Raw genomic sequence first — 109,426 nt, 5'->3', positions numbered from 1 at the left:
TTTACCATGCCTATAATAACTTTAAAACAACTCCAAAACTTTAAAGAATTCGGTTTTGTAGTTCCTGCTTAAATCAATAAAATAAATTCACGCATTCATTAATTTTTTTGAGTCACTGTATATGCAACTCCAAAAAATATGAATGGAATGATAAATCACAAGTACATACTCATCATATTTTGTACATTTTAGAAACTTTTAAGCTGACGTCATCAATTTTTTGGAGGAGATAAGTAAATATATTTTGATTAAAAATATATCATTCTTACCATAACTGTAAAGCATCTGCAAGATTTCAAAGCATTCGGTTTTGCATATTCCAAATTAAATTGTAATGTTTCAAAATTTTGATTTTTTTTTTTTCGGAGTCATAAACTACATGTGTAGGACTATGTTAATTTATACATTTTAAAAACCATTTACAATATGTAAAAGTTCTAGATATTTTGACTTAAATTATTATATTAACTACACTTCATAAGCTTCTCACTGGATATTTACAAAAGTTCATTCAAGGGATTTAATTTAATATTAAACACTAATCCCTTTTTGGAAGAAAGGATTGTAGTGGTTAGATTTGAATTAAAATTTCGCACTGAAAAAAGCCAGCGGGGCGAAATCTCATTTGAATAATTCGAATTTGAAAAAAATTCAACCAAGAAAATCGTTATGCATAGGCAACCACGTGCACATTTATTTCTTTTTCTGGTAGTTGGTAGTTCTGCTAGGGAATTTTAGTTTGAGGGTTGGTAATGAGGGGGTTGGTAGCGAAGAGTCGTGACGCGCCACCTTTTGTTTTGTTTGGTGTGAGTGAAACACGCGGTAAGAAAACTAGATTGAATTTAGTTGGTTTGCTAGTTAGAAAAAAGGAGAGCCTTTGTTTAACGAAAATTAATCGTAACGATTGCGACGCCACGGTTTCCCAAACAAGCGTAACTAATGATTGCTGTTTTCTAAGCGGAAATATGCGAATTTTCGACCGACGCCAACACGTAATGTAAATTAATTTGTTTTGTTGTTTGTAAATTCACAGTTCATGTTAGGATTTTGATTGTTAACTAGTTCTAATACAATTTAACAGTCATGAGATTTTCTGGATGCTTAATATACTTAAGTGTTACATTATAAAACTTCTTAATTCCTCACAAAATTGCTAATAGTTTATTTACGGCAGTTAAATTAACCTAACGTTGTCCTACCCTGGGAAAAGGACCGTGAAACTGAGGGACGAGAGGATTAAAATTTTCGGGACATTTTTCTCGCAACCGAGATGCATATTCCTCGTAAGACTGGATGCATTTTGTGTTTATTTATCATGTGTTTTGTTTGGAATAAACTGGGGACAGTCCACAATATAAACTTTCAAAGCTAATTGTTTTAAGTAAACAACCACTTGGATAGTGGGATAATTTAACATCATATAAATTCTTTGTTTGAATCGTTGTTAAAATATGACATACTTTCACATCAGGTAAATTCTTTGTTTGAATCGTTGATAAAGTGTGGCAAATATACATGTAATTGTGTTAGCTTTGCAATGTTTCACTTCATGCAATTTTTCTCTATCTCACAATTTTAGCCTCAGTAATTTTCTTTGTTCCATAATTTAAATTGAACGTAAATTTTCATGGTCTGCAGTTTCTAACCTCACGTAATTTTTGTCTACTTCGCACCAGATCTTTTGTTTTTACAAATCTTTGCTAGTTTCTTTTCATGTAAATATGTTGTTGATGAATGTTTCCATCATATGAATTATCTGAGGTCCGATCTTAATCTCAAAATTTGCTGTTTAAATTTTAAATTTTTGCGAGAATGTATGGCGAGAATAAATGTTATTTATTGCTCTTTGTTGAAACTTTAACGCTTGTTCAGTTTTCGTTTAATACTAGAATCATTGAAAGTGAACATGTAAAAAGGAGTTGAGATAGATAACGCAATAACACGTGGCGGAAGCGGAGTGCGCGGTTCCTGGTCGAGCTGACGCACTCCAGTGCGGCGTAATTAAATGTTGCTTGTTACCTATTGATGTTATCATTCTTTCGGGTGTTCAAGTAAATGCCATAATCGTCCCTCTGCTATTCTCCGATTTCTTGGTATCTTGTTTACGATTAAAAAAAGGTCAATAAATTTTACAACTCATTTTTATTAAAAATTAATTTCAACGAAACAATTATTGTTTGTAATGGCTGCTACAAACAATCTTAAAATTATTGCTTAGTTAACCTGCTTTTTACAAATCTGTCATAAGAACTACACTTACGTCACAGAGTTTTTATTAAACTATGTTTCTGATTTATTAAAATCACCATCAAACTTTAATATAAAATTAAACAAATTAGAAAATAAAAAATAAATACACAGATAAAAATTAAGTGAAACTACTACTGTTAGATTTAATCCGGTTACTTTATGTTCTTAAATAACATTTAGTGAAAGATTTTTAATAAAATATCGATAATTTCACATATTACTCGTTAAAATTAACTTCATTACAATCAAACGTGCATTAAGAATTATTACACTTTTTTTATTTACAAGTACTAACTTTAATTTATGAGATGATCACATGGCTGTTTGATCGTCTCTTTATTTTAGGCTAAACATTTAATAAGTATTATCCTATTAAAAACATACAAAAGTATACAAAAACGTTTCCTCAACATTTTATAAAATATTTCAATGAGTTGTATTTATGTGGAAAAATAAAATTATAAATGCGGTAGGTACACATATAAGTAACACGTCTTCACATTCGTATCTACTAATGGCTGTTAGTAGATATTTTTCTCTAACAAAATTTTATTCAGAAAGTATACGAAAATTGGCACACTTTGATCTCTGATTATATTTTTGCAACTCAAAACTCATTACACTATGAACAGAAGTTGTTTCGCCTAAACTTAAAATTTCGAAAAACTCAAATATATAGATATTACCTTTTCCCGCGTTACAACAATTAAGCATTTAATTTTTTTGTTCATCATTTTAGAAATGGCGGACATTTTACACCACACGTATCTTACACTTACGTTGATTAAAAAATTTCGGATCAAAGGCAACTACATAAAACAATTCTTTCACGCATTTTCGATCCGAATATTTTGAATCAGAATCATGCTGAAATGCGTAATATATGTATTGTTCCTGCCTGCCGTCACATTCGCATATCAACTCAAGAAAAAAATTAATGTTTTTGAACTTTTGGGGAGAAAATTTCCAAATTTTTACATTTTAAAACTGCGGTAATAAAATTAAAGATAATTAGATGGCTGTCTAATCATCTTTCATTAATTGATTAATAAGTGCGAAAAGTATGTATAAATACTCACATCTACATATGAATGTATAATATTTTCGTGTTAAAGCTTCTAGCAACTATTATTTTTTTTGTAACATATAATTACAATTTGTCACGACAATAATTTATTTACCAAAAGTTAATTAAAAAGCTGTATTTTATGGCATTCCGATTACTCTATTTTTGCCATATTTCACTCACGAATCTTTTCTCTATTTTATAAAATGAAGCTCAAAATCGTCTATATTTGTGAAGCCGTATTTCCTACTATTATTATATTCACAGTTTTAACTATTATTATACCATCAAGAAAAAAATTGATTTATTTTATTAACTATTTAAACATATAAAGACTTGTTAAGTAGGTACATATAAGGAAACTTTCAAGGTACTGTTTTTAATAAACACAAACAGTGCATTCCTGTTATATTATCAAAGATCAAAGTGATGCAAACAATAAAATGACATTCGTTTGATATAAACTTGTAGGCCCTTAGTTTTGAATGTCGTATAACTTGGTTTAAATTTTCTTACACATAATATTCTTGAAATTTACATCCAAGGAGTGGTCCTCAAACCTCAGAAGGAGGTTGAAGTGGGGTTTCTGGAGAAGCTAAACGCACTTGATTGCTTTCTGATCGAACAACTCCGTTGACTTGTGTGTTAATCTGCGTATCTCTCCATGGAGTTGTCAAAATCTGTATACGCTTTAACAAGATTTGGATATTAGTTTTTTTTAGATGTTTGTAACAGTGTCTAATAGTATGTTTGGCGATGTGTTACTTACCTTTAAAAAGGGACCAGGTGTGGTTAATATTTTAAAGGCTGCTACGCTGGGAATCATAACAACAGATGAGCTTGCAATAATCCATCCTAAAACGTTTGCCCACCCTGGATAGGTATAATCTTCGTAACTCAGCGGTTCATACCCCAACAATCCATAAACAATTATAAAAAGTAAAAAAAGAGGTGCTGCAAATTTCCAACAAAACCTCCAATAATAGCCAGGCGCAAATCCAATCATATCTTTTATATCGTCGCAGAATCGTTGAGTGCCTAAAATTTTTATAAAATTAAACCTCCAACGAGTTGGTTTCTTCAAAAATCTTAATAACCATAAATCCAAGAAACAGCAATAGCTTCAAAGAACACAGCAAACAACATTGAATATCCGGCTGCGTATCTATCCAATAGGTGAAAAAAGTAAAACCCTCCTTGCGAACATGAAGCTAAACCTACTAGGAAGTACAAACTGAAGAGACAAGCTACGAAGATTTCTCTGTGACGACCAATTGTAGGAAATTCGTCACTAAGTGCAGTGATTATTGCTTCGGATCCACCAAACTAAAATCATTTGTTGTCAGTGAAATAAAGCGCTTTTGCTTTTATACTTACAGAACTGTCAAGACCAAGTGTTAAAAGCATCATAAAGAATATGAGAGCCCAGAATATGCTGCCAGGCATCGTAGCTATGGCTGCTGGATAAACTACAAATACTAAGCCGGGACCTTCTGTTGCTACTTCTTGAATTGAACAACCAGCTGCATGGGCCATGTAACCCAAAACAGAGAATATAACAAAGCCTGCTATGAAACTAGTTGCCGAATTAATAACACTCGTTAGAAGTGCATCTCTATAAATAAACAATTAGTACCGGCATGTAAAAAATACTGTTTCCATAATTACTTGTAAACGTTGTTGTGATATTTGTTGTAAGACGCATAAGCTAAAAGAACGCCAAATCCAGGACCTAAAGAAAAAAATACTTGGGTTGCAGCGTCTACCCAAACCTGAAATGTATACAATACAGTCTTAATAGTGCATACATGTAGATATTTCATTTACCTCGGCCGAAGATATTGCGTTGAAATTGGGATTCAAGTAGTACTTTATTCCTTCTGCAGACCCCGGCAAAGTGATTCCTCGAACCAAAAGAATAAGTAGAACTGCGTACGGGAAAAGTGCCGTAAACCAGACAACTTTTCCTGACGTAGATATTCCTTTCCACAACGAAAAATAACAAATAACGTAAACCGCTAACAAACATAACGCCATATCCCATTTAATAGCACCCAGGTCATGAAGTCCCTTACTCTGATGAAGTTCAAGAATGGCTCGACTGAAAATTATTAACACGTGAGTAATTCCTGGCGATCGCAAATAGAAACAGAAAAATACTTGAAATATTCCGAAGCGGCCGAAGCAAATCTAGAATCCACCCTTGAATTTGCCTGAACTAACAAATCCGTCTTATTGTTTTCGGTGAAATTTCTTGACGGGAAATCAAACTGAAATATTTAATGTATTGGAATTGAGGAAGTTTTAAGCTTAAAACACTTTTAAAATGTTTAGAAAGAGGTTGTCCGCGTGCTTACCGGTCGGCAGTTGGGTGTGTTCCAAGGATTGTCACAAGTGGTCCACGGTAACAGATTGGTAAACGAAGCGAAGAAAAATCTGAGGGCCCAGGCGATTATAACATTATAATAAAAGTCCACGTAAAATGCTATTAAAACCACAGCGTATCCAATTCCTGCAACAATGATTTATTTTAATTTTTCTGTTTTATGAAGGTAAAATTAAATAGAACAGAAATAAGTATCAAGTAAAATATTATATTACAAGAGGAGTATTTTGAATTGCCTGCGTTATTGTCTACCTGTACTCGTTGCATGTATTTAATAAGGTAAATGTGCTCATATTCTCCGAGTTTCGAATTATTGAAAAATTCTGCACGTTGAAAAAATTAAAACTAAAAACAAGTACCCACCACAGATACATTTTTATAAACATAGCAGCCCTATGGACCTATCTACTGAATAGTAAAAGATTGTGGTGACCGAGAAATTCAATCAAGTAAATCGTTAAACATAGGCAACCATGTGCACGTTTAGTTCTTTCTGGTAGTGGGTAGTTCTGCTAGGGAATTTTAATTAGAGGGTTGATAGAAGATGTTCGCTTTGTAGAGGGAGGTGAGACACATCACTTTGGGTTTGTTTGTTGTGTATGAAACCACGTGGTGAATAAGCGAGGTTAAGTTTAGTTATCTTGGTAGTTAATAAAAAAGGGGCTGTATTTGTTTAACGACAATTAATCGAACCGATTACGATGCCACAGTTTTCCCCAACACGCGTAGCTAATTCTTGCGGTTTTTCCAAGCGAAAATGAGTGAATTTTCAGCCGACGCTAACACGTGGTGCAAAATTGTTTCATTGTTTGTAAATTCACAGTTCATGTTAGGATTTTAATCGTTATCTAATTCTAACACAATTTAACAGTCAGGAATTTGTTTAGATCAAGTACTTACTACGAGATTTCATGACATTTACTTAGTCAGGACTTGTCCTTTGTTTATTAAGTTATGAATAAGGTCTCTGGATGCTTATATTTAAGTGTTACTTTATAACACTTCTTAATTCCTCACGCAAGATTGCTGATAGTTAATTTGCGGCAGTTAAAATCAATCTAACGTTGCCCCACTCTGGGAAAAAACCGTGAAGGTACGGTAGAATTCATAATATCGTGGACTGAGGTACGGGGGGATCAAAAATGTCTCCCCTTAAGCAGTTATTATCATCGTATCATCATTACATCACCGAGACATTTTCTCGCAACGTAGAAAATTACATCACCGAGAAGCTTTTCTTGCAACGCCTGATGCATTTTGTGTTTATTTATGATGTGTTTGTTTGGGTTAAGCTGGGGACAGTTCATGATATAAACACTCAAAGCTACTGGTTTTAAGTAACCAGTCACTTGGATCAAGACATCATTTACCATAATGTAAATTCTTTGTTTGAATCGTTGATAAAGTCTCGCATGATTTAATATAATGTAAATTCTTTGCTTGAATCGTTGATAAAGTGTGGTATAATTTAACATAATGTAAATTCTTTGTTCTGGCAGCGGCCATGTTGAAAGCGTATTTTCAAACCGCCTTGTATCCGAGGGGTCTTGGAGTTCCGAACAGAGTATATCGACGGTACGAGCATCAGCGGTGTCCAAGGGGTCCCGCAGGTCCGACCGCACTAGTACAAAGCCAACAAGTTTTCTTACGAAGATTGTCCGCGAGTTCCATATGGACTATAAACCGTGTCATTAGAGGGACTGCACCGCGAATACGTGAAAGTGTTAATATACCAATAACCCATACCTTTTATTGTGATATTTCGTACTGTAAATAAAGTGCATATTACCAACTGAGCTAGTCGTTCGCTATAACTTCAGTAATTTTCTTTGTTGTATTTTCGCTAACTGCCTATAATTTAAATTGAATGTAAATTTTCATGCCCTGCAGTTTCTAATCTCACGTAACTTTTTATCTTCACAAGTTTTATTTCACACCAGATCTTTTTTGTTTTTATAAATCTTTGTTAGTTTTTGTTTCGTGTAAATATTTTGTTGATTAATGCTTCCATCATATAATTATCTGATGTCCAATCTTAATCTCAGATAAGAATTCTTTACTGTTTAAAACTTCACGAGAGTGTATGGCAAATTTAAATGTTGTGTATTGCTTTTTTTTGAAACTTTAACACTTGTTCGATTGAAATAACACAGAAACACGTGGCAGAAGCGGAGGGCGCGGTTCCTAGTCGAGCTGGCGGGATTTATCGCGGCATCTGCACAAAAGACGTAGATATGAATGGAAGTCAGGGGCGGTCGAGATGACTCTCTCACAGCCGGGACCCAACCACGAGTTTGCGACCGTAACGGCCTACTCGTACGGCATGTTCGTAATGGAGCGGTGCTGTGCGGTAGTGCTTGCTAGAATCACCGTCGTAGGTAGGAGAACAGCCACGACCAGGAACCCCAAACTCCGCTCGTGCTACAACGCCCTCTATGCGTAATTTTGCTGTGTTCTAAAATGAAATTGAGATAGTTCGATCGCCACACTCTTATAGCGCTCTGGTGTCGGCCCTTTGAAATCTGAGCGTTAGCGAAGATTTTAAGACGACTAAGGCGGTTATGGCACCGTTTACATCCGTGGTGTGTTCAAGATTTTATCGGTTTCTGTCCATTTTTTTTAATAATAATAATAATAATAATAATGTATATATTTTCAACAGGTTTACGAAACCCAATTACAGAAAATAGTATATAATTCCTATTACACATAAAAAAATTCAAAACTATAATCCAATAATCCCAAAATTAATTAAAAAGTAAAGAAATTTGGTTGATCACGTTTACATCATATACTTCGGTGTCATAGTTACATTTTGTTGTTTATTCAAAAAAAAAGTGAGAAAAATTAGAAAAATTATGGATTTAGGCGACATAATTTAGGCCCGAAAATGTTCAAAAAAGCAGCCAATCAAGCATTAAACAGTTTAAATGGAACCGACAAAGCTGCTTAGATTATTGCTTTTCACATTGATTACTCTTCAATTCCGTAACAAATGTTGACAATTGACATTTCGGTAAGGTAATATATTACCCTACCGATTTTACATATATGATACAGTTATGGCTTTTCTACCAGCCAACTTTTATAAATATAAAAAGGCATTTAATAGACAGAAACCGGTAATAGTTATTCTACAAGAAGATAAAAAGAAAATTTACCCACGAATGAAAAGTTTGCCTAATGAGCGAGCGTAGGGGTAAATTTTTATTTGCCTTCGAGTGGCATACAAAATTTTATTTTATTTTGGGTCTCTATCCTTTTTTTCCTTCTCTTATACAGTATTTAAATCTGCAAAAATTGGTATGGTTTTTTCTATTGTTAAAAAATAAAAATTAATGGTGTAATCGATAAATGAAACACTTGTGTCGAGTTCTATTAAACTGCATCAAAGAGTCAGATCTTCAGGACACTTTGTGATTTCGAAATGTGTGCATTAAAAATGGGGAATAGCTCACAATAAGATTTATTGCACGTTCCTAAGTGGGAGCAATGTCTAGAAAAAATTATTTGAAAATAAATATATAAATTATTATACAACGCCACTGGGAGTGTTTCTTGACCTACCATAACTACTATTCAATTAATGATCCAGAACGACTAGCATTAAGAAATAAAAAAGCGGTGCACTGATAAGCAACGTGCAAGAACACGACAAGGGCCATTCATTAGTTGTTAACGTCTTTGACAATGATGAATTTTTCCAATTCAGAGCATGTCAACATGGTAATGCTTGATGGTGTGGCTGATGGAAACGCCAGGTTGGCTCGCGAATTGTGAATCGAGCGCTTTCCAAATCAAGCTTGAAACTCACAATCGTGGACGTGATAGGACCGAAAGAATACTGCAAGCTGAAGAACAAACGCGTCAAAGCAAACCCCGACGTCAGCACTCGCCGAATTGCAGTTGAAGTTGGAGTTTCACAGTTTGTAGTGCATCGTATATTAAAAGAACAAGGCTTACTTACATCCATACCACGTTCAAAAAGTGCAAGCTTTGGATTTTCCATTTATGTTAACCAAAGAGAGTAAACGCAGCACATTAACTCGAGTTTTTAAACAATGTGCTGGAAGAGTAGCTAGATGTGGAAGTGCCTCTAGGTGAACGAGTTCGCATATGGTATTTGCATCATGGAGTACCACCACATTTTGCTAGGCCAGTAACTGAATGGTTAAATAACCATTTTCCTAACCAGTGGGTCGGTAGAAACGGCTCACTAGCTTGGCCTCCGCGTTCACCCGATCTTAAACCGTGTGAATATTGTATGTGTCCAGAAACTATCGAAGAGCTTCAACAACGAGCGGAAGTGGCAGCCGCTACAGTCCATGGAACTCTCGGAGTTTTTTTTACGTATCCGTGCAAACATGTTGCGACGTGCTGAAGCCTGTATTGCTAGATAAGGATAACATCTTCAACATTTATTGTAAAAAGGTAGTAGCATTCTAAGTTACTCTTATTTTTTTTTATGAAGCATTACCAAAAATCGGTCCTTTTCAGGACCATTATTTGTTTCTACAATAAATCTTTCGCATTGACCTTTAACGATGCATGAATGAACGAATAATAACCAGCAAAAAGTCGGTTTTACTTTTAACTATTTACATCGTTTTTATTCGAACGTTTTTCCAAAAGGTGGATTAGTGGCATCGTATGGAAAGGTTTTGTCCCATTCAACTTTTAATTCCTTTTTTCTATATTTCCACATTGCTTCGGTACGTGATGCCGTGGTTACAATTATTGCATAGATTTCGAAATCATCCTGTATACAAACATGATGCCACGACATAATTATTGTCAACTATTGAAAAAAATGCTAAAGTGTACTGTTAAGTGCAAATTTAAAGATTTTGTATGTCCTTGACCTTTTTACTTCCCGAGCGTAAGCAAAGGAAGTATTGTAATCGAGTCCGTCGGCCGACTCTCTACTTTTACGTTTTCTCGATCTTTCATGACTCCTAGAATACGAAAAAATAGGTCTCCCATTTCCGTCTGTCTGTCCGTCCGTCTGTCCGTCTGCCGTCCCGGATTTTTATTAGACAGATAATCTCCGAAAGTACTGGACCGATTGTTGTGAAATTTTGTACTTATGGCCTACACATGTAGTTTACGACTCCGAATTCAGTTTTTACCCGAAACGTCCAGATTTTCGGAAAAACAATCAAAATCATAAAACAACATTTTGCAATTTAATTTTGAATCTGCTAACCCGAATGTTTTAAAATGTTGCAGATGTTTTAAGGCTCTAAAGAGCATCATCAATCTTTGGTCAAAATGTATTTGGTTATCCCCTCCAAAAACTTGATGACGTCAGCTCAAAAGTTTGCCGAATAAATCCTATCTAAAATGTACAAAATATGATGCGTCTGTACTTGTGACATATCACTCCATTCATATTTTTTGGATTTGCATATACAGGGTGACTCAAAAAAATTAATGAATGCGCAAAATTTATTTTATTGATTTACTCAGGAACTACAAAACCGAATGCTTTGAAATCTTGAAGATGTTTTAAAATTATCATAAGCATGGTAAATTTTTTATCAAAATGTATTTGCTCATCCCAACTAAAAAATTGATGACGTCACCCCAAAATTTTGCTGAATAAATCCTATCTAAAATGTACAAAATATGGTGAGTCTCTTCTTGTGATTTATCATTCCATTCAAATTTTTTCGATTTGCATATACAGGGTGACCGAAAAAAATTAATGAATGCGTCAATTTATTTTATTGATTTAATCAGGAATTATAGAACCGAATGCTTTGAAATCTTGGAGATGTTTTAGAGTTATCATAAGCATGGTAAATTTTTTATCAAAATGTATTTGCTCATCCCCCCTAAAAAATTGATGACGTCACCCCAAAATTTTGCTGAATAAATCCTATCTAAAATGTACAAAATATGATGAGTCTGTACTTGTGATTTATCATTCCATTCAAATTTTTTCGATTTGCATATACAGAGTGACTCAAAAAATTAATGAATGCGTGAATTTATTTTATTGAGTTAATCAGGAACAACAAAACCGAATGCTTTGAAACATAGGAGATGTATTAAGGTTATCATAAGCACGTTAACTTTTTTATCAAAATGTATTTACTAATCCCCCCTCAAAAAATTTGATGACGTCAGCTCGAAAGTTTGCCGAATAAATCCTATCTAAAGCGTAAAAATATGATGAGTCTGTACTTGTGATTTATCACTTCATTCATATTGTTTAGATTTTCTTAAGAGGTGGCTCAAAAAAATTAATGAAGTCAATTTATTTTATTGATTAAATTAAAGGCAACACTTATTATTAGTATTACATTGGACCAACCCAATTTGGTAGACACAAAATTTTTTAAAGTAAAAACTCGGTTGAAATATAAGGGTAGCACGCTTATTTACATCGACTTTAACATTACAGACGTGTGCGCTGTCTAGGTTCCGCGAATGTGGAATAGACATGTTTATAATCAACCAATTGTGAATTTCACCGTCAAGAATTAAAATAAAACCCAATGTTTTATATAATAAGCGGAAGTCGAAGCAATAAAACCGATGGTCGTTTTGTTTACAGTTTCTCTGTTTGACTCTCACGTATGCTGTTACGCTTGTCATCTTAAATTAAGAATGTTTATACATAAACGATTTTCAGTTGCCTTTCATATTACTAGACATCGGATTTTTGTCGGGCTACGTCACGATTATAGGTGGGGACGCGCTGGATCGCCGGGACTCAGTAGCGGGTAATAGATAATCACTGAATTTAATTGGTACTAATTCCATAAATATAATTAACGATTTATTAATCAAACGGCTAAGTAAATGAGAACGGGAATTAACAGCAGAGTGCAACGAAACAGCGTTATTCTAATCTCAAATAAACGAAGTGCAGTCCGCAACCGCAATGAATTGGCATCCCGTACGAGCCGTACCGAGTTTGGCCTTGCCTAGCCCGACAGAAATCCGCTCTCTAGATATTACACACCGGCGCCGTATACGTGAGTAAATTGTTTCGTTATTTTATTGATTATAAGAAATCAATATTCAAAACGACCCAATTCATTTTCCCGAAAATTTGGGAATACAATAATTTTATTCTTAGTATTACACTACATCTATCCCAACTGATATACGTGTCCTTGCAAAAATGTTGATGACGTCATCACAATCTTTTTTTAAATTCCCACTACAAAAATGTAATGAGAAAAAAAACACAATAGGCATGCAGTCGTCAAGTTTCCGACAGCGAGGGAAGTACTGTCTAAACTCTTTAGACCAATTTTTTACTAACGTATTTAGAAACAGTAATAAAACCGCATTTTAATTTTCATCTGCGCTACGAGGAAATTCGTCATGTTTTACCACTTTCGATATTAAATATAAATTCAGTTAAGCAGCTGAGACGTAATCATCACATTCTCACACATAATTAAAAGTTGAGTTTCAAATACATCTTTTTTCCTTCACTAATTATGTATTTCCAAAAATTACTAATTAATCTCATTAACAAAAACTCCGCCATCACTTAGCAAATATCCCATATTTCCGTCAGTTGTGACTTGTTACTTTTCATAAATAAAGAAATAAATTTCGTGCTGAAAGGGCCATATTTCATAAGCCAGCAATAAGTGTTTCATGGCTTCGGACCCGCCATAAGTGGCTATAATCTCGGAAAAGTGAGTGACCATTTTTCAAGCACTTTACACCGTCGTTGAAAATCTCTCTGAATATTAATGGTGGATTTGGTCTAGCTCGCTATGCCCTTTTAATGCAGGAAACAGCACAATGTCTTTTACGGCAAAGACGTCGTCACACACAATACGCTCTCTTCTTCACGTTTCCGGTCTGAGGCTTCCGGAGATTCACGAGAGTGGATAATTGAGTTCGGTAGACTCGTTGACTTTGGATTTTTACATTTTCCTTTTCCTCGCACCACCTATTGTTTGCGATTTTACACAGGATTTTACAACCTGGATTTGCCTACATGTTTTAAAGCGAACAAACACTGTAGTTTAGGTTTACTAAAGGCGTTTACCTTTGAAGAGCGGACATAAGCGACCCCAACAGGTGATGGCTCCCTTCCGATTGAACTGTCCCAGGGCCAGTTCCATATAAAATAAAGGAATACCGCCTATGATGAGCATGATGCAGTAAGGTACCAGAAAAGCTCCTGAAAATTAACGAAACAATTAATATTCGATTAATACCACTCTTTAAAAGTTTTATTAGACTTGCTGTAGATAACGCAAATTATCGTAGGGAATGATTTTATTTTTAATAAAAATACATAAAGTTCATTATAACTTCAGGCACAAGAATTTAATTAATATTACTTCATGTGTAAGTGATTGTTATAAACCCACAAACTTTTTTTAAAAAGAATACGACTCCTCATCGATCTTTATTCGTTGTACAAACGGGAGAATAAAGCCAGTAAAGTGACAAGAAATTTTGAAGTAATTAAAAAATATCTATTTCTTCGTACAATATTTGCCTAATTTACGCTCAGGGAGTAAAAAATTGCTCTAGCAGCACTAGCAGGAAGAAATAAATTTAATTTCGGGCATGTTCGTTGGTCACATATGCAGACGAAAATCAAGTAATTCCATTTTTAGTAGATTTACTAAAAAAATATTTCGAGGGCCTATTTGCTTTTCAAATATACCCTTTTACTGCCAGAGTTGCATCAACCTACCAGTAGGTAGGTATATCATTTTACAACAGCTGCGAGGCACTAATGGCTCATAAAATTGAATTACATGATTATTGACATAGAAAGCGGCCAAGATTGGCACTTTAGTCTGACGGTCTCTTTATTACTCTGCTTCTAACTAATTATTATCAGGCCAACTAACTATATTTCATGGTTCTATCTCGCTGGATACGTCGACGTGTTTAGTGTTTTTGTTTGAATTTACTTTTATTAAGTTTCGGTTTTTAAATTTATAAATAAAAATCGGTAGGTGCTTAAACATAGGGTAACTAAGTTCGACAAAATATTCTACATGCGCTATAAAATAATAATAGATTGTGGAAACACAGTTTATGGCTAATTAAACTTCAGCACAAGATAGACGCCGATTTAATTTTACTCTGAAATTTCTCTGTGACATGGATTGGGTGTCTAAAATTTCGTTTGACTTAAAAAGATCCACGAGTGTAAAGCAAATACACGTGGGGTCGTATGCATTCGATCGTCCAATTGACCAAAATTACAAAAACATCTTTTGAAGAAAAAATATGTAGCGATACCACCTAATTTCTTTTTGTATTTTCAACAATTCCAAATTTATCGTAAAATTTATTATATTAAATTTAAAATTTTTTAAATTTTCTAATTCTCCATGCAAACAACTTCGTTTACATTTGGTAAGAATTACTTTTTTATTTGAAATTGTCTTTTTTAAAAAATATTTTCTAGTAATTTCTTAGAGAACTATTTCTACTCAATTTCTTCAAATTTAAAACTTTTGCTTTCACTTGTATTTAGCCTCTTCCCATTCGTCGCATTCTGAATTTTATACAGAAATTTTTCTTATTTTTTTTTAGACATCTTTCTCGTTTTTATTTTTTTGAAAATGTTGAACGTTGTTGGCAAGAGCATTTTTCACATAAAATTTTGTATGTTCATTTATTTAAATCTGACGTTACATACCAGAAAGATTTTCATTGAAATCGCTGATGGGAACATCAAGTTCTGGGAGGAGATAAACAGAAGCGATTAGCGATTTACCGCCTTTACGATAAGTTTAAAGAGCCTGTAAGATAACAGACGAATCGATTTGTATTTCTAAAATAAATTTTCAAATTTTCTTGTACAGCTTTGAATTTGTTTCCAAAAATCTAAATGAAAGTAAAAAATTGAAATAAATGTCAAACAACATATTATTTAATAAAATTTAGATAAGATTTATCTAGCAAAATTCTGAAATAACATTACCAAATTGTTGCTTTCTTTGTTACCTCGGAAACCATGCTGTTTCCAACGTATAAACTCAAATTTATCAAGAAACGAAATTGATTTTATTAACATGCATTTTTAGAATATTTTAGATAATGCTGACGTAAATGGGATATGTCTATAGATTACTGTCTTAGTCCTTACATATTTTTTATATACAGGTATTACTATTGCTATTTTAAGGTCACTTGATTTTCGCAAAAAAAATTCAGGTTGCATCATCACAATTCCAATATAAGAGCACTAACGTGTGGTGAACTATTTACGTGGTCGTGCCGCTAAAATATTATTAACTAATGCGTAGGTTGCTGATTTGATTATATTGACTCATGAATCACATTCCTTTTTATTGATCAAATTATGAAAAATTCACCCATTTTTTCGAAATTTTAAGAATACCATAATGTTGGGCCCCCTTCTTTAATAAAAATAAAATAAGAATTATCATAACAACTCCCCAAAATAATATTTAGAACCTTTTGTTCCATTCCATTGTAGCGTTTCCAAATTTCATCCTTACGACAGCACTTGAAAATTTATGTGACATATGTACTTTCCAGTAATACAAAAATCTTTTTTATATTTTTTTAATCAAAATATATTTGCTTATCCCCCAAAAAATTGATGACGTCAGCTCAAAATTTTGCCTACTAAATCCTACCTAAAATGTGCAAAAGATGATGAGTCAATATTTGTGATTTATCATTCCATTCATAATAATAATAATATTATTAATAATATAATTAAAACAAAAAATACATGTGTATTATTGTTTAGGCGCGTCACACATTTTATATTAAATACATATAATGTGTATATAACATAAATAATAAACAAACAACATGTTTAAACAAATATAAAACAATTGCATACCTACTACATATTAAATATTTCGACTAACATATTTTTACTTCTTGAGAGTAAGCGAAGGAAGTATTGTAATCGACTCCATCGGCCGACTTTCTATTTTTACGTTTTCTCGACCTTTCATGATCCCTACAGTACGAAGAAATAGGTCTCCCGTTTCCGTCTGTCTGTTTGTCCGTCTGTCCGTCTATCTGCCAGATAATTTCCGAAAGAACTGGGGCGATTGTTGTCAAATTTTGTATCTATATTAGGAATATCATATAGGTGGTAAAACGCTAAGTAAAATTTGTCCAATCATCGCCACCAATAATATGATGACGTCACTTCAAAATTGTACATAGAAAATGGGTTTTAAATTGCATAAAATAACATAGTCCTACACATGTAGTTTATGAGTCTGTGTTGAGTTTTTAGCCGAAAAAATCAAAATTATTAAACAACATTTTGCAATTTAATTTTCAATCTGCCAGACTGAATGCTTTGAAATCTTGCAGATGTTTTAAATTTATGAAAAGTATAATAATTTTTTAAACAAAATATATTCCCCTATCCCCTCAAAAAAATTGATGACGTCATCTAACAATTTTGCCGGGTAAATACTATCTAAAGTATGCAAAATATGACCAGTCTATACTTGTGATTTATCACTGCATTCATATTTTTTAGATTTGCTTAAACAGGGTGACTCAAAAAAATTAATGAATGCGTGAATTTTTTATTTATTGATTTAATCAGGAACTGCAACACCGAATCCTTTGAAATCTTGGAGATGTTTTAAAGTTATCATAAGTATGGTAAATTTTTGAACAAAATGTTTTTTGCTCATCCTACCCGAAAAATTGATGACGTCACTTCGAAATATTGCTGAATATTTAATCTTAAATGTGGAAAATATGATGAGTCTATACTTGTGATTTATTTTTAATATATAATTCATATTTTTTAAATTTGCATATGCAGGGTGCCTCAGAAAAATTAATTACTGAGTTGTTACAAAATAAATATCCAATCAGATTTAGGAATTTAACACTTTTCAAATTTAACAAGTTTTTACAAGTTTAATATGGGCAAAATCAGTCTTATTTTAGCAAGTACTAGCCCCGCCCACCCGCGCCCTATTTTCTCAGTTTATACTATTCGCCAAAATAAGTTTTACCTTTGCAAGTACTAGCCCCGCCCACCCACCCTCTATTTTCTCAGGGGGTGTGGCATTTGCCAAACTCAGTTTTATCTTAGCAAGTACTAGCCCCGCCCACCCGCCCTCTATTTTTTCACAAGGTACCTATGGCGTTTGCCAAAACCAGTCTTATCTGAGAAAGTGCTAGCCCCCCCCACCCACCCCTATTTGATCAGAAGATAAGTCATTTTCCAAAATAAAACTTATCCTAGCAAGTAGTACCCTCTGAGAAGATAAAGGGCGAGGGGGCAGGGCTAGTACTAGCTAACATAAGTCTTATTTTGGCAAATGACACATTTTCTGAGAAAATAGGGAGCGGTTGGGCGGGGCTAATACTTGGCAAGATAAGACTGATTTTGGCAAATGACATATCCTCTAAGAAAAGAGAGGGTGGGTGGGTGGGGCTAGTAGTTGCTAGGATAAGGCTTATTTCGACAAATGACATATACTCTAGGAAAATAGGGGTAAGTGGGCGGGCTTAGTACTTGTTAAGATGAAACTGATTTTGCTCCTATTAAAAACTTGTGAAATTTAAAGGTGCTAAATTGGGAATTTCCATAGTAACGAGTTAAATTCCTAAATCTACCCGAAATGTGCAAATTATGATGAGTTTTTACTTGTGATTTGTCATTCCATATACAGGTGGGTCAAAGCATTCGCTGATTGATTAATTCATACTCAGTTTTTTTCCAAAAACACTCATAAATTTGAAGAAATTCGGCAAAAATGACAGAGAATTTGACTAACGATTTACCATGTTTCAAATAATCTTAAAATATTTGCACGATTTCACAGCATTCGGTTTTTGGCAACTTCAAAGTTACATTGTAAAATATTGTTATGGCATGTTAATTTTTTTTCCAAAAATCTGGATTGTAAGGGTAAAAACTCAACACGGATTTATAAATCACACATGCAGGAATATGTTATTTTCTAAAATTGAAAGAACATTTGTTCGGCAGAATTCTAAGAGGACCTCATAATTTTTTGGGAAGGCCTTAAACGAACAAATTTTGATTAACGATTTATCATATTTTATATAACCTTAAAACGTTTGCAATACATACTTCAGTACATTCGCTTTTGTCATTTTCAAGTGAAATTATAAAATACAATTTTGAATTTTTTTCCAAAAATCTCGATATCTAGGGTAAGAACTCAACACGGATTCTAAATTACAAATACGTGGAGTATGTAATTCTATAAAATTTAAGAAACATTTGTTCTACCAAATTATAAAATGACGTCATCGTGCTTTAGGAGGCCATAAACTGAAAAAAAATGAATAATGATTTACCATGATAATTTAAAAAAAACTTGTACGTTTTCGGTTTTACGATTTCAAAGTAAATTGTAAAATGTTACACAATTTTTATTTCTTCCCCAAAAATCTGGATGTTTAGGGGGAAAACTCGACACGGATTCATGAGTCACACTGTAGGAGTATGTAATCCTATAAAATTAACACCAAAGGAACACATTAGTAGTAAGTAACATGGTACATTTCACCCCACGTTTTTTTTTTTAATTTATTCTCAAAATCAGCGGTTTCTATATGGATCCGCTAGAATCATCGTCAAAATCTTTAGAAATCCATAACTTTTTAAAAAATTGCCTTAAAAATAGTGTGAAATGTTAAAAAAATGCATTAAAAAAACTTCACGACAAAAATTGACTTTTATTACTTCATAAAAAAAACAACAAAAAACTTCCACGTCAAAATTGGCCTGTTTGCTTAAAAACATGATAAAGTACCTTAAAATAGATGAACAAATTAGGTACAAAAAAGCTTACATATATGAAAAAAAAAACGTGGGGTGAAACATACCATTTTATTTTCTACTGATTTCAGTTTAGAATTTCTATCTAAAACGTCCGATAATCTAATCCTTATTAAACCCGAGACGTTCAGATGAGAATTGGATTTGAAATAATAAACAATTCTTTTGGAATCACCAAAAAATATAATATTTGGTAAATATAAATTAAATCGGCAAAACTGTAAATTCATGTCATTATTGATTTAGAGGGGCATAAACGAAAAAAATTTTGATTAACGATTTACCATGCTTACTATAATCTAAAACGTTTCCAAATTTCAGAACAGTTTCAAAGTTAAATTGCAAGATGTTGTAATTTCGATTTTTTCTCCAATAATCTGGATGTCTAGGATAAAAATTCAACAAAGGTTCATAAACCACATGTGCAGGAGTATCTTATTTTATAAAATTTAAATAACATTTACCACTGTAAATTTTGGAGATGACGTCAAAAAATTGTAGGTAGGGATGATTAGCCAAATTTTGATCATTTACACGGTATTCGTAATACAGATATAAAATTTATCAACTGGTTCAGTAGTTTCGGAGATTATCTGTCTAACAGAAATTCGGACAGATGGCAGACAGACAGACAGACAGACAGACAAACTAATGAAGCTAGAAACATGAAATTTGACAGTAGTTCGTTTTATAATGTAAGCAACTACTAAGAAAGAATTTTTGGAAATTTCACTCCTCAGGGGGTAGGAGAAAAAAGTACGTATTACAACTCAACAGAACAACACAACATAAGAGAAATATTTACCAAATTTATGAACTGAAAGCATGATTGTATTTCGTATGACTGTTCTGTGAATTTAATTCTTTTCATGGTTAAAAACCAAATAAAAATACCACAAAAATAAGAGCGTGTTTGAAAGTTAATTATAAAATAATAATTATTGGGAAAATATTTATGACTGTTCAGATTCACGTCTAATTCTAAATGCGTTTTGTATCAGAAGCAGTTCTCCACATGCGCCACCGCTTTTTTTTTATTTCCAAAGTTAAAATATTTTCCAACGTATCAAAGATGCGACATTTGCGTAATGCGCTAGCAACTATTGCAACCATCACTATTTGACGTAGCTTTTTCCCTATATCTCAAGGCTAGTGTTCTGCTGATTGACAACACTATCGGAATTTCCGACAATAATGACCAGTTTCTACCAGTTTGTTCCTCGTAATTCTTTAATAAATTGACGTGGTCAAATTAAAACGACGACACACTAGTGTTGTTTTTTTTTTGTAACAATCTCACTTTTTGGACACTGTACCAATCTGAATTTGATAACTGTAAGTAATCTGATAATATTACAATAAATTTGTTAGAAATAGGAACTTTTTGATATTTAGGAAACCAAATAACTAATATAGTACAACAAAATTTTATAAATATCTAATTTGCTTTTTTTGTTAAAATAATTTACTGCTCCACTGATGTTTATGTACTAGGCAACAAGGCATTCTGTCTGGTGTTGTTGAGAATCTTCTTTAATACCGTACAATTTTGTTATAAACGACATAAATTTTGTCCTTTTGTATTCAGAAAATAATAAGGTTTTCAAAATATAGAAAAAAAAAAAAACATTGACCGAAAAGCTATAGTCAAATTTATGATGTCTCTGTCAGTGCTCCATTTTATAGTTTATCAAATATAGAGCTAATTTAATTCAGATGAAACTTCCTATATATTTTTGCTATTGGTGCAGTCGTATTTGAATGACGAATTTCTTTACGAAATAACTGAGTATACTTTATCTGACGATAACTGTTATCATCATTATTAATAACAATTTTTATGCATTTATTACACAGATTAAATTTTCTGAAAGCGCAAAAACGAGTAAACGATCTGTAACACCATTATTTACTTTATCATAGCTAGTTCGAGTTTACGTAAAAATTTATGTTATCTTCAAAGAAGCCGTTCGCGTCATCCAAGTAAACAAAACAAGACCGGTAAGTATCTAGGAGATATCGTATCAAATGAAACTGGTCTTACATTAAGTATCTCGCACAAGTTCTTAAATTTTATTATAAAATTTCATAAATCTTTATCTTCTTTAAAGCGATTACGGAGCATTTATTTAGGTACCTTCTCCGTCTTTGATCTGACAATCGCTTTAGACTTGAATCAAATTATCATGATATTCTGTTGCGACAAGGGAATAAGCATTCTTGGTTAAAAGTGGAAGTTCTATTTAAATTCCTGACAAAGTGTAGTGGAGACGTTACTTTATATTATTAAGTGAGAGACAAAAAGAAATAATTCGATATTATTTACACTCCTATATATATATATATGCAATTCAGACATGTAACTATAATGTTGTTGTTGTTGTTTTTAAATAGTGGCAATGAATAATTTAGTTATTTCATGCAAATAATAATATATTATTAAATGAGACATTAACAATAAATCAGCTTGAACTTGTACAATTTAGTTCGTATGTTTTATTAATAGACTCCAATATTATTTTTTCATTTATGATTTGTGAGTTTTAACACAATTGCACAATTGTCACAACAGAAAAAATATCCAATTTTTTTATTGTGCCCGGAAAATGAAAGTCGTAGAAAAATTTATTATTACTTCATGCTAATTCTATGATACAGCGTTATCACTTATCATTTACTTACCGCCGCCATTTTTGTAGCATAAGTAAGGAAATCTCCACACGTTCGCCAAGTCGACAGCAAACCCAATGACCGAAAGCAAAAAGTCTACCTTTTTGCCCCAAGTCTCCCGATTATCTGTGACAGAAGCCTGAGCAGTCCGCGAACTTTGCAAAATCTCCTTAGACAACATCCTTGACTGAAGGTGTGTCGTCAACACTGCAAAAAAAATAAATAATTAATAACATTGCATCCTATAAGACAACATATGGGTGTTGAAATATTTGTTAATTAGTTTGAAGTGGGATTTATAAACTCTGTTTCCGCTGACGTTGCTTTTAGAGCTGAAAATTGTCATTTATAAACTCCGAGGCCGTATTTAAAGGGGTTGTAGAAAAAAAGTTGATTACTGCAAAAATTTACCACTTTAGACATGTTTTAAATTTCTTATTGTTGAAATAAGTCTACACATATTAAAAAAAAAGCAAAATGTAGCCCCGCCCACCCGCCCTATTTCAATTGTGAGAATTTTTTTATTCGTAATGAGCCAAGAAGGCGGAGCTTAACTGCAAAATCCTTATTTCTCTACGAGAAATTAAAAACATGTTTTTGAGTATCGTGTTGTTCAAAGAATACTATGCATATTAGGAAAAAAATAAAGCCAAAGATTAGGCCCCACCCATACCCGCCTCGATCTCAATTTTCAATTGTGATAATTTTTTCATTCGTTGCCAGATCGAGGGGCGGGGCGTAATTGCAAGATCCATATTTGTTTATGAGAATTTACCATTTTAAACTTTAAGATTCTTGTTCTGAAAAGACGACTACGTATGTTAAGAAAAAAGGCAAAATATAAGCACCGCCCACCCGCCCTATATCAATAGTGATTTTTTTATTTAATCGTCGAGAGCCAAGGAAGTGGAATTTAATTGCAAAATCCTTATTATTTCTCTACAAAAAATTACCATATAAGACATGTTTTTGAGTACCGTGTTATTTAAAAAATACCATTTGATGACTACACCAAAAAAACAAAAAATAAAATTTCGAAAATCTCAAATTTAAAAATCGAAAAACTGAAAAATCAACAAACCAAGAAAACGAAACTCGAAAATTTAAAAAATTGGAAAATTGAAAAAACAGATAATTGAAAAATCAAAAGAACGAGAAGTCGAGGACTCGAAAAGTCGAGAAGTCGAAAAATCGAAAAACAGAAACGGGCCAAAATCGAAAAATCGAAAAGTTAAAAATGGAAAAAATTGATATCGATAAATCGAGATTTCGAAAAAATGAAAAATCGAAATTTTAAAAATTCGGGAAATTGAAAAATTAAATTATAGAAAAACTGGAAATTCGAGAAATTGAAAAATCTAGAATTTTAAAAATTGAAAAATCAAAATATCAAAAAGGTGAAATATTGAGAAATCGAAATATAAAACTCTGAAAATTGAAAAATCTAAATTTTAAAAAACGAAAAACTAAAAATCCAAAAATTGAGAAATTAAAAAATTAGACAACCGAGAAATGGAAAAGACAATGTCGAAAAATCGAAATCCAAAACTGCGAAGTCGAGAAATGGGAAAATCAAAAAATAGATTAATTAAAAAATCGAAAAACTGAAAAATTAACAAATCGAGAAATCAATTATTTAATATTATACAGAATTTAAAAAAATGAAACATTGAAAAATCGGGTAACCGAAAAATCGAAACATCGAAAAATTCAAAAACTGAGACATCGAAAAATCGAGGAGTGGAAAGCCGAGAAGAAAAGTTAAAAATTGAAAAATTGATAAATCGAGAAATTGCATCTGAATTCGATAAATCGAGAAATTGCATCTGAATTCGATAAATCGAGAGATCAAAAAATTGAAACTCGAAATATTTTAAAAAAGAAAAATTGGAAAAATCGAATACCTAAAAATTCGGAAAATTGAAAAATTGAATTATAGAAGAACTGAAAACTCGAGAAATCCAAAAACCTAGAATTTTAAAAATTGAAAAATTAAAACATCGAAAAGTTGAAAAATTGAGAAATCAAAGTATAAAACAGTCGAAAAATTGTAAAATCTAAATCAACGAAAAATCGAGACGTCGAAAAAATGAAATATTGAAAACTCCCAAAACTGAAAGAAATATCCAAAAAATTGAAAAATTAAAAAATTGGAAAAATGAGAAATCGAAAAACTAGAAAAGCAAAGTCGAAAAATCGCAAGCTTAAAAAATCGAAAAATTGAAGAACTGAAAAAATCGAAACTTTGGGAAGTCAAAAAATGGGAAAATAAAACGAAAAATTAGTTCAGAAATCCGAAAACTGAAAATTTAGAAACGTCAAAATTTGAAAAATTGAAAAATCGGAAAATTGAGAAATCGAAGAATAAAAAAATCGAGAAATCGAAAATTTAAAGAATGGAAAAATTGATGATGCCCAAAGTTGAATGACTGAAAAATTGAGACATCCATAGTTGAAAAATCGAGAAATCGATAAACCGAAAAAGCCTTGCTAAGATTGATTGTGGCAAACGACATACCCTCTAAGAAAATAGAGGGCGGGTCAGTACTTGTTAAGATAACATTGAGTTTGGTAAATGACATATCCTTTAAGAAAAAAAAAAGGGTGGGGTCACTGAAGACCATATTTCGCATAGTAATTCTTGTAGAAAAAAACAGATTTTGCAGTTAAGGTCCGCCCCTCTGGCTCACGACGAAAAAGAAAAATCGTCACAACTGACACAAGGTGGGTGGGCGGGGCTTAAGTTTTTCATTTGTTTTTCTTTTTAATATACATAGTTTTCTCTGCAGGCCAAGAAACTAAAAATATGTTTAGCATTTTACCCTTTTAAACCTGTTTTCAGTTTCTTGTCGTGAAGAGAAAACTACATACATATGAGCCGAAGGGCGGAGTTTAACTGCAAAATACTTAATTCTCTACAAGAAATTACCATCTGAAACACGTTTTTATGTATGGTGTTGAAATAAAACTGTACATATTAAGAAAAAAAAAGCAAAGATAAATTTTTCACCAAAACGTGTTTTAAGTTTTATCATATTGTTAAAAATAGACCATTTTGGAAAAAGGAAACTGTGTAACCCACTCTCCCTAACTATGTCAACAACAACAAAACATCTTTCACATGGTAATTTCTTGTAGAGAAACAAAGAGTTTGCAGTTAAGTTTCGCTCGTTTGGCTAACGACAAATAAGAAAAATCATCACAATTGAGGTGGGGTGGGTGGGCGGGGCTTATTTTTTTTTGTACATTAATACGTGCTCATCTTTTCACAACAAGAACTTAAAACATGTTTGGAATGATAATTTTTTTAGGAAAATATTAATTTTGCAACTGCGCTCCGCCCCTCGGTCAGACAACGAATGGAAAATTCATCACTATTGAGATCCAGACGAATGGGTGGGGCTCTTCTTTTACTTTATGTAGTTTTCTTTGAGCAACACGATCAGTGAAGACCATATTTCACATGGTAATTCTTCTAGAAAAATACAGATTTTGCAGTTAAGCTCCGCCCCTTCGGCTCCGGAGGTACAAAGAAAAATCGTCACAATTGAAATAGGGTGGGTGGGCGGTGCTTAGGTTTTGGGTTTTTTTTTAAATATACATAGTCTTCGCTTCACGCCAAGAAACTAAAAATATGTTTAGCCTTTTACCCTTTTAAACCTGTTTTCAGTTTCTTCTCGTGAAAAAAAAACTACATACATATTAAGAAAAAAAAAAGTGAAATATAAACCCCGCCCACCCGCCCTCGTCTCAATTGTGATAACTCTTTTATTCGTCGTGAGCTGAAGGGCGGAGTTTAACTGCAAACTACTTATTTCTTTACAAGAAATTATCATCTGAAACATGGTTTTAAGTATGGTGTTGACATAAACCTGTATATATTAAGAAAAAAAAAAAAAGCAAAGATAAATTTTTCACCGAAACGTGTTTTAAGTTTTATCATTTTGTTAAAAATAGACCATTTTGAAAAAAGGAACTGTGTAACCCTCTCTCCCTTACTGTGTCAACCACAACAAAGCATGTTTCAGATGGTAATTTCTTGTAGAGAAACAATGAGTTTTCAATTAAGCTTCGCCCGTTTGGCCAACGATAAATAAAAAAAATCATCACAATCGAGATGGGGTGGGTGGGCGGGGCTTTTATTTTCTTTTGTATATTAATGCGTACTCATCTTTTCACAACGTCAACGGTGAACAGCAACGTCAGCGGCAAGTTTATAAATCGACCTTGAGAACTATATTATGTGTACAAGTAGCAACACCGACGGTTAATAGTCACACCAGAACTTCGATGCTACCTCGAAGACAATTTTTTGAGATTATTTTCACTTTTTAATATTTCAAAATTAGACTTCGATAAGGAGATTCATACTTGATACAACAGTAATTATATCGATAAAATTGTATCAAAGAGTATCATTAAAAAAAGGTTAAAATATCGAAACAAATTGAAACAAGTAACTTATAACATTAGACATTTATGTTAATGAATCGTCAAAATTGATCAATATTTTCCAAAATTTTCATCTTTCTTACTAAACTGTTAAAGTACTAATTTAAAGTTTTTTAATTTGTTTAAAAAATCACCTCCGAAGTCCGTGTAACCGCGAAACTAACATTCAGAACTTGTTAGGTTTAAATTATCTTTTTCCTAAAAGGGCATTAGATGCCATCGCTGGAAATATTGATTTATTGGAATATAGGAGCGTTTAGACTGAAATTTGTCCGTTAAATTATTCATTTTAAAAGATGTTTAGAAAGTCTCTCTTGTAAGTAAACAATTTTAAACTTTTTTTACAGCATAATAAAGTTCTTCATCTTTGTTTATTAGTGTACCTTCTACAAAGACTTTCAAAAATGTTTCAATTTTGCACAAACTCGTCAAATGCGTTAAAGCTGAACGAAAGGAAAAATAAAATATTTAGATTACGCAAAAACTTTTTCTTATAAAATGACGTTCATCGAATTCGAAGTCGGATTTCAAAGTATTGATCGTTTCAACTTAAATTTTGTAGAATGTTACATCAAAAAAATTTAATTACGACAAATTAGCTCTTACTTTTGCTGCAGTAAAATTTTAAAACGGTCTAAATGCTCTTAAGCCGGTAACTGGGTGAGATTAGTAAAATTAACGTGTTCGTGTCCCTGTGAATGGTTGGAAAGATTTCATAAATCAGCAAAGACATATCCAAAAATTATTCCTTTTTGGTATAGATTTTAAACATAATAGTTTTTTAAATTAGAATATATAATAGTTCATTAGTGCCGTAAAATGACCATAAATAAACATCTGATTATTATTAATTGACATAGAAAACTTCTCTACTCCTAAATGGATGAAAAATATACTTAGAACTATATTCCTATAAATTATTTCAAAAAGCTAATTTTATATTTACTTACAACAGGGAAATACGTCTAGTTGTAAGTCAAATTATTCACATCATACAACTTTTTGAAGAAAGATGAAAATTTTGATTTTAGAAAACGTAAGATCATGATTTTTCTAATTAAAATAAATGTCAAAAAATAAAATCTAGGGAAAAAAGCCGAACAAAAACAACAAATAAACAAGTAAATACGAAAATTAAGTTGCAAATGACGTTATTTAAAATTAAACAGATGATGATTCTGGAAAAATGCGATTTTAGAGATTTATCGTTTTAATATTTTGTAAAGCAACACAGAAAACTAAAAACAAAACTGTTTATTTCAAACGGATGCGGGGACACAACGTCATCGGCATTTTCTTCCTCATTAACCACTAATAACGGGTTTAGTAAAAGGTAATAATAACGTCAGTGTTACCAATTATTATTAACGTACTTTAAAATCTAGATAACGAGGTTAAATAGAGTGGAGTAACACGACATTCAGTATATTTGTTGGAGTATACCTCCATAAATAATAAAATCAAGTACAAATAAAATAGATTTATAAATGAACTTAAACACACGCAATTTTTACAAACTGTGCCCCTTGTCACCCGACCGTCGTTACACTCAAATTAATAGAGAATATTAATTTAACCGCCTTTAAATTGAAAACGTGTGAATAAAGTTGATGACAGCTGATCGATCTATTAATGGATTATAGGGTGTTATATTTTGGAGAATGCTTCTAGAACACAAAGGCCGTGTTTCTGCATACGACATATGTCATAATTATTGGAGTAAGGATGAAATTCAGATTTCGAGTACACTTTAAAAGTTAATTCGTGAAATCAATTAACATCATCCCACGACAAATTTATTAATAAATGATGGGTAACGGAACATAATAAACTTTACTTTTATGTTCTTTATAAAATGTTTTTAAAACGTAAGCGTCTTGTTATTTACGACTACTTGAAATTGTCTATTACTTGCAATTGCCGTAATTCTTTCTTTCCCGCTTTAGTAGGTAGATTGTCGCCACTAAAAATAGATAAATTCTTCGAAACAAACTGTGCGAAAGTTTCATTTTTTAATTGCAGCGTAAATAGTTCTGTTGTTATTGTGTAAAACTGAACTAATTTACTTCAGCGAATTAAATGCAACCGATAATAAAACCGAAGTCAAATATAGTAAAAACGTTATCGCCGAACAATTAAATGCACACTTAAAAATTCAATTAGCAATCAACTATCAAAAGACTCATATTTTATAATACTTTTCAAACAAATTTTCTAAAAATCTACTAACAACTTTCGTTCATTTTTTTTTTATAAAAATTTGAACATAATTATTTAAAAATTCTAATAAAATTTTGTCGAGACTTACCAGTGCTGAAGTGATGTCAGCATCTCCAGCTAACGCCACAAGGTGTAGAGGAGGGCAAAACTGGAATCGCTTTGACCCATCTGAGCGCTTTGATGACAACAACCGAAGTCCAGATTCTGGAAGCGCGTTCCCAAAGCACAGCTTTTTCTGTGACTTCATTAACGCCGCATGCGTAGCTGCTTTGGCAGGCCATCAAGTTCTTCGTTTCACCTCCTTCACGTACTTTCACTAAAAATTACTTAAAAGATGTCTAAAAATTCAAAGGGAGTTACTTGTCAGATAAACGTTTCTTTCAAAGTTTTAATTATTCGATATCGGTATTTAATTTTACTGAAAATATTTGTCTTAGAAAAAACTGATTTAAGGACTTTTCCAAAGTCTAAATAAATGTAGTTTCTTAAACATCTTTCTTGGTCATAATCAAATTTATACAAATATCACTAAAATTAATCTAAAATTCAAACAATGACTAGAAGGCAAAGTGCGAGCAGGGACATGTTGTAAGGTAATCTATCTCTCAAAAAAGTTGCAACATGGCTCATGACGTGATTATTAAATTTTAAATATCTGATCAATACAGAATTTTCAGCATGACTGTAACGCAGATAATCATATTCCTAATACTCCTAATTACTTGGTTCAACGGTGTAATCTCTAGCGATACAATTTTCGATGTCACCGTACATTTTGCTCATTTCTTCTACCTTTCTCTGCAGGAAAGAATCTAATAGAGATGTCTACAAGGAATTGAAATAAAATGCTCTAAAAGTAAAAGCCGAACAAGAACAAATCCTCTTACTGAGTTCGCTTCGTTTAATTTATGACGTAAAAATTGCCGAACCTGTTCTCTCTGATTAATGTGTATACCATATATTGGTGACCAAACCAGACAAAACGTTAAACGTTTTCATTTCTCACAGAATTAAGTAACGAACAAGCATATACGTCTTAAAAATGTCGAAGCTTTCTTTTCAGTAATATTTTATACCAGTTGTTACCCGTCATGCGTTGCAATGCTACTTAACAAAATTATTATTATTTGGAGTATTATCTAATTATTTGTTTCAATTTGCATATGTTTCAATTCAATGCTACCGAGCATGCGCACTTATACGCAGAAAATACACGAATAAATAGTAAAATTTGTAAAATTGTAAAGTGATTGTACTAAGTATTTCAGAAACCTTGGCGGGCGGTGAACAACTCATCAAAGTTTCATCGCAATCAAATGATGAGAAAGATTTCTGAATTAATTTCTATATTATTTCAATGTTCTGTATAAATACAAGCCTTAATACCCGTTAGTATCCTGTTCTCATAGATTTTTTTACTTCTCGAAAGTAAGCGAAGGAAATATTGTAATCGAGTCGAGTACGAAGAAATAAGTCCCCCGTTTCCGTGTATCTGTCTGTCTGTCTGTCTGTCTGTCTGTCTGTCTGTCCGTCTGCCGTCCCGATTTTTATTAGACAGATAATTTCCGAAAGTACTTGGCCAATAGTTGTCAAATTTTGTATTTATATTAGGAATATCATACAGATGGTAAAACGTTAACTAAAATTTGTCTAATCATCCCCACCAATAATGTGATAACAAACAAAATAAAAGACATATATAAATCAGAAATGTGTTCAAAAACACTTAAACCATTTTCATTCACCTGCGAATGCGCTTCAAAATTGCTTAAAACTTTCTTGAATCATCTTTCAGATACACTGAAGAAAAATATTTCGCAATAAGGTCGCTATTTGTTTTCGTCCTTTACCAACTTTTTGTTTTGACAATGTATGGTATGGGGGTAATCTAAGGACCCCCTGATCACTTTCCTGTAACGTCTCGTCTGTCAAAAAATGTTTTCCCGAACAATTCTAAAAGGTTGAATTAAATCCGACAGTTGTTTTTTCAAAAATTTTTTAATCAAATTCAATACTGTGCTGATTCAACCAGTTACATTTAACTTTTGCTGCTAAAAAATGTGGGTGGTTTGTCCAACTGTACGGAATGGTAGGAATAAGTTTGAAAAAGTGTCCCATCCAAAGATGGATATCAGATATAACATTTAAAAAAAAACATAAGTCATGGTAGCCAACAAAAAGAAAAAAAACATGGCCTGTTAACGTCTAAAAACGTCGTGAAATAACAGATACCTACATTAAGCTGTAAAAGTGTTACGATCTATAAAATTATAACTGGACATATGGGGTACATACTAAGCATATCAATGCACTTTTTTTTGTTTTTTTACTTTCCGAGCGTAAGCAAAGGAAGTATTGTAATCGAGTCCGTCGGCCGACTCTCTACTTTTACATTTTCTCAACCTTTCATCACCTCTAGAGGATGAACAAATAGGTCTCCCGTTTCCGTCTGTTTGTCTGTCTGTCGGTCTGTCTGCCTGTCCGTTTGTCTGTCCTTCTGTCTGCCGTCCCGGACTTTTATTAGGCAGATAATCTCCGAAAGTACTGGGTCCAGTGTTGTCAAATTTTGTATTTATATTAGGAATATCATGTAGATGGTACAACGCTAACAAAAATTTGTCTAATCAGTAATCACCCCACCACTAATGCGATAACGTCACTTCAACATTGTACGGTGGGGGAAATTTAAAGTCGGGCAGAACTTTTTGACGACTGTAAATATGGCTTTATTAAAGTATAAAGAATCCTAGGAAAGAATTTAACGTCAAATTTGTAATTTAATTGAATACAAAATCACCGTGGAGATGATGAAGGTAAAATGGGTAATAAAAGCCGCGTTTACCCAAAATGGTGAAAATGTCATGAAAATGTCAGCTTGGTGCCGACTTTAAATTTCCGCCACTGTACATAGTAAATGGGTTTTAAATTGTATAAAGTAACATAGTCCTACATATGTAGTTTATGACTTCGAATTGAGCTTTTACCCGAAACGTCCAGATTTTTGGAAAAAAATCAAAATTATGAAACAACATTTAATTTAATTTGGAATCTGCAAAACCGAATGCTTTGAAATCTTCCAGGTGGTTTACAGTTATGATAAATTTTTAATCAAAATACCTATATTTACTTGTCCCCTCCAAAAAATTGATGACATCAGCTTAAAAGTTTACCGAATAAATCCTATCTAAAATGTACAAAACAAAATATAATGAGTCTACTCGTGATTTATCATTCCATTCATATTTTTTGGATTTGCATATACTCAAAAAAAATAATGAGTGGGTGAAATTATTTAATTGATTTAGTCAGGACCTACAAAACCGAATGCTTTGAAATCTTGGAGATGTTTTAAAGTTATCATAGGCATGGTAAATTTTTAGTCAAAATGTATTTGCTCATCCCCTAAAAAATTGATGACGTCACCCTAAAATTTTGCTGAATAAGTCGTATCTAAAATGTACAAAATATGATGAGTCTGTATTTGTGATTTATCATTCCATTTATATCTTTTAGATTTGCTTAACAGTTGGCTCTAAAAAAATTAATGAATGAGTCAATTTATTTTATTGATTAAATCAGGAAAAGCTCACTCCATTTTTCCGAAAATTTGCAAATACAAAACTGTTATCATTATTATTACATCGCACCAATCCAGTTTGATAGATACAAAATTTTGTAAAGTAAAAACTCGTTTGAAACATAGGCGTAGCACGCTTATTTCCATTTACTTTAACATTGCAGAGGTGTATTTGTTTTGTTACGGAACCTAGCGTGAACGTGGTATAGACAAGTTATACTTAATCAACCAATTGTGAATTACATCATCAAAAATTAAACTAAAATCCAATGTTTTATATAATAGGCGGAAGTCGAAGCAATAAAAAGTCTGGACGACCATCGGTATTGTTTGCAGTTTCTCTGTTTGACTCTCACGTGTATACTATCCTCAAACATATTTGGCGTTTATGACTTCACACAATAATTCAATAGGCCGTCACAACCGGATGTCTTAAACCCGCTCACCGATACCTACCTGAAAAGACCTTTTCGACGTGCCAGGGACGGTCGAGACGCGAAGGACCGGACTCAGAGTAATTTTGTTTGTTAAAATTTTCAAATTTCAAAATTTCCTTACAGAACATGATTTATACTTTGAAGAAAATTACACAAAGACACAATTATTAGAAGTGTTACACACTCGAAAATTTGAGAAACAATATAAAATAGATGCTATGGCGCGAGATCGTGGATTTAGGGTGATTAGACTTCCGCCGTACCATTGTATATTTAACCCCATCGAACTAATCTGGTCGCAAATGAAAAATAATATAAGAAGGAATAATACGGCACCAAAATTTAGTAGTGCAACAATTGACATAATTAGGGAAGAAGCTTCCAAAGTAACTGCCGAAATGTGGGCCAATTGTGTACGACATTCCACAAAAGAAGAAGACCAGTACAGGGCACGGTTGATAACACCGTTAATTATTAATTTAGAAGAGTCGAGTGATGATGACAGTGACTATTTCGATCAATAAATAAGCAGTAGTAGTTAATAAGTAAATAGTTGTGCTGTAATAAAAAATGATTGAGTACAAAGTTACTTTGTTTTTACTTAAAATAAAAAACTCGAAAGGCGCAGTTGTCGGTAAATGCAAAACTCAGTCCTGCCCTGTGCTTTTACCAGAAAAGGTCTTTTCAGGTAGGTATCGGTGAGCGGGTTTAAGACATCCGATTGTGACGGCCTATTGAATTATAATGGGAGTCAAATTGGTGTGAAGTCATAAACGCCAAATATGTTTGAGGATAGTATACAATCTCAACAAGTGTTACCGCTTGTTGTCCTAAATTAAGAATGCTTATACATAAATGATTTTCAGTCGCCTCTGCTAATACACGCAGCATACATGAGTAAACTATTTCGTTATTTTATTGGTTATGATTATAAATCAATATTCAAGACGACCCAATTAATTTTCACGAAAATTTGAGAATACAGTACTTTTATTTTTAGTATTACGCTACATCTATCCAAACTCATATACGTATGCTTGCAAAAATGATGATGACGTCATCGCAATTTTTTTAAATGCCCTGCTACAAAAATGTAATGAGAAAAAAACATAATAGGCATGTAGTCGTCACGTTTCCGACATCGAGGGAAGTACTGTCTAAATTCTTTAGACCATTTTTTTTTACATTCATATAGATATCGTTGTGTTATTGTTATTCCGTTCTCAAAGCAAAATTTTTAACAAAGTTTACCAATACTATAGTTAGACGCACACGCAAATTCGAGAAATTTAAAACGTTTGAAAAGTTACCTTTGTTGCTTATCTGCAGTATTTAAATAATTACTTTATCAGTGTCATGCGTTCAGAAATTGCATGTATTTGAAAACTATATATTTTGTTTCTATATATTTTTATAATCAAGCTCCTAAAAGATGTTTTTTTTTTTTTGGAGACTCCAGAAACCCATACACAACGTACTGAAGAGTTAATTCACCATTTTTAAAACGCACGGTATATTGACAAAGATAGTGTAAATCTTCTAGTCCTACCTAACAAACGGCACACAGTTTGTTTCTCTACCCAATAATAATAATTGAATTCACAAATCAATAGCATAAAAGTGATGTTCCCTAAGCATCTAGACTCGGGCCAGTCCTGCTCCTACTCGTATATACGTATGTGAATGAACTAAGTATATATTAATCTCAATAAGATTTCTACTATTGCGTCGTTTCAAAAATGATAGAATGTTCCACAATTAACATAGAAAGAGCTATCTAACTTCGTGAAATTTTAAATTTAAAAGTTGGTGGTGTCTTCTCAGAGTATGGCGTGCAACGTGAGATGTTCCTGAACCTGTGATTCATCACTTCACTCCTGTAGTCCTGTACAAAAAATTTGGCAATCTTTTTCAATAACGGTATAATTAATGATATAAAATTTTAGAAAAGTAATAATTGTAATTTAAGTTTTAAGTATTACAGAACAGACCAAGAAATAATTGATAAATTTAATTCAATGGAAAGCAAATAGGTACATTACGATTAGTGATAAACTGCATGCGTCACAGTTTAGAATGTATCCCCACTAACAAGTGGATAATATTAACATATTTTAAACAAATATTTTTAAAAATACTTCATATTGTGTTTATAATAAGTATGTGTTGTACTTCACAATCAAAAAAAATTTTAATAAATATCTTCAAAGTTTTTTCGGAACTTTGAAACTTTCGGTACGACATCTTTGTGAATTATTTATGACTTAAATATCGTGACAATTCCTTAAAATAAAACTTGATTTTTTGCCCGCGTTCCCTACGATCTCTCTAGCATCACTCATAGTCTCAGGATTAAGATCCTCGTTTATTCCCTTTATAAATAAATAACTGTTAACTAGCAAAACATATTTAAACAAAAATATTCCTGAATATTTTATAACGAAAGAGTAATCCAATACTTTTCAACATCTTATAATAGATATTTACGATATGTGTATCGTAATGTGGAATTTTACGATACGCGATGGAAAAATTGTCCAACGAGCCGAAGGCGAGTTGGATAATCCATCAAGGATCGTAAAGAAACATTACGATACAAATATTGTACAACGTTTTATCTACTTTCAATAATTTTCATAAAAATTAACACAGATATTTTTGTAATTTTTTAAATTGTGTTTATGGAGAAAAAATAAGGCGGCTAAATTAGTAACCGTAGTTACTGATTTGTTTACGTTTTTCACAAGCGTTCAGTGAAAGCAATTTATGTGCAAAAATTTGTGATTCAGAGGATAATTTGCCTTCCGATATTGAAGTGGCTACTCAATCTGTCATCGATACGTTAGTTCCTGGTAAATCTAAAGAACGTTACGAGATAGCGTACAAATATTTTGATGAATGAATGGAAGTTAAGAAAATTGGTGACGTTTCTGAACAAGGTGATGCATTCCTATTTTGCTGAACAAGCAGAGAAATTAAAACCATCCTCCTTATGGTGCCGATATTCCATGTTGCGAACCTTGGTGTTGATTACGAAGAATGTTGATATTTCTGAATATCATCAGGTTGTGGCTTTCTTCTCGGAAATCAGAAGGTTCCCGACCCAGAAAATCGTTTATTTGTTCCAAAGAAGAGATAAATCAATTTCTTAAGAAAATGAATGATAAGGATTTCTTATTTTTGAAGGTAAATTGCAACTCATATTGATAAAAAACAATCTCAAATTTATATAGTTTCAGGTTGTTTTGATAGTCGGAGTGTTTGGTGCTTGTCGACACGAGGAGATCACAAATTTTATGACACGAGACGTTAGAGCCGAAAAAGAATTTATCAAGATCACCTTACTGAATTCAAAAACTAAAATTATGTAGAATTTGCTATACCGAGAGGAAATTTTCAGGGAATAATTAACATGTTGCTTGGTCATAGAGGCTGGAAGTCGGATAGCATGGCAGAAGGATATGTTGAAACATCTGTCGAAAATAAGAAAATAATTGCTACGAAAATAACGGGTTCTTCAGTTACTGTGGGTTCAACAAATTAGGTCACGGTGGAGAAGCCCAGCTTCAACATGGGAACAGCGTCTGGTGTTAACTTTATAAATGCTTCAAACTGTGTAATTTATGTTAATAAATGGTTTTGAAACTTTCTTTTTTAAAAGTCACTCTTTACCGCACTAGTGCGGTAATTGTTCCTTTACCGCACTTAGTGCGGTAAAAACTACCATTACAATATCAAAGACAAACCTGTAATCTGGCACATTACATAATGAAAGTAGATAAATAAATTTTAAACTTTGAGTTCGTAACTCTGAAACTTAAACAAGAAATTACACTTACAAAAACAAATTTGTTATAAAAATAATTGGTGGTAAATGTAGTATGGTACTGATAGTCGATAGTCTAGTGGTAACATGATTATGTAGTAATATAACTGATTTTTTGTACCGCCGACCCGCATCATTGGTTTTCCATATTTAATGATTTTGATATCAGTTGGTATAGCAACAGTTGCCTAAGTTTTGAGCTAGAATACCCAATTTAAAGTAACTGTTAAAATACGTACAGTTTATTTTAGGAATAAGTAAAGTAAATAATGTGCGTAATGTAAAAAATCCTGGAAGGGCAAGAAAAAAAAACTATATAATCAATAAAAATTTTATTTATATCGGGTGTTCCACGTAACACTTCCGGGCGCAATAACTCCGGTTTATATTTTTTAACCGATTGTTATGGAATTTGAAATGTAGATATTTTGATAGATGAGGATTAATATGAACCGGTGAAAATAATCATTATCTTGAAAAAGTAATTAATTAAGTTTTGCATCACCTGGGGCCGGTTTATAGAACAGCGAGTTAGGTAAATATTTAATCCTCGATTAGTTTAACAGAGAATTAAAATGTGGAATATGAGCCCGTGATTGGTTGAAACATGCACGTTTCCTAGCAACGGACCTCAGTTAAAAGTTAATCGCGAATTAACTTTAACTTCGCTTTCTATAAATCGGGTCTTGATTAGGTAAACATGAAAAATAAATACTGTATGCAAAAATTCATCTCCGAAATACGCCTGGTTAGACAAAAAACGATAAATTATTGCGCAAATAATTCCAAAAAGTATTAAAGGATAGGTAGCTATAAAACAAAAAACTGAATTCCTCGCATTTTAGTGGTATATTAGTGTTTAAAATACTTTATCTTGGGTGAAACTTTTCACGTGAGTTCGGTGGAGATGGATTTTTAAATAACAAAAATTGATAAATAATGGTTTTGAAATACTATACTTCATCCACCAAAATTCGTCAATTTTGGTTGATACATGATCATATTTTCTCAATCCGTAGATAAAGTGACAGCAGTGATTTTAAATTTTTTGAAGACGACTTTTGTCAACTCAGTCAAGAAATGGATAGTATACATATATGTAGTTAATATGAAATAAATAACTGAGTTTAAAGTTCAAAATTAGAAAATTAGAATAAAGCATTTTTAGTGCCAAATAACATTTTTTGATGACGTCCGAAACATGAGATTTAAATTTAAAGTCATCATCAATAAAGAGACCTAAGTTCTTTCTAATTCTAATATCTATATATTGCTAGCTGACCCGGCAAACGTTGTTTTGCCATATAAATTATTACTAGTTAATATTTTGGTAGTTAAATAAACAATTAAATTAAAATAAATAAATAAATTACAATTAAAATAAATTATAAATGATACATAAAAATGTATCGTACGACAATGATTATTATATTCAACAGCCATCTTGCAACCCTATTGCGCATCTGTGGATGAAAGTAAAGATACTAATATCGTTATTAAAAAATAGGGGTTGGTGGTACAAGGGTGAAAATTTAGGGTCACAATGTATTTTTTGATGCCAAATCTTAAAAAAATAAAAATAAGAAATGTTGTCCAAAAAATACACAAAACATTTTTTGGATGGGCCACCCCTATCACTTAAGGTATAAAAAATAGTTTACGACCTATTCTCAGACCTACCGAATAACACAAAAAATTTCATAAAAATTGGCAGGATGTTACAATTACAAATGCAATAAATATTCCTAAAATTATAACAAACACATAAAAAACGAAATATCTAATACATTAAATAAGAGCATCTTTTTATTTTCAGAGCGTAAACTAAACTCAGTACGAAACAATAGGTTGCCCGTTTCCGTCTGTCTCTCTGTCTGTCTGTCGTGTGTCCGGATTTTTATTAGACATATAATCTTCGAAATTACTGACTGTTAAATTTTATATGTGTATTACGAATATCGTGTAGATTGTAGAAGATCAATATTTAGCTAATCATCCCTACCAACAATTTGTTGACGTCATCTCCAAAATTTACAGTAGTACAAATTATTTAAATGTTATAAAAAATAAGATACTCCGGCACATGTGGTTTCTGAATCTCTGTTGAAATGTTATCCTAGACATCCAGATTTTTGGAAAAAAGTCAAAATTAAAAATCAGTTTAACTTTGAAACTGCTCTGAACTTTTAGAAACGTTTTAGGTTATCGTAATCATACTAAATTATGAATCAAATATTTTTCGTTTATGCCCCTCAAAAACAATAATGACATGATTTTACAATTTTCTCGATTTAATTCATATTTAGGTACCAAATACTATATTATTACAATTAAAATATCGAAAAGTTGAAAAATTGAGAAATCGAAATATAAAATTGAAAATTCAAAATGTAAAAAATCGAGAAATAGAAAAATCCCAAAACTGAAAGAAATATCCAAAAAATTGAGAAATTAAAAAATTGGAAAATTGAGAAATCGAAAAATTAAAGACGTGAAAACTCGAAACTTTGGGAAGTCGAGAAATGGTAAAATAAAAAAATACTTCAGAAATCGGAAAACTGAAAATTTAGAAACGTCAAAATTTGAAAAATCGAAATATTTAGAAATCGTAAAATGAAAGAGGACAAAAATTGAGAAATCGTAGCATTGACACATCAGAAAATTGAGAAATCGAAAAATTAAAAAAAATCGAGGAATCCGAAAGCCGAAAAATCACAATAGCGTATTTATAAACCACAAGTTCAGGACTGTGCTACTTTTTAACATTTAAATAACATTTATTCAACAAAATTGTAAGATGACATGATCAATTCCTGGGGACATCAACTGATTTTGGCAAATGTCATACCCTCTAAGAAAAGAGAGGGTGGGTGGGCGGGGCTAGTAGCTGCTACGATAAAACTGATTTTGGCAAATGAGATAACTTCTAAGAAAACAGAGGATAAGTGGGCGGGACTAGTAGTCATTTGCCGAAATCAGTTTTATCTTAGCAGCTACTAGCCCTGCCCACCTACCCTCTCTTTTCTTAGAGGATATGTCATTTGCCAAAATCGATCATAGATTAGCCAGTACTAACCCCGCCCACCCGCCCTCTACTTTTTTTAGAAGGATCTCATTTACCAAAATCAGTCTTATCCTAATAGGTACTAATTTTTGGCCATTCCAAGAGCATTGTTTATTATTTCAAATCAAATTCTCATCTAAATGAATCCGGTGTAAAGATAAGATTATTATCGGACGTTTTAGATGAAATTTCTAAACTGAAATTAGTAGAAAGTAAAATGGTACGTTTCACCCCACTTTTTTTTCATCTATTTAACTTTTTTTACCTGTTTTTTCATTTATTTATCATGTTTTTAAGCAAATGGGCCAGTTTTGACGTTGAAGTTTTTTACTACATACTTTTTTATAAAACAAAAATTCAATTTTTGTCATGAAGTTATTTTAATGCATTTTTTTAACATTTTACTACATTTTTAACGTTATTTTTTTTTAAGTTGAGGATTTCTGAAGATTTTGTTAAGTTGACTATTAAAAATGATAAAGTACCTTATTATAAATTAAAAATCAAAATGTAGGGGGTAAAACGTACCATTTTACTTACTAGTAATTTGTTCCTTTTTTTGGTATTATATATTTAATTTTATAGTTTTGCGTACTCCTGCATGTGTGATTCATGAATCCGTGTCGAGTTTTCACCCTAATAGACATCCAGATTTTTGGGTAAAAAATCATAATTATTTTACAAATTAACTTTGAAATTGTAAAACCGAATGCTTTAAAACTTTTTAATCTATAATAATATATAATCTTAAAAGTTTTTTAAGATTATCGTAAGAGTGGTAAATCACTAATCAAATTTTTTTTGTTTACGTCCTAAAAAATGATAACGTCATTTTATAATTTTGTAGAACAAATGTTTCTTAAATTTTATCCTACATACTCCATTTATGTGTAATTTAGAATCCGTGTTGAGTTTTTACCCTAGACATCCATATTTTTGGAAAAAAATTTAAAATTGTATTTTACAATTTAGCGTTAAAATTGCAAAAGCGAATGTACTGAAATAATGCAAACGTCTTAAGGTTATAGGAAACATGATAAACCGATTTGTTCGTTTAAGGCCTTCCCAAAAAATTATATGACGTCACCTTAGAATTCTACCGAACAAAAATGTTCTTTCAATTTTATAAAATAACATTTTCCTTCATATGTGATTTATGAATCCGTGTTGGAAAAAAAAATCAACATTGTTTAACAATATTCTACAATGTAATTTAAGAAACATCCTAAATCGTTAGTCAAAATTTGTCCATCGTCTTACAGTTTTGCCGAATTTCTTCAAATTTATGAAAGTTTTTGGGAAAAAAAACTTAATATGAATTAATCAATCAGCCCTTTTCTTTGCGTTAAGGACACAAAATCAGCCAAATTTCATTTTCTTTTAATCGCTGATGTTTTTGCTAGTAGTCGAATTCCGTCGAAGTACGTTTATAACTTCGACTGTTTATGTTTATAAACAGTGGAAGTTAAGCATATACTGAGTAATTCAAATTGTCTACATTTTTTTCATTAGTTATCTGCTTTAAATATACTTCATATTTAAAGACGTAGGGGTTGCGGGGATGTTAATTACGCCACTTTATAAAGCTTAACAGATATCACAAAACGAAAATCGCAGAATCTAATTTTATAATTTTTTAAATTTATCTGAGAGAAAAATGTCTAGGTATATTAATTAAAGTAATAATTAAAGTAATAAAATATAATTCTACAATAATTTCGCAGTTTACTTTGAAAATGAAACAGCGACTCAAAATTCCAAGATTAAACTAAAGTCCGATTTTGAACTGAAAACAATTAATTACGGGTTTTAAAATACAAATTAAATTGATTGAAGACTATATTATGTCGAATAATTTACTGTTAAGTTTATTAAGATTTTTAAATTTAATGGGTGTGTGTTTTTTGAAGTAAATTACACCAGTAACGACTATACCAACAATAGTGTAAAACTGTAATTCCAATGATGTAACTACTAATAAATTATTTAACGCCCTAGGGCGATACATTGAGTTCACGAAATTAAGTCAGTTTAATAATGAACATTGCACTATAGTACATATAAGAAAAAACAATATGTGAAGTTATCCAAATACACTTGGTAAAGTTTTGTGGTCCCTTCGTTGTTATTAAGAACTGTTGCGTGCTCCAGCGTGACAGTTTTGATTAATAACTCCGAAAGTGGGAAACGATGTAACTTTCAAAATTATGGCTCTTCGTAAATCTATAGTACTACGAAACCTACACCACCTCCGTCAACACAAGTGTTGACTCATGTCATAATAAAATACCAAAATAAAAAAAAAGATATATGCAGAAAATTAAAATAATAAAAATGGTAATAATAATTAGAATAGTAATTATTACGAACTGGTGTAACCCTCTCATTGGACCACATACCCATTTAATCCACCAATACAAACCGTCTTATCCCCACCCTCGCCGCGCCGCTCGACCCGAAAGGATTGCCTTCTGTCAAACTGTGACAGAAATGGCAACATAAACTTGCACCAAAACAATAACAACCCGTTTTATACCAACGTTTTCGCTTTTAAGTTCCAAAAACATTTCTTTGGTGTTCCTTTTTCCGCTGTTTACACTGCGTGTATCTAAATATTCCCGTACGTGCATTTGCGTAGGCTGACAAATTCGTAACAGATGACAACGTATACTTTATTTTTAGGTGACGTATACATGAAATTATGGGCGACGAAAATATGGATCTTTGCGAATGCATTTGGGGCCACGAACTGGCGATGAGGAGGCTCTTGAATGTCGTATGTAGCGGAAAATGACACGTCTTTGTTTTATCGCCATTCTTACAGATCCGAAACTCCCAAAGTAACTGTGTCGAAAACGAGTGCTTTGATGAGGGATTTCAGAGACAAAACCCTGAGACGAGCATACTCATGATGACTTGTTTTTTAGTTGCTGCGTTCTTTCTGTATTTTTTCCGACCGCGAACTCAAAGATTAAGCGAAGATGTTAAGCCTGGCAACAACGGCGTAAGTATAAGGAGAGGTGTGTTTGTTAAGTATTGAGGAAACTTGTAGGACAACAATGGAGCTCCACCGAGTCCTCCCTCTGCTATGTCCTAGATCGAGTAACTTTTACACATTTTAGGCAATTACAACATTTGACATAAAAAGATCTATATAACTGTAGGAAAAATTGAGATTTGATGAATCTGTTATTGCTATGTAAAAGGTAATGTTTTGGTGACCAATAAAAAAATTTGTGAAATTTTTTATTTACATCACGGGATTTACTTAAAAAGTTGAGTTTAAAGCAAATTGGTATTGGTTGTTGAAAGAAAATCGTACGCTCAACGTTATCACTGCAATATGAAACAATTTGTTAAAATTGTGCTTAAAAACACATCACATTCCTTTGATCATCTGCACTACCATGTACAATACGCAATAATGTAGATGATCAAATGTTAATAATTTGCAATGTAACATAGTTTTATATAAGACTTTATTGTAAATGACAAATAAACTTATCTTTACATTTGCGTTTTCTTAACTTATTAGACTGACAATGTACCACGTGTACACTTTGTCAGAAGAATTAAATTACTACATATAAAACTTCATAAGATCAAGTGATAATTATATACAAAACACTTTGTACCATGTTCATACCCATCAGGTACTACAATTTTGCACCTTTTTCAACGTAGTTCTAACTTTTTGCAAAACGTCCGTCAACTGCTCATATTTGCCGGTAGAATTCGGCAAATTCTCAAAATTAATAACAGGACTGACGTCCTTGGAAAAGTTATCCGGGTTAGGCAGTCTGGAATATGGCGAACTACTTTTCAATAAAGGTGTACCAAAACAGCTGGTTTTAATCGCCAGAAAATCTTTGTCTGCGTCACTATCAGAATCCTTTCTTTCGTCCGTGGGCTCTTCATTAAGTTCTTCCAGTAACTGGCGTTTCTGCTGTTCTAAATCAACTAAAGATGGCGAATTTCTTCCTGCACTCGCTTTTATTTCCGTAATTTGTTTGTGTTTTATAGTCAAACGATCTGGCTCGCGCTCGATGTTTATGTCACACGTCTCCAAATTATCTTCATCTCGTAGACATTCTTTTTCAAAGAAACATATCATTGCCTGCTTACTAAAATTGTCGGAGTAAGGTGGGACTCGATATATTCGGTAATCCTGAAAAATTTTACATCAACATATCAATATTAAAGTATAATATATTTTACTACTAAATTTAATGTAACTACTGTACTAAATAAGAACATGATTATAAAAAAAAACACTATGGTTTTATCGCATACATACGTAATAATACAGTTGTTTCCAAAAAAATTTCGGGCAAGATGACCAAATATCAACATCAAACAATAATTCAGTGGGGTTTACCTCGAAATTTCAAAAAATATGTTTAAAATATTTAGATAGTTCTTAGTATGACATTCTAAACTAAATAATATTAGGTTGATTCGGGAAACAAAATTACAAACATCAATTGTTCTTTTCAATAAATACTGTTACGAAATAAACCCATACGCGGGCCCGGTACGACGCCTATGGGTTTTCTAGTATGTGCGGCGATGGTCTAGTTAGTCGTGTCAATTCGAGTAACTAGAAATAAATTGTTGAGTTTTACCCACGCCGATTTTCAATTAGGGATCAACGTAACAATACGTCGATGCTCTACTTTAGGAAAAATGCATGAAATCATAAAATCAAATATATCTCAAAGTTTAATTAGATGTCTTAAGTTGAGAGAACTTTAACAGCAGAGGCCAACTTTATCAAAAGTACAAGGCCATAAGTGATCAATTTGAACATTTCAAAGCTAGAGATGTAATGAATAAATAGTAGACATTAGGGCAAAAGAACAACTGACTATTTTTAATAATAAAAAAAAGTTGAAGTTTTCTTTCTAAAAATAACACTGTCATCGAGTAAAAATAATTTTAAAGACAAAAAAGGCACCTGTACTTTTGGAAAATGTTTACTTCTTGAGCATAACCTACGCATTTGACAAACGGCTAATTTATTACTGGTTTGATTGAAGTCGCAAAATTATGGTCGGTCAATCGTATTTAAAATTTATAAATTGTTTTTTACTTTCCGAGCGTAAGCTAAAAACTGTTGCAATCTGGGTACTTTATTTTTCTCGACGTTTCATGACCCTTTGCGTATGTACTCGTTTCCGTCTGTCTGTCTGCCATCTGTCCGAATTTTTATTAGACAGACAATCTTCGAAACTACTAGACCAATTGCTGTCAAATTTTATGTGTATTCAGAATATTATATAGATGGTAAAACGCTAACCAAAATCTAGATAAACATCCCAAGCAACAATAGGATGACATCATCTCAAAATTTACATTAATAAATGTTATTTCAATTTTTTAAAATAAGATAATTCTTCACATGTGGTTTATGAATCCGTGTTCAGTTTTACCCCTAGACATCCAGATTTTTCGAAAAAAATCAAAATTCTACAACATTTTGCAATTTAACCTTGAAATTGCAAAATCGAATGCTCTGAGATCTTGCAAATGTTTTAAGGTTACCTATCGTAAATTATTTATACCGTTTCAAAAAATGTATGACATCATCTCAAAATTTGCCTCTCTGAGGGCCGGTTTATCAATGCGCAGTTAAGTTAAAGTAACTGGCAGTTAAAGCTTGTCTGTGAGTTAACCTGTTTATCATTACCCGGTAGCTCAAAACTGGTGGTCAAAGTGCCTGATAAATTAACTGACAGTTCAAACTGTCAGTTAAAACGTTATCCACCAGTTAGTGGCAACATAACCTAACAAATCCAAATAAATCTGTTATGAATTTAACAATATTTTGATGAGGACTTATGTTGTGCAACAAATTGACAGAGAAAAGATGAGAAAAACACTTATTATTAGCTGATTATTTTCCAGATCTAATGTGGGTACCAAAAATTAAAAACCTATCTAATAATACCGCGAGATCGAAAAAGAACTTAATCGAAGTAGGCCATGCACGACAAACCGTTTGTCGTAATCACGGTGGTAGGGTAATTTAATTTTTTTATTAAATGTCAAATTGACAGTTTAAAATTAGAATTATGACGCCTACTTTTAAAACACATAAGAATGAATTAAAATCACCGTTTTCCAATTTGGTCTAAAATTTATCCCATTTCTGAAGATTCTAATAACAAAAAAGCTTTAATTTCGTTTGATAACAGTGCAAATTACTTTTGTCAACATGATGATTAATCAAAAATTATTTTAAACTAAGACAAAAGCCTTTTCGTGCATGGCCAACTTTGACTAATTTCTTTTTCGATCTCTCTGTATTTATTTATAGGTGTACCTACTTGTTTCATTTTTAATTTCCAATACTTTCTTTCTAATGTTAAATTTTGCTTTTTCATGATTGATCACGTGAAACGCGATATACTATCGTTGAATACCGAATGCGGATCGAATCTGATGGAACTTTCAAGGTCCGGGTAGTTTTGAACTGACCAATCACAACTCATTTCCAGTGGGGTGAGCGTTACCAACTTAAGAGAGTAACAGCTAAACTTCGAGCTACGAAACTGGAAGAAACATCGTGCATTGATAAACACTTTACCTCCGTTAACTGATAGTTACCCTTATCTGACAGTTACTTAACAGACACTTTTAACTGAGCATTGATAAACCGGCCCTGAAATATGTAAAATTGTGAAATGACTTTATAATAATTCTGGTTTATCAATACACTTATAGATTTTAGAATTAGTTATACAGGGTGACTTAAAAGAAGTACAGTACTGTTATTAGTATTACACTGCATCGATGCAAATTGTTACACGTGTCCTTGCAAAAATGTTGAGGACGTCATCGCAAAATTTTGTAAATGAAAACTCACTTGAAACAAACGCGTACCATGCTTCTTTTTCTTTATTTTAACTAAAAGGCGAACATAAAAAATATAATTCGCAAAGTCAACTCTTACAATTTTTCGAAAAATCTGGAATTATTTACCTTCGACGAATTTTTTAATATAACAATTTTTCATTTTTTCATTTTCTTTATATTTTCAATTTTTCTATTTCGATTTCTATGTTTCATTTATTCAGCTTTTTCAATTTTTCGTTTCTTCAATTTTCCAATTTTTGATATTACAATTTTTCATTTTTCGAGTTTTTAGTTTGTCAATTCTTAATTTATCTATTTTTCAATTTTCCGTGTCCTTAATTTTCTCTAAAGTTCTTGATTTTTATTTTTCTTTTTTCCGATTTTTTAATTTTCATTTTCTCGATTTTATGTCACAATTTTTCATTTTTCTTTCCCTTTATTTTTTCGACGTATTTTTCGATTTTATAATTTTTTGGATTATTCAATTTTTCAAATTTTCAATCTTTAATTTTTCAATTCCTCGATTTTAAAATTTTTCAATTTTGCAATTTTTGGTTTTGTTAATTAACCGATTTTCGATTTGTTTAATTTTCAATATTTCGTTTTTTCGATTTAGTTCTTTTTCGATTTTGAAGTTTCTCAATTTTCAATCGATTTTTCAAGTTTACAAATTCTTGATTTCAAATTCTTAGATTTTTCAAAGTTTTTGTTTTATACTTTTTCGTAATTTCATTTTTGATTTTTCATTTTTACAATTTTGCAATATTTCCACTTTTTTGATACGAAAAGTTGAAAAATCAAAAAACTAAAAAATCGGAAAAAATTGAAAAATCATCAAACTGCAAAAACGAAAAAATGATTTCTACGATCCAAACATTGAAAAATGGAAAAATTCTAAAACTGTAAAACTGAAAAGGCGATTTTTTTTAAATTGTAAATATTACAATTACTACTGCATACTTGCAAGTCAAAAATTGAAGAAACGAAAAATTCAAAAATCGAGAAACTGAAAAATCTAAAATTAAAAAACGAAAAATGAGAAAATCTTAAAGTTGAAACACTGAAAAAATAAAAATGGAAGAATTGTAAAATTTCATATTGAAAAAAAGAATTATAAAATCTAAAACATTGAAAAACCGAAAAATTGAATAAGTAAATGAACAATTGAAGAATCGAAAAATTGAAAAAATTAAAAATGAAAAGTAGAAGACTTACATATCGTAAAATTGAAGAAATACAGACAATAATGAAAAACTGAAAAATTGAAAATCGCAAAACTGAAGAAATTGAATTAAAAAAATTGAAACTGAAAAACAAAATGGAAACATTAAAATTTGAAAAATTGTAAAAATAAAGAAAATAAAAAACCGAAAGGAAAAATTGCAAATCGAAAATATGAAGAAATAAAAAACAAAACAATCGAGAAATTCAATAGTTAAAAATTGAAAACTCGAAAAATTTTAAATCGAAAAATCGCTAATTCTAAAAATTCAAAATACGAAAGTCGGAAAATTGAAAACTAAACAATTAAAACTTAAATTAAAAACTCAAAAAATTGCAAATTGAAAAACTGAAGAAACAAAAAATAATGAACAATTGAAAGTCGCAAAACTAAAGAAACGAAGAATTAAAAAAATTGAAACTGAAACAAAAACAAAATGGGAAAATCTGAAGAAATGAAATACATATTAAACAATCGAGAAATTGATTAGTTAAAAATTGAAAACTCGAGAAATTTTAAATTTAAAAATTAAAAAATACGAAACTTGGAAAATTGAAAACTAAACAATTAAAACTTCAAAACTGCGAAATTGAAAAACTGAAGAAACAAAAAAATAATGAAAAATTTAAAAACTGAAAATCGCAAAACTGAAGAAACGAAAAATGAAAAAAAATGAAACTGAAAAACAAAAACAAAAAGGGAACATTAAAATTCGAAAAATTGTAAAAGTAAAGAAAATAAAAAACTGAAAGGAAAAATTGCTAATCGAAAATGTGAAGAAATGAAAAACGAAACAATCTAGAAATTCAACAGTTAAAAATTGAAAACTCGAGAAATTTTAAATCCAAAACTGACTAATTCTAAAAACTGAAAAATACGAAAGTTGGAAATTTGAAAACTAAACAATTAAAACTTGAAAACTCGAAAAATCGTAAATTGAAAAACTGAAGAAACAAACAATAATGAAAAATTGAAAAACTGAAAATCGCAAAACTGAAGAAACGAAGAATTTAAAAAATTTAAACTGAAAAAAGGAAACAGTAAAAATAAAGAAAATAAAAAACCGAAAGGAGAAATTGCAAATCGAAAATATGAAGAAATTAAAAATGAAACAATCCAGAAATTAATTAAATAGTTAAAAATTGAAAACTCGAGAAATTTTAAATCCAAAAATTGCTAATTCTAAAAATTGAAAAATACGAAAGTCGGAAAATTGACCACTAAACAATTAAAATTTAAAAACTCGAAAAATTGTAAATTGAAAAACTGAAGAAACAAAAAAAATAATGAAGAATTGAAAAACTGAAAATCGCAAAATTGAAGAAAAGAAGAATTAAGAAAATTGAAAAAACAAAATGGGAACAATAAAATTCGAAAAAATGTAAAAATAAAGAAAAGAAAAAACCGAAAGGAAAAATTGCAAATCGAAAATTTGAAGAAATAGAAAACGAAACAATCGAGAAATTCAATAGTTAAAAATTGAAAACTCGAAAAATTTTAAATCGAAAAATCGACAATTCTAAAAATTCAAAAATACGAAAGTTGGAAATTTGAAAACTAAACAATTAAAACTTAAAAACTCGAAAAATTGCGACATTGAAAAACTGAAGAAACAAAAAAATAATGAAAAATTTAAAAACTGAAAATCGCAAAACTGAAGAAACGAAAAATGAAAAAAAATGAAACTGAAAAACAAAAACAAAAAGGGAACATTAAAATTCGAAAAATTGTAAAAGTAAAGAAAATAAAAAACTGAAAGGAAAAATTGCTAATCGAAAATGTGAAGAAATGAAAAACGAAACAATCTAGAAATTCAACAGTTAAAAATTGAAAACTCGAGAAATTTTAAATCCAAAAATTGCTAATTCTAAAAACTGAAAAATACGAAAGTTGGAAAATTGAAAACTAAACAATTAAAACTTAAAAACTCGAAAAATTGTAAATTGAAAAAATGAAGGAACAAAAAAAAATAATGAAAATAAAAAACCGAAAGGAAAAATTGCAAATCGAAAATTTGAATAAATGAAAAACGAAACAATCGAGGAATTCAATAGTTAAAAATTGAAAACTCGAGGAATTTTGAATCCAAAAATTTCTAATTCTAAAAATTGAAAAATACGAAAGTTGGAAATTTGAAAACTAAACAATTAAAACTTAAAAACTCGAAAAATTGCGACATTGAAAAACTGAAGAAACAAAAAAATAATGAAAAATTTAAAAACTGAAAATCGCAAAACTGAAGAAACGAAAAATGAAAAAAAATGAAACTGAAAAACAAAAACAAAAAGGGAACATTAAAATTCGAAAAATTGTAAAAGTAAAGAAAATAAAAAACTGAAAGGAAAAATTGCTAATCGAAAATGTGAAGAAATGAAAAACGAAACAATCTAGAAATTCAACAGTTAAAAATTGAAAACTCGAGAAATTTTAAATCCAAAAATGGCTAATTCTAAAAACTGAAAAATACGAAAGTTGGAAATTTGAAAACTAAACAATTAAAACTTGAAAACTCGAAAAATTGTAAATTGAAAAACTGAAGAAACAAACAATAATGAAAAATTGAAAAACTGAAAATCGCAAAACTGAAGAAACAAAGAATTAAGAAAATTGAAACTGAAAAACAAAAACAAAATGGGAACATTAAAATTTGAAAAAATTTAAAAATCAAAAAGAAAAAAAAACCGAAAGGAAAAATTGCAAATCGAAAATCTGAAGAAATGAAAAATGAAACAATCGAGAAATTAATTAAATATGTAGTTAAAAATTGAAAACTCGAGAAATTTTAATCCAAAAATTGCTAATTCTAAAAACTGAAAAATACAAAAGTCGGAAAATTGAAAAACTGAACACACGAAGAATTAAAAAAATTGAACTGAAAACAAAAACAAAATGGGAACATTAAAATTCGAAAAATTGTAAAAATAAAGAAAATAAAAAACCGAAAGGAAAAATTGCAAATCGAAAATTTGAAGAAATGAAAAACGAAACAATCGAGAAATTCAATAGTTAAAAATTGAAAACTCGAGAAATTTTAAATCCAAAAATTGCTAATTTTAAAAATTGAAAAAAATGAAGGACCAAAAAAATAATGAAAAATTAAAAAACTGAAAATCGCAAAACCGCAGAAACGAAGAATTAAACAAATTGTAAAAATAAATAAAATAAAAAACCGAAAGGAAAAATTGCAAATCGAAAATTTGAAGAAATGAAAAACCAAACAATCGATAAATTCAATAGTTAAAAATTGAAAACTCGAGAAATTTTAAATCCAAAAATTGCTAATTCTAAAAATTGAAAAATACGAAAGTTGGAAAATTGAAAACTAAACAATTAAAACTGAAAAACTCGAAAAATTGTAAATTGAAAAAATGAAGGAACAAAAAAATAATGAAAATAAAAAGCCGAAAGGAAAAATTGCAAATCGAAAATTTGAAGAAATGAAAAACGAAACAATCGAGAAATTCTATAGTTAAAAATTGAAAACTCGAGAAATTTTAAATCCAAAAACTGCTAATTCTAAAAATTGAAAAAATGAAGGAACAAAAAAATAATGAAAAATTAAAAAACTGAAAATCGCAAAACTGAAGAAACGAAGAATTAAACAAATTGTAAAAATAAAGAAAATAAAAAACCGAAAGGAAAAATTGCAAATCGAAAATTTTAAGAAACGAAAAACGAAACAATCGAGAAATTCAATAGTTAAAAATTGAAAAATACGAAAGTTGGAAAATTGAAAACTAAACAATTAAAACTTAAAAACTCGAAAAATTGTAAATTGAAAAAATTAAGGAACAAAAAAATAATGAAAATAAAAAACCGAAAGGAAAAATTGCAAATAGAAAATTTGAATAAATGAAAAACGAAACAATCAAGGAATTCAATAGTTAAAAATTGAAAACTCGAGAAATTTTAAATCCAAAAATTCCTAATTCTAAAATCTGAAAAATACGAAAGTTGGAAAATTGAAAACTAAACAATTATAACTTAAAAACTCGAAAAATTGCGAATTGAAAAATCGCAAAATATGTTTATAATTTTTCAAAGAAGCGGCGAGAGAAGTTGTGTTGAAATAAACTTCGACAAATTTTTTACTTTAGACATCCAGATTTTTGGTAAGAAATTCGAAATTGAACAAGAACATTTCAAAACTTATCTTAGAAAATACAAAAGCCACTGTTTTAAAACCTGATTATCACCTCCACATACTTTATTACGTCATCACACAATTTTGCTAAATATATACTATTTAAAATCCGCAAAATATTATACGTTCATACTTGTGGTATATCAATGCATCCCGATTTTTAAGCTCTGCATACGTAGATTTTAGAAACAAATTCAAAATTATACCACAAAGTACATATGTATTATAATTTATCTTAGAAAATACTACTCCAATTGCTCTGAGCTCTCAACCTGACAAATTATTAATTCAAATTTGTCTATTCATCCCTACCAAACTGTTGATGATGTCACCTCAAAAGTTTGCTAAGTAAATCCTATTTAAAGTGTATAAAACAATATCCGTCTGCACGTGGATTTTATTAATCTACCCATATTTTCATTTTACATATAGGCGTCATCATAGAAAAATATAAAAGTTGCAGATACAACTTCGGTTATTTTTATTTGTTTAGGAGAAACTGGCCTTTTTCCACTGCACCCCAATGGCGAGAGAAGTTCTGCCTACATAACTATGGATCTTTTGTTCTAAAAATTACAATTTACAGAGTTTTTTCTCAACAATTGAAGATAATTTTAATATTTTTCAAAAACTTTTTTTTTAATAATGTCAAATTACATATAAATTCTCAACTCTTTTTTAAATAACTTTTTTGATATGAGAGTTTAATCACAATAGCCTTCAACAATTAATTTTATAATCTCCTATTGATACCAGGATGTTTCTTCCAAAACAAACTATTTAGGTCAACTGATTTAAAGACCAATACAAAGATGTCATAAAAATTTAAACATTTTTCTGCGCATTTACATTGAAACTAAAAATTTTAACATAAGAAGTAAAAAAGGGTGAACTAGTTGTGCTCTATAAATACCACCTATAAAAAAAATTCAGGTGGCTAAGCTGGTAATTCATATCATCATATCCCATCATTTGCGATGTACTCACATCTTTCATTCCTTTCTGCAATGGCACATTGAAACCTGGATAATCTACAATTCTGCTTTCATCTAACCCCGCCTTTTTGACAACACAACTCTTCACATGCTTGCCGTCAATATCGAACATGTCAAGGTTGGAATGCACAAATTTAGCTTCTTCTAACCACCCAGGGGGATACCCCAATCTCCGCATCAAGTACACAAAATGCGGAGTTTCATTTTTCTGCAACCCAAGAGCTTTTCGCAACTCAGCGGAAATTTTCCCTGGTTCAAGATGGCTAAACCTTTGATCATCCAAATGATAGCGCCTGAAATCCAAAAAATAAACACACTACTGTAAACAAAAATTACACAATTACCCCGACTTCGCTTGAAACTTGAATCTTTGTCTCGCCAGCGCAATTTTTGCGTGGTCTTTTGGTAGCGGACAATCTTTCAAAGGATGCCTTTCGCCGCAATTGAAACAACCTCCTTTTGAGCTTTGGTTAACAATTTCCTCAACTTCTGTTTCCGTGTTGATCGTGAATTTTGTTGTGTATCTCAAATCGACTGAATTGGAGTTGTCTGAGGGAGTTGCGTCCACTACGAATAGCTCTTTTTTGGCTTTAGAATGTTTCTTTCGTTTTTTTGTTGATGCTGGTTGAATATCGGACTCTCCGATGGTTTTTTCTGGGTAATCAAGTGCATTCTCGTCTTTGTAAACGCGGATAAAATAGTCGCTTTCATTGTCAATTCGGAACTCTTTGAAGGTGTTTAAAAATTCCAAGAATTTCGCTTTATACATGTCTGCTGTGGTGTCGTCATGGAATTTGACGGTCAAGCAGCAAGCGATGGACCCCAAATCGTCGGTAAGGCTTTCCTTTGATGTTTCATGTTTGGTTGAATCATTGTTTGAAAGTGAGTTTTCTAGGTTATGTACTGCATCGTCAATTTTGATTTGTTTTGAATTTGGTTCTTGTAACTCTTCGTTTACACACTCCACCATTACGTCACTTTTTCTTTTCAATGAGTCGTTTGCAGACATTATTTTATTTTTTAATTTTTTATGTAAAAGTTGCGATAAAAATTAAAATTGTTGACAATAAGAATCGAAAAACAAAGACAGCTTATAGCGATCTACAAACAACGTAGGAATCTGTAATATCCAACCATGGTATCAAATTGATGACGACGATCAATCATGAATGGAAATGAAACTATCATAACTTCACATGATATAATACATAAAATAAATAGAACGCATAAAAAAAAGGAATTATGAAGTTATCATAAAACTAGAAATCTATTTATTATAATAATAAAGAAATTTTATTCAAAAATGTTTAAACTAAAAAGTGTTCTTTAACTCTTAATTAATAATGTTTGGAGATTTCAATGTGTCACCTTAAAAATAAAGGTTGTTCTTATCAATCTTTGAATTTGTTTTCACATCAAAATGATAACTTGACAGTTTAATTCTAGTGCCTTCTGCCTTAGCAGCTTAGAATTTTACAGCTTAGTTTTTTTAATTTCAACATTAAAAATTAATATCGTGGAGGTAGAATGGATAATAACTAACTTGAGGCGAAACAAATAATATATTTGCATTTTCGGACTGGCAGTGATTCAACGACATTTAAATTCAAGAACTCTTAAGTGTTTTCAGTACAGATCGATGTATACTTTTTAAAAATGTTGAACAATGATTGTACCTTTTAACACCATTTTTAAATATTTTACATGTTCTTGGTTTGGAATTGAGAGATAATGATCTTCGAGTACTGATCTTTAGTCGTCTTTGAAGAGACATAAATTTGTAAAAATATCAAAATGTTGTTAAAATTATTATTACGATGACTAACTCAAATTTATACGACTAATTACACAGCGATTATGTAGAAAATAATTCCGGCGTAAGTTGACTGGCTTTTCTCAACATTCGCTGGACTGGACTGGACTCGACTGAATCATAATAACCCCGGAAGTAGCTTCTATTTAAAGCCATACTTCCCTTCTAGAAGTTCCGCAGTCGAGGTCTTTCTGGATTGCCCAGCGTCGTCATCGACGATGAGTCATCATTGCCGTGCATACTAGAACTCATTGGCGTTGCACCGGGGCGGCGTATGGGTTTCTTTCGTAACATTATATTACTTTCTTCATGCACAAAACACTTAAAACTTAAGATGAGTGTTTTATGAAGATAAATCAGAAGTGTCATCCGGGGAAGCGAGAATATATTCTTCCATCACAGTAACGTAAAACCAAAAATTTCAACTCTAATGAATTAAAGTTACACTGAAGTATGTAAATAAAAGTTCGGGTTCATGTTAGGGCTTTTTAAAGTTTAGTTTTAAACGTGCTTATTTAACAAAAAAGTTATATTAGTTCCTTTCAACTATAAATCTAATGTAGTATTGTGGTGACCGAATTTGAATTAAAATTTCGCGATAAAAAAAATTAACAGCGGCGCGAAATCACATTTGAATAATTTGAATTTGCAAAAAAAAAATTGTTAAAAATAGGTAACCATGTGCACGTTACCGCTTTTCAGGTAGTGGATAGTTCTGCTTGGAATTTTAGTTAGAGGCTTGGTAGAGAGGTGAAAGGCTTCACTTTGGATGTGTTATTGTGAGTGCAATCGACGTGGTAAGTTAGCCAGGGTAAGTTTAGTTGGTTTGGTAATTAATAAAAGGGAGGAAGCCTTTGTTTAACGACAACTAATCGTAACGACGACGACGCCACAGTTTCTCCAACACGCGTTGCTAATTCTTGCGGCTTTTCAAGCCGAAATAGGCGAATTTTCAACCGACGCTAACACGTGTGAAAATTTGTCTTATTGTTTATAAATTCACAGGTCATGTTAGGAGTTTAATCGTTCACTAGTTCTAACACAATTTAACAATCAGGAATTTGTTTAGATAAACACTTGCTAGGAGATTTCATGAAATTCACTTAGTCAGGAATTGCCTTTGTTTACCTAATTATGAATAACGTTTCTGGATGCTTATACTAAAGTGTTATATTATAACACTTCTTAATTCCTCACACAAGATTGCTAATACTTCTTTTACGGCAGTTAAAATTCACCTAATGTTATCCCACTCTGGGAAAAGGACCGTGAAAATACGGTAGAATTCATAATATCGTGGACTGAGGTACGGGAGATTATAAATTTTTCCCTTTAGACAGTTATCATCGAGAAGCTTTCCTCGCAACGCCGGAGACATTTTGTGTTGTTTATTTATCATGTGTTTTGTTTGAGATAAACAGGTCACGATATACACTCTCAAAGCTAATTGTTTTAAGTAACCAATCACTTGGAACAAGGCATCATTTAACATAACGTAAATTCTTCGATTGAATCGTCGATAAAGTGTGGCATAATTTAACATAATGTAAACTCTTTGTTTGAATCATTGATAAACTGTGGCATAATTTAGCATCTTTCTAGTTCTTTGTTCTGGCAGCGACCAAGTAGAAAGCGCATTTTCAAATCGAACACATGTTTGAACTGTAAAATCTTATAGAACTTATGCAGCTGAATAACTTCACTTTCAAAAATTAACCAATAACGATGAACATAAAATATAAACCTCATGTTAGCTTTGCAAATTTTCGCCTCATGAAATTTTTCTCTAAACGACTGAGTTTTAACTTCAGTAATTTTCTTTGGTGTATAATTTAAAAACCGAACATACATTTTCATGCTCTGGAGTTCCTGACCTTATGTAACTTTTTATCTGCACCAGTTTTACGTCACACCAGACTGTTATATAAATCTTTGCTAGTTTTTGTTTTGTAAATATTTTGTTGATTGATGCTTCCATCATAAAATTGTCTGATGTCCAATCTTAATCTCAGATAAGAATTCTTTGTTGTTTCAAATCTCACAAGAGTGTATGGCGAATTTAAATGTTATTGGTCTTTGAAATTTTAACACTTGTTCGGATGTACTTTAATATCAGAGTCATAGAAATTGAACATTTAAATGGAATTGAGGTTAAATAACACCGAAGTACGTGTCAGAAGCGGAGAGCGCGGTTCCTAGTCGAGCTGGCGGGATTTATCGCGCCATCTGCACTAAGGATGCAGGCTTTTTATAGAAGTCAGGGGGGTCGAGATGACATGACGCTGTTGACTTCGCGATAGCCGGGACCCAATCGCGAGTTTGCGACCGTAACGGCCTGCTTGTACGGCATGTCCATAAAAGAAAAGTACTGTGCGGCAGTGCTTGCGATAGAGAGAATCACCTTCGTGAGTAGGAGAACAGCCACGACCAGGAGCCCCAAACTCTGCTCGTGCTACAACGCCCCCTATGACAAAACGAAAAAGATGACGCCATGGGAACCAGGTGATGCAAGGTAAAAACGCCCATAAAGTCGAAAAATTTTCGAGTTAATCCGATGCGTTTGGTGTGAACGTACAGCACTCGGGGTTGAAAGAATTTTTAGCGTTAATAGATGTTTGCGTTTTCGAGCGGAACTCTCGGCCTCGTGTCAGCTTTTAGGTCGACGGGGGAGCTCTTCAGATAAATTACCCAAAGTTTTTATGAAAATTAATAGGTATAACGTTTCCTCCGTTTCCGGGTTCGACTCTCAGAGTTCGCGATGCGCATGTTTTAGGTGAGATTTTGGAGGTTTTCGATTCTTAGTTTAATTAATGAAACCAAGTTTTATCTGCCCTATCAATAGTTTCAAAATTCAATATAAGTATTAAAATGTACTAAAATATACGGGGCATTTCATTATTTAATTCCCACATGCACTTTAGTTCTCCACTTCCAAGGAAATGGGCCTACACCCAAATAAATTATTTTAATCAGGGTTAAGATTTGAGCTTCAAGGTTTAAAGTTTAGAAATTTTTAAGACGACGGTTTTAAGTTACTGCATAAAACACTTCCTCTCAAAAGTTACCAAAATTTAAGGCCGAGAATAATAGACAGGTGTTCCAGATCTAACTCTACGGCCTTAAATTTTAAAAACGGATAGAGATGTTGAAACTGTATAAACTCCTGTATTTTGTAGCAGTCCAATATTTTTAATGTTAACATTTAACGCGACTAGTGAATTTTCATTGTATTTATCAGTTTCCATGACAATATTGTGGTGACCAGATTTGAACTAAAAATTTCGCGCTGAAACGGCACGAAATCGCATTTGAATAATTTGAATTAAAAAAAAAATCAAACAAGAAAATCGTTAAACATAGGCAACTATGTGCACGTTTGTTGCTTTTTGGGTAGTTGGTAGCTCTCCTACGGAATTTCTGTTGAAAGGGTTGGTAGAACTTGATTTAGTGGCTGGAGGGGTCAGAAGCGTCACTTTTGGTTTGTTTAAAGAAAGTTAATCGTACTGATTGCAATGCCACAGTTTTCCCCAACAAGCGTAGCTAATTCTTGCGGTTTTTTCCAAGCGGAAATATGTGAATTTTTGACCGACGCCAACACGTGGTGTAAATTTGTTTTATTGCTTGTAAATTCACAGTTCATGTTAAGATTTTAATCGTTAACTGATTCGAACAGTCAGGACTCATCTTTTGTTTATCAAATTATGAATGCGGTTTCTGGATGCTTATACTTAAGTGTTACATTATAACACTCCTTAACTCCTCATACATTGCTAATAGTTCATTTACGGCAGTTAATTTAACCTAACGTTGTTCCACTCTGGGAAAAGACCGTGGAAACTGCGATAGAAATCATATATCGTGGACTGAGGTACGGGGGGATTAAAAATGTCACCCCTTAGGGCGTTATTATCATCATGTCATCATCACATCACCGAGACATTTTTCTCGCAACGCTGGATGCATTTTATGTTTATTTATCATGTGTTTTGTTTGGGATAAGCTGGGGACAGTTCACGATATAAACTCTCAAAGCTAATGGCTATATGTAACCAGTCACTTGAATTAAGGCATCATTTAACATAATGAATGTTAATTCTTTGTTTGAATCGTTGATAAAATGTGGCATAATTTAATATTAGGTAAATTCTTTGTTTGAATCGGTGATAAAGTGTGGCAAATATTAACTTCGTGTAATTTTGTTAGCTTTGCAATTTTTCACCTCATGCGCTTTTTCTATATTTCACAATTTTTGCTTCAGTAATTTTCTTTGCTGTAAAATTTAAATTTAACGTAAATTTTCATGTTCTGCAGTTCCTAACCTCACGTAACTTTTTATCTGCACAAGTTTTACTTCACATTATTTTTTACCATGTAAATATTTTGTTGATTAATACTTCCATCATATAAATTGTCTCATGTCCAATCTTAACTCTCAGATATGAATTCTTTGTAAATAACACAATAACATGTGGCGGAAGCAGAGTGCGCGGTTCCTTGTCGAGCTGGCGGTCCCGCCATCTGCACAAAAGACGCAGATTTAGAATAGAAGCCAGAATTTCAATATTTCTGTCTATTGTAGACATCTGTATATCAATCTACCCAGTTCCCTATTAGCAACTCCAAGGTTACTTTATAGTGAATATACTGTCGCTATCAATTATAATAATCAGCGTTATAAAATTAAAATATAACCGACAAAATCTAAGTTAGATTTAAATACATTCCTCACGAAAAATCTACAGTGGCGACACTTTCATGCGTTATCTACTGACTTTCACTCAAATAACAATTATTATTAAATTTCAAATTGTTACGGAATTGTCGTTTTACAAGGTATACAATGTTTTATTAACTACCACATTTTTTTACATTATTGCTAAGCAACAATATTAACAGCAATATTGACAACTCCACCGTTTGTCTATCACTATTTTTCAAAATTACTTTCACACTTTTGTCAAACTAGTTTTTTTTGGGCAAATATTTTAAAATTAAACAGTTAAAAATAGTTTCATGGGCAACATTCAAGAAACTTAAGCGCACAACTATCGAAAACTATCGGTGTCATCCCGTCTCCACTATCGATTCCTCCAACATTATGTGAATGAGGACCATAAATCATTTAGCATTATTATGTTATTGATTAGTCGCTCTTAAAAATGCCGTTCCTAAAAGAAATGAAAAAGATACCCAGATCGGAAATCCTAGAAACTATGAGTAAAAAAAAAGGTCTGAGGCACGCAATTTTTAATACTGTAGGCGACAGGTATATTGGAGAATGGAAAGAAGACGAAAAAACAGGTACATTTATTTTATAAAATCATGTTATGTTCCTCTTATTGTGTATTTGCTTCAGGAAAAGGTGCCTTATTGACACGTTACAGACCAAAAAGAGAAAGACAACTATATGAAGGAGACTTTGAGCGCGGCTTTCGTCACGGTTTCGGGGTTTTGGCTTACGAAAATGAAGATCACGTTTTTCTGCTCGAATATAGGGGGAATTGGAAAAGGGGTAGAATGAACGGTTTTGGCTTAAGAAGATACAGAGACGGCGGTGTTTACATTGGAAACTGGAAACATGGCAAGAGAGACGGTTACGGACTCATGTGGTATCCCAACGGTGAGTTTTATGCTGGCGACTGGGTAAAGGATAAAAGGCAAGGTTTGGGAATGTTGATCAGACCAGACACAAGTAGGTATGAAGGATGTTGGTACGAGGATATGAAGCATGGAAAAGGCATTTTCCTGCACCTTGTAACCGGTCAAAAGCAACAAGGTGTTTGGACCCGAGATGTATGTGTTTTCTGTACATTTAAAGATATTCGATACCGCCAAAGCGTTCGTCGTCCTACTAAATACCCCATACACCTGGTACGCTTGTAGCACATACGCTTGTTTCAAAATCGTCTAAAGTATGTCATTGCAGGTTAAACTGGTCGGCATTGATGAACTATGCGAAACTTGGCAAATGAAAGCTTTGCAAGAAATAGTCCAATCATGTTTAACTCTTCACAAGAGTTTATCCTCTGAAATAAACCAAATTCCATAAGATAAATAATTCACTTTATTTTCAAAAATACATATACTGGAAAGGTGAAAATATAGTGTGTTCATCACAGTTCATACAAAATATATTAAGAATATTTACATCTGTTAAAATAAGTGTTGTGAATGCCACAACTATATCCGTAACTGTAATTCTACTAGAGCGCATGTAAAATTGTAAAAACCCCAGTAAGGAAAATCAGATTGTCTTCCACCTAACAGCAAAAGATAAAAACAAAATAGTACACAGCCTTCGTAGTACAAGATCCCGGTTATCTACACAATATGTACACCACTTGAAAGCATATCGTTAACACCATTAACCCTATTGTGTTCCATATCACCTTGCTCTATCTGTTCTTTGAGCCTTTCGAGCTCTCGTATCCCAGACACCGTCATTTCATACTTATGAGCAACTAACGAACGATAAAAATGTATAGCAAAAGCTAAAAATATGAAGAGAATAGGTACAAGAACAACGCTAGCCGACCACGCGGCAGTTTTATTAACATCGTAAAATTTTACCCAACACAGGATAGCAATTTCAGCCAAAAAAAGCAATAAACCAAGCAAAGTCGAAAATGCCCAAGCCGTTTCTATGTACCAGTGCAGTCTTTCATGAGGCGACTCATGAACAAGACTTATGGCATCTAAACTACATATAGCCTCGATATTGGGTAAGATACAAGTACTTATCATCAAAGCTAACATATGTACTGCAACCAATAAAGTAGTAATAACAGCAAAAACAACCAAAACGCTACTGGGAATGGTCACGGGAGTTTGAAGCTGGAGTTCTACCATGGCTACCATCGCAAATCCAGAAAGGAGAGCTGAGGTTTTACTTGACGCTTTTAGTTTGGCACGACTGAGGTGAAGTTTTCTCCATGATAAGTACTGGGATGTGTGGAGGTCACCCCCGGACTGGGACATCTTGCACTGGAATAAAACATTTTTTAAAGTTTGGTGTTCAACTGGGGAAATATTGTAATAAGAATATCTACTTTCATATATTTTCGATGTTTCACAGCTTATGCAACATGAAAATTTGGGTTTCCAGTTTCCGTCTGACTGTCGTCTCTTGACAATTTTATTATACCTATAATTTTTCTACTATTTGAGAAAACTTCACTACATATTTTATTTTATATGGAATCTAATAATGTAAAAGGAAGCTAAAACCATTGCGTCTGATGATGATTCAATTTTTGTTATGTCCGCTGTGGATACTTTCTTTACACTGTTTTCTCCATGTTGTTCTTTATCGTCTGCCGCTTCTTATATCTCATAGAGCAAATAACAAATACTAGAAATCTACGTCAGTTACTGAAACAACACCGAAAAACTAACCTTATCATTGATAATACAAGAGTTGGTAACACAATCACCTTTAGCTGTCACGCTTACTGATTAGTGATTACATTCCTTTCTTTATGAATCTTATTTGCGACCGAGTCACCACTATAATTAACAATAAAAGTGGAACTAATTTGTTAAAAGTTGAAAATAAAAAATACGAAACATAAAAAAGCTTCGTTAAACGTAAGTAATAAAATCCCTTTCATCTTAATAAATTTAAAACTGAGAATGAGTTTATAATTTATCAAACGGATGAGGAAGTTTGTATTGTTAATCAGTACCTACTTTATAAGCACGAGTAATCGGAACGAAACTGTCAGTAGTACTCATTACTAATTTATTATACACAGTGGTCATATGAAGTACATTATTCCTAACGTCAAAGCAAGTAAAATAGCCCCTCTTAAACGAAAACAATAATGTAGATGAATATTTATCATGAAAATTAAAAAAATTTAAGCTTAAAATAACTCACGGAACGGTAGAACTTGTTAATAATAGAACTTTGAAAATCACCAGTCACTGCCAATGCGTCAATTAACTTCCTCAAAGTTATGACGACACTATAAGAATAATTTTCGTTAAAAATAGTCGACCAGAATGAGATAACTTCCGAAAACAACAAACTAAATTTGACTGTTTCATTAATAACAATAACTGAGGGTGAAGCTTAACTGCAAAATCCTTATTTCTCTACGAGAAATTAAAAACATGGTTTTGAGTATCGTGTTGTTCAAAGAATACTACATATATTAAGAAAAAAATAAAGCCATAGATTAGGCCCCACCCATACCCGCCCCGATCTCAATTCTCAATTGTGATAAATTTTTCATTAGTTGTCAGATCGAGGGGCGGGGTGTAACTGCAAGATCCATATTTGTCTACAAGAATTTACCATTTTAAACTTTAAAGTTCTTGTTTTAAAAAAATGACTAAGCATGTTAAGAAAAAAGGCAAAATATAAGCCCCGCCCACCCGCCCTATCTCAATTGTGATAATTTTTTTTATCCTCAAGAGCCAAAGGAGTGGAATTTAATTGCAAAATTCTTATTATTTCTCTACAAGAAATTACCATATAAGACATGTTTTTGAGTACCGTGTTATTCAAAAAATAGTATTTGATGTCTACATCAAAAAATCAAAAAATAAAAATTCGAAAATTTCAAATTTAAAAATCGAAAATTTGAAAAATGAACAAATCGAGAAAACGAAACTCGAAAATTAAAAAAACTGGAAAATTGAAAAAACGGATAATTGATAAAATCAAAAGAATGAGAAGTCGGGGACACCAAAAAGTCGAGAAGTCCAAAAATCGACTCCTGAACTGAGAAACCGAAATAAAACTGAAAATCCCAAAAATAAAAATCGAAAAATCTAGAAGTCGAAAACTCGAAGAATCGAAATATTGAAAAATTCCAAACCGAAACAAATATCCAAAAATTGAGAAATTAAAAAATTAGACAACCCAGAAATTGAAAAGACAAAGTCGAAAAATCGAAACTTTGCGAAGTCGAGAAATGGGAAAATCAAAAATAGATTAATTAAAAAATCGAAAAACTGAAAAATTGACAAATCGAGAAATCAAAACTCCGGAATTTAAAAAATTGAAACATTGAAAAATCGGATAACCGAAAAATCGAAACACCGAAAAATTCAAAAACTGAGACATCGAGAAATCGAGGAGTGAAAAGCCGAGAAGAAAAGTTAAAAACTGAAAAATTGATAAATCAAGAAATTGAACAATCAAAACATCTAAACATCTGAATTCGATAAATCGAGAAATCAAAAAATTAAAAACTCGAAATATTTTAAAAAAGAAAAATTGGAAAAATCGAATATCTAAAAACTCGAGAAATCCAAAAACCTAAAATGTTATGAATTGAAACATCGAAAAGTTGAAAAATTGAGAAATCAAAGTATAAAACAGTCGAAAAATTGAAAAATCTAAAGTTCAACGAAAAATTGAAAATCCAAAAAGTGAAAAATCAATAAATCAAAAAATCCGGGAGTCCAAAAATCGAGAAGTCGAAAAATTGAAATATTGAAAACTCCTAAAACTGAAAGAAATATCCAAAAAATTGAAAAATTAAAAAATTTGAAAAGTGAGAAATCAAAAAACAAGAAAAGCAAAGTCGAAAAATCGCAAGCTTAAAAAATCGAAAAATTGAAGAATCAAAAAATCTGAAAAATCGAAAAATTGAAGAACTGAAAAAATCGAAACTTTAGGAAGTCGAAAAATGGGAAAATAAAACGAAAGATTAGTTCAGAAATCCGAAAACTGAAAATTTAGAAACGTCAAAATTTGAAAAATCGAAATATTGAAACATCGGAAAATTGAGAAATCGAAAAATAAAAAAAATCGAGCAATCAAAAATTTGAAGAATGGAAAAATTGAAAATGCCCAAAATTGAATTATTGAAAAATGCAGATATCCACAGTTGAAAAATCGAGAAATCGAAAAACCTAGAGTTTTATTAATTAAAACATAGAAAAGTTGAAAAATTGAGAAATCAAAGTATAAAACAGTCGAAAAATTGAAAAATCTAAAATTTAACGAAAAATTGAAAATCCAAAAAATAAAAAATCAATAAATCAAAAAATCCGGGAGTCCAAAAATCGAGAAGTCGAAAAATTGAAATATTGAAAACTCCCAAGACTGAAAGAAATATCAAAAAAATTGAAAAATTGAAAAACTGGAAAAGTGAGAAATCGAAAAGCTAGAAAAGCAAAGTCGAAAAATCGCAAGCTTAAAAAAATCGAAAAATTGAAGAATTAAAAAAATCTGAAAAACCGAAAAATTGAAGAACTGAAAAAATCGAAACTTTGGGAAGTCGAAAACTGGGAAAATAAAACGAAAGATTAGTTCAGAAATTTAGAAACGCCAAAATTTGAAAAATTGAAAAATCGAAATATTGAAACATCGGAAAATTGAGAAATCGGAAAATAAAAAAAATCGAGAAATCGAAAATTTGAAGAATAGAAAAATTGAAAATGACCAAACTTGAATGATTGAAAAATTGACATCCACAGTTGAAAAATCGAGAAACTGAAAAACCGAAAATTTTTTGCCAAGATTGATCGTGTTATGCAAAGAAACCTAAATGTATGAATTGAAAAAGCAAATCAAAAAAGAAGCCCCACCCATCCGTCTCAACCTCAATCGTGATGAATTTTTCCTTATACAAATTTACTATTTGAAACATGTTTTAAGTTTCTTGTTTTGAAAAGATGACTACACATGTTAAGAAAACAAGAAAAAATTAAAACCAAAGATTAAGCTCCACCCCTACCTGCCCTGATCTAAATGGTAATAAAGTTTTCATTCGTTGGTAGATCTAGGGGCGGAGCCTAATTGCAAAATCCATTTTTATTTACAAAATATTTATCATTTTAAACGTGTTTTAAGTTTCTAAGAATAAAAAATCAGCACAACTGAGACGGGGTGGGCAGGCGGGGTTAATATTTTGCCTTTTGTTCTTAATAAACATAGTATTCTTTGAACAACACGATACTCAGAAATATGTTTTTCATTTCTTGTAAAGAAATAAGTATTTGCAGTTAAGCTCCGCCCTCTTGGTTCTCGCCAAATAAAAAAAATCATCACAATTGAGAAAGGGCGGGTGGGCGGGCTTGCATTTTGGTTTTTTTCTTTTAATATGTGTAGACTTCTTTTCACAACAGTAACATGCTTAAAATGGAAAATTTGTATGTATAAGGAAATATCGATTTGCAATTAGGCTCCGCCCCATAATTGTACAATCCATATTTCCTTGCAAAAATGTACCATTTTAACCATGTTTTAAGTTTCTTGTTATGAAAAGATGGCTATGTATATTAAGAAAAAAAAAAAAAAAACGCAAAATATAAGCCCCATCCCAAGCTCAATTGTGATGCATTTTTCATTCGTTGTCAGAGCGAGGGGCGGAGCCTAATTACAAAATCGATACTTTCCTACAAAAAATTACTATTTTAAACATGTTTTACCTTTCTTGTTGTGAAAAGGAGACTCCACCACACATATTTTGAGAAAAAAGGACAAAATTTAAGCCCTTGTAGTTATGATACCTAATTTTTTTTTGAGATAAATAACAATAAATCTTGTCTTGTCGAGAACTATCTTCAACAATGTAGTAAGTACTGACAGAAAGTTACAGTGTAGAAAATAATGGCAGCTATTTAAAATATGAGGGTTTCGGTGAACAGGTGATTAAATGGCTTAATATTAGTGTACCTCATTATCCCTATCAAAATTTGATTTTCGTGGAATTGATGCTGTCAACCAGTAAAATGTCCCCCCTAGTTCAGGGATTTTCCTTCAAGTTGGCAGCCCTGCACACCACCGCAATTTGATTGGTTGGAAAACCCAACGTCAACGACAACGTAACGGCGAAAGTTAAAAGTTGGTCCTCTCGAACGTCATCCCCAAAGGCCTACCAACTTTCAACGGCAACGTCAACGGCAAGTTTATAAATCGACCTTAATACACATAAGCTCTTCATCATTTTAAGGGTGAGCTAACGCATATTCCAGCATAGGGAAATACATATAAACTTCCTTCAAATTTTTGCCAAAAGTATCCGTCCGATTGTACTAAACTACTCCACACCGTTGAAATGAGCGTAAAAAAACACTACTCACACTTTTTAAAAGTAATGAGTGATTGTAATGAATTCCTTTAAAAAAAAGTAATTTGTAATTATAATGAATTACTATTGTCACTGAATGAGTAATTGTAATGCATTACTTTTTAAAAGTAATTGTTCCAATCACTGGCTGAAAATCTGGTCGGCCCTATTGGGTCGGTGTTCATTTTACAGTATAATAAAAAATAATACTCATGAAAAATGCTGATTTTATTAAAATAATTAAAAACCAATGTTTAAATTGATCAATACTACACAATCGTGAATACCACAAATATGCACACCTGCACGTAACCACAACAAATCTGCAAGAATGAGTTATAACCTTAGATCATATAATAATTTATTATATGATCTAAGGTTATAACCACAGACTAGTAAACAACTGGTCTATGGTCATAACCTTGGAATGCTGGAGTTGTGATTTTAGAGTAGTTATGCTTTAAAATTAATTGCAAGCCACGTGTTTTCTAACCAATTGGAAAGCTGTCTGTTCGGCGATTTTAAATCAGTTAAAAAAAATAAAATCGGAATTTACAATACACTTAAGAACAATTTAACTAAATGATATATCAAGTGTCAAGAAAATGTAATCGAAAAATTTTGGGAGAAAAATTAAGAAGTGTGAACTTGTCAAAAATGCATTAGAGTCGAGAGAATACGATTATTTCAAATGCTATAGGAGAAAATGCTTGTGCGTATGACACTAAATAAATTTTTACCGAGACGCTAGAATTAATAAGACTTGTAACAAACTTACCAACGGAAGCAATGAAAAGTTTGACGAAGAGACAGATCTATGCATGTTGGAATAGCCTGCAAAATTGTGTTCAATATAAAGAAAGGTTTAAAATGACACACAAGGAACGAAGAATAAAACTGGAAATAACAACTGGTCTGAAGTAACGACAGTGATGACGACAATTTTGTTTGGATTAATCGCCACTTTTTGATACAATGAGATCACTTCGCAATTTTTAGTTTTTACATTGTATAAACTCCTACAAACTCAAATATACTTAATAACATTTTTGGGATACAGTTTTGTATACAGTATACACATTGAGTTTTTTTCTGTTAGTTAACGTTCAGATTACTTTTTAAACTACAAGTAAAATTAAAGGAAAAACCTATATTATATTGACGATTCTTGACTTTGGTAAAAATATTAAATGTTTTTACAACAAACATTGAACTGGCAAGCCATTATCTTTTCACAATAGGAATGTTAGGAATCATAACGGTCTTTTAATTTACTCGCTTCTGTAAAGGCCACGGACCGTTAAATAAACTTTTCTCTGCAAATTTTTTAGCTGTTTTTCTCGAGAATTATTAATTTAAACTAACCGTAAGAGCTTTTATGTTTATTTTTCTTAAATTAAATTTAAACGAACATCCATACCGCCTGTAATAGATATCGATAATATATTTATAATAAACAGCTTTATTGAGTATTTTTCCAAATCGAAAGCAAGTTCAAATTCTACAAATATTTGTTCTCTGGTCCTAATACTCTATACGTAAAGAACGATATTACTTAAAATTAAGAACTGTACCCAACAGCTGAATTATAATTTGGTTTATCAGCCTTTCGTATTTCCTCTCATAGTATAATTTTCAAAGATGCAGATATACGATTTCTCGAAAATAACTGAATTTAGTTTTAGTTTTCATGGAAAAATTTATAAACACAAAACACACTACTAATCATATTTCCTTTTACCAACATAGTTTTGTGGCTAGAATATCACCCATCACAAATTTGGCGATAATTACACAGTATTTGTCTAAATCATTGGATAATCAAAACAGGCCTTGAAATGGTCCATCACACTGTAATTGCAGTTACGAAACAAGAGATATAAACCATAACATTCCTACGACTGTCAGGGGTATTGCGAGGTTCAGTCTTGAACCCTTTTTTTATCAATGATTTAACATCAGCGCTTATCACTGAAGAATTTGGTTTTGTAAGTTAGAATTCCAAAAATAATCTAATATTACATAAATGAAAATGTTTCTGTGGTTCACTCAAAAAGCGTCGCATATTTTTGTTGACTCTGTCGAAGGTGTGTTTTGTGAACAATCTCAACATATTAAACAAAACGTATCAAAACCAAAAATTTCAATTCTGTCTAAACCAATCTTAAATTTCAATAAGCTCTCCTAACAGGAAATTGTTTATAAATTACTTAAGCAGTTTAATCATGTTAATCAAAGTAGGTTAGCGCAACTAGATCAGGTCATTGTTCAGGTGATGTGTGAATAAATGATACGATTTTCACACTAGGTTAATGGCAGTAGGACGATGTTGAAGAATAATAGTAGAATGCTGTAATTCTATGATCACGAAAATTATTTTATTTGCGATCATTTTCGAGTCAGAAAAAGAAAGAAATTCGACAAGACGAACAGTACTAGAAATCGTCTAGAGTATTTTGCTGTATGACAATTAGGTTTTTTAAGATATACAAGAATTTCTCATACTTAGAACGAAATTTTAAAATCAACAAACAAAAAATTCCGCCAAAAAAAACTAAAATAAGATTTACCCCAAAACGTAACATAAGTTGCTAAACTTTACCTTGCCATTACACATTGCCATTGTAAATAAGAAGAAGAAAGGTTCAATTTCTAACACGTTCACAACACAGAGAAAAATATTCACTTGTTAAATATAAAACGACACTGATCTTTGCCAGAGTTTTAAACCAGAGTCTCAATGTATAAGTTTCCAAAAGGACGTATGCATCACATTATAAGCATTCTCTGCGACCTGTAGCGTCGCATTTGGATTACCATATTGGTAAAAGAATCTTTTGGTTCATTTTTTTCCAACTACGAATTTCTGACTGTGATGTTTATTAATATACACTGACACACTGTATCCCAAGTAGCCCAGGACGTGTCGCTATAAATCGCAAACACTCCCGTATTCTTCAGCGCCATTCTGTGATAGGTGAAAGTGTCTGTTGTTTCAAAAATGAGAAGGTCAGGTACCAGTAAATTTTCGTTTTTATAACAACCGACGCCAAAACTTAATAAACTAGTACTCCTGTGCCAGTCCTTGGCATTGTTTATGGTTTCAGATTAATACGAACTACAGTTTTATTTTTGTTTTTATCTTCAAAGGACAATAGTTAATTTATCACTTACGAAAAATATTCCTATTGAAAATTCAGCCAAATTTGTTTTATGGCAGGTAGCCAATAAGAATCGAATAATTTTATAAAGACTTATATTATAAATTTCTACGAGTTTATTTATCAAGAAAACCATCTTTCGGTCAACCGTTCGTATAAAAAATAAACATCGTTTAACGTAATAGTCTGTTTAAAAGTGCGCCGAACTCAAATCAAACAATATTCCATTTACGCGTTTGAGGTTTAACCAAGCAAAAACTAACTTAGACCTAACGATTGATGCCTTAATTGAAAAACGTTGCGAAGCGTTGCTATTTTAACCAAGCAGTAGAAACATGTTATTTAGGGAAAATTATGAGCTCTATCTCAAAAATGCCAAATCCCATATTACGTAATAATTTGAGACAAGTTTTGAAATGGACAATATTTAACAATGTATAATACAATAATTTGAATTATTACTTAATATTTTATTGTTAATTTATACTCTCTGTAAAACAATGAAGTCAACTCCTTAAGGTCAAAGTTCTTGTATAGTCAGTTTACCGAACACACGGAGTGATCACGTGCGCTACAAAGTTAGCGTCCAAGCTTACAGGATAACATCAAAATTGAGTGTATAAACTTTGGCGGGATATTTGAAAATATGTTTGCCTGTTTATAAATCCATCCTATATTCCATACAGAATGATCCAAAATGTTTTTCACAAGAAGCGGGCATGGAAAACAAACAAATAAAAATTAAAAAATAATCGGAATATTGCCTATCATTAACCAAAATTGTAATAAAGCTGCTGTTTAATTTATTTTAGACGCCATGTATTATTGCCAAAAGATATCCTTCAATTTACTTATTATAACTATTATAAGCCATTTCCTTTTCTGAGAGAATAAAAAAAAAATCAGAAATTTAAAAACTGTTCTGAACCTTAATTCTAGGTAGTTTGACACATTCAATTTACTGTAAAAACTGTCAATATGGTAGCAGTAAGTACCAACAATAATATTATAATAGTACTACAGATGGTTAGTATTTTGGCCACAGATTTTTAGTGACAGAATAACGGGGGGACGTGATTCCTAACCACAAAATTTTTAGTATGGTGGATTATTTGCTGAAGTATACCTGGTTTCTTCGGTAAGCTTGCAAACCTCTAGTAGCAGCAATCACTTCACTTTTAAATGTTCTGCCCAAATTTAGGCCACCTGTGTCACCATTTCCAACAGGCATGTGTGGCTACCAGACCCCCCTAAAAATCAAAAAGAAAAATTATATTTACGACAAGTAATTAAAGTTATTTACAGTCTGCTCCGTTTAACTAAACATACACTTAAATAATCTTCTCGAAACTTAAAAATAACATTTTTAGCATTTAAAAGCACGCAAAGGCTAACCGCTAAGTCGACTAAATTAACATTAAAAGCGATGGATTTAGCTTTAATACCTACGCAAATATTTACCATTGTTGTGTGCGCTTCCCAAGTTTAATATCAAACGGTTAAAAATAATATTTACAAAATAATGGCTGCAACCACTTGCCAGACACTTGCTGGTAGACTATCATAACACTTTCGAGCACTGCAGGAGATTTACGATTCGATTACGGCAGTAAATTTGAATGAATGTCACCTATTTAATCACGACGTTTATCACATTTATAGAAGACCTCGCTGCCTTGGAACTTCATGTCGGTTTGGTTATGTTATTGTGCAGGTGTTGATAAATTTGTGTTAATTTGGTACTGACAGGTTATCAGGTGGGAGGTTATCGATAAGAAATTGATTAAATTATTATAAAATCACTCACTGGTTGTTTTTTTTAACTAGTTCCGCCGTTTCCGAATTCTGCGAATTGACCACAAATTGACTAATTGAGAACGACGTTGCCAAGTTACGAATAGATCCGATGAAAAATTAGTCGAAAAGTGTTTACTCAGAATGCGATTTAACCGAAAATTTAAGCGCAGACGGCGTTTTGTCTGGCTGCACTTTTAATAGAAGACAATTTTAATCAAAATTACAGTCGGTTTTTTTAAATAATAGGTTCGTCCAAATTATTATTTCGTGTATAGTTGGTTGCCTACTGTATTCAAAATTCACACTCGTTTAAAAATTGTGCATATTTCATTAATTAAATTATTGTTACTACTAGTTATATAATTTTAATAAGTATTCATAAATTATATAGCTGTATTTTTGTTAAAGAACATGAAAATATTACATACTAAAAATTAACATACAAACATGAACGTACTCACCACACATTTGTAGGGAAGACCTATTACGAGGAATATCTGTTTAAATTTAAAAAAGAGGTGTAAATTTTCAAGTCATTTAATTGAGACAAATCATAGTGCAAGGTAATGGTTCCAGAAACAACTCAAGCAGCAGACTGTCGTCTTCACGTCAATTTTTGGTCATAACTCGACGAGATTTTTATGACTTATTTCTGACGTCAAGTAATGACGTCAAAAGGCCGTCCTTTTTTCGTCATTTTTTATAGATTATATGATCAATTAGATGTGGGTCGTCGTATTCTTTAAAAACTGGCCTTCATAATGCTTAATTATATCTAGAGCAAAAAATACAACGGCTTTATTAGAAATAAACCAAAGTCAAGTTTTTTCATTCTAATAATTTCTAATAATTATTTCTAAAAACGTGTTTACACTGGCAGTGTTTTTTTTCGTCCATTGTCCATTGTCCCTAAAACGGGACAAGGTTTTGAAAAGTTCATTTGTCGAATTTTGATTTTATAAAGACGTTTATAAAGTGATGATGGTAACCAAAAAAATTAGAGAGTAATTCATTTTTAGTTTTATTAAATTTATTTCATCTAATGAAAAAATAATGCTCAACTTCCATATTTACTATACAATACATCAGATATTTGGGGCGTGCATTCGGACTTTCCCTTTTTTCGGCATTTATGTTTGTTGCACTTCACAGTGGAGCTTTAGAATTCCAATATTTCCATTCCAGTTGGTTCTCAATCACCGAAACTTTCTCGTGTATCCGTTACTCACTTCATTTTTAACGCAATTTTGTGAAAATTTCTACCAGTCAATGTGGGTTGTATTTACACGAAGTAAGTTAATATCTAATAAAGTAATCATTTTAATTTTTACGTGTTTCTGTTATTTTTGATAACTGTACGTACCTAGATAACAAAAGCAGTTTTTTCAGATAAGCTGGAAAGACCATCATTAATCACTGAAGATACTCCCGCTGATTATGAACAATAACTTGCTGTGGTAGTTTTTGAAAATCTAATGAACATAATTTTACTCTAGACTTGAAACCAATACAAAAAACATGTGTGAAACGTAAGAAATGCTAAAGGAAACGAGTGAAAAAATCTCCAACATGGAAACGTCATGAAATCTGACAACTGAAAAAGAAAACAAAAGTAAAAGATATGCCGCCAACACCACAGCTAAACAAATTTTGGCGAATTAGAAGATTATCTTTTACGATACTTTTTGGTCACTTACTATACCTGGCACATTTCGCTACATTGTAAAAAGTATCGACAACGAGATTTTCCTGATAGGCTATACGTTTTTGTCAATGCAACTATTTTACGATTATCCGTTAGATTAAAGTAAATTTAGCATTTTTAAAGTGCAGAATTTTTCTTCTGATTTAAATTGTAATCTCTTAAATTTAATAATAGCCAAGTGCTATTGCCCACAGACGAAAAAATGATTGTGCAATAAATTGAGGCAAACTTAAAAAACTTAGGTTATTAATATGGTTGTTAAAACAGTGTATTGGGGACAGTCAAGTCGTCGTGAATGAGATAGTTTTTTACAGTACATTTTCAAATCAATTAACTCCAACAATGCGATTCAGTTCTCTTTTCCCTTTATTCTAGTTTTTAAAACTGATTTTTCTTTAAATAGCATATTTTATTGCAACGTTTATTTTTGGTTATATATTGTACATTATCCTTTTTTTTGTTTATACTAATTATACTCGTAATTACCTGTATGCAGATTTATTTGTGTTCTTAAGAGTGGTTTATCTTTAATTTGTTTAATTGACATATATTTTTTGATTTGTTTTTTGAAGTTCATTGTTGGTTGACACAACTGTAGTAAAAATTTTTTTACACTAATTTGTTTTAACTTTAATTAATATATATTTTGTTTTGGAGTTTATCTGGTGATTATAACGAATTTCAATATTTTATTTAAGGTAAACAAAATAAAAATATAAAATTATTTCAGCGTTTTATTTATTGCATTTTTTTTTCTAAAAATCAAAACATAAAAAACGTCTTAAAATGGACAGTAAATGCCGTCTCTCAGACGTCAATACATCACGTCAATAGTTCGTTACAAAATGACGTCATCTGGACGAAACATTTGACCGTCACTGGTACGTCAATATCGCGTGAAATCTTCGGTGACAATGACGTAATTGATAACATTTATTCTCGTGAAAACGGCATCATGTTGACTGGGAAATTGGTGCACATATTAAAATAAATAAACAAGTCAATATACTTATACTATGATCAAATACTTAACTCTCCTATTAAGAGAAATTACATTTAGAAGTATTTCTGACGTTCAAAACTCAAAATTTCATATTGTGGGTGTTTTATCGCTTTTATACATATCTGAAAACCCACGAAGCGAAATGAGAACTATTTGTAGGAACATCAATGTGTGTAAATCCGGTGGTTATTTGTTAGTTATTTTAAGTGGATTGCACAAGTTTAATTTCCTCGTGTAGCAAATAGCTTTTAAAGAAAACTGATTAATCAAATCGAGTCTCTGAAGTATTGCTTATGTAGTCAGTATCTAGAAAGCAATTAACAACATTCACATTTAGTTATCTAGAATTTTAATTTCACAAAAATATTTATTAATGAAGAATACGATACCCAAATTATTTTTATCTTTTTTTTTTTTAAATAGAGTTTCTAACTGTGATTGTTTTGCAGTCTGCATATGCTTCAGGTTCTTTGGTTTTTCGGTTACTGTAATCATACTATTTTTGCATGCTAATAAAGTTTTACAACCTAAAATTAACCAACCTAAGCTCGTAATCCGTAAAACCATAAATTTCATAGTGTTGGTCAAAATTTAGAAGATCGATAAACCGTGAACAGGGCCGTAATGAAACTGAGATAGTGAGGTGTCTTCATTACAACGACTCACAGTTGACATTCAACTTATAACATTTTTTTATTTCAGTATTTATTCAGTGACGAAGACCAATAACCGTTTTCCTAAATACAACTCATCCAATAACGTAGGCAACCATGTATGCTGAGTGGAACCCCTATAGGTTGATAGCAGTTTTTAGAGATTTTTGGAAAATAGCTTACACAGTTTTTAGAAGCGTCTCTTGACCATTCTTCTCATCTTGCAGTGCTAGTGTTAACATATATTAAAAATTGGCAAGTAGAGTTTTGTTTATAATTTCACCAAAACAGAAATGAATCGCATTCGAGCCACTGTCCCTCTCAACGAGAATAAATAGTGTGAGACCAGTTAATTAAAGATTTTTTAGTCTGAAATATCGTTTGCAATTTCACAGTTCCTGTTCAGTTTTTACTGTTCGTGGTTCTAATACAATTTAACTATAATAACGGAAATGTTTCCATAAAACACAGGAAATTCACTTATTCACACTCAATTTATTTTAGCAACCATATATCTAAAGTTCTGGATGTTTTTACTTAAGTTATTGCCCTATCCTTGAATTTGACGATGTAATCTGGGAACACATTTTTTATTTAATCAATAATCAATGACTTGAATTAAGCATAATGGTATTTGGATTTTAATTGTTAAATAAAAGCACAAAATTCCGAAAGCGGAGCACACTCTGACAGATTTTTTTGTTATGTCATTTGCTCAAATCTATTTTTAAATAGTGGTCTTTATGGGGACACCCGCATCCACGCGAAAAAAATTACTTTTTAGCAGATGGGCCACATTTATTAAAAAATATAATGCAATGTTTGGTACAAAACAAAATCATTCAACTACCAAATGATTTTGTTGAAAAATATAAACTAACTTCTGATTTGGTTGACGTGCAACACATTAAAGATGTTTGTGAAAAAGAAGAAGAAGGCAAATTTGAGCTGTGGATTTTTTACAATCTAACCATTTTAACAAAATGAAGGTGTCAAATTCTCGAAACGTTTTGAATCGAAATGTTAGTTGTGGAATAAAATTTGATGGCGAAGAGGAGAGAGAAGACCAATCTTCTCTAACGACAGCTGTTTTTATTGATGTTGTACATAGGTGGTTTCAGTTGATTAGTTCTAGATCGACTATTTTGGACTTGAGCAAGTTTAATATGGCTGTCTATTTATATATGACTTAAAACTTTTATCAGTTTCTCAATATTTGGACGGTTCAAATAACTTAAGTTACGAAACCGACAAAACAACACCTTTAGTTGGTTTTTTGAGTTATATTAAAAATAATAACAGAAAAGAAAACGGTGTTCCTAAAGGAAAAGAAAATTTAGCTTTACCTAGAAATTGGAATTTGAAGAAAAAAGAATTTTCTTTGAGAGAAAAAAATGCTTTGTGCAGCTGCACAGGTTACGTTGTTAAAAGCTTGATAAAAAATTAAAATTTTTGCAAAAAATGTATTGTTGCTTTGGTCTCTAAGAAGAATTGTAATGAAAATTATGCAAAATTTGTGGCATTAAAAGAATATAAAACTGGGTGCTTTATATTACGCTTCAAAGAACGCGTCCCAAATTGCAATTTTAGTAGAGCAAATATTTTGTAATTTGAGAGATTATTTAAAGGATAATGATTTTCGCACTGGTAATGTTTTGGAAGTCATAAAGAAAGAAATTAGGAAAAATTCGACTTATCGCTCAATACAATTTCCAACATGCTGCAACAGCAAAACAAAATTTACTGCAAGTATTATAGTTTACCATCTGAAAATCTATACCAGAAAAGCTAAAGAAGAAATAAGAAAAAAACAAAGAATAAAATTCAGCAAAAGCCATGCAATGAGGGATTTGGTTGAAAAAAATAAAGAGTAAGAGTTTCGTTGTCCAAAATTTCCTGAGTTTATATTAAAACTATTTAACTGACAAATTTCAAGATAAGACATTATTATCTTCGATATTTTGTTTATTATATTATGTAAATACGCTTAATACCACTAATTCAATAGTAGCCCCTATTTAAAATTTTCCTAATAACGCCATTGACCTTTTGGCATTAGTTTTGTATCAAAAATTGCTGTCGCTTGTCAGTGTTTGCTCTACTCTTATCATTATGTTATTTACGTACACTAGCCGTAACCAAGTATACAAATAATCATGAGACGATCTCTATTCTGTACCGTAACTTAAATCGTTTTAATAAAAAAATAAAATTATTAAGTAGAGTTGGCTTTACCTTCAAATTTTGGATGATACTACTGCTCATAATTTCATATAAACCAATGCTAGCAGAACTTTTCACTCATCACTTTTTGCCACTTTTCTGTTGCTTAACTATAAGTCAGTTAACAGAATGATTTGATGTCAATTGTGCAGAAGAACCACCTTATGTCACAACCAATTAAAATTCATTTCACTTTCTATCGCACAGTACAAAGACGGAAATAATCTTTTAGAATACAAATTTTCTCTAATTGTTAAACACAACTGGAAATTGAAATGATTGAAAAATGATGTTATTTAAACCAATTTTTACACCAACTGTTATGTAATGAATCGTAATTATGCCAATTTGATATTACGCAGTTAACGATGAATATGCAAGGTGTGATCAACAAAAAACGTCCCCAGTTCGGATGAACGAGTTGTATTTTTCACTGTCTATTACTTACAAGGAGGAATGAGAAAAACAGTTAAAAATGTAGCACTAACTAGATGACGACTTTTATCAATCTCGCTTTTAAATATTCATGTTACAAGTTTTTTTTTTTGTACAAGCGATTGATTTTAAAGAAGGAGTTGACAACTTTTGTTAACACTCATATCATGGTTTATCGTAAACAAATAATCTGTGCAGAATCAGTTGCAGAGATCTTATTTATTTGCAACAATGGAGTAGATTCGCAAGGATATTGTTGAAAAACATTAATTTTCTTTATTGTTGTGCAAAGTTATTAAATTGTATCCATAATTGTTTCACATTAATTGGCATAACAAAAAAAAAATGCGATAAAGAGTACATATTATCTAAAAAAAATTGAAAATTGAGTTGTGTATGCGACTGATTAGGCAACTTTCTCTGTTCCTGAGTTCTACAGTAAGCATAAATTAAGGCTTTAATGTGGTTTTAATGATTGCATTGGCGAAATACCATTCTGGTGATCTAATGACATATTAAGCTTCTTGACTGATCATTTTCCATTAATAAAGCATGACAAACGCTGAAATGACCGTTTAATATGACAGACCTATAATTATGGTTCTAAAAATGACTTAAGTTTCTTCCTCTGCGCACCAAAACAAGTTTTTCTAAATAATCGTTGTAAATGCAATCTATTCCAAAAAAAGTTGCAAAATGTGCCAGAGGATCTAGCTCAGAGGTCTTCCGTTCAATAACGGTATCTAAACTGCGCCAAGCCCATATTCTGATTCCGTTTTCAACCTTGACATACTCATCTATTTTTATCATTCACCCAGTCGCGCTTATCCTTAGTCCTTTCCTAGAAGTACTCCCAACTTTTCCCTGCCACAACCGTAAAGAAAAGTCCTTTCCCATTTTCCGTACATTCAAACGTTGTTACCTAATCCACACCTGCGCACATGCGCACTGCCCTCGCCACAACCACCTGTGAAAATAATGTAGTAAACCTGTTGAACTTTTACGTTTGTTTCGCTAGAGAAGTCAATGAACTATCCAGAAATATGTGTCTGTACAGTTTTCATGCAAGACGGGCGAGAAGAAGCGATATCGAATCGTAAAAGTTGAAAAAAAATGTGTGAATGAATAGAAAATGAAGTGAAACAGTGCCCTGGACACGTTCGGCAACATCTCGCATTCATTGTTATCTAATATCGGAATATGTAAATGGTAGATTAGATAGGTGAGGACTTGTGGTAAATGTTTGAATTACATGTAAACCACAACATTGCAGTGTGATGGGGACGATGGAAGAGAAAGTTAACAGGAAAATGCATGAGCTCTTCATGCAAGTGCTCAAAAATCGGGACCTTTCGAGAGCTGGGGATTTGTTTTCCGTTCCAGATGCTATAATAGTTAACGATTTAACTAACGTTGTAAGTTGTTGAATTAAGTTAATTAAGGACTAGGCTATGAAAGAAGTTTTGTTGTGGTGTTAGCAGTTGATTATAATTCCGTCCATGGAATTTTAACTTCTGCTTTTGAAGTAACATATGTGAATTATCCCAGTCTCTGTTTTCGACAGAGTTCAGAAAGGTATTTAATTATTGAATTGTTTGAGCTTTTAGATGAAAGGGAGCAAATTTTCAAATTTTACTATCACCAGATGAATCTGAGGTTTAAAGATCAAACTGGCGAATAAAAATAACAAATGTTTGTTATAACCTCAAAATTTTTAAAACTGTTACAACAATTAAAATCAAATTAAATTGAAATGATAATTAGTGAAAGTGGGCGGTAAAACCAAAACAATTAAGTTCTGTTCTCGTTTCCGTTGTTTTTAATATCTGTTATTTATTTTAGTTTAAAAGAAAATATATACGTATCTTCCTTTAGAAGTTATTAGAATCTACCAACTGTTGCCTTATGTTGGTGAAAGTAAAATACACTAGGATTAACATGTGGTAAATTCCTTATAAAACTTGAAACTATTTATTGTGGTAATATTAGCATATAAACGTTAATGATCTTTAATAATACAACTTCATAATGTAAAAAATCCACCAATACAATCGGCCACAGTGCGCTCGTGATAGACGTTATAAATACGTATTAAGTATCATAACTGTCAGGTGACAGCTGAATCATTATTGAAAATTTAAATATGATTTTACTATCTTTTATCAGCTTTTATTTTATTACAACTTCCGGTGTGTTTGGAGCAAATTTTACACACATTTTTCTTAAAAACAATTTCATTTTTCTTATCAGTGATTATGTTTTCAGTTATTTGACATTTCTGACACACTACTCCAATTTTGCCAACTGAATTTAATAGGTGTTTTCTTAATAGACCACTAATCATTACTCGTTTAGAAATGTTCTATGCTAATAAGATTTTGAAGAATTAATGTTTACTTTATAAAAATGATTAGATTGTGGAAAAAAAAGTGTATTCTGGAATTGAAAATATAACATGTAATACAAATCTACGGGTATTATAAAATATGACATGACGTATAAAATAGAACTAAATTTCTTAGAAAAGAGTTGGTCCAAGGTTATTTAGACAGAACTTCCCGCACCTCTGAAGTACAGTACAACATGGAGCTTTTTTGAAAAATGTAAAATTTGATTTTGGAATTTTTATAGTGTAGATACAATGCGTTAAATTTTCCGTGAAAATACGTTACTACTTCTTTTCACTAACAGAAAGGCTAATTGCATATTTTCTGGGTAGTTCATGGCTCAAATAAGAAAGTAACAGTTTTTTTTTTTGGTCAGATTATTCAGGGAACTAACGAATCAGTTACTCTGAAATTTTAAGTGTTCTATCTAGGGTATTTTAAATTTCCAAACCTAACACAAAATTTTGTTGTATAAAGACCAACAGACAGACGTACCGGATTTGGAATTTTCTTATTCTAAGTTTTCTAAAACAAAAAAAAAAAAAAGAGATTTTGAGGCTCCTGGTAAAGAAAGTGAACAGAATTGATGGACTTTAAAAGAAAAGACAAGCTTATTACCTTCCGAGTGTAAGCTAAGGAAGTATAGTAATTGAGTCCATCGACCGAATTGCCACTTTCATATTTTCTCGACGTGTCATGACCTCTAGAGTACGAAAAAAGTGGTCTCCCGTTTCCGTCTGTCTGTCTGTCTGTCTAGTTGTATCCATTTTTGTTGGACACGTAATCTCCGAAACTGCTGGACCGATTGTTGTCAAATTTTGCACATATGTTAGAAACATCATGTAGATGGTTAAATACTAACCAAAATTTTGCTAATTAGCCCCACCAACAATTTGATGACGTCATCTCTAAAATTTATAATTAAAAGTTATTTAATTTCATAAAATAAGATACTCTTGTACTTTTTCAAAATAGACGTCCAGAATTTTTAGAAAAAAATTAAAACTGAATAAAATAATTGCAATATAATTTTCTTTACCTCTCTATTTTCTCAGAGGGCATGGCATTTGCCAAGATCAGTCTTATCTTCGCAAGTACCAGCCCCGCCCGCCCGCCCTCTATTTTCTCAGAGGATATGGCATTTGCCAAAATCAGTATTATCTGAGCAAGTACTAGCCCCGCCCACCCGCCCCTACTTTCTCAGAGGATATGTCATTCGCCAAAATAAGACTTATCTTAGCAAGTACTACCCTCTGAGGAAATAAAAGCCGGGTGGGCGGGGCTATTATTAACATAAGTTTTGTTTTGGCAAATGACATTTCCTTTGAGAAAATAGGGGGCGGGTGGGTGGGGCTAGTTCTTGATAAGATAAGACTGATTTTGGCAAATGACATATCCTCTAAGAAAAGAGAGGGTGAGTGGGTGGGGCTAGTACTTGGTGAGATAAGACTTATTTCGGCAAATAACATATCCTCTGAGAAAATAGGGGCGGGTGGGCGGTTCTGGTACTTGTTAAGATAAAACTGATTTTGCCCCTATTAATCTTGTAAAAGCTTGTGAAATTTAAAGGTGTTAAATTGCATTCATATTTTTTAGATTTGTTTATACAGGTGGCCCAAAAAGAAATTAATGAATGCGTGAATTAATTTTATTGATTTAATCAGGAACTACAAAATCAAATGCTTTGAAATCTTGGAGATGTTTTAAAGTTATCATAAGCATGGTAAATTTTTGATCAAAATGTATTTGCTCATCTCCCCTAAAAAATTGATGACGTCACCCCAAAATTTTGCTGAACAAATCCTATCTAAAATGTGCAAAATATGATCAGTCTATACTTCTAATTTATCATTGCATTCATATTTTTTAAATTTGATTATACAGGGTGACTCAAAAAAATTAATAAATCAGTTAATTTATTTTGTTGAAAAAATTAAGAATTGCAAAACTGAATGCTTTGAAATCTTGCAGACGTTTTAAAGTCATTGTGTACATGGTAAATGATTAATCAAAATAAATCTGTTTATTCCCCTCAAAAAATTGATGACGTCATCTCAAAATTTTGCCGAAGAAATTCTACCCAAAATATGTAAAATATGATTATATAGATTTGTGCTTCTCGACTCGAGGCCAAGGAAGTATTGTAATCGAGTCTATCGGCCGCCTCCTACTCTCCGTTTCCGTCTGTCTGTCTGTCTGTCTGTCTGCCGTCTGTCCGGATTTTTGTTAGACAGATGTTTTTTTGAAACTATTGGACCGATTATTGTCAAATTTTGCATGTATATGGTAAAACGCAGCCAAACATTGACTAATCTTTCTCTGAAATATGCAAAATATTTTTACTCTACACTTGTGGTTTATCAATGTACTAATACTTTTTACAATTACTTATATGTAGTATGGTATATATAAACGTTTTTTTACATTTACTTGAACATTATATACATATCTTTATTTTAATTTATAAGGGTTATCATATTATATACCTTCGACAAATTTTTTGATATCACTTTTTTCATTTTTTCGATTTGCAATTTTTCAGTATTAAAATTTTTTATTTTTTGTTTTTCCAGGCTCTCAATTCTAATTTTTCGTGTCCTCAACCTTTCAATTTCTTCATTTTTATTTTTCATTTTCCTGATTTTTTTCATTTTCATTTTCTCGATTTTATATCATGATTTTTTTTTCGTTTTTTCATTTCCTTTATTTTTTGAAAGTTTTTTCCATTTCAAAATTCTTCGTTTATTCAGTTTTCAAATTTTCGCTCTTTGATTTTCCAATTCCTGGTTTTTCCAGAGTTTAATTTTTTTTCAGTTTTGCAATTTTTGGATTTTTTAATTATCCGATTTCTTTAGTTTTCAGTTATAGATTAGTTAATATTACGTTTTATTATATTAATTGTGCACTTTTTGATTTTTAACTTTCTCAATTTTTAATACTTCGATTTTTCAATTTTACGGTTCTTTAATTTTTGGATTTCCAGTTTCTAGGTTTTTTGAAGTTTTCATTAATACTTCTTCGTTTTTTCATTTTTGATTTTTCATGTTCATAATTTTGCAATTTTTCCGGTTTTTGATTCGAAAAGTCGAAAAATAAATAAATTGAGAAATTATAAAATCGTCAAAATTGAAAAATTAAAAATCGAAAAATTGAAAAATCGAATAAAGAAAAAAATTGATTATAATTGAAAAGTGAAAAAATTCTATAATTATAAAATTGATAATGTAAAAAATTTTGAAAAGTATAATTATTGCATTTATATTTTTTATTGATCAAATTAAGAACGAGTCGCCCCATTTTCCGGAAAATGTGAAAATACAAACACTTTTATTTAATAAGAAATAAAATAATGATATTCAGAAGATTTTGTCGATTGTAGCTTACTACTTAATAGTTTTGATCCTCTGTTTTGAGGGGACGAACTCATTCAAATAAAAAAATTTCTACGTGACATTTTTCCGATGTATAAACATAAACACTTTCAAAGTTGTTTTTTTTTTTATTGAGGATAACCCAAGGACGTACAGTAATGAAGTCCGCCGGGCAATTTGGTAGTTTCATATTTTCTCGATATTTCATAACTCCGAGACAAGGCCGTAGCTGGAGGGAGGCTAGGGGATGCTGAGCCTCCTCTAGATCTAGATAAGTTATAATTAATGAAATGTGAATTACAACATCGAAAATCAAAATAAAATGTAGTGTTTTATTCAATAAGCGGAAGTCAGAGCAATAAAAAACTCTGGACCGTCGGCATTGTGACCCGGTTATTTCAATTCGTAGAAAACATCTTTTAGTTTAGTTTCTGTTTCACTCTCACGTCTACAGGTTGATAATCGCTATTTGTCTTAAAAGTTATAAAAATTAGCAGTAATACAAAAAATAAATAAATACATACATGCAAAACCAAACACGTGTATGTAAATAATAATGTAAAGAGTGTTTCAAGACATTTAATAAATTTCAAAATGGGCTCGTCAGGAAAAACTGGTTGTTGGTGACTTCAACATGACAGTGTTCTTTGAAATAGTATGTAAATAAGTTACATCATCGGTGTAATTTATACCACAAACAATTCAAAAACATAAAAGTTAATATAAGTATTTTTATGATCGGTTTAAATTTTCCAAACCACACATGATCAATCATATTGATATCTCCCGATAAAATTGTCAACACTTAATCTTTTGAGTGATAACTAAGAAATGGTTATAAAAGGGACATTTTAGCTAATGTAAAATGTCATGTTTTCTTGATTTTTCGTATCTTTTAAAATACGAAAATGCATGTTTCGCGCTGTATTTGTCGGTGCGGAGCACCTACTTTTTCATATTCTAGGCGCTATGAAACGTTGATACAACATAAACATTTTAATTTTGTTAAATAAAGAAAGAAAATGTAAGAAACTAACCAACCATCAATATTACAGCTTAAAGAAATCACGCTCATCATATCCCTTCCCGATTACGTCAACAACAACAATGACCAAAGCGTGGTCGAAATCTGCGTTACACGAGTCACTTCATGTATTCGGGAGACCGGGAGTGTTGAGCAGCACTGTGATGCACTTGTGGCACTTCTGGAGTCTTGCTTGCACCATAACCTTCAACTAACATCACGCGATGAAGATCCACCGCATGCAAAAATCTCCAGTGATATTATTTCTTGTATATTCCTAGTATGGTACTTACTTTTGAGTTCGAGCACTTTTTAAATACATTTTTACAGAATTATAGTAAGAGATCTGTGATGCAACGTGCCTTACCTGTAGCTGTTAAATTCTTGCATAAGGGAAATCGAGAGTTGTCGAGGAACATGGCTTCGTATTTGTCTCTGGCGGCTATTGAACACGCTTCCTTGTTAACTCCACATGTGCAGCCGATTATGGATTCGATTATCTCAGGTAAGATGCGTTAATAAAACACTGCAAACACTTCGTCTATATTTCTGCGATTTCTTTTTGTGTTCTTTTTTGTCTTTCTTTTCATTCTGTGATTACTTTTTGTGTTTGCTTTTACTTGAATAAAGATTTTCCTAAAACAGTCGTTGGAGACCACGTTATTATGCCTCCAGTTACTTGTTTTAGGCAATTACCCACTTTGTAGAGTTCTACCAAACATCTACGAGGTGTCCCCGGAACCATTCCAAGGCCACGCAATGGCGTTAGTTTCGCTTCTTCCGCACTGTGACACTCAAGAAAAATTGGCATTGTTGCACCTATTTTCTTTAATGGCGAAAGACAATCCTTCGGTATGCGCTTAATTAACAATTTGTGTTTTTACTAGTCACCATTTTGTAGCTGCTGGAAGCCAGTGTGCCCCAACTTTGCGAATATTTGAATAGTTCAGTAACAGCATCACCAACTTTACAAATATTTCTTCACATGGCCGAAAAGAAACCAGCGTTGTTGGTAGACCATGTAAACGCTATGAAACAGTCTGCACAGAGGCATCCACAAACCGTATGTTTGGCTGCTCAGATTATCGGAGCGGTTGGAAAATTGAGTAAGGTATGTATGTTCAGACCTAGTTCGAGTGTGTAGTGACCATGAAATATTATTTACTTTACGTTTTTGTTTTTTTTTTTTTTCAGGATCAAGCACAGGATGCCCTAAATTTCGTCCTCGAATGTCTGCCGAAAGCTGACAGAGGTTCACAGAGCACATTATTAAGAGAAGCGACGATGTTGTGCAGTTCTTATCCAGTACTTTTCACAGATAAAGTTTTAGCTGGAGTGAGACAGAGGCATCACACTAGGTACATTGTTTTTTCGTTTGTGTATCAGTGATGCAGTGTACGTTTTTGCAGTAGTAATCAAATCGGTTATAATAACAGTGTACAAAACCAAGTGACATCTGGCGGTGTCACCATTGTTAAAGTAGGCGGAGTCCAGCAAAATACTCCTGTACAACAAGGTGGATATACTCGTAGAGCTAAATTGGGTGATTCGAGAAGTACTGGACGATTACATACACCACAAACTACGAATACTCATCGCAGCATGACAAAACTTAACATTCCTGGTGAGTTTTTTTTTTTAAGCGTTTTTAATTATGAAGGTATTGGCAGCTACTTGCTTCCTGAAAATGACGCCAATTTAGCGAAATTCCATGCGCTCCAAGAAAACATTTCTGAAAGTCTGAATATTTTTGAATCGTCTTTATTTAGAACTGGAGAGCTCGTAACGTATCTTAAAGTGTCAGTGAAAGCTTATTTTTAGTACTTAAAGTAAGTGGTGTGTCACCTACAAGCTACTGATGTTTATAGTGTGCTGTACTGATTTGTAATTGTAAGTACACTGTGATCTTGTGTTTTTTGTATATATAGCACCACTTTTTGTACAAGGCGAAAAAAATCAAAATTAGAATTTTAAAACTTAATGGCGGTATGAAATTATTTTTGACTCGAGTTTTGTAAATGGGTAATTTTTTCTCATATACTTTTATTTTTTAGAAAATAGATCTATATAACATATGTTGAGTAAATAGTTCTAAAAAACAGCGGTTCAGATATGTGGAAACTACTGCAAAATTTCGAAAAAATAAAAATAAATTTGTAATGACTCCATTTCATAACGTTTTTTTAAATCAAGAATGCAACATTTTTGAAAAAAATTACATTCGCTGAAATAATTTTTGTAACTGCCCATTCACAATGGACATAAGGCATAACAAGTACATAAAGCTTACATAAATACATAAAGTTGAAACGATGGAAAACGTGTACCCCTGTTCACAGTGGACGAACGTAATTCTTATGCTTATGAACGTTTTATGTAATCCTTGTGTGCGTACACAAAGTTGAAACAAGTTCAACTTTGTGCACGAATGATGTCAAAATTATGTTAAAATCTAGGGACTTTTGAATGCTGCTGTTGAATTCCCTTTGACAGTTGGCACTTGGCACTTCGCACCTTTGATTATATTATATAAATTATAATCAAAGCTTCACACTGCGAGTCTGTTCTGTACTGCGAGTTGTCAAGTTCGAATATCGTATGAAATTGTAGGTTAGATATTTTGATTGACTCAGTTTGAGGTTAGCCGTTTCTATGTTTAGCCGGGAGTTATTCCGTTCTGCGTTTGCGCAGTTTAACAATTCTTACAGAGTTCACTCTGTCCACTGTGCACGTAGATAAGCATAAGCCAGACACAAACCAAAAACGTAAATTATGTTATGCGCTCGTTCTTATGTCTTATGTCCATTGTGAATGGGCAGTAAGTATCCTGTAAATTCTGCTATATTTGCTACACAAGAGTCTCGTTCATTCATAATATTGCAGTGTTTGTAACTAGGGATTTAAATAGCTTTAATCCAAAAAAACGTTCTATGTCTATTATGTGTTGTTGTTTATCAGTACAAAATGTCGGGACAAAATAAATAAATTGGCATAATTTCAATTCTTTACACTGTACGAACCTATTTGTTTATTAGCCGCCCTATTTAGAATTGTCATGAATTTTTCATTCGTTGTTAGAGTGGAGCGTAATTACAAAATCGATATTTTTCTACAAAAACTTTCATTCATAAACATGTTCTAAGTATCTTGCTGTGAAAAAAAGACTACGTGTATTCCTTTTTATCGACATTATTTTTATTTTTAAGTTTCGATTTTGTTATGCACTCAAAAAATGCCAGAAATTCCTTTTTGAGTCGCGATATAATGTTTTTAGATTTCATAAAAAATTATATACAGTTAAAAAAAACCAATTCAACAAAGAAGAAACTTAACAAAAAAACATTTGTTTACGACAAATGAATATTTTAGGAACAATTCAAATATTTTCACCGGTTGTCAGTTCATTCTTTGCAAGAAAATCAGCACCCCCAGTTTTAATCCTTTGACTTTCTTTTCGTAATATACATACTCTTTGTTCAACAATAACTTAAAATATCAAATGGTGAATTTGAGGTTAGGATTATCTGTTATTGAAAGAAAACTGTACATTATTATTAAGAAGAATCAGCCCCACCCGCCCGCCCGTACCTCACTTATGATGAATTTTTCAATTTTTCGTGTCCTCAACCTTTCAATTTCTTAATTTTTATTTTTCATTTTCATTTTTCTCGATTATATCATGATTTTTCTTTCGTTATTTCATTTCCTTTATTTTTTGAAAGTTTTTTCCATTTTAAAATTCTTCGTTTATTCAGTTTTCGCTCTTTGATTTTCAAATTCCTGGTTTAGTTTTTTTATCACTTTTGCAATTTTTTAATTTTTTAATTATCCGATTTCTTTAGTTTTCAGTTATAGATTTTACAATATTTCGTTTTATTATAAAAATTGTTCATTTTTTGATTTTTAACTTTCTCAATTTTTAATCCTTCGATTTTTGGATTTCCAGTTTTCAGGTTTTTTGAAGTTTTCATTTTATACTTCTTCGTTTTTTCAATTTTGATTTTTCATGTTCATAATTTTACAATTTTGTCGGTTTTTTGATTCGAAAAGTCGAAAAATCAATGAATTTAATAATCGAAAAACAAAAAAATCGGAAAATTGGAAAAACTAAAAACTGTAAATTCCAAAAATTTTAAATCGAAGAACTGAAAAGTCGTAACTTTAAAAAACTAAAAATCGAAAAAATGGAAAACCCAAAAATTGTAAAGTTGAAAAATTATAAAATCGTCTAAATTGTAAAATCGAAAATCTAATAACGAAAGATCCAAAAATTAAAAAATCAAATATCGAGAAATTGAAAAATTAAAAATGGAAAAATTGAAAAATCGAATAAAGAAAAAATTGGATTATAATTGAAAAATGAAAAAATTCTATAATCGTAAAATTAACACTGTAAAAATTTTAAAAAGTATAATTATTGCATCGATATTTTTTATTGATCAAATTAAGAACGAGTCACCCCATTTTCCCGAAAATGTAAAAATACAAACGTCTTTATTTAATAAGAAATATAATAATCATATTCAGAACATTTTGTCGACTGCAGCTTACTACTTAATAGTTTTGATCCTCTGTTTTGAGGGGACGAACTCATTCATATCAACTACGTGACATTCTTCCGATGTGTAAGCAGACATTTTCAAGTTGTTTTTCTTATCGATGATAACCTAAGGACGTACAGCAATGGAGTCCATCGGGCAATTTGGTACTTTCATATTTTCTCGATATTTCATAACCACTAGACAAGACCGTAGTTAGGGGGAGGCTAGCGGAAGCTAAGCCTCCTCTAGATCTAAACAAGTTATAATTAACCAAATGTGAATTACAACATCGAAAATCAAAATAAAATGTAGTGTTTATTCAATAAGCGGAGCAATAAAAACGTCTGGACCGTCGGCATTGTAAAAAAACTTAACAAAAAAACATTTGTTTACGACAAATGAATATTTTACGAACAATTCAAATATTTTCACCGGCTGTCAGTTCATTCTTTGCAAGAAAATCAGCGCCCCCAGTTTCAATCCTTTGACTTGCTTTTCGTAATAAACATACTCTTTGTTCAACAATAACTTAAAATATCAAATGGTGAATTTGAGGTTAGAATTATCTGTTGTTGAAAGAAAACTGTACATTAAGAAGAACAACCCCCCCCTCCCCCCCCCTCTCACTTATGATGAATTTTTCATTTATTGTGAAAACGCGACTACGGGTATTAAGGGAAAAAAGGCTAAACATAAGCGCCGCCCACCCGCCCCGATCTCAATTGTGATTAATTTTTTTACTCGTCGGGAGCTGGGGGCGGAGCTTAATTGTAAAATCCAATTTTTTCTACAATAAGTTACCGTGTGAAACATTTCTTAAGGGTCGTGTTGTTGAAAAAAAAACTGTATATATTAAGTTAAAAAAGTGCGTAAAAAAGTACATAGGTACATAAAATTTTTCACTTATTTATTATCTAACATACTTTTGTACATTGAGATCACTCCTTACAACGGTTACTATAATCGTATTATTCCATTGATACCCACCTACTTCTGTTCACTACCTGAGTGAGGAATATGGTGTATTGTACATTTTATACTTACTTAATAAAAATATTGATTTTAGGCAAATTTCAGCACCACTTACACAGCTTACCCGATATTTAATAAATAAATAAAATTATTAAACAGTTCAATTGAAATTAAGTCAAATAAAATAATGTTAATACCGATTCCATTGCTAAAAAATTGGTCGAAGGTTATTTCAACAGAACTTCTCTCGTCCCTGAAGTGCAGCCAAATAAATCCCACTTCTCTGAAAAATTATCATTTTTTTGGGATTTTTGTTTTCTGATAACTTCTATAAAGTAAAAACGAGTGGCGTAAATAACGTTCCCACGACTTATTTGACTTGAATTTTTTCTTCAATTTTTTCATTTTTTTGTTCCTTGCATTTTTTTTTTGTGATGAATTTTTCATTCCTAATCAGACGATGGGTGGAGTTTAATTGTAACATATTATTTCTCTTGAAAATTCTTTTTAAAAATATATTTCATATGTTAATTTCTTGCAGAGAAATGAGGATTTTGCAACTAAACTCCACCCTTCAGTTCACGATGAATAAAGCATTCATCACAATTGAGAAAGGATGGGTGGGCGGTGCATATATTTGGTCCATTTTTTTCTTAATATACGAAGTCTTCCTTTCCCAACAAGAAATTGACACTATATTTACCTATCCTGTTGTTGAAAGAAAATTCTATATATTAAAAAAAACACACACAAAAATTACCCACCCGTCAATATTTCTCTAAAAAATTCTACCCTTTTAAAAACATACATATTTCATATGGTAATTTCTTGTAGAGAAACGAGGATTTTGCAAGAATGAATAAAATATTCATCACAATTGAGAAGGGGTGGGTGGGCGGGGCCTATATTTTGTCGATTTTTTTTTAATATAAGAAGTCTTTTCTAAACAAGAAACTGAAAACATGTTTAACTAACCTGTTGCTGAAACAAAATTCTATATATAAAAAAAACAAGATTAAGTAACTAGTATTTATAGTAGATATATAAGATTTGTTGGGCTGTACTTCAAGGGCGAGGGAAGTTCTGTCAAAATAACTTTCGGCCAATTTTTACGCATAAATATAGACAAATCAATATTCTTCATAAATAATGTAAATGTGTTCCATTAAACAAACCTCGGCGTTTAACTTTAAAACATAATTTTTCCACAGCCATACGACCTTGTTTATATTTGGTCTGGTGCGGAGTGTCAGTTCAGTAGTTGGGGAAATATCGTAAAAATAAACAAATTGGTGATCCTGGGAAAATTCAGTTGGTACGTTTTTAAAACCGATATGAATACAATAAGGAATAACTAGTATTTTGATAAAAACGATGTCATAAAATAGATCGTTATATAGTGGATCTTCTGGATCACTTTTTGGCTGGAAAATATAAATTCGTGCACATGAGTGGCTTGTGGCTCAACTTCGGTCAAGGTTTTCCTAGTTTAAAGTTTTTTCCTAAAAAGTGAGTTGAACCCCCAATATCTATCTACCGATTGATAATTTTTGTTACCTATTGTTGAATAGGTTATTGGATATTTCTGGGAAATAGAACGGTCTAAAATCGGTCCCTGTTGATAACTAGATTACTCTTCAAAAAGATGGAACTCTTTAGAACAGTTTTTAGCAGTTGATGTATGCTCTAAGAAAATAGAGAGCGGGTGGACGGGGCTAGTATTTGCTAAGTTAAGACTGATTTTGGCAAATGGTATACCCTCTAAGATTTGTTATAGGCCAGTGCCGATAATTTTTGAGAACAAAAAAAATTTAGAACAGGATGATACCCATTGTAAAAAAAATAAAATATAACAAAAATAAAAGGAAAGATAATTTACGGGCGATCTGAGGTCGGGAAGTGGAAGAGGGTGAGCTTTTAAGGGTAGAAAACGGTTTATCACGATTTCCGGCAAAACTACAAGTCCTATCGAAAAAAGTTAAATGGCAAAGTTTTAGGTAATAAAAGGATCTACAACTTCTGTATTTAGACTTTTTTTGCATAACCTCAACATTTATGCGAAAAATGCAAATAACCGAGTTTTTGTTTTTTTTTTTATCTCCCACAAAATTTTTTTTTTTTCACGAAATTTGGTGAAAACTTACCTATTTATGTCCCAAACTAACTGTAGGTTTTTTGATTCAAAATATTTATTTTTCCCCCTTATTTTGATTTAAAATCGAAAAAGCACCGTAATTTTCAATCGAAAATTCTCACGTCAAAATGTTTGCTTTTTTAAAAAAGTCCGTGTGCTTTTTGTTCGTTGAAATCTCTAGTTTCTGATGGTGTAAAAAAAAGTATACATTACTACGGCAAATTTTCACAGGAAACCCAAAAAAACGAAAAAACTCGAATCTGAATTTTTTTTTTGAATCATGTAAAATTTTGAGATATTTATTAAAATTTACACTTTAATTATTCGAAAAATGTAAGATTTTGTTACATTGACAAACCAAAAAATTGAAAATCCATGAAACAAACGCCTTCTGTTGGTGGGAGATTTGTCAATATGAAAGATGATTTAATTCTTGCCAATTGATTTTCGAAATCTTAATTGATTCAGGGTTAGATTGCCATTTATACATCTAAAAATATATTTGATTAATTGTAATCGATTTTTTGCGATATCTTCTTTCGTTTGCATGTTTTTTATAAAAAATATTGGCCAAATTTGACAAATTTTTATCGTCTAACTAGCAGATCCAGTAAACGTTGTTTTGCCATATAAATTATTTCTAATGAATATTTTAGTTGTTAAATAAAAAATTAAAATAAAATAAATAAATTATAATTAAATTAAATTATAAATTATACATAAAAATTTATCGTACGACAATGACTATGTTCAACAGCCATCTTGCAACCCTATTGCAAGATGGCTGTGGGGTGGCGCCACCCAAATTTTTTGGGTGGGCCACCCTTATCATCTAGGGGTATAAAAAATAGTTTACGACCTATTCTCAGACCTACCGAATATAGACAGAAAATTTCATAAAAATCACTCAAGCCGTTTCGGGGGAGTTTGGTTACACACTGTGACACGAGAATTTTATATATTAGAAGACAATGAATTTACGATGTTTTTCTTCAATTGTTTCAAAAGGACCAAAAGATCAATATCTTGACCCACAACTATGACAGTTTTATTAGTATCTCTGGCAGTTTCTATCGAGATCTTAATTATATCAGCATCTTCTTCTGCTTGTTTACAGGAAAATCCTTGTGACTGTAGATTTCAAAAGTTTCTTTTAAATAAGTCAATTCGTCACGATTCTCTTCAAGTAACTCAGCCTGCACGTGTATTTTTATAAACGATGTTGTTCATTCTTCCGATGGGCTAAAATTTTCCGTAGGCCATTCAGGTATATAAGTTATCTTAAAATAGCGTTAAATAGGCACCTATGCATATAATTTCAAAATTATCCTACAACTTACCAAAATATTGTAGATGTCTTATAAAGTATTAAGTTTTATTAACTTATTTGGTTGTTAATTATAGTAGTATATTTCGATTTGCAATTTTTTAATTTATCAATGTAACATGGAATCTTACGTTTTTCGAGTAATTAACGTGTAAATTTTAAGAAATAGCTCCAAATTTTACATAACAATTAAGAAACAACTTTTTGAATTCGAGTTTTTTCGTTTTTTTGCATTTCCTGTGAAAATTTGCCATAGTAATGTATATATTTTTTTTACACCATCAGAAAGTAGAGATTTCAGCGAACAAAAAGGACACCGATTTTTTTAAAAAAGCAAATATGTTGACGTGAGAATTTTCGATTGAAAATTAGGGTGGTTTTTCGATATTAAATCAAAATAAGGCGAAAAAATAAATATTTTGAATAAAAAAAATTAGAGTGAGTTTGGGACATAAATAGGTAAGTTTTCACCAACTTTCGCGAAAAAAAAAATTTTTTTGTTGGAGATAAAAATAAAAAACCAAAAACTCGGTTATTTGCATTTTTCGCATACATTTTGAGGTTATGTGAAGAAAGTGTAAATACAAAAGTTGTAGATATTTTGATTACCTACAACTTCGCCATTTAACTTTTTGCGATAGGACTTGTAGTTTTGCCGGAAATCGTGATAAACCGTTTTCTACCCTTAAAAGCTCCCCCTCTTCCACTTGCCGACCTCAGATCGCCCGTATATTATTTTTCCTTGTATTTTTGTTATATTTTCTTCCTTTTCCAATGGGTATCATCTTGTTCTAATTTTTTTTTTACTTTTTACCATTTTCAAAGGCTTCGGCACTGGCCTATTAGTAGCAAGTACCTATCTATAACATATCTTCTAAGAAAAGAGAGGGTGGGTGGGCGGGGCTAGTACCTGCAAAGATAAGAGTGATTTTCGGTAAATGAGGTACCCTCTAAGAAAAGAAAGGGTGGGTGGGCGGGCTTATAATCCGTCTTTTTGCTTTTTATTACTATGTACAAAATTTTTTGCTTGGCCAGAATGGTCAGGTGGTGGACGGAATACTGCGATTATACTGACCGTTTTAAAGAGTGTTCTTTCAATAGTGCGTAAACTAAGAAATTTGGTAAATTTTCTTGGAAGAGTTTGTTTCTTCAATAAAAATTTTTGGTTTTTAATTCTTCTGCCGCTTCAAAGTCCCACGATATGAAAATGGATTATTTGATAACCTGTTTCGTAATAATACGAGCAAAAGCATATTTCCATATTCTAAACAACTGGCCATATCGATCCCAAACTTGTACAAAAGAAAACACGATTATTATTTGAAATAAAAATAAAAAATATCAAGAACTTGTGCTATGTATTAAAAATATTCATTGTAAATGGGTAAATTATGCAAGTAAACAATAAAACCACAAAAAATCTTTTTTTAACACAAATTATTAAAATTTCAGTAACGAGTTATCGATATAATTGTACTTACATCATCAAATGTGAAAGAAACTACTAAACGAAATAAAATCTAATTGACTATAAATAACGGCAAAGTTGAGTTAGGCTCATCTGGCAACGTTGTAAATTATCTTAATGGTTACTATGAGAGTCTTACAAATTTTTTTCGTCGCCCTCTATCGAGTGGTAGATTTAAGTACCGTTTTGTAGTTGTTATGTGGGTTGCCTATTCACGCGCTATAAAAAGCTAGAAAACATGAAGTGCACAGCGAACACAGTGTATGTACAATAAACAAAACCAAAAAAAAACGCAATATAACAATACAACGATTTGAATAAACTAATTTCTCGCGCTTCCATAAAACTAAACACAGTTTCTTATCAACACTTTTTTGTAGGAGGTTCAATCGGCGGCCTACACAAAAGTATGACGCGGCTTAGTTCTTCTCAACAAATAAATGCAATAACTCAACCTTCCAATAATGTAACAGTCACAAATACCCACAAGTACATCAACAATAAAGTATCAAGCGGAGGAGTGACCGTCACCACCATTTCGCCGCCGCGTATGCAGCGGCCACTCAGCCAAGGACCTTTAACTCTAAATACAAATCAAAACAGTCAAGTAAGTTTGTGTGACGACTAGTTACAATTCGAATTTATTCTGGAAAAAGTAACATTTTTTGTTGATTAGGTTACTATAACACCACTACCAATCACATCACCGCAACACCCCAACTCCGTGACAGTCAGCTCAGTATACACAGGTCCTATATCCAGTGGCCAAGTCTCGGTCCTCAACACCAACGCCAACAGTGGAGCCACTCAGACAATTTCAGTGGGATCTAACAGTCTTTTAGATTCTTCAAGTTCGCATCTAGCACCAATAACTTCAACAATGGGCAGCGGTAAAGTCAGCACGTTTAGGAAATACGCTCTCAACAATCCAATTGTAGGCAACGTCAGTGTCAACAATCCAGTCACCGTGGTGTCTCGACGTCCAAACAACACAAGCGTGACTCTGCTAAATTCCAACCAAAGCTCTTTGGCCAATCAGAGAATGAGTGTATTCGAACCTTTTCCGATGAGGGATACGATTCAACACTTCTGCGAGAAACACTTAGATAAAATAAAAGCCTACATGGACAAGGTCTCCATAAGGATCCCATCACCAGCGAAGTGCACCATTGAGGAAAAAAGACAGAAGAAATCGGCCAAACTCCATTTCGCGTGTCAAGGTGGGGGACAACACTGTCTTTACAATAAGACATACTTCACCATGAGGACACGCAATCCTAGGACATGGATACACTTGATGTTTATTTCTTTACAGGTTTGTGCCAAAAAAAAAAAAAATAGCGAAAGTAAGTAAGTAATCGTTTTGTAGGCCCGGCATCAACATGCCTTAAGTTCGCGGGATACTCAAGTTGCCAGTTTGAAGCACTGTTGGGACATGCTGAAGTGTGAAAATAAGACTTTTTTGACTCTGGTTACCAGCGCTTTTCCGTGTCCCAAAGACCAGGATGCGTTGATTAACGAATTGCGGCATGCCGGGTACTTCGACGTGTTCCAGATATGTCCACAGAACGTGGGAGGTTCAGCCGATCAGCTTGATGGGAATTCGTTTAAGTGGGGTTGTTTTTTGTGTGCACACCCCGAAAGAGCCGTGGGATTTTTAAGAGGTGAGTCAAAATTAACAATCAAATTTTAATGAATCAAAATGTCACATTATAAGCACTCTAGTACACAATGGTGAACCTACGTTTTGTTATCGTTAGTTTAACTAAACTACTTTCAACAGGAGTTAAGAGTTTTTAACAAAAACGAAGAATTATTTCAAAAAAAAAAATGGATTTGAATTCAACGCGATTTCACTGGTTAGTTCAGGGTTTTGCCGCTAGGAGCGCGACGATATTTAAACCTGTAAATTTCAAAAGTTTTTACAAGATTAATAGGGGCAACATCAGTTTTATCTTACCAAGTACTAGCCGCGCCCACCCGCCCCCTATTTTCTCAGAGGATATGTCATTTGCCAAAATAAGACTTATGTTAGCAAGTAAAAAATGCTAATACCGCTAATACCCATCTAATATAATAAAAGTAATAAATTTATTAAATAAAGATTCATTATTGTTAAAAAACATTGTCTGCTGTTTAGTTTAAAATCTCATCTTAAAAAGTTCTCGTTTCGAATTTAAAATTTTGTGCGAGGGCAGTTTTTTTTTTATACAACTTATTATATATTTTTTAAATTTTGTTAAAATTTTTGCATCACGTATTCTAAAAAATCAATATTTCAGTTATTTATGGAAATTTTGGAACGGGGTTGTCACCACTGTTTTCATCTTGCAAAACTTTTGAAGTCGTACTAGGTCTATTTCTGACTTTATTTGTTCTCACTGAGATTATAGTAAAAAAAAGTTAGCAACTTCTATGACACAAGCTTTTTTTTACTGTGTATTGTTTCTAACAAAAAAATCGACGATATATCTGGTATAATTTCTGGAGGTTTGTAAGCTGAAAACAGTGTTGAAAACCGTGTTCTGAAATTTCCTTTAATAATTGAGATATTGATTTTTAACAATACGTTATGCAAAAATTTCACGAAAATTAAAAGAAAAATATGATCACAAACTGTTTTTAACAAAATTGCCTTTGCATTATATGAAGAAAGTTATGGACAACATATATTTAAAATTTCAAGACCATAGGTCTGTTAATAACGGAGATATTACATTCTGACATTCAGTTTTTCTTGCATTTTTAAATTTTTTGTTTTCGATTTTTCAGTTTCTCGATTTTTATTCCGTCAGTTTTTTCAAGTTTCAATGTTATAATTTTTTGATTTTTCAAATGTTGATTTTTTAGTTATCCGATTTTTTCAACATTTCGGTATTTCAATTTTTTTATTGTTCAATGTTTCGTTTTTTAAATTTTCAGTTTTCGATTTTTTTATTTTGACGTTTTTGGATTTTTCAATTTAAATTTTTTGAATTTTTCGACTTTTAAGTGTCTAGAAATTTTAATTTTTTGATTCTTCAACTTTTGAATTTTATAATTTGTCGATTTTTCTATTTCTAGACAATTTTGTTTTCCGTATTTTTCTATTTCTGGATTTTTAATTAATCAGTTTTTCAATTATCGAAGTTTTCAGTTTCTCAAGTTTTAAGATTACAATTTTTAAATTTCTCGGTGTTTCAAGTTTCGTTTTTTCTATTTTTGATTTTCAATTTTGCAATTGTTCGATTTTTCTATTTTTTAAATTTCCAGTTTTTTTCATTTTTAACGTTACAATTTTTCCTTTTCCAGTTGTCGATTTCTCAATTTTTAAATTGTTCGGTTTTTCAATGTTTCTTTTTCGATTTTTCAGTTTTTAATTTTTTGATTTTTCAGTTTTTCGAGTTTTTCGATGTTTCAGTGTTACAACTTTCCTATTTTTTTGATTTTTTAAAATTTCACTTTTAATTAAGTTTGTCTTTTTGTTGAAAAATTACAAAAAATTGAAAAATTAAAAGTAAAGTACTTCCAAGTATGTAATTCCAAGTTGTTTCGTTTTTTCTATTTTTTATTTTGTCAATTCGAGATTTTTAAATTTTTGGTTTTTTTAATTGTTAATTTTTCGATTTTTCCGTGTTTCGTTTTTACATTTATTGATTTTTCGATTTTCCAAGTTGCTTTTTAATTTCTCGATTTTCCATCTTTTTACAATTTTTCGTTTTTTCGATTTTTCAACTTCTCAGTTTTTAATTTATCACTTTTCCAGGTTTCAATGTCACGAATTTTCGATTTTTTTTTTCAAATTTACAATTTTGTAATGTTTCATTTTTAAATGTCCCGATTTTTAATTTTTCACTTTTTTCAAACAATTATTACGGTTTTTTTTTTCAAGAGTACAATTCTTGGCTGCTGAATTATCCGATTTTTCAGTTTCTGTATTTTTTCAAATCTTCGATTTTTTAAGTTTTTCGGTTTTTCAGTGTTTCATCTTTTCGATGTTACAATTTTTCAATTTTTCCGTGTTTCTTTTTTACAATTTCTTAATTTTTTAGTTTTCCGGTTTTCATTTTAAAATTGTTGGATTTTGAAATTAAGATTTTTGTATTTTTGGTTTTCAGGTTTCTATATTACAATTTTTCGATTTTTCAATTGTTTTTTCAATTATCCCATTGTTCAATTTCTCAATTTTTTTAATTTTTCAATTTTTAATTTTTTTGATATTTCAAGGTTCATTTTTCAGTTTTTAAGTCTCATTTTTGCGGTTTTTTTAAAGCTTCCTTTATTTTTTCGATTCCTCGATTTCTCAATTTTTTGATTTTTCAATTCCATTCAAAAGTTCGGTTTGAATAAATTTGTCCTTTTGTTGAACAATTAAAAAATGACAAATCGAGAAAATGAAGAAATAAAAATCGAGAATTTGAAAAATTTTATATCGAAAAATTGCAGATTGTTTCTTTTTATCGATTTTTAATTGTTTTGTTTTTTGATCTTTCAGTGTTACAATTTTCCGGTTTTTTAAAAGTTCAATTTGAATAAATTTGTCCTTTGTTGAACAATTAAAAAATGAAAAATTAAAAATCGAGAATTTGAAAAATTTTATATCGAAAAATTGCAGAATTACTTCGTTTTGTCGATTTTTTAATTTTTAGATTTTTCAGTTTTTGATTCTCATTTTTTCGGTTTTTTCAATTTTTCTTTGTTTTCAATTTTTCGACTTTTCAATTTTTAAATTTTTTGATTTTTCAATTTTATAATTTTTAGACGTTTCAATGTTACAATTTTCTGATTTTTAAATTTTTCAAAATTTATTTCGGTTTGATTAAATTTGTCGTTTTATTGAACAATTAAAAAATGAACAATCAGAAAGAATTAAAAATTGAGAATTTTAAAAATTTTGCAGTTTTTCCATATAAAAACTGCAAAATTGTTTCTTTTTGTTGAATTTTTCAATTTCTCGATTTTTAATTATTTTGTTTTCTGATGTGTCAGTGTGATACTTTTTCGGTTTTTCAAAAGTTCAGTTTGAATAAATTTGTCCTTTTGTTGAACAATTAAAAATGAAAAATCGAAAATTTGAAAAATTTTATATCGAAAAATAGCAGAATTGTTTCATTTGGTCAATTTTTCAATTTCTCGATTTTTAATTGTTGTATTTTTTAATGTTTCGGTGTTACAGTTATTTGATTTTGCAAAATTTAATTTTGATTAAAATTGAAAATCAAGAATTTGAAAACTTTAAAATTGAAAAATTGCAAAATTGTTTCGTTTTTCCAATTTTTCATTTATTCAATTTTGCAGTTTTATTTTTAGTTTTCCATGTTTTTACAATTTTTCAATTTTTCGGTGTCTCGATTTTTTAGTTTTTCGATTTTCAGTTTGAAATTTTTGGATTTTTCATTTTAAAATTTTTGTATTCTTCATTGTTTCAATAATACAATTTTCCGATTTTCCAATATTTTAGTTTAGATAAATTTGTTCTTTTGCTGAAAAGGACGAAATTGAAAAATTAAAAAACTAAAAGTTTCAAACTCAAAAATTGTAAAATCCGAGAACTAACAAAGCAAAAAAATGGAATAATTGAAAAATCGTAAAATCGAAAACTGGAGAATCTGTAAAATTAACAAATCGGTCCCAATTAAAAAAAATGCTCCCATACAATAGTAAATATAAAAACAAATTGTATGGTTTTCCCTAGATCTGTGATATTGGAATGAACACGATGAATGTGTTTTGTTGTGATTGGTCGGCACGCGTGCGGAAATTAAGGTATGCTCAGAAAACGTAGCAACTAACCTTATTTTCCCAACGGCGAATTGTGACCGTTTCATTTCCAAAGCAACATTATTGCGTATGATAGCGATTTTTCGTACGGTTATACCTTAATATATCCACTGAATTCAATTTTTTTTAGGAGACACACAACCCGTCATCGAAGGCCAATTGAAAGAAAAAAAAGGTCGGTGGAGGTTATTCCGAAGATGGAGAACGCGATATTTTACCTTGTCCGGGGCGCACTTGTCCTGCAAGGGTTCGGTAAGTCCTCGAAGCAAAAATTTTCAGTTTTCCAGTAATTTCATTTTAAAGAGTGGGGGTGAATCCATCGACGTGAATCAAATCAGGTCAGTCAAGGTGTCGAGGGGTGCCAGGAACATACCCAAGGCGTTTGAAATCTTCACTGGAAATCAAACTCTCATTTTGAAGCCCAAAGACGGCAAAAACGCCGAAGAGTGGGTTCAATGTTTGAGCATAGTCGTTGCGCATTCGCACGCGAAAGAATTACCAGGAAAGAGCAATTCGTTACCCGCAAGAGGTATCAGTTCTAGTCGTGCTGTTATATAAATATTTATTTAATTTTTTACTCACGTTTTTGTTAATTTTTGCAATCTTATTCAGAAGAGTGTATGTTTACGTATGGTGCTAACTGAATATTATAATTATTTTGATTTTGGATTTTTAATGTAACGCTTTTTTATTTTTGTTTTGGTCATAGATCGTCTAGTTTATATATGTAGCAATTTGAAAAGCGAGTACTGCATTAGCATAGGTGAAAATTTTCGCTCTCTGTGATAAAAATTAGCATCAAGACTTGACATGACTGAAAGTAAGTTACTTTGCACAAAATCACTGCTGATCAGTACTTATGAGACTTCCAAAAATATACAATTTTTATACAATTAGACTAAGGGACATTATAAAGCACAATGAATACCTATTTTGTAGATTTATACTTAATATATATTATTAATCCATGAAATACTGTACTTAATTTTTATATTATTATTATTTTGTAACTTATAGCTATTGTTTTTTTTTTTAAATATATTTTTGTTTATGTTCTACATGTAAAGCACATATGCGAAGTTATTACTCACCCACCAAATCACAGGATTTTTCTCGTACTTAAGAACAATGAAATTGTTTTAGTCAAGTGGAATCACATCTTAATAAACATATATTGAAACCTCCTGCAACGGACAATTTTCATTGTCCCACCGTATAAAATAGGTCATTTAATGTAAAGAATCCTCCAAACAACGGACATGGACAGTAAAATTTAGTTATTTTCGTTGTAAAATTACCTCTTCACACTGGACAGGTACCAGGTAAAGCGGTCCGGAGATTAGACCGTATAACAAAATTTAAAGATCAGGTCAACAGATTCTCGGTAGCAGGCCATAACTCTTCAACCCCACACTGCTCATAATACGAGTAAATATGGGTTTTTCGTAAATAGCTAAGCAAAGAAATTTTTAAGTATGTATTAGCATTGTTTAAGTATATTATAGTTGGACAACCTAATACAAATTTTACTTCGCCTAAATAGTGAGCTTTAGGACAAGGAATCCAGGGGGCGTGGGACAAATTTTTCGTCAACGCGCATTTTCACTACAGTGAGCCAACGTATTAGGTTTATTTTACTCTAATTCAGATGGCGCCATCAAACATTAGCAAAGGCAAACACCCTTCACTCTGCTCTTATACGAGGAGTTATCCATAAATCCATAATTAACATTGTTCCGTAAACAGCAATGTGTATAAACATATATGTACAAAATATGAAAATATACTTGACATAAAAAATATGAGGCAACGCGTTGTAACGTGATAAGAAAGAATTGAATTTAAATGAATTTGACGCATATTTTTATTTGACTATATCTGAAGACTGACAGAAACTTTCCAAGGGTTTTTAAACTGGTATAATTGTTTAGTTTTACAAGATTAAAGTAAAACAAGATTTTAAGTAAAATTTAGATTCGTGGTGTTACAAAAATATTAGCACAAAATGAAAATATATGTTCAAAGTAAATAACAGAATGACATAAACTTTCGGCGTTAACATTACAAATAATTACAAGAGAGAAAAAACGCATAAAGAACTTAAGAGGCATGTTTGTAATATCAAGTTGTTAAAGGCTGCTTTGAAGACTGTTTGTTTCTATGAAAAACAATTGCTGTTATCGGACATTTTGGTAGATTTTGTTCCAAAAATACGAGATAACTAATTGTTTCTTGAACTAGTTTCCGTAACTTCTAAAATTTAAAAAGGATACGCCGTTCTGCTGTAATAAAATCTAGAATAAGGTCAAAATCACACTAATGTTACATCTGATTTTGTTAACCACATGAATATAATTTACATTAAAATAAGTTACAGACATTGTTTGAAATGTTTATTATAGTTCGAAAACAAGATAAAATAAATAAGTAAATAAAATGTGCAGTTTATAAACTTCAGAATTTTAGTATAAAAATAATCATGTTTGAAGCTTTATTTTGTCTGTTCCATTTTATTGGGTGTATTGTGCCCCTCTCGGGATATAACACCGACATCAGTGCACCGACCCAACGTTCTTCAACCGATGGGATGATTTATTACTTCCGTTATGCTGGCCCTACACACAGCGATTTGGTTTTCGGATTTTCCGCTAGATCTGCACAGTTAACTCTTTGCGCACTGCACACTGACATAGAGTATTTTGTTCACGCGAGCATCAAAAATATTACGCCGAAAGTACTTCTTCAAGTGTTATTTTTTTTAAGATGTCATATTTGTCAGCGTTTCCAAAATTTTCTTCTTTGCACAGGTCAACTAATTTTTCGTAAACCGCATTTTAAAATTTTTGTTATTGTATTTTTTACTTTTTAATTTTCTAAGGCATGAAAAAATCCCATATAGGTTTCTATGAATTTATTAACGAAATCAACTGATAACTTGCGCGCCATTTTGTGTTAATTAACACCAATGGTGATTCAGGCCCGTAGCTAGACTTTGATTTCAGAGTGGGCAACTAATATTTTAGAGGGGGCAAACATATTTTTTTATCTTCGAATGTATAAGTATAGGTACCTGAAATTATTTTTTTGTGTTTTGTTATACTTTATTGCTTCTAGCTGAGTACATAACATTTTTAATTTTAAAACAAAACTTTTTTAAGTTTTTAATACAATTGGAGTTTTCTGTCCTTTCTCTCATTAAATTTCTGCAAGAACACATCAAAGTTTATATTATTAGTTTGCTTACTTTCAAAAGCTAAGTATACAAGATTGGCCATTCTCTGCTGGGACATTGAATACCTTTGTGGTCTGTTTATACGAGTTAATGTGGAAAATGAAGACTCATTAACTGCTGTACTACACCCAAATACAGCGACAGTTGCGTACAATTTATAACTTTCATTAAAGGCTTCACGTTGGTTGTAAAGGGCCTGTAGTATATCTTGTTCTTTTACCCCTTTATTGGACAAATATTTTTTTACGACGGTAAGTTCTTCTTGAGACGGTAATGGAATACCTAAAAAACAAATTTAAAAATTACAGATTTTTTACAGAAAAATTTTAAATCAATAAAATATGGACTTAAATTAATTTGATAAAAATCAAATAGGTAGTCACTCACCCAAAGTTGATAAATACTGAAGTTTCTCTAAATCAAATTGGTCGATATTTGAAATCGCAGTAATTAACTCGTCATTGTCATCAAATCTTTTTTCAAATTCAGCAAGAAGCAAATCAATAGTTTCCATATATTGTCGTTTAAGGTCATTTTCACAGTTCGTACTTGTACTTGGAAGATAATCGGTGAACAAATAGTCTTCTTTGGTAATCCGTTTTCGTTTACGTTTAGGAACCCTGCATTCTTCTGTCTCGTCTGTCTCTGGCAATAAATCTAGGGCTTGGTTTAATATTTCTAAGTACTTCGATTCGTTCCTTAGCTGTCGAATTTCTTCTACTGCTATCTTCGTAATTACGATTGCATCTTTTAGGCTTGTTTTTCTACTTTCTAATGCGTTGTTCGCACATTCCAAAAGTGATAAAATTTTGTGGCTTAAAACTAGTGCAAAACGAAACTCAATTTTTTTCATTATAGCATATAAACCAAGGCTTTTAGCTATAGTGTCGCCGTCAAACTTTTCATGTGGAATTTTTTCTAATGCTTGGAGTATCTTTTGAAAATTGTTCCGAATTACTTTTGTAACGGCCAAATGACCTGTCCATCTTTGCTCTAGAAGACGTCCGATATTTTGTCCCTCATAGATGTGGTGTACTTTGGGATGTTGAAAAAATTCATGAAATGTAATGCATTGCTCAAAGAACAGTCTTAAAACCACAATATCAGAGACAACTCTTATTACCACTAGGTGCAGTCTGTGGTTAAAACAGTGCACGTAAGGTACCTTTTTCTGTAGAGCTGATTCAATTCTTGCGGCAACGCCTCCTCTTTTTCCGCTCATCACACTTGCCCCATCGTAGCATTGGCTAAGCATATTATTTTGATCTAATCCATTTGCATCAAGAATGTCTAATGTTTTCTCAGTAAATGTAGCAGCATCTAACTTGACGGTTGTTGTTATAGCTAATAAAGATTCCCTTACCTCTCCGTTCTTGACATATCTTATGCCTATTGATATGTTCTCTCTTTGGTTCTTGTCTTTAGTTCCATCTTCAAGTAACGTAAAATATTTAACATCTCCACTTTTTATGTCAGAGCAAATATTTTCTCTTACAATTTCTGTCAGAATATCAATTACTTCATTTTGTATTTCCGGAGAAGTGTAGCAAGCATTTTTGGGGATTTTCAAGTAACAGTCTGCCAGTTCTTTATCCTTCTTCAGAGTATACTGAAATAGTCTAATAAATAAACTTTCTTCGATATGTTCGTCTAAATTGTATTCTCCACGAAGTGCCAGTTCGTTTACAGCAATAAATTGAATAATTTCTGCAATACTTTTTACATAGTATCTGTTTTGTTCCAAAGGTCTTTTGCATGCAAGTGTAGATACTGCCAAATTCATGTTGTCTCTCCGAATTTTTTCATTCCATTTTTGCATCGCCTGAATATGTGTTACACATTTTTCATGTCTCGGAAATCCTCTTTGATCTAGAGCTCGTTTCCAAAAACGAAAACCTTTAATCGTAAAAGAAGTTTCTTTGGAACTATGAGGCTCAAACTGCATGCACGGATAACAGTACGCTGCATCACGCACAACAGAATAAATTAGCCATTTAAACCGATCATACCACTCCGCACGAAAAGAACGATCTTTTTCTCTGGGATATTGCCTAAGACGTATTTGATTAATAGGTTCTCCTATATTTGGTAGGTCCAAAGGTATTAAATTTTTTCTTGCAATATTCATGTCTAATAGAGAACCTACGCCCTGTGATGTCTCGTTCGATAGTTCAGAATCATTGGCACTGGGTCCCGCTTTAGCATCAACTTTTGGTGCAAAGAATTTTCTTATATCCATGACTGCACTATATACACTCGTTAAATAATGTCTTTAATATAATTTAAAACGTTTCAATTTTTATTTCAACTACGCGAATTTAAAGTCCAACGTGCTTGGTTGAGTTAACAGTGAACAATGAGACGAAAATTGAGAAATTCTCGAAACCAACCAGGCCGCAATCGGCTGCAGGGTAAAGCGGACGAATTCTGGGAAACCATAAATTGCTCCAATTTGTTTTTTGACACTTTTAATATTTTTACTTCCCGAGCGTACGCTACTACTATTGACGCCGGTTCCTCGGTTCACCGAAAAAATCGAAGAATTTTTATGACTTTGTTTGTCTAGTTGGGTCTTCAACAAACCCCAGATGTGGTGTTTACGATTTGTCACGTACCTGCTTAACAATAACACTTCCTAGTGATTTCGAAAATGTGCACAACAAAAATTTATCTGCCGTACTTGCGGAGTCGTACTGCCAGCAGAGCTGTTATCCTTATCCCCACAGATAAGACAATAACTTTCCAGAGTGGGCAAGATTTTCTTTCAGAGTGGGCAATGCCCACTCTGGCCCCCCCCTAGCTACGGGCCTGTGGTGATTATGATAATTTTATAATTATCATTTTAATGAAATTGTGTTCTTCACTTCGCGAACGACAGCAAACAATTTAAAATTACCGCTAGTCAAGCACCTGAAAATCCATCTCTCCCAAATATGTCTTTCTTGGCACGATTTGTAATCCGAAGTCTCCCTCCACATGCAATTTTTCGTCGCCTGAGAACTTGTTTGATCTACAGACCAAAGCACACTCAGGCCAATATCGGCTTTAAGCGATTTATCTATAAACCGATATTCCGTTGATGTGATACACATCCACTACGAAGAACTAACCCATTTCGACCATTGGACTTTACAACGAATAAGTGAACAAAGTTCTTGAACATCTTAACGATTTAATACATAATGTTCCCGAATGACAAAATTTACATTTCAAATTGTATTATCAAATTACACTCTCCAAAATTTGTCACGAACAATGAAATGACGCAATCTCCAAATTTTACAATAGTAAAATTGTAGTTTCGCCCCATTTACGGTTTATGCATCCGTGTCGAGTTTTCACCTTAGACGTCAAGATTTTTGGAAAAAAAAAACAACATTTTTCAATTTATATTACAATATAAATATATATATAATTTTAAAAAGTAGAATAGTCCTGATCTTGTGATTTATACCTAAATACGCTATTGGGATTTTTCGGCTTGTCGATTTCTCGATTTTTCAACTTTAAATGTCTCAATTTTTCAATATTCCAATTTTGGGCTTTTCCGATTCCTCCATTCCTTAAATTTTCTATTTCTCGATCTTTTTATTTTTCGATTTCTCAATCTTACGATGTTTCAATGATACGATTTCTCAATTTTTGTCCTCTTCAATTTTACGGTTTTTAAATATTTCGATTTTTCAATTTTTCAAATTTTCACGTTTCTAAATTTTCAGTTTGCCGATTTCTAAAGTATTTTTTTTATTTGTCCATTTCTGGATTTCCTAAAGTTTCGATTTTTCACATCTTCAATTCCTCAATTTTTCGATTTTTTAAGATTACGATTTTTCAATTTTGCTTTTTTAGATTTTCGATTTCTCAATTTTCCAATTTTTTAATTTCTCAATTTTTTGAATATTTCTTTCAGTTATGAGATTTTTCAATATTTCAATTTTTCGACTTTTCGATTTTTGAATTGATGGATTTTTTTTGATTTCTCGCTTTTTTGCTTTTTGGATTTTCAATTTATTGTAAACTTTAGATTTTTCAATTCTGGGACTGTTTAATGCTTCGATTTCTCAATTTTTAAACTTTTCGATGTTTTAATATTTCATTTTTTAAAATTCTAGGTTTTTCGATATCTCGAGTTTTCAGTTCTTCTATATTTCAATTTTTCAATTTTTCGATTTTTTGAATTTTAATTTTTGATTTTCCAGTTTTTCTTTTTTAAAATTTTTCGATTATTCAATTTTTTAATTTCTCAATTTATCGAATTCAGGTGTTTCGTTGTTTTGATTGTTCAATTTCTCAATTTTTCAATTTTTAACTTTCCTTTTCGGCTTCCGACTCCTCAATTTCTCGATCCTCCGATTTTTCGATTTCTCGAAGTCTCAGTTTTTGAATTTTTCGATGTTTCGATTTTTGGATTTCTCGGTTTTTCGATTTTTTTCTTTTGAGCTTTTCAATTTCTGGATTTTCCAATTTTTCAATGCCCCGATTTTTCAATTTTTCAAATTGAATTGGATCTCTCGATTCTTCAATTTTGCGATATTTTAATTATTCATTGTTTTAAATTTTAGTTTTTTCGATTTCTCGATTTTTTGACTTTTCAGTTCTTCAGTATTTAAATTTTTGAATTTTTCAAATTTTTGCCTTAAATTTTCAGTTTTCTGATTTCTCAATTAATCTACTTTTGATTTTCCCACTTCTCAAAGTTTCGATTTTTCAGTTCTTCAATTCTTCGATTTTTCGACTTTGCTTTATTGGTTTGTCGATTTCTCAATTTTTGGATATTTCTTTCAGTTTTGATATTTTTCAATACTTCGATTCTTTCATTTTTCGACTTCTAGATTTTTCTATTTTTTATTTTTGGATTTTCAGTTTTTTGTTTTTTATTTCAATTTCTCAATTTTTCAACTTTTTCATATTTTAATTTTTAAATTTCTAGATTTTTCAGTTTCTCGAGTTTCCAGTTCTATATTTTAATTTTTTTAATTTACGAATGTTTAAATTTTTTGAGATCTCAATTCATTGAGATTCGGATGTTTCGATGTTTTGATTATTCAATATCTCGCTTTATCAATTTTTCCATATTTAAGTTTTCGATTTTTCGATTTTGGCCTACTTCGGTTTCTCAATTTTTTGATTTTTCGACTCCTCGATTTTTTTTGTCTTTTGATTTTTCGATTTCTCGATGTCTCAATTTTTGAATTTTACAATGTTTCGATTTGTTGGTTTTTCGATTTTTTGCTTTTCGGTTTCTCGATTTTTCGATGTTTCGATTTTTGATTTATCCGATTTTTCAATTGTCCAATTTTTTAAATTCTCGACTTCTCGATTCGTTGATTTTTCAGTTTTTCGATTATTAAATTTTAGATTTTTATTTTTTTTTTTGATTTTTTGATGTTTGGATTTTTCCATTTTTCAGTTTTAGGATATTTTAACTTTTCAATGTTTTAAATTTTAGA

The 109,426-nt window shown here is 31.5% G+C and overlaps 7 protein-coding genes and 2 long non-coding RNA genes across 17 annotated transcripts; 5 read left to right on the top strand and 4 right to left on the bottom strand.

The window, feature by feature from the left end:
- Positions 1–2,141: 2,141 nt before the first annotated feature.
- On the bottom strand, positions 2,142–29,012 carry LOC135125794 (sodium-dependent dopamine transporter). Its single transcript, XM_064051482.1, has 11 exons — positions 28,907–29,012; positions 22,159–22,353; positions 13,726–13,860; positions 5,674–5,828; positions 5,477–5,586; positions 5,144–5,417; positions 4,985–5,088; positions 4,694–4,931; positions 4,414–4,642; positions 4,086–4,354; positions 2,142–4,005 (listed from the first exon to the last, which is right to left on the bottom strand). Exons 2-11 carry the CDS (start codon positions 22,325–22,327, stop codon positions 3,871–3,873), a joined length of 1,818 nt encoding a protein of 605 aa, XP_063907552.1. The 5' UTR covers positions 22,328–22,353; positions 28,907–29,012; the 3' UTR covers positions 2,142–3,870.
- LOC135125796 (uncharacterized protein C34C12.4) lies at positions 20,718–42,964 on the top strand. 3 transcript variants are annotated; one of them, XM_064051485.1, is made up of 4 exons: positions 20,718–20,811; positions 42,405–42,498; positions 42,547–42,726; positions 42,775–42,964. In XM_064051485.1, exons 2-4 carry the CDS (start codon positions 42,424–42,426, stop codon positions 42,817–42,819), a joined length of 300 nt encoding a protein of 99 aa, XP_063907555.1. In that variant the 5' UTR covers positions 20,718–20,811; positions 42,405–42,423; the 3' UTR covers positions 42,820–42,964. The 3 variants fall into 3 exon arrangements, with proteins under 3 accessions (XP_063907555.1, XP_063907556.1, XP_063907554.1); XM_064051486.1 differs by lacking the exon at positions 20,718–20,811 and adding an exon at positions 21,393–21,477; XM_064051484.1 differs by lacking the exon at positions 20,718–20,811 and adding an exon at positions 42,176–42,342.
- LOC135125621 (uncharacterized) lies at positions 35,584–36,481 on the top strand. The gene is made up of 2 exons (XR_010279920.1): positions 35,584–36,018; positions 36,072–36,481. It is a non-coding gene; the product is annotated as an uncharacterized LOC135125621 (long non-coding RNA).
- A 220-nt stretch (positions 42,965–43,184) lies between the features above and the next one.
- Positions 43,185–54,018, bottom strand: LOC135125795 (zinc finger CCHC domain-containing protein 8 homolog). Its single transcript, XM_064051483.1, has 3 exons — positions 53,286–54,018; positions 52,934–53,234; positions 43,185–43,890 (listed from the first exon to the last, which is right to left on the bottom strand). The coding sequence occupies exons 1-3, from the start codon at positions 53,948–53,950 to the stop codon at positions 43,372–43,374; spliced, it is 1,485 nt and encodes a 494-aa protein (XP_063907553.1). The 5' UTR covers positions 53,951–54,018; the 3' UTR covers positions 43,185–43,371.
- A 5,663-nt stretch (positions 54,019–59,681) lies between these two features.
- LOC135125935 (MORN repeat-containing protein 3-like) lies at positions 59,682–60,803 on the top strand. Its single transcript, XM_064051723.1, has 3 exons — positions 59,682–60,055; positions 60,111–60,625; positions 60,681–60,803. The coding sequence occupies exons 1-3, from the start codon at positions 59,914–59,916 to the stop codon at positions 60,801–60,803; spliced, it is 780 nt and encodes a 259-aa protein (XP_063907793.1). The 5' UTR covers positions 59,682–59,913.
- Positions 60,801–77,556, bottom strand: LOC135125809 (calcium release-activated calcium channel protein 1). 7 transcript variants are annotated; one of them, XM_064051503.1, is made up of 3 exons: positions 77,338–77,556; positions 71,071–71,194; positions 60,801–61,738 (listed from the first exon to the last, which is right to left on the bottom strand). In XM_064051503.1, the coding sequence occupies exons 2-3, from the start codon at positions 71,173–71,175 to the stop codon at positions 61,076–61,078; spliced, it is 768 nt and encodes a 255-aa protein (XP_063907573.1). In that variant the 5' UTR covers positions 71,176–71,194; positions 77,338–77,556; the 3' UTR covers positions 60,801–61,075. The 7 variants fall into 7 exon arrangements, with proteins under 7 accessions (XP_063907573.1, XP_063907571.1, XP_063907570.1 ...); XM_064051501.1 differs by lacking the exon at positions 77,338–77,556 and adding an exon at positions 71,752–71,895; XM_064051500.1 differs by lacking the exon at positions 77,338–77,556 and adding an exon at positions 71,406–71,497.
- LOC135125810 (uncharacterized) lies at positions 70,960–71,746 on the top strand. Its single transcript, XR_010279969.1, has 2 exons — positions 70,960–71,082; positions 71,146–71,746. It is a non-coding gene; the product is annotated as an uncharacterized LOC135125810 (long non-coding RNA).
- A 1,021-nt stretch (positions 77,557–78,577) lies between the features above and the next one.
- LOC135125793 (protein melted) lies at positions 78,578–101,802 on the top strand. The gene is made up of 14 exons (XM_064051480.1): positions 78,578–78,982; positions 79,034–79,175; positions 84,574–84,822; positions 84,873–85,047; positions 85,231–85,394; positions 85,444–85,653; positions 85,737–85,900; positions 85,952–86,166; positions 95,365–95,591; positions 95,661–95,874; positions 95,923–96,299; positions 96,354–96,648; positions 100,875–100,996; positions 101,048–101,802. The coding sequence occupies exons 2-14, from the start codon at positions 79,038–79,040 to the stop codon at positions 101,300–101,302; spliced, it is 2,805 nt and encodes a 934-aa protein (XP_063907550.1). The 5' UTR covers positions 78,578–78,982; positions 79,034–79,037; the 3' UTR covers positions 101,303–101,802.
- Positions 101,803–103,863: 2,061 nt separating this feature from the next.
- LOC135125620 (uncharacterized) lies at positions 103,864–105,824 on the bottom strand. Its single transcript, XM_064051264.1, has 2 exons — positions 104,364–105,824; positions 103,864–104,258 (listed from the first exon to the last, which is right to left on the bottom strand). The coding sequence occupies exons 1-2, from the start codon at positions 105,793–105,795 to the stop codon at positions 103,906–103,908; spliced, it is 1,785 nt and encodes a 594-aa protein (XP_063907334.1). The 5' UTR covers positions 105,796–105,824; the 3' UTR covers positions 103,864–103,905.
- Positions 105,825–109,426: the final 3,602 nt, after the last annotated feature.

This window comes from Zophobas morio, unplaced genomic scaffold (genome assembly GCF_036711695.1).
Source record: "Zophobas morio isolate AGI-343-1 ecotype UQ-CSIRO unplaced genomic scaffold, CSIRO_AGI_Zmor_V1 ptg000009l, whole genome shotgun sequence".
NCBI classification, from domain to species: domain Eukaryota; kingdom Metazoa; phylum Arthropoda; class Insecta; order Coleoptera; family Tenebrionidae; genus Zophobas; species Zophobas morio.
The sequence above is the reverse complement of the archived record's forward strand: the minus strand, read 5'-3'. Positions and strand labels throughout refer to the sequence as shown.

Coding starts and splice junctions, on each gene's coding strand:
- LOC135125620 (XM_064051264.1), bottom strand. CDS start 105,795: ATGCAAAAATGGAATGAAAAAATTCGGAGAGACAACATGAATTTGGCA. Junction 104,259..104,363: donor TCAGTATTTATCAACTTTGG/GTGAGTGACTAC, acceptor TTTGTTTTTTAG/GTATTCCATTACCGTCTCAA.
- LOC135125809 (XM_064051503.1), bottom strand. CDS start 71,175: ATGCCTGTTGGAAATGGTGACACAGGTGGCCTAAATTTGGGCAGAACA. Junction 61,739..71,070: donor AAGCTTACCGAAGAAACCAG/GTATACTTCAGC, acceptor GTTTTATTCCAG/TGCAAGATGTCCCAGTCCGG.
- LOC135125795 (XM_064051483.1), bottom strand. CDS start 53,950: ATGTCTGCAAACGACTCATTGAAAAGAAAAAGTGACGTAATGGTGGAG. Junction 53,235..53,285: donor AAGTTTCAAGCGAAGTCGGG/GTAATTGTGTAA, acceptor TTTGGATTTCAG/GCGCTATCATTTGGATGATC. Junction 43,891..52,933: donor TGCAGAAAGGAATGAAAGAT/GTGAGTACATCG, acceptor AAAATTTTTCAG/GATTACCGAATATATCGAGT.
- LOC135125794 (XM_064051482.1), bottom strand. CDS start 22,327: ATGTTGTCTAAGGAGATTTTGCAAAGTTCGCGGACTGCTCAGGCTTCT. Junction 5,829..13,725: donor CTTATGTCCGCTCTTCAAAG/GTAAACGCCTTT, acceptor TCATTGTTGCAG/GAATTGGATACGCTGTGGTT. Junction 4,932..4,984: donor TATCACAACAACGTTTACAA/GTAATTATGGAA, acceptor GTTTATTTATAG/AGATGCACTTCTAACGAGTG.
- LOC135125935 (XM_064051723.1), top strand. CDS start 59,914: ATGCCGTTCCTAAAAGAAATGAAAAAGATACCCAGATCGGAAATCCTA. Junction 60,056..60,110: donor GAAAGAAGACGAAAAAACAG/GTACATTTATTT, acceptor TATTTGCTTCAG/GAAAAGGTGCCTTATTGACA. Junction 60,626..60,680: donor CTAAATACCCCATACACCTG/GTACGCTTGTAG, acceptor ATGTCATTGCAG/GTTAAACTGGTCGGCATTGA.
- LOC135125796 (XM_064051485.1), top strand. CDS start 42,424: ATGGGCGACGAAAATATGGATCTTTGCGAATGCATTTGGGGCCACGAA. Junction 42,499..42,546: donor TGAGGAGGCTCTTGAATGTC/GTATGTAGCGGA, acceptor CCATTCTTACAG/ATCCGAAACTCCCAAAGTAA. Junction 42,727..42,774: donor TTAAGCCTGGCAACAACGGC/GTAAGTATAAGG, acceptor GGAAACTTGTAG/GACAACAATGGAGCTCCACC.
- LOC135125793 (XM_064051480.1), top strand. CDS start 79,038: ATGGGGACGATGGAAGAGAAAGTTAACAGGAAAATGCATGAGCTCTTC. Junction 86,167..95,364: donor GACAAAACTTAACATTCCTG/GTGAGTTTTTTT, acceptor ACTTTTTTGTAG/GAGGTTCAATCGGCGGCCTA. Junction 95,875..95,922: donor AACTTCAACAATGGGCAGCG/GTAAAGTCAGCA, acceptor ATCCAATTGTAG/GCAACGTCAGTGTCAACAAT.